Source organism: Schistosoma haematobium, chromosome ZW, assembly GCF_000699445.3.
Source record: "Schistosoma haematobium chromosome ZW, whole genome shotgun sequence".
In the NCBI taxonomy this organism is placed as follows: domain Eukaryota; kingdom Metazoa; phylum Platyhelminthes; class Trematoda; order Strigeidida; family Schistosomatidae; genus Schistosoma; species Schistosoma haematobium.
In genome coordinates, this window is record NC_067195.1 from 85,479,790 (window position 1) to 85,586,408 (window position 106,619).

Here is a 106,619-nt window from a genome sequence, read left to right on the forward strand (position 1 = left end):
AGTCTTTTCACAGAATCAGTAAAGTTTAATATTCTGGAAGAAGAAAATACAGTTATTATTCGCAAAAATCCTCATCTATGATAGCTTTATAACATTCCAATTAGCCGAGAATCGAATTGTTGACATCCCATAACTTGATATAGATTGCTTCTTCTCAAAATAATTATCCACTTGAATTACTTCATAACGTTCGTATATATCTGGGCTACCTGGTTCTTTCATCTGGATATTTCAACAAATTATCTGTTTTTCTATTTGATTTAACACGTCATAATGCCTATTAATCTCATATTCTATTAAGGTGCGTTTATGAAAAGTTGACGACATTTCGCTGTACATGTTGCAAAAGAGCCAAGTCAGAGACATTGTGATTGCTGGAAACATGCATAGAAAAGAATGAACAATAATCAGATGTTGATTCCTGAACTGTTATCATCGAATCGACGATCACTCAATATTTATCCTCAGGATCGATCAAGAAATTAGGAACTAAAACTTGTTGAAATACTGTGTGTTGAGAATTCTATATTGTACCAAAAATACAATATTGAATAAAGCCAATAATAATGAATCAGTACAGTTAATGAAAACGAATCCTGTCTAAACAACATTATCCACTTCTGTCAATTAATTCACAATTGAATGATATGGATTATCAACAATGATGCAGTTCAATCAATTGAGAAGTTGGATACTAGTTTATTCATTTTATATTAATCAAATAACAGGACTAAAGACATTAAGATGACAGTTATTCGACTAAATAGAACGAAAGGGCCGTACATTTATTCCAGGTTTTCAATGGTGATCTAGCTTCAGTTGACTCATGATCTCAACTATTGTAAATAGAATATCATCAATCAAGGTGAACGAACTTAAATGTCTAGGCAATAAAGGTGATACTGTGTTTACAATATTTCACTTGTTCTTAAACATCTAGATCTCTTAATGATACTAACAGGATAGTGTTGAATTTTTTACATAAAAGATTGAATAAGCTGGAACATGGAATGTTATTCAATCAGTAGTTTTATTCTTCATTTCATTCATTCATATAATGATCATATAAGATCTATTAAAAAATTTCACAAGATTTCCATTTCCATCAATTCAATTAATTAAATAATTAATCAACATTCTTGGCAAGACTATAATTTATAGACGAACCAATCAGATATAAGATAACAAGTCTCGGATTTTGGCGCGAAACGCACTCTCTCTCAAGATCACTTTAACCTTGCTCAAAGGTAGTTCATAAATTAGTCTCATCAATTATATTTATGATCTGCTATTTAAATTTAAGCCATATATGACCATACCCAAAATGAACTATGTTGTTGACATTTCATATTTCTTTATTCTGTCAGAAATGTTCATAATACAATGAATAGAATACGACCTTTTTTTTCTAAATATTTGCGGTTTAAACAAGATTCATTATTTATAATATAGAATAGATGGTTTTGTTAAACTATTTGACTAGTTTTTTCTTGGCATCAATTTAGTTTGATATATGTTTCTTACTTACTTACTTACGCCTGTTACTCCATATGGAGCATGGGCCGCCCACCAACACTCTCCATCCAACCCTATCCTCGGCAAACATTTCCAGTTCTATCCCATTGTTGTTCATTCTCCTTTGTTCACCAACGTGCCACTTATAGAGACTATTGATTTTATATGCAAGCAAATATCAAAGAAACAAATCAACATTGGCCTGCCTAACGATAACCTAAGGGAACTGCTCCTAAGATGCACTCTGAATGTACATTTTGTCTTCAACAATACTTACTATAGACAAATAGACGGGATAGCCATGGGCTCGCCTCTAGGCCCGATTTTAGCTGATCTCTTCCTAGCAAAGCTAGAAAATGGGCCTCTCAATGAGGCTATTAAGAAACTTGATTTATATTGCCGATACATTGACGACACCTTCATTATCGTAGATCAAAACACTAGTAAAGAGGAACTCCTAGATCAATTCAACAGTGTTCACCCAGCGATCACTTTCACTGGTGAAAGCGAGCATGATAAGAAGCTGAACTTCCTTGACGTCACACTAAGCAGACGAAGTGAAGGCACATTAAGTATAGAAGAAACCCCTCTTCATGCCAATATACTCACTTCTGCAGTTTCACACCCATCCGTTACAAGAGAAATTTGGTCAGATGTCTCACGAGCAGAGCAAAAGGATCTGTACAGTAGACACTCTAAGTCAGGAGCTTGAATTTATCAACAACTCACTGACCGAGATCGGCTACCCCAGCGCTTTCATTAAGAAGTACATGTATGATATAATAAAGAAGTCGGAGATTTCGACTGTTCGTAAGAAACCTTTATACATGAATGTGCAATTCAATGGGGATGTGGCTAGTGACACTCTGAAATATAGGTTAACCAAAGTAATCACCAAGACATTCTACGCAGCCAATCTTGCGTTGACCTTCTCTTGTCGACCAGCGATGTCTACTCAAACGAAGGATAAGTTACCTGAGTTGGCCTCTTCCATGTGCATTTACAAATTCAGCTGCTCCTGTGGAGATAGCTATATAGGGCGTACTACCAGGCAACTTAACCAACGAATGAGTGAACATCTACCAACTTGGTACATAAAGGGTCAGAGAAAAACTATTCGCAGTTCTATACTAGCACATCTTATTGATAGCGGTCATGCAGTAGATAAATTGAAATCATTTCGAGTTATCTATCGTATACCTCCATCATTTCCCGACGGAGTCCGTTCCCGTCTCCTGTATATAGCTGAAGCCATTGGAATTCGTACATATAACCCCAATTTATGTGTACAGAAGAAATACGTGACCCCCCTATCCCTTCCATGGCCGGTTATAACTTAACTAGAACAACACATATAAGTGAACAATATTGTTTTCAATTAGATCGTCATCAGGCTTTACTCTAATATACATGAATATTTATACGAAAATTTTAAACCAATCAAGTCAATATGAGTCAATAATCACTATGAAATAGAATAAGTCACTACACATAAAATAGGTGAAAGTACAAGTTGATAGTAGTAGGAAGACAGGTGAACTGATAATAGTGAGAATAATAAAATACAATAACAAAACTCTTATCAATAGTTAATCGTTGGAAATAGAAGGTCAAATAAACATGGGTAAATAGACTAGGAATAGTAATCACAAAACATTAAAAATCATTACGTAATAAGATGTGTGTAAATAATTAGATAGTGAAGAATACAAAGAGGCGGAACATTACAAACAAATAATGGATGTCTTCATGCTATCAACTTGTACTTTTACCTATTATGTGTAGTGACTTATTCTATCTCATAGTGGTTATTGACCCATATTGCCTTGATTGGTTTAAAATTTTCGTATAAATATTCATGTATATTAGAGTAAAGCCTGATGACGATCTAACTGAAAACAATTGTTCGCTTATATGTGTCATTCTCCTCATGTCTGTCATCATTTCTCAGCGTAATGTGTTCTTTGGCCTTTCTCTTTCCCGCTTCCTTTCACGATTCCGAGTTAGGGTTTGCATCGTGATGCAGTTTGGTGATTTGCGTAATATATATCCTATTCACTTTCATCGTCTTTTCTTAATTTCCTCTTCAGCCGGAAGTTGATTTGTTCTCTCCCACAGTAGACTGTTACTGATGGTATCCGGTCAATGGATGTTGAGTATTTTGTGTAGACAACTATTTATAAATACTTGTACCTTCTTGATGATGGTTGGATTAGTTCTCCAAGTTTCAGTTCCGTATTGTAGAATTTTGTTGACGTTTGTGTTGAAGATTGTGACTTTGATATTGGTTGATAGTTGTTTTGAGCTCCATGTGTTCTTCAATTGTAGGAATGCGGCTCTTGCTTTGCTAGTCCTTGCCTTTGCATCGGCATCCGATCCTCCTTCTTCATCGATGATGCTACCACCCAAGTACGTGAAGGATTCCACACCTTCCAGAGTTTCGCCATCAGGTGTGATGCGGTTGGTGTTCTCCGTGTTGTATTTGAGGACCTTGGCGAGGCTGTTGCTACACGAGCTGTTTTCATCTGCATTTGTTTGTGTGTATGGGATAGGAGGGCTAGGTTATCTGCGAAGTCCAAATCGTCTAATTAGTTTTTGGTTGAGATCATGAATTAATTGATGTTAGACCACCGTTGGAAACCTGGAAGCACTGGACGGCCGTTTCGTCCTAGTATGGGACTCCTCAGCAGTGCGCATCCACGATCCCGCACCCCGCGGGATTCGAACCCAGGACCTACTGGCTTCGCGCCTGAGCACTTAACCATTAGACCACTGAGCCGGCATCCAATGGTGTTAGTGTCTAACATCTAATTAGTTTTGATCTGTTCATAGTGTTTCTTGCTTTCCCTCTGATGTCGAGGTTTTCATAATCCAGTCGACCACCAGAAGAAAGAGAGAGAGTAGACAGCCTTGCCTGACTCCGGTCCTTACTTGGAATGCATCAGTCAGCTGTCTTCCATGCACGTCTTTGCACTGTAGTACGTCGTATGAGTTCCGGATAATATTGACAATCTTCTCAGGAACTCTATAGTGTCGAATACGTTTTCACAGTGTTCTCCTATCCACACTGTCAAACACCTTTTCATAATCAGTAAAATTGATGTATAGCTATGAGTTACATTCAATTGATTGTTCGACGATGATCCGTAGTGTCGTAATTCGGTCTGTGCACGACAAATCCATACGGAATCCAGTCTGTTGATCTCGAAGTTGGGCGTCTACTGCGTCTTTCCTCTGGTTCAGCAACACTCTGCTGAAAACTTTCCCTGGTACTGATAGTAGTGTGATGCCTCTATATTCTCATATTTGCTCAGATCTCCTTTCTTTGGTATTTTGATAAAGTGTCCTTCTTTCCAATGTGTCGGTGGCACTTGATCCTCCTTCCAAATCTTCTTGAATAGTCACATTAATTAACAAATAAATGTTTGCAATATTCTTTATATTTATATTCCATGACCGAGTGCAAATTATTTAAGCAAGAACACAAATATTCCTGAATAAACAGTTACGTACCTGAATTAGCTGGGATATATAGTAACAAAATATAATAGAACTGAATAGACGCAATTAGACTGAACTAATAGTGATACTGGAATAACACTGGAATTAGATCTCTTCAATTGATTTGGATTTATTTTGAGACTAACAATTCTATTGTAATGAAATAAATACAAGACTGAGTTAGACTGATCATATCCACATTGTAGTGAAATTAATTCGAACTATCCAAAGTATCAATTAGTCAGAGTGTCTCCAATATTTACAGATCAAGATAACAATGGATATATGACTATTAATAGATGGGCAGAAAGGTGACTAATCAAAAGTGATTCTTATACACATAGTTCCCTTTATCTCTTTGTTTTGAAGGGAGCAAGAAGAAAGGTTTGTACAGAATAACATGAATTCATTCTATTTCGTTTAGTTCTCGTAAGCTACTTTCAACCTGTGATGTTTAAAAATCCTGATTACAAAACGGATTCAAACTACCTACATGAAGTAATTTAGTTCGAAGTAACTTTGAAGATGGGAGGTAAAACCCAACTCCTACGCCCTGGATATTAGGACTTGTCCCATGAACTAACGTGAGCAGTAAACTGGGTGGTAGAGTTCGGACTAATCAATCACTCAACCAATACCCATAAACAATTACAAGCGCTGTAAAGAAAAATAGCACAGCTTTTTTAAGTTTGAAATAAAGTACGAGTGTAAGCAAACTTGATGGACTGAATAAATATTGTAAATATATACCTTATTTAAAAAAACAGTCTATAACTTTGATAGTAACAGAAGTCTAAAGTGCTAGAAATAATTGGTACGTGCACAGGAGATATTGAGAGAATTCACATATAGGGTATCTGAATTCGTCAGACAACTCATCACAAGTTAACTAATCGAATTAAATTAATACATTTGACAGCCATTTGCTCAATTTGATATCGTATTCCAAAATCATTTAATCACACATTGTCGTGCAATGATTGAAATTAGGTGTTACCACCCTTGGTTTCTGCCTCAACAGTTTAGATGTTAAGTATTTACTCGTGAGATCGAAGGTCTTAGGTCCGAATATTGCATGTGGGACCGTTGATACACATTATTGAGAGGTCCAATTCTAGGAAGAAACGGCCATCCAATGCTTCCAGATTTTTCAATGGTGGTCTAACATTGATCGTTTCATGATCTCAATAAAATCAATTCATCTTAAAAAATTGGTGAGAGGAACGTTGTCGTCTATTGTGTTTTAACTTTCAATTGAGAAGATATATGACGATAATAAAACCTGTAAATGTACTGCAGTATTAAAAATTAGATAGCAATCCAAGGACCTGATATTATTGATTTGTTGGAAGAAGTTCAATAATCAGTTCCAGAGCATGTACTACTTATGTACCTGCTTCAATATTACCATCAATTATATTACAATCTTGTTAGGCGATGAAAACCTGTGGAAGTTTTAGGGAAGTACATCATTCGGATGAATATTATGTCTTTTACTAATTACTATTCATCAGCAAGTATTATCTGAAACGTTATTTATGAAACAGGTATCTAGACAATACATTTATAAATGAATATAGATGAAAGCTAAGTGACTGATCTAATTAGATGTGATTTTCTTAGTTCTTCAGTCTATATAGGTTTTCTGAATAACCTTTAAAAATAATCCATAACACTTTATACTACTTAATAATATGTTTAGTAACATCAGTTGTAACAATTTAATAAGGTCAATGAACTTATTATTGCTTTTTCAACTTACAATTACGGTATTCATCATTACCTTCGATGATTTTAGCCCATGTAATTTAAAATCTCAACAGTTATTATTTTAATAGATCATGAGTCAGTTGAAGCTAGATCACCATGGAAAACCTGAATGCACTGGAAGGCCGTTTCGTTCTAATATGTGACTCCTCAGGAGTGCGCATCTGCAATCCGGCCACGTGAGATTCGAACCCAGTGTCTATCGGTCTTGCGCGCAAACGCTTAACCCCTAGGTCATTGAACTGCTATCCAATGGTGTTAATGTTTAACTTCAACTAATCCTTAACACAAATTCAATTGTTGTATCGATTATTTCAAAAATGTTTTCATGGAATTGTTACCTTTTACAAAGAAAAACAAGGGTATTAGAATTTTTGAAAGGTTTTATTTACTTCATTATTGTATTAGTTCATGTGCTTCTGTTTTCCTATAATCTTGCTTTATGTCATCACTTTTGTTTATTTAGTTTTTCTCATGTCAATACAGTGTGATTTTACCGAAACTCTTATATATTATAAATAACATAATGATGTACACTTTGGAATGAATGTTTTATTCTAATTTAGTATTTCATTAATTAATTAGAATCCGCATTAGAAACGTTGAAATACATTCAATTCAGTAGTTGACATGTATACGACTTTTATATTCAAACAACAACAACAATATCATTAGAACAACACATATAAGTGAACAATATTGTTTTCAATTAGATCGTTATCAGGCTTTACTCTAATATACATGAATATTTATACGAAAATTTTAAACCAATCAAGTCAATATGAGTCAATAATCACTATGAAATAGAATAAGTCATTACACATAAAATAGGTGAAAGTACAAGTTGATAGTAGTAGGAAGACAGGTGAACTGATAATAGTGAGAATAATAAAATACAATAACAAAACTCTTATCAATAGTTAATCGTTGGAAATAGAAGGTCAAATAAACATGGGTAAATAGACTAGGAATAGTAATCACAAAACATTAAAAATCATTACGTAATAAGATGTGTGTAAATAATTAGATAGTGAAGAATACAAAGAGGCGGAACATTACAAACAAATAATGGATGTCTTCATGCTATCAACTTGTACTTTTACCTATTATGTGTAATGACTTATTCTATCTCATAGTGGTTATTGACCCATATTGCCTTGATTGGTTTAAAATTTTCGTATAAATATTCATGTATATTAGAGTAAAGCCTGATGACGATCTAATTGAAAACAATATTGTTCACTTATATGTGTTGTTCTAATTTTCACAATGGGAATCTTTAATATTCAACAATATCATTATCATCGGTATCATCTTGTGTATTGTATAGTGAATAACCTTTCAAAATGACATGGTGGATAATAAGTTGTGTGGTGGATGAAAACAAAAGTGGGGATAAACAAATGTAAATGAATGGAAAATTATATAATTTGTTAGTAAAATCTGAGAACCATATAGTAAATACATCATTTGCAAAATATCAGTCGATCATCTTAGACTTTATTGTTCTTTCGTTTCCACACTAATCATTTTCTGTTCTCATTCTCTTTACTTCGATTTTCTTAATCTTCTGCTGCCAGGCATTTCACTTTCGATTAGTAATACATACTACTTATATCTGTCAACATCAGTAACACACACCACAATATAGTTGTTAGAATGTGTTTTTCTTATTATTTAGGGATTAAAATAATGGACTGTTTAATGATATTTGATCAGTTTGAGAATCAAATCTCCTTATGATTTGGTAGAATGAAAATGTAATATGCTGATGACTTTTATTGCTAACTTGATGATTACGATGAAATCTATTATGTTGGAATTGTCGATCTTCATAGAGCACATCACAACTCTATCTTCGTTAGGAAACTCTTAATACAGGCTTAATCTTGGTATGTAACTCTTCAGCAATCTACTTACAAAACATAATCAGAAGTTACGTACTAAGACTAAACAACTATTTAGTATTCTAGTAACCCCCAGGCTAAATCTACACAGCAACTTGAACATGAGAGAAAAGGAATGAAACATAGAAGGAACGCTTTACTCCAAAAGTTCATTTATGGCACAGGAAATCTAGTGTATTTATAACATTTTAGATGGCCTTGGGCTTCTAGAAAATTCTGAAACGCTATTACACATAGTAACACCATAGATAATCATCCAAACAGAAACTCGATATGTGACGTTTCACTTTCTAGATGTTTCTGGTACAACTTTTATTAAATGTTGATTGTATAATATATTTCTCAACGTTTCCAGATCCTTTTATTGCTTTTTGTTTTCAAGATCACTCCCAACAGATTTTTCACCAGTTACAGAAAAAAAAAGAATCTGTATTAGTCCCGTCAACGATCATCTCTCAAGAATTGATAATCAATATCATTTATCAGTAATAAATCATTTGACATTTGAAAAGGAAACCTATGACGCATTCAGTACTATTTCCCATCATTATAAATTGACAAGCAAATAAAACAACCAATTAGAATATCTGAAAACATTTTTGACGAAAGGTAAACATAACCCAAGGTTATTTCACAAGAATGAACCAATCATAATTCAAATCAAATTATTGACCCAATCATTCAAACACCTATTAATCGATTATATATATATATGTATATAATATTAAGAGACATGTCAATCAGAGAACATGTATTATATATGATGTTGTACATGATTATTATTTAATACAAATGACAAAGACATTATCTTTAATTCTTCAACCATTCAGTATTCTATTCATTAGTTTAGCTTTAATAATAAATCATTGGAATTGTGGCGGATTATTTACATCATGTTTAAGAAATTATCAAACCACTTCAATATTATTAATATTATTCTTTTTCTTGGTATAGTACTTTTAACTATTGCATTTATACTTGATTTAATAACTATCTGTTCTGAATCACTTGATTCAAATGCTTCATATTCTACAATTCGTTTCATTATATTAATATGTGGTTTAATGAATATACTTTTAGCTATTCTTATTTATTCATTACAAATAGATCGTCAATTTTCTCGTTTAATATGTACAATTGGTATTGTATTTGCAATACAAGTTGCTTTACTTAATTTATTATTCTCTTCTTGTATTCATAGAAATCATCATTCTGAACCAATAGTTCATTGAATGGATGAATAATTCTATGTAAGTTATTCTGTTTGTATGTTGATATTACATTCCATTAATTCTTTGTTAAGTTTTAAAGCTTCATGTTTAAACTTATTGCTAACATTGTTGTTGTTGTTGTGTTTTTTTTCATAACAACTACCTGGTTCTAGTTTATACTTTATTCCCCACCCCATCCCACCCCCATTAAGCTATGTATTTATATATTCTTTTATATTATAATGCTAGTATTTTACTTACAATATAAATACTGTTATATCTGACTTTTCATTATATAATCCATTCTGTTTTAGTGATCGACTGATATGAACGATATAAAAAAAACAACCCATTAAAGATCAAAACCTTTGCTATTTGCTGTTGCACAGCTACTTTTCTCACTACTAGCTTAAAATCTTCTTTATGTGATTTAGTGCGAAGTAGTTAACTAATGATATACTTAATCTCGACACAATACTGTCGTTCATGTTTAAAGCTTGTCAAATAACATGTGAATTTCAAAAAGAATCTGAATACTACCATTTATTTGAATTAACATAGGTTTTTAACCAGAACTATTTATCTTTACTAACAGTTAGCTTGACAAAGCTTTAAATCATAAACTGGCCACTATTAAAAATCAGGAAGCAATCGGTAGCTGTTCCGTCCTAGTATGAGCCTCCTCACCAGTCCACGTCTGCGACCTCGCTATAGAGATTCAAACTCAGGACTTTCAGTCTGGTACACGATCGCCTAACCCACAGATTACTGAACCGACATCCATTTGTGTACATAATTAATGTCAGTCCATTTACAGTATTGTGTTACCATGATACCCTATTTTGATAATAATCAAATTGGTTAAATTAATCCACTAGACTAATCTAAGCCACTCATTGTAATTTGGTAACCAAGTCCCGACACATACAACTAACCTCCAGTCACATTTTCATTTTGTAGTTTAATAATGCTATCCAAAATGAGGTAGATAAAGTGGTTTATGTAGACGCAATTTAGTCAATGAGAGCCGCGTAATTTAAAAGCTGGTCCACTCAGACAGATTTCGAATAATAGAAACTTTTATTTATGGGCTATGTAGTATGCCTACGTTGTTTTATTTGAGTGAATACATTCATATCATCCGTATACCAAGAACTTACCTTATCCAAATAATTAGATTCATTCATGCTCTTTTGTTTACATTTGTCTTTATGATATAAATCTCTCTCCATAAACAAAGTATATCATAGATGATTTAATACTGTCATGAAACATTATGACAGCGTCTCAAAAATGAAAAATGTTTCTTACCGAAACGAAGGATTCGATATATGTGATGTCCTCTTTTTGCTTCTTTCCCATCTCTCTCAAATCTTGTACTTAGTAGAAGATATTTCATTCGCACCTAACTTTCATCAGCTCATCATGGTTTATAGGGTTAAACAAAATAAGAATACAACAAATCGGTTCTGGGTATTCACAATGAATCGAGTTTATACATATGGCCAGTTACATTCAGCGTACAATCCGGAACAAATATGTACCACCCCAAGTTCTTAGAAATGAGATATTAATGTTGTTATTGTGTAACCTTTTAAAACAAAATCGGTTAACTGAGTACAGATAAGATAATAAGTAAGGATGAATGATTAGTATCAAGAGAGGAGTGGTGTTATATCCTAGTAAAGACTAAGTTACGGGTAACTTTTGTGAACTATTAATGGACTAATATTATCTATATATTCTTATGGTATAACTATTCAGTAATTAGATGATATATATCTATATTCCTCTTATTATGAGCTTCATTTTCACTTATAGACTATTATGATACGATATACTATTCTTAAATTATGTTCAGTTTCACAATTACTGTCTCCCACGTTCACAGCCACTTTTTGGCTTGATCTTGTACAAATATTATTTCCTATTTCATGGTGTAATGTGCTCTGTTTGTCTTGTATATAAACCAAGTTTTTGAAATAAATGATTCGCATAGTGAAAGCTGTTATTGGTGTTCTGGACTCAACTGGCAGGGCTAGAAGGACAAAGGACCAATAAGGACACTAGTTTGCTCATACCGGTTGGAAGTCATTGGTTTGGCACATTACTAAGATTGTATAAGTCGTATATCGATTAACGAATAAATCATGCGATAATTAGCCGGGCTTGATGTCATAAGCTGCTTAATCAACATTTATGAAATTAACCGGATGAAAAACAAAGGAAGTGAATTAGTGGTAACATCAGAAAGAGCGAAAAAGAGTCAGAATTGAAAAATGAAGTTAGAGACGAAGCGGATAATTACTTATGTTTTAGGTGATCTCTATTAATTTGTCTAAAGCAGATATGAAAAGGATGAATAACAGCTGGAAAGGATTGCCCAGGACAGGGTTGGATGGAGAGTGCTGGTGGGCGGCCTATGCTTCTCGACGAGGAGTAACAGGCGTAAGTAAGTAAGTATTAATGTGTCATATTTTGTGCATAAGTGTACTGCTCTATTACGAAAAATCGATTCTGTTCAACAATCAGTTTGTCTTCTAATATCATTTCATTTAAGAGTTGGCATTAATAGTTCTTTCTTAAGATGACCACGTTGTATCTTTGTACATTATTCTTAAAATTTTAATAATTCCAAACGTGTTCATTATACTTCAAAACAATCCTACTGTAGTGATTTGGAATAAAACTGGTTTGTCAGGGTTATGAATTGAACTAAGCATTGATTACTGCTACTGATCTAATTATTTGCTATGATTGCGGAATAACTTCCACCTGCTACTCATTGAAACGTAACAAGAGTGGTTTATCAATATACGGAAAAAAATGTGTTGAAGATTACTTTACTCATGAGCCATTAATTAAAAGACATCCAGAACAATAAATAATGATAAATATCACTTGGTATTGTTCACTTGAATTTTCACACTATCCATCTTTGCTTATAATGCTTGTGAATTAAGGCAATATCGAGGCAATACACATAGTGTGCACATATGCCAATAAGAGACTGATCAATTGCAGTCCTAAACAACAATGGGAAGATTCAATTGAACAGTAACAAGTGAATTTAAACTTCACCCCATTGCACAAGCAGGTGGCCATTAGGACTCAGTAGCTAGATGGTTAACACGGTGGCGTTTGAAGAGAATGGTACTGGGTTCGAGTCCCAGAGTGGACATCAACTCTTAGGTGCAAGTACATCCAGAGTCATAAATAGGACGAAATGTGCGTATTGGATTCCACGGTTAGCCACTATCCGTCTTTGCTTATAACAATAAATGTAGTTTTATATGTCTAATCAATTTTGAACTTATAATTAATTAATAGTCTAATGTATGCATATAATTTCTAAAATCATTAAATGAACTTACTTGGCTGAGAAATATATTATTCGTCACTAAATTACGTTTGTTTTCTTAACAACTTCTCCTACAAAAATATATTTGAACTTCAACTAGACAATTGTTTATCCTTTGTTTTCGTTTATACATATCTGGCATAGGCATAAAATATCAGATTATCTCATACTTGTGAAGTATACATTTATGTTAATTACCTTAATTTTTATGGTGTTAGAATACATTAGGATAGGAGTGTGGAAAACTATACAATTTACACGATTTGTAATGATATTTAATCCATACAACTGTGTTGTAGTGTAACATTTTTAAGGTCATTATCATTTTCACATCTGGCCAAGTTATTTCTCACTGATTATATATATATATATATATATATATATATATATATATATATATATATATATATATATATATATATATATTAGAACGGGCTGGCGCAACTATTGGACAGGCCATCTCAGCCATGAACTTGAATAAGTTGAGTGCATGATCGCTTCTCCCTAGAGGTGGTAGAAAAGTTATTTACTTACTTACGCCTGTTACTCCCAATGGAGCATAGGCCGCTGACCAGCATTCTCCAACCCACTCTGTCCTGCGCCTTCTTTTCTAGTTCCATCCAATTCTTGTTCATTTCTCTCATGTCTATTTCCATTTCTCGGCGTAATGTGTTCTTTGGTCTTCCTCTTTTCCTTTGTTTAGCCTTGAGGATTCCATGTGAGGGCTTGTCTTGTGACGCAGTTCGGTGCTTTCGTCAATGTGTGTCCTATCCACTTCCAGCGCTTCTTCCTGATTTCTTACTCCGCTGGGATCTGGTTTGTTCTCTCCCACAGTACGTTGTTGCTAATAGTGTCCGGCCAACGGATCCGAAGTATTTTGCGTAGACAACTGTTAATAAACACCTGTATTTTCTGGATGATGGCTTTCGTAGTTCTCCAGGTTTCTGCCCCATACAGTAGAACTGTCTTGACATTTGTATTGAAAATTCTGACCTTGGTGTTGGTTGACAGACAGTTGCTTTGAATTCCAGATGTTCCTCAGTTGTAAATATGCTGCTCTTGTTTTGCCGATCCGCGCCTTCACATCTGAATCAGATCCACCCTGTTCATCAATAATGCTGCCCAAATACGTAAAGGTTTTTACATCTTCCAAATCTTCTCCGTCAAGCGTGATTGGATTGGTGCATTCTGTGTTGTATCGGAGAATCCTGCTTTTCCCATTGTGTATATTGAGACCTACTGCTGCTGAGGCTGCTGCCACGCTGTTCGTCTTTTCCTGCATCTGTTGTTGCGTTTGGGATAGAAGGGCCAGATCATCTGCGAAGTCTAGATCGTCCAACTGCATCCGAGATGTCCATTGTATCCCGTGCTTCCCTTCAGATGTTGACGTCTTCATGATCCAGTCGATCGCCAGGAGAAAGAGAAAGAGTGAGAGTAAGCAACCTTGCCTGACAACGGTCTTTACCTCGAACGAGTTTGTCAACTGTCCTCCATGCACAATTTTGCAGTTTAATCCATCATAGGAATTCCGTATGATATTGACTATCTTCTGAGGCACGCCGTAGTGTCGAAGAAGCTTCCATAGTGTTGTTCTGTCCACTCTATCAAATGCCTTTTCGTAGTCAATGAAGTTGATGTAGAGTGATGAATTCCATTCAATTGATTGTTCCACAATGATCCGTAGAGTTGCGATTTGGTCTGTACACGATCTACCCTTACAGAATCCTGCCTGTTGGTCTCGAAGTTGGGCGTCTACACAGTCCTTCATCTTGCTTAACAATACACTGTTGAAAACTTTTCCTGGTATTGAGAGAAGAGTGATGCCCCTGTAGTTATCACAGTTGCTGAGATCTCCTTCCTTCGGAATTTTGGTCAGAAGTCCTTCTTTCCAGTCTGTTGGTCCTTGTTCCTCATCCCAAATCTTATTGAAGAGAATGTGGAGTATCCTTGCAGTTACCGCTACGTCTGCTTTTAGTGCCTGTGCTGGGATGTTATCTGGTCCTGCTGCTTTGTCACTCTTGATTTGTCTGATGGCCATGCTGATTTCTTCAATTGTTGGTGGGCCAACATTGATTGGGAGGTCCGTGTGTGCTGCTTCGATGTTGGGTGGGTTCAGTGGAGCTGGTCGATTCAAGAGTTCTTTGAAGTGTTCTACCCACCTGTTTTGTTGCTCTTCAATGTTGGTGATTACATCGCCTTCCTTGCTTTTCACTGGTCGTTCTGGTTTGCGGCGATTTCCAGACAGTTTATTTGTCGTGTCATACAGTTGTCTCATGTTTCCTTCTCTTGCAGCCATTTCCGCCGTCGTTGCTAAATCTTCCACATATTTACGTTTGTCGGTTCGGATGCTCCGCTTCACTTGTTTGTTTACTTCTGTGTATTCAGCTTGTGCCTTGGCTTTTTCTGCTCTTGTTCGACTGGTATTGATTGCTGCTTTCTTGTCCCTCCTTTCTTGAATCTTATCCAGTGTATCAACAGTGATCCATTCCTTGTGATGGTGCTTCTTGTGACACAGGACCTCATGACATGTTGAAGTGATTGCTTCTTTGATCCCCTTCCAGTTGCTCTCCACAGTAGTTCCTTCTCCATTGAGTAGATCATGAAAGGCCTGAAACTTATTGCTGAGGACTATCTTGAATTGGTTGAGTTTGTTAGTATCCTGAAGAAAGACCGTACTGAACTTTTGTGATATTGTCTGCCCCGTTGTCCAGTGCTTCTTGAGTTTCAATTTCATCTTGGCGACCAGCAAGTGATGATCTGATGCTATATCAGCTCCTCTCTTGGTTCTCACGTCCTCTATAGTCCTCCTGAACGTTTTGTTGATGCAGATATGGTCGACTTGGTTTCGTGTGGTGTGATCCGGTGAAGTCCATGTGGTTGTGTGAATGCGTTTATGTGGGAATATGGTGCCGCCTATGACCAGCTTATTGAAGGCACATAGATTTGCAAATCTCTCACCATTTTCTTTTCTTTCTCCCAGTCCGTGTCATCCCATGATGTCTTCATATCCAGTGTTGTCCGTTCCAACCTTGGCGTTGAGACCTCCCATCAGAATAGTCAGGTCCTTTTGGTCGAAAAGTCATTCAGTCGATATCATCACCGTGTGAAGACTATGTCCAAGAGAGGCTAAGAACTTCTTCAGAATATCTGATGGGGTCCCTAATGTCCTGTAATAAAGCTAATGCAATGGAGGTTTATAACAGTTTGCAATCAAATGACGTTGTCGATGACCCTATTTCTAAGTTTACCCGATTGATATACGGTGCATTAAGGTCACCTACTTCAAGGCTTCTACCCCTATTACACCAGGACTTAAGTTGGCTTAGGAGGAAGTCATCTACTACACATTCTGGACTGCGGTATACTACAACTAATTCAATATCTTACCGTTTACATTTCAGCCTGCAACGCACCAGTTTACATGTCCCTGCGTTGTGTGCCACCGTCTCAAAAGCTCGTATGGTTAAAGTACTTTTTGTGTGCTAGATAACTCCACATCCCCTACTGTTTAATCTATCAGCCCTACTGGATAAAATACCAGTCAACTGGATTTCATTATCAAACACTTCTGACGCTAACCAAGTTTCTGGGACAGCAATGACATCCGGTTTTCCTTTATCCACCATTGACTTGAGCTCCGCCATTTTATTTAGTAGGCTGCGAGCGTTTGTGTAGCACACCTTTAATTTTGTGAAGAACTTTCCCTTACCACTCAGATTGGTTTGGGGATCGTTTTTCTTCGAACGTTCACAATTTGAAAACTCTTAAGTACTAGATTTCTTTCACCGTTTCGGCGGTGCTCATTTATTCCTACTTCTGCCGACCGTCTCTTAATACGATCAGCTAAGCTGAGATCCTCACGGACGTATATTCCGGATCCAATCATTTTACGCGAGTTTTCCAGTATCAGGTTTCTTTCTTCAGCCGAAGCAAAGGTAACCTTTAAGAGGCGGCTTTTATGCGTACTTCCAGAATCCACCTTCTGTGATATTCTATAAAGCTTACAGACGCCAACTACTGAAACTGTTTCTGGGAGTAGCTTGCTTATTAAGGACTTAATGTGACCGAAGTCGTGCTCAAATCCAGCCTCCGGTTCCTTATCGGAAGATTCTCTTAACTTATGAAAAATGACTGGCCTGTCAGCTAGGTCCGTTTTAACACAGAAATTTTAATTCTTGAAATCTTATCTTCCCTGCAATCTGATTCCGAATTGGCATCAAATGCAGAGGTCTTACTCTGTTTGCTTACTTTTCTTTTTCTGGGTGTGACTGTAGGCCAATCATTTACCTTATTTTGACTCTTGATCACATCCTCTACACCACTCAGACTTTACTCCCCCATAGTCTGTTTTGCGTTGATATGCGAATCCGGAATTGAAACCATAGATTCACAAACCTTAGTGCTGCCTGTAATTTGTTTATTCTCAGCGTGCTTTTTCTTTTTCCATGTAACAATGACTACATCTGTGTGCTTGTTATCCGCTCCTATAATAGGGTCCATCTTGATGGTCTCATTCAGATCCATATTTGGGCTCGTGATAACGCTCTCTGTTTCCTCGAAGGCTGAATTTCGCTCATCTACTGCTGCCTTTTTTATCTGAGGGCAATTTTGTAGCTATGTTCAGCAGCTCAGTCGCCTCAAGAATCATCAGAGACTTTATAGAACAGCACAGCCAACGTGATCGTGACTTGCAGCACAATTTGTATGCAGCCGATATGAGTCCGGTGTACATATAGTGATACCACTTATTGAAGTTTTCACATTGTATTCCATCATCGACCGCGAAATAGCATACAGGGCTTTCACAACGATGTTTTACCTGCACCATAAAATTGTTTAGTGATCTCACAGGAAGAACAACAACGAAAACTGACCTCTAGAATGTGTCTTTTAAGGCCCTATAGGTGATAGACGTTGGACATTTAAAAAAGACAGAGATTTGTATGCTGCTCTAGCTAACATAAATAAAAAAATCCGACTTCAGTAAATATAAAAAGACCTTAACACCTTTAGATACAAACAATACTAAATGATATACTCAATAAGGAAAAAAACCAATGCCTTTTTTCTATCTGTACTCAAAAAGTACAAATGATAAATTTACTTTAGAAAAAACGATAATCTTGGAGACTAATTTAACTGAAATAAAGTCAATTAAAGTAAAAACATTAGTCTTGATGCGTAATTAAACGAACAATACTACAAAATATACTCAGAGGAAAAAAGCTACTCTCCTTTTTAAATAGAGCATAATGTGAAACAACATTTAGCTTACGGTAGTATCAAAAAAGTGGTTAGTTTTGTGACATCGGAATTGTGGAAATATGCCACTCGTCAAATAGACATATGAACTAATCTACTAAGATTTTAACTAAACAAAAGGTCAGTTCTATTTAACTTACGCTTCGACTAGTTGAAGTCTGTCTAACAATGTTAAATGCCACAAATGAAAGAGCAAATCAAAAATAAAAGTCATGCTGCTCATGTTATGATATTTACGTTGATATACACCATGGACATGTTTCCCGAAGAACAAATAATGAACAGTCTCCTTCATGGAGGCTAATCAACACTAATGAAATACTGTTCTAAGTTCCAAAGTAATTTTTTATCGGGTATTGAATATTACGATGCAGTGGACAACTTTGTATCCCTAGTTCGAAAGTATTCAGAAGAGGATAAACATAGATCCATATGAATTAGAAGATAAAACATTGTTTTTGATGAAATTTCGTTCTCTGAACTGGATGGTTGGGTCATATTTTAAAACAAAGGACTCACGATCAAATCATCCAGCTGTATTACATACCTTCTCCACCATCACAAAACATTGTTGTCTGGTGTCAAGGGCTGCCGCTTGTGAATGCTTATATACATGAACTGCATGCTCTTCGGCTTGTGTAGTTTGTGTATGTAAGTTATACCCGAAGGGTACGCCTGGGGCTCCACTGGACTGAGCTAGATTAGACAGTCTGCCGCATGATGAAAACATGTCTGTCCTTTACATGAACGAAAACACAGGCCTGCTCAAATTAAAAAAGTTCATTCACGTACCTGGATGTATTATGAGCCTAAACGTACATTTCTGTTCCTCTGGTGTGCATATACCGTGTAAGATGTAGCAAATACGAGTGAAGAGAGTGGTGAGCATCAACCCTCCAAAAGGGGCGAGTATGAATGTGTGTTTGCCATAAGATGCATAAGTTAATACCTATATGTTACCGATGTATGTGTAACGTATACTAGTACCATATGTGACTCTCGCACACCAATACCCATGGGGTTCTAACAGTTTTCAATCGTAATTCTTAAGTGAGGCTTGACCAACCCCTCATGGATGGCTGGTACACCATGTACTGAATGAATCATAACTCAGTGCCTCATACAATTTGTAATGTCAGATCATGGTGGAAATCGCATCCCTGTTTTGAAAAATTCTCAGTCATATATTATTGTTGTTATTGTGTTCATCGATAACAGATTATGCTAATAATGTCAAAAATTGTACAAAAATCTCTATAAGAACTTTAAATGTCACTTCATTTTATTTAATGCAAACTGAATGACACAAAATTACTTCTTTAATTACTTGATCCTGAGCATACAAAAACATAAAGAAATGGTAGAACGACACAGTGTATTAATGGACATAGATTTAATTGAGAAATTATTAGATATCTGGATTGAAGAATCTAAGAATTTCCAAAATGGTCTGTAATGCTGAATAGATCTTCAAAATAAATAGCTCTGTATATCTTTGACATAGACGCTGAACCTATCAGTTTTACTGTACATACCCCTAGTTGGAGATACTTGATCAAGCATAAGTACAAGAAAACGTTTAGGTATCATATGATGGGTATCTCCTAAGACAACCAGTTAATTTGGATTCCATCAAATAAAATACATAGTTCTTTAATCCGAATGTATGTTTACACACAATCATTCCTGACGCCTGGTTTTACTGGGTTTGGGATCGCTGTATAAAAAGAGATTTTGGGCAGAAGTGTTGTTAAACCCTGTGTACCCATGACCTCTTCAGGTGATATTTTAATCGATATTCAGTCAATATACATATCTATGTAAGTTTAATGTATCAGTCCATATGAGATATATTATTCGATCACATGAATAGAGCAGTTAGTTCAAATACTTATAAAAACAATAGTTTGTGAAGATATTTAGTTACAAATAAGGTCATCAGAAAAGTTTGATTTAGTACTTTTAGAATATTTCGGAATAGCATTCCTTTCACTTGTCTTCCGTCTTCTCATTTGCGACTTGGAGGGTTCTAGCGTTCAAGTGCTCAAGTTATACGCGGTATATTAAGAATCTAAGTTGTAGAAATAACAGAATAATTTCAAAGTGTTTACTTCTGTTTGTTTAAAACGACGATGAAGATTGAACGGTTACACCATTAAACTACGACACCCGACACTACTACTACTACTATTCGACACTTCTAACTGACACTTGTGCTGATGATTTCGTTCAGAAGAACGATGAAAGCTCCACGACCAAACTATCCAGCTCAGAGAACAAACTCCATCAAAAACTCGACACTACTTAAGAGCTATTAAAATCTATCATCAATCGAGTTTTTAAAATGTTTGATATATTTATATCTCATTACAGAACATTATTTTAGCTTAAGTAAATGAAATCCAAAACAACAAAAAAAGAGAAAATTTTCTTTGCTGAATTACGTTACACTAAATATATGTTTCCGAGTTATATTCAGTTGGCAACAAAAATTTCTTTCGAGTTAATATTCACCAATAAATATTTACTTATAATGAGATAAGTAAAGTTTAAATCGATATATATGAGAAATTTCAATTAACTTTTTATTGATTTTTATAATTAATAAAACTAAAAGATTACTGATTTAATTTAAAAAAAATAATCGATTAATATCAGAAGGGATTTTTGTGGATATTATAGTAATTTCAATAGTTGAGATCACGAGTCAATTCAAGCTAGATCACCATGGAAAACATGAAAGCACTGGATGGCTGTTTTTCTCCTCCTATTGTGGGACTCCTCAGCAGTGCGCATCAACGATCCCGCCTCGCGAGATTCGAACTCAGGACCTACCAGTCTCGAGCGCGAGCGCTTAAACACTAAACGACTGAGCTGGCCGGCATCCAACGGTGTTAATGCCCAACTTAGAGTCTCGCGAGGCTAAGGAGTCCCACAATAGGACGAAACGGCCGTTCGGTGCTTGCAGGATTTCCATGGTGGTCTAGCTTCAATTGACCCATGACCTCAACTATTGAAACAATCGATTAAACAATTTTACTAAATGGTGTAAATCTTTATTAAAATAAATTATCCCCAGTTAGAATTATGGACTCATTAAGAGAAAAAATAGCTTTAAACTTTATAGTACATGTATTTCTTCAGGATTATTATCTCACCATTTGTTAGTCTTACTTAGGTGTGTGCTACTGAAGTCGATAGATATGAGTAGTATGTATCATCAATCGAAAGTAAAATATCTGGAGTCAGAAAGTTAAGAAGATCAAAGAAAAGAGAATGAGATCAGAGAATAACTGATGTGAAAACGAGGAAGCAATGAAGTCTGAGACGATCGACTGATATTTTGCAAATGAAGTATTTACTAACAGATTCTGTTATGTTGTATTCAAATACATTCACTTGTTCCCAGTTTGTGTTCACGTTCACTACAATGTCATTACCTAGTTACTATTCAAAATAAATATATGTCCGAATGTTTATACTTAGACTTCTACAGTATAACTGATTTTATCGATCGTCAATCTCATTAACTCTCAGTAACAACAAGACAGAGAGAGAGAGAGAGAAAGAATAACTAAGTACCAAGTATTTTAAATGAAGATATTTCTAATTAATTATGTTGTGTTAGGGTATTTAATGAATTGAATTGCTCTTTTTATTGAAAAAAAAGTCTGTAAAATGGTTATTCTTTCTAATTACAACATTCCATTCTAATGGTTCTAATAGTAGAATCAATATTATCATCCGACCGGTGTATACCTAATCAATTACATAATGGAATAATAAAGATGGTTGTGTAATTTAACATCATATTGTTGCCTTTTTCAACAGTTTAGTATTTCCAACACAAAATATTACTAAACTCCGACACAATTCATGTTTCCTAGACAATTAAATTTTGATTTTTCACAAATTACGTATAAACAAAAGTGTTTCCAAGAACGGCAATTAACTTGTATTTATCTCCGTCAGTAAATATTTATGACCAGATTCAATGTTCAAATTGTAATCATCACAGATTGTTGGAAATTCAGGTTAATATGAATCAAAGTGATTATGAGATTAACAGATAAATGGAGACAATGGTCTACAGTAATTTTTCTACGCTACTACAGATCAAATCAGCTTGACTACTCGTTTCTTCAATGTAGTTGATTTCGATAGAATATGTCAAACCAACAACAACATTTTATTTTCCTTTCAAATTGTGACGTGGGATAAGAACCTAATGCAATTAGTTCTATCACATTCATTCTCCGTGTGACTCCAGAATTACCCTCTACATTTCCATCATTCTTCAAGCGTTCAACTAATAACTGAAATCTGCTTTGAATTGTCACACAAGATTCACCAATGATAGCTACTGCATTAATGTAAATTCATTTGAAATCGCATCATGTTTTATGCTGATTACGTGTAATTGGGAATGTTATGAAAAGTTTATGTTATGTTTTGTGTAATGTCCAACTGTGAATAGAATTAAGTAGGCTGTAATCTAGAGAAAACATTCATTTGTTCTTCTGTGTGATGTCAAATAAAAAGTTGGACAGGTAAATAGAAAAATATTCACATTTGGTGAATGTGCGTTCTAGTTTATCGGTCAATGATCAAAGTTTGAGATGTGTATACAAAACGAGCTATTATCGAAGAAGCAAAAATGGTGAACATATTTAAGGTTCCAATTATAACCATCACAAATATTCAGAAATTTAGGTTAACATGAATCAAGTGATGCAAATATACTACTTTAATTTATTATTATTGAATACTTTTGATTCTCCGATTTTCTTTCTATTCTTTTTTAATCATAGTCTTTGTTGGAAGTGGATAGGACATACATTGAAGAAATCATCAAACTGCAACACGAGGCAAACCCTAACTTGGAATTCTGAAGGGAAATGGAAAAGATGTAGGCCAAAGAACACACTACGTCCGGAAATAGAAGCAGATATGAAAAAGGATGAACAAGAACTGGAAACAACTGGAAAGCATTGCTCAGGACAGAGTTGGATGGAGAGTGCTGGTGGGCTGCCTATACTTCTCCATGATGGAAAACAGGCGTAATTAAGTAAATATTCATATTCTTTAGTGTTTACTCTTTAATATTAACTCTATTGTAACTGAATTGATTTCATTACTAATCAACTTGCTGATACAATAATGTAAACTTTTGGTAATACAGATTTCTATCAGTTTATATTTTAATTTTCAATAAGCAATCGAAGTTATGCGCTGGTTTGGTTATATGTGAAAACAAAAAACCACGTCCTTCTATTCTTACGTTGTTAATCTACGTATAGCTTGATGCCGAATTGACAGAAATCATTTTCAACTGATCGTTATTTTATTGTAGAATAATTTATCATTTAATCAGTTTTAATCTCTTAAAACATATTACACTGAATTAAATGTTATGAAACCATTTACTCAAGGATCTCAATTATCTTCCTCAGTTATTTCTATCAGTGATATTATTTTCTGTGGTCCGTCGAATGTCACGTGACAAAATTGCTTATCAGGATACCAACTTTAATGACTTTATCCATGTGCTAAACCAGTAATGTGTCAAAAAGTACTAACAACCTCGAGTCAACTCTGAGTTTTTATTGGTCACTTCAGGTGTTAATCGAGTGTTTACTATTACTTAGGATAACTAAAGGTAAAAGAGAAAAACAGGACACCACGCAAATCTAAGTGTTGGTATCGACAATGTTTATTTTCCACTATGGGGAATTTGTCAAAATGTTATATGGGATTATAAAATTACATTTAATAAATTTTACAATCAAAGAATGAGGGTTATGCAGACTGTCATAGTGGTTAACCTAAATGAAAGTGGATATGTGTATTAAAGCTCTTTAATGTGTGGGTTCCTAAAGGTGAACGTAAGCCAGATAACAGCTTGATCCCTAAACATATGATGAACTCTAGCCACATACCTCCTCGATAATCATTGTTGAGGAATATCTATGGAGTAAAACAACTGGTTCAAAAAAGCTAAAGCTATCCCAACTAACCAGTTGAAACCTGGCCTCTGTGTAAAAAAGATTCATATTCACTCCCTTATTTTACCATTTCCCAATTGTCTTTACTTTTACAAACAGTTAATGTCATTTATTCTCTTATTGTTTTAAAATCATTTCTATATTCTTAAAGTAAGCATTGTCTTCTATAGATTTTTGTTTCTTATTGCATCCAAGACTATTACATAAGTTATATTCAGTACTTAAAACACAAGCGATTGTCTTTGATAACATTGTTCCATGATGTAACACTCCTATTTTTTTCCATAGATTGTCATATTTAAAAGTAACTAAGATCGCTAGTCAAGTTTTGATAAGCTTGAATCTAATTGACAGTGTTACATAGTCATCATATCCTAGGACTGAGATGTACGGTGATGAAATAGTAAATATCAAATAAACATTATCGAATATCCTGGTCTATATCAAATATAACCAATCGGACAATGTATACGTCAGTAAACATTTTAAGAGTGAATATATCTGTTAACCAGTTTCAAACCATATTCAAGTATTCATCCATATAATACGTTCTAATCAACAAAAACGTGTTCATTCAACAGACAAACCAGGATCAAACTATCTATGTTACACTTTTCAAGCTTTTCTGGTTAGCGTTTTTCTAGCGAGTTAGTTCCCTACTGGATGGGATCGCTAACCCCATGCCTAACCCTCTTCCTTCAGCCGGGCTTGAGACCGGCAGTAGCTTCTGAGGTGCCCCAGGCAGAGTTACACTCTTCAAGCAATCCATGATAAAATACTATCATAGTACATAAACTGATGAGTAATACTGAACTAAAACAATATTTTTAATAGTTGATATCATGAGTCATTTGAAGCTAGACCACTATGAAAAATCGGAAACACTAGACGACCGTTTCGTCCTATTGTGGAAATCCTCAGCAGTGCGCATACACGATCCCACCGCCTCATGAGATTTAAACCCAGGACCTATCAATCTCGCTCGCAACCGCCTAACCATTGACTCATGTTCTCAACTATCAAAATTACTATAATATCCACAAAACTCCTTCTGATATTAAAACAATATTGGTAATTTTCAATATTTTCTCTATTGATATCAATTCATTTCGAAATAATTCAATAATAAGAAATAAGTCAATTATAGTAATATTTATATTGTAAGTTAAATTAACATTACTGAAGAATGCTATGGATCTGTTTTCCATTTGAAAATTAAAAAAAAGTAATAATAATCATCATGGGAACAAACAGTAAATCAATAAACATAGTTACGGAAATAAATTCAAACAGTAAAATTTAAATACTGGAATAAACAATTTATAAAATGTAATCTAACGTACAAAAGAGTTGGGGGGATGGGGATGGGGTAGTAACTAACAGAGAGTATTAATTCTATATATATATATATATATATATATATATATATATATATATATATATATGTATATATATTCATTTACTTAGCTACTGCTTCTGCTACTACTACTTTAGGTTTATTCTCGAAAAAACAAGGATATAAAAATAAATTAAGTAAAGCAACTTGACAAGCAATGACAATACCAATAACACATATTAATTGAGAATAATCCCGTTCTATTTTAATAGCACAAATTAAAATACCTGAAAAAATTCCAGTTAAACCAACAAGTAATAAAATTAATTTAATAGAATTGTATGTTGCATTTAAATCTAATGACGAAGAGATAATTGTTGCTAAGTCAAGTGAAAATGCAACAATTAAAAATGACATACCAATAATTAAGAATAACATTAACATGATTGTAGCAGTTTTATAATAATGTAAACAAGAATCTAATAATCGACCACATCCCCAACGATCTACTAAAAATCCTAAAACAATAAATGCAATACTAATAGGTTGAAGAATAAGCGATAATAGTCTTGACATTGTTGTTGTTGCTGAGGTATTTGATATCACCAAGATAGATTAATAATTGTTCTATTGTTCTTATCTAATGAATAAGTTTCATTAATTTAGTTTATATGTTGAAAGACTTGACCAATAGTAGTTTGTATTGTGATTATAATAACACTTGGATTGTAAGATAAATTAACCTATCCGGACGTTGTCCATTGGATGGTTGTTTAATTGTCAGCTTTCACCAATGTGAAACATTCATTATTTAATACAGATTTTATTCTTTAAGTAAGATGTGACATACTACTGATTTATTTTATTGAGTAACTGTTAAACTACTTTCGATTAAACATTGTAGAACTTTGTAAACTAAAATATTTTATTTAAGTCGAATAGTTTATTTATTTATTTGAACACATAAATCTTGGTACAAGGGGGCACCAAATACATATGCGCCACACTGATCTCATTTGATATGTGTGAGGGCTATGATACTGCCTGGGTGCTCAAACCGAAGCAGGTGGTTTACTTAGGGGGGACACACCAACAGCCTTCGACCTAAAGGTCTAATCCATAAGGCAGTGAAGCAATGTAAGGAGATAAAGTCTCATGGTAGCCAGTGATCATTAATTGGTCCATACGCCACTTGGTTCTTCAGAATACTGTAACCCATGTACACCATCGGTTTGAAATCATGGTTTTCCAACTTCTCTAGGTGAACCCTTCATGTCCACCAATCAGGTAAAAGCGCCGGACATTCGCTTTTCAACAACAATAATGCTACGAGAATGCAATGAGTAGGGCTTCTCTGGTAGATGCTATATACGCGTGGCCATGTGAGAGCATTTCGAGAGGGAGAGCTGACTCTCCCCATTGTCGGTCGTACCAAAGCATTTGAGTGCTAAGTCAGACAGAGGTGGATTCATTCCTTCCATAGAATCTCTATTTAGCTTCTTACGCCCTAGAATTAATTGTATAATTTGTTTAAAATATTAAAGATTCCCATTGTGAAAATTAGAACAACACATATAAGCGAACAATTGTTTTCAATTAGATTCTAGCAAATTTCAGAAAATTACTAGTAATTGTGACATTAATAATAAAGTAGAAAGACAATTGGCCAATTTCCTTAAAGATCTAACGAAAAAGGGAATAATTACGACTGAGATTTACGATTCAATTAAGCCGACTGGATCATTTACACCACGATTGTATGGTTTGCCTAAAGTACATAAATCGGGTCTTCCTCTACGTCCAGTTCTAGATATGTACAATTCTCCTTACCACAAAATCGCAAAGTGGCTAGTACGAATCCTAGAACCTTTACACAAATCAGTTGTTAGAAATAGTGTAAAAGATGTCTTCAACTTCACCTCCAAAGTAGAAAATATTAATGTCAGTATGAAAAATATGATCTCATTGGATGTAGAATCTTTGTTCACCAACGTACCACTTATAGAGACTATTGATTTTATATGCAAGCAAATATCAAAGAAACAAATCAACATTGGCCTGCCTAACGATAACCTAAGGGAACTGCTCCTAAGATGCACTCTGAATGTACATTTTGTCTTCAACAATACTTACTATAGACAAATAGACGGGATAGCCATGGGCTCGCCTCTAGGCCCGATTTTAGCTGATCTCTTCCTAGCAAAGCTAGAAAATGGGCCTCTCAATGAGGCTATTAAGAAACTTGATTTATATTGCCGATACATTGACGACACCTTCATTATCGTAGATCAAAACACTAGTAAAGAGGAACTCCTAGATCAATTCAACAGTGTTCACCCAGCGATCACTTTCACTGGTGAAAGCGAGCATGATAAGAAGCTGAACTTCCTTGACGTCACACTAAGCAGACGAAGTGAAGGCACATTAAGTATAGAAGAAACCCCTCTTCATGCCAATATACTCACTTCTGCAGTTTCACACCCATCCGTTACAAGAGAAATTTGGTCAGATGTCTCACGAGCAGAGCAAAAAGGATCTGTACAGTAGACACTCTAAGTCAGGAGCTTGAATTTATCAACAACTCACTGACCGAGATCGGCTACCCCAGCGCTTTCATTAAGAAGTACATGTATGATATAATAAAGAAGTCGGAGATTTCGACTGTTCGTAAGAAACCTTTATACATGAATGTGCAATTCAATGGGGATGTGGCTAGTGACACTCTGAAATATAGGTTAACCAAAGTAATCACCAAGACATTCTACGCAGCCAATCTTGCGTTGACCTTCTCTTGTCGACCAGCGATGTCTACTCAAACGAAGGATAAGTTACCTGAGTTGGCCTCTTCCATGTGCATTTACAAATTCAGCTGCTCCTGTGGAGATAGCTATATAGGGCGTACTACCAGGCAACTTAACCAACGAATGAGTGAACATCTACCAACTTGGTACATAAAGGGTCAGAGAAAAACTATTCGCAGTTCTATACTAGCACATCTTATTGATAGCGGTCATGCAGTAGATAAATTGAAATCATTTCGAGTTATCTATCGTATACCTCCATCATTTCCCGACGGAGTCCGTTCCCGTCTCCTATATATAGCTGAAGCCATTGGAATTCGTACATATAACCCCAATTTATGTGTACAGAAGAAATACGTGACCCCCCTATCCCTTCCATGGCCGGTTATAACTTAACTAGAACAACACATATAAGTGAACAATATTGTTTTCAATTAGATCGTCATCAGGCTTTACTCTAATATACATGAATATTTATACGAAAATTTTAAACCAATCAAGTCAATATGAGTCAATAATCACTATGAAATAGAATAAGTCATTACACATAATAGGTAAAAGTACAAGTTGATAGCATGAAGACATCCATTATTTGTTTGTAATGTTCCGCCTCTTTGTATTCTTCACTATCTAATTATTTACACACATCTTATTACGTAATGATTTTTAATGTTTTGTGATTACTATTCCTAGTCTATTTACCCATGTTTATTTGACCTTCTATTTCCAACGATTAACTATTGATAAGAGTTTTGTTATTGTATTTTATTATTCTCACTATTATCAGTTCACCTGTCTTCCTACTACTATCAACTTGTACTTTCACCTATTTTATGTGTAGTGACTTATTCTATTTCATAGTGATTATTGACTCATATTGACTTGATTGGTTTAAAATTTTCGTATAAATATTCATGTATATTAGAGTAAAGCCTGATGACGATCTAATTGAAAACAATATTGTTCACTTATATGTGTTGTTCTAATTTGTTTAAACACAAAACTATGTACACACTTTAAATCATAATGTCAGAAACGTTCTCATCAATGAAAATTGATCTTCACATGATTGAATATTTCGATGTTAAATAACGTGAATATCCTAGAAGAAAATTACATAAACAGATGGCGATATACTACCGAAAAACTGTTAGTAAAGTTACGTGGACTCCAGTGTGACGTTCAAAATTATTTTAAATTATAAATAAGTAAACAAATTCAAATATACCGCGTTTTTTTTCAAAGCCATTACTATCAAAAGTCTTAAAGCAGATTTTTATGTAATCAAAAGGATATTTAATAGTTGAATTCATGAGTCGATTAAAGATAGATTACCAAGGATAACCCGGAAGCACTGTAAGGCCGTGTTGTCATAATATGGGACTTCACAACAGTGGGTATCCAGGACCGCGCTAGCGAGTTTTGAACTCAAGACCTTCGGTCTTGCGTGCGAACGCTTGACCACAAGACCACTGATCTAGCATCCAACAGTGTTAATGTCCAACTTTAATCAATCCACGAAATTGAGTCACCGCCCACCATTGTCTTCAGTGAATTACTATTTCACAACAGACCCGGTTGAACTCCACTGGTCACAGCTTCTCACTAGAACTCCATGAAATACCGTTTAAAGCTAGTCACTAGTGAGCAGATAATGATTATTATCAGAAAGGGAAGACATCATGAAGAGCAAGAACGTTGATTTAGGCAGAATGATATAATGAACGAATGAAGGCAATTCAGCGAAGAAAGTTTCCTTTTCAATGATTCCATTTACTTGAACTGTACAACTGTATTTATAGTTATTTTATTCATTAAAGTAATAGTATTTAGCAAAATAAAATGGTGTTGAATCATTATGATAGCTTGAAGTGATATCTTGTCATGAATTATTTACAACAATCAGATATTGGAAAGGAGTTATGTAATAATTGTCCAGTGAAAAGTGCTTAGGTGAACATAATTGTTTACTTGATAGCTTTTAAGAGTTTTACTAACTACTAATCAATAGACGTGAAAATAATTAGAAATAATAATTAAAAAAGATAGATTATAGAAGATAGAAATAAAGGTTAAGGCCGTACAAGAATGATGGACTGAACACACTATCTTCTATACTCAAAGGTTAGGCCTGAACTGGTGAACAGCAATAGCTTCTGCTATATATAAGTTTTCCATATGGATTCCTCTTGAGCAGACTATTCGGACTATATGTATAATTTGGGAAAAGGCTTCTAGTGAAGTAGAGTGGTCAGAATTAACTAAATGCTGCAAGATTGAACTTTTGACTGTCTTCTGTAATCCATTAGGAAGTCGGACATTCATTCATTTGATTTCATTAGGTTTACATCAACTGCTTACAACCTGGCTGCTTTGATAACTGTACAACACAAAGGAAGTTAATACAGAAATATTTTAGTAAGAGTAGGTACAAAGAACAGAGTAAGACCATTGCTTCATGGTCCAGTCAATCGTGTGCAATTAACTGTTACGTGTTTGTTGTCCTCAATGAGTTTCGGTGAACTGTTCGACATTCAGTGACCCGACTGTCGGATTGTTTGGCTAGGGCTCAGTGACATTTCACGTTCCCTACGCTATTTTTTGAAGATCGACATAAAATGGAATAATTCTTTTAATATTCACATTTTCTCCAAACTTCGAACTTTGGTAATTTACCTAGCACTGTCAATCATAATTGATGGGTGTAAGTTGATCAGTTCTATAATATTGTTTCCTGAAGTGTTTACTGATGCATCTAAATCGATAGGATGTCTTGAATATGAGACACAAGGTATTTTTACAGGCCTACCTTCCAGAACAGTAATGTAATTATCCACGTTAACCAAATGTGGGAGATAACAGTGAGCTGCAACGTCACATTACATCCCTTGGTGGATTTCGAGAGTATCGGATACATAGACATAATGGTCTTCAGTAATTTTTCTACGCTACTACAGATCAAATCAGCTTGACTACTCGTTTCTTCAATGTAGTTGATTTCGATAGAATATGCCAAACCAACAACAACATTTTATTTTCCTTTCAAATTGTGACGTGGGATAAGAACCTAATGCAATTAGTTCTATCACATTCATTCTCCGTGTGACTCCAGAATTACCCTCTACATTTCCATCATTCTTCAAGCGTTCAACTAATAACTGAAATCTGCTTTGAATTGTCACACAAGATTCACCAATGATAGCTACTGCATTAATGTAAATTCATTTGAAATCGCATCATGTTTTATGCTGATTACGTGTAATTGGGAATGTTATGAAAAGTTTATGTTATGTTTTGTGTAATGTCCAACTGTGAATAGAATTAAGTAGGCTGTAATCTAGAGAAAACATTCATTTGTTCTTCTGTGTGATGTCAAATAAAAAGTTGGACAGGTAAATAGAAAAATATTCACATTTGGTGAATGTGCGTTCTAGTTTATCGGTCAATGATCAAAGTTTGAGATGTGTATACAAAACGAGTTATTACCGAGCAAGCGAAAATGTTTAAGTGGATTTCAGACGACCGCTTACTTTTGTAAAAACAACACCAATTTCAGGGAGGCGACAAATGCAGTGTTGAATCGTCATCGATTGACGTAAAACATTTTTGCACTTCAATTTATTATGAAGAAAAATTCACCATAAAAGCATTTGGTCATCGAAAACCTTGATATCCTAGACAATGAATGTATATAGGCTGGGAAGTAAGAGACAGGTAAAAACGTTTTTTAATACCAATGTATTGTTACTTGATTTAACATTATTACTCATTTATTAAATAAATGTCATTTTACATTTGATGTGCAGTTTCTGTATTTTTGAAGAGAGTACAGTCGGTACACCATTCATACCACAGGCATGCGAATATTACAGGTTGTAAGCAGTTGATTTGAGTTCAAAGAAATAGAATGAACGAATGACGCAGGGTATTATGGAATGATGGTGAATAATTTGATGAGGTTGTGAATCTATATCGACTCAGATGGTTGTGCCACGTGTTACCTATGCCTTAACACTGATTATCACAACGCACAATCCTGAATAGTGTTGGAGATGACTGGAAGGAAGCTAGGGGTGATCAAACCAAAATGTAGCATCAGTACTTGAAGCCACTAACTTCTACTCTTAGCCATGTTGGCAGATGCAGACTACTTGGTTGGGGTCCATGTGACTATCGTAACCAATGGATGGAGACTGTGTGACTTGGTTCAGAATTGATCACAATGGCGTCGGTGTATACACTCTCTATCTTCCTTCAAACCGTGAGATTAAAATTGCTTTATATCTTTCTTTCTACCAACTAATTCTTTCTTCCTATACTATGTCCCTATACGCAATCTTTCGTTTATATATTGATGCGATTGAATTAACTATTTGTATGAATCCGGTGTTCATGTTGTTGTGGTAATAAGGTGTGGTAACTTGAACTAATGCACTTATATGCCTGGTCCTACGTTGTAATTGATAAAGGAGGAGGGTTGGTCATGGTCCCGTAGAAATCTAACTCGCTTAAATCGCTGACCAGAAAAAATTATTCAAGTCATTTAAAATCTGCTCTGGGAGTTAGAAGTTCTTCATTTAGAAGTGTTATGATGCCTCATGGTGAAAGTCGAGTTCCTTCGGAATTCACAAGTCTGATGCCGCTTCTAACAACTAGAGCAACCATTAATTTAAATACATAGAATGCTCGTACAATGTGGAAGACCGGAAGAGTCATCCAAATTGCTGCATATTTCGACAACAATCAAACATACGATATAACTGAAGTCAGATCCTAAATTATTAAATCCCATTATTCAACCCATAAAACAAGCGAATCAATTATTCTAAAATCAATAAATCGATTTATACATATATTTATCACATTTATAAAGTCATTTCATTATGACTTAGTAACTAAAATGTTAAAGTAATTTTTTAAAAGAAAATGTTTTAACTATTAATTTAAGAAAGGAAATTATGTAAACTGTGAGACTAAAATTACAGTAAAAAATATCAAGTTGAAAAAAAACAAGTACATAAACGTCATGGTGTTTGTTTTTTGCACTTTCATTGTTAACAACAACAACAACACCAAAAAAGAACTATACAAGGGGTTTCTAGACTGAATTTCTGTATTTCTATGAGAAACTTAAAAGATTTGATATGAGTAGACAATTCGTTTCTATTGGGTATAGGAATATAAAAAAAAAAGAAAGGGATACTTTTTTACGGGAGGGGAGGAGGTATGTTTAGGTTAAAAGAATAATAGTAATAGTAAACTTTGTTGTTGTTTATGTATTAACTATTAAAATAATTAAAAATGTTTAGGAAATTTTAATGAATTAGGACTTAATGTACGTCTTAATGGTTTATGTGTTGTATTTGATGAACCATGATAATTAATCCAACATTTAGGACAGAAATAATCGAAACATTTTAAATGACGACAAAAATAAATTCCAGGTGCTGAGTAACATTTGGAACAGATAGCATCTTCTAAATATGGATCAATTTGTATCTAAAAAAAGGGGTAGGAAGAGTAAACAGAAAGATATATGTCGTATATAAAGAATATATGGTAAGTGCTTTGTGGTATAGACAAAAAGTCATTTATCATTACGTTTGAAAGATGATCACACAAATGCCCTGGTACGGTTGAGAGTGGGGATAGTCAGCTCTCTATCTCGAAATGTTCTCATATGGCCACATGAATACGACCACTGCCAGGGAAGTCCTATTCCCTACCTTCTCATGGTGGACCTGTTAACTACGAAACCAAGAGGACAAAAAGCGAATGTCCGGCGCTTTAATCGGGTTTTGTGGACACGGGGAGTACGCCTAGGGGAGTTGGAAAACCGTGATTCCAAACCAATAGTGTACATGGGCTCCAGGATCCTGAGTGAACAAATGGCGTATGAACCAATAGTTGGTCACCGGCTACCATGGGACTGCATTTCCCTACGTTGCTCCACTACCTTATGGATTAAACCTCTAGATCGAACGCTCGAGGTGTTGCCTCCTGAGGGAACCACCCACTTCAGTTTGGGCACATGGGCAGTATCCCAGCCCCCACACAAATCGAGTGATTTATATGGCGCATATCTATTTGGTGCCTCCTTGCATCAGTGTTTATATGTTTAACTAAATAAATAAGATGACCTTAAAATGATTGTATTTCAAGTGTGTATAACAAGGAGGGAGTGAGGTAGAAAGGTTAATGCAACTACTATCACACAAACTCTATCTTCCACGAGTTGTACATGTTTCAGATTGTATATATATTTTTCAAGCTTTCCGTGTTTTCACAAATGATTTCTACGTCCCTGATACAGCTATTATTTCACCTTATTTACCGCTAAATTTGTGCCGATATTATGCGTAGCATGAGTAATTACGTATCTCTGTCAGACTTCTGAAAACAGAGTTTATCTAAATTGTTTCACTAAAAACTATTTTGTGTAGATACATTTACACTATAAACAAATAGACGAATATATACAGGGTATACAATAAAAGAAAACTATAGTAAAAACTTACCACCTTACTGAACAACTGACATTCAATACAAATAAAATTTGTTGTTATAGCAGCCAAATAACCTTGTGGTGAATTAAAAGCTACACGTCCTGATCCTATACAGGCATGAAAAAGTAAAACCATAAAGGAAAGAGCTTCATTAAGTAAGGAGTTGTGACTAGGTGGATATTAGGTGTTGAGATGTTAATCGATTTCATATGCTAAATTTGCCAGTCGGAGTTTCGAATTATAACTATTTTTACCCTGTCTGCTATTTTAGCTGAAGCCTAAAGTCATTAACCTTTAGGAACGATGCGTTTTGCCCGATACAATTAACCACAAATCTTTCTCTATCACTGGCCTGAAATTCAGGGTAAAGTCGGCAGCCAAGCCTCTTTTATTATTGCATTTCTATCTCCGAACTGAGACAACACAACGTATCTAACGTACACCTCAACCCACTCATTTGCCTAGATAGAAAATTTATCAAACCGTACAGGACAACAACAATCATGCCATAATTGACAGAGAGCGATGTAAACGGCACATAATTAATTAGAAACAATTATGACATAATAAAATATCGGACGGCCATAAATAAGTCCATTGGGAGCTCTAAATTAGGAAAATTCAGAATTATTGTTTCTTTCAAAGCCAGAACTCATGAACACTGATTTGAAATGTATTAAACATTTAAGCTACTTACAAAGTGTATTAGTAACATATTCATAAATTGATAACTTACCTATCGGATAGTGATATTTATCTGTATCCAACGCAGCGTAACTAACATTACCAAAGAGGTCATTGAAAATAGTAAATAATGCTCGTGCTGTAATCATTCCATGAAGTGCGCCAACGAATATGGAGTAAACTTTTGTTCGGGTTTCAATTTCCGTTCTTCCTTCTTCAGATTGAAAATTTATGTTTTCACTGTTTCTGTGCCAAGTCAAAGATGATATTTAAATCAGTTACCAAGTTGATATAAACAAGTTTCATATGAGTCAAGCTTAAGAAAGCTTTTAAGTACAGTTATAAAATAGAATAAGACTAGTAACCCAAGTTGATGAATAACACATAAACATTAGTGTAGCAATTAGCTAAAAGTTGTTTATTTCATATCAATACAAAGGCCATGTTGGCTAAAAGCCACTGAAATCGAGTTTAAGTTCAATAAGGATATGAGACATACATTTTGGTTAGTAAGGAATACTGTATGTCACATTGTGATGAATGATCTTAAACCTGATACAACCGCATACAAATGAACTTCTTGACAAGTAAATGTATGATCACATTATTTGAAATATATTGCTGAAATATATCATTTCACATTTTTATTACGTTTTCGAAATTTCAGCTTTATTCACGAACGCGATGTGTCGAGAATCGGAGGCAAAAATCAAGAGGTTAAACAGTAACTGAAAAAGATTGGCCAGGACAGAGTTCAGTGGAGAATGCTGGTGGGCGTCCTATATTCCTCCATGAGGGGTAACAGGTGTAAGTAAGTAAGGAAAATAGTTTCTTTATATTTACATAGACTTTGAAGATGATCTGGCTCTTCTATCGCACACGCAACAACAAATTCAAGAGAAGACGACCAGTAGAGCAGGAACCTAGGCAGCAGTAGGTCTCAACATGCACATGTACCAATCAAATCACACTTGAAGAAGACTTGGAAGATGTAAAAACCTTTACATATCTGGGCAGCATCATTAATGAACACGGTGGATCTGATACAGATGTGAAGGCGTGGATCGGTAAAGCAAGAGCACCATATCTACAACTGAAGAACACCTGGAACTCAAAACAACTGTCTGTCAACCAACAGCAAGGTCAGAATTTTCAATACAAATGTCAAGACAGTTCTAGTGTATGGGGCAGAAACCTGGAGAACTACGAAATCCGTCATCCAGAAGATACAAGTGTTTAGTAACAGTTGTCTACGCAAAATACTTCGAATCCGTTGGCCAGACACGATCAGCAACAACCTATTGTGGGAGAGAACAAACTAGATCTCAGTGGAGGAATAGATCAGGAAGAAGCGCTGGAAGTGGATAGGACACACATTGACGAAAGCACCGAACTGCGTCACAAGACAAGCCCTCACATGGAATATTCAAGGCTAAACAAATGAAAAGAGGAAGACCAAAGAACACATTACACCGAGGAATGGAGATAGATATGAGAGAAATGAACAAGAATTGGATGGAACTAGAAAAGAAGGCGCAGGACAGAGTGGGTTGGAGAATGCTGGTGGGCGGCCTATGCTCTAATGGGCGTAACAGGAGTAAGTAAGTAAGCACATAAATTTAAAAAATACTAGTCACAATAACAAAGAATGTTAAATTACATAAACTCACCGATTACAGATAAATGGATAAAATGAATCTTGTTTATCCCATGGAATAATTTGTAAAGAATCGAATCGAGTTTTTTCTAAATCAGGATATAATGTTGAAAGATTGATATAGAAACCTTTGGTACGACGATAACACATTGATAATAACAATGTTACACTTCTTTGATCATTGAACACTGCATAACAATAACCTAAATTAAAATGACATTTGAATGAAATTAGGTTTTTTGTTAATTATTCATAGATAATATACATACATGATACATGTGTATAGTTTACTGAGGGTTAAGCTGTAACTGAGACTTGTATTCCTACGATTGAAGAACATATGGAACTCAAAACAACTTTCAACCAATATCAAAGTCAGAATCTTCAACACAAACATCAACACAGTTCTACTATACGGAGCTGAAACTTGGAGAACTAATACAACCATCACCAAGAAGGTACAAGTATTTATATATAGTTGTCTATGTAAGATACTCAACATCCATTGACCGGATACCATCAGGAACAGCTTTCTGTAGGAGAGAATAAACCAGCTTTCAGCTGGAGAGGAAATTGGGGAAAGTCGATGGAAATGGATAGGACATACATTACGCAAATCACCAAACTGAATCACGATGCAAACCCTAACTCGGAATCGTGAAAGGAAGCGGGAAAGAGGAAGGCCAAAGAACACATTAAGTCGGGAAATAGAATCAGATATGAAAAAGATGAATGAGAACTGAAAGAGCTGGAAAGTATTGCCCAGGACAGAGTTGGATGAAGAGTGATGATGAACAGCCTATACTTCACCATGAGGGGTAAAAGATGTACGAGGAGATTAATTTTAGGGATATACTGAAAATCTAGTTTGGAGTTCTGTAATTTTCTTTATTACTTTCGAATGTTAAAACTAAGTGACAGGACTGGAATAAAAATACATTGTTCACACTTATTCAAAAATCGAATCCTAAAATCGATGATATCATGAATGAATGTAATAACAGAAGTTTTTATTAACAAATTTCCTAGAAGACACTAAACATTTGGTTACGAGTTTTTCAGATACAGTAAATATTCATAATAGGGCCTTCCAGAATTATAGCCGGTGATACATGTTATCTTATCTATATTAGGATGTGAACATTAAAGAGGGGGAAGTTTTGAATGACATACAAACAATGTATCATCAAGTCAAGTAATGGAATTTTGCATTGGATAGATGAATTACATTTCAATAAGTTAGAATAAATGATCACAAATATCCAAATTTTCTGCTGTAACAATTACTGTGACTGACGCCACTTTATGAATAAAAATCAGTCAAAATCACTCAGTGTTTTATGAAATATTCGATAACAGCATTGATAATTACAATACTTTCAAATGTCCTAAATGTGAAGTACTCCGAGTAATATTAGTTCCTGTCGGAAATCAGATGTGTCTTTCTCTATGAATCCACGACAAACTGTAATTTTGTTTGTAATTTTCATCACTTGCTCTAGAGTATTTAATTTTTATTTGTGAAACAGATATGAAGCCAAGCTAATGGTTACACTATTTCACATTAAACGTACTTCATTACCTGACCTAATTTACAAATAACGTTAATTAGAGAGGGGTCTTGCGGATATTATAGTAATTTAATAGTTGAATTCATGAGTCAATTGAAGCTAGACTACCATGGAAAATCTGGGAGCATTGTAAGGCCATTTCGTTTTAGTATAAGACTCCTCATCAGTCCACATCCACGATCCTGCCTCGCGAGATTCGAACCCAGGACGGTCTCCAAGAGATATTCCCTGGAGTTCTAGTGAGAAGCTGTGACCAGTGGAGCTCAACCGGATCTGTTGTAAGATAGTAACTCACTGAAGACAATAGTGGACGGTGGAGCAATTTCGTGGATTGGTTGAAGACAGACATTAACAGCGTTGGATGCCGGCTCAGTGGTCATGTGGTTAAGTGTTCCCAAGCAAGACCAAAATTCTTGGGCTCGAATTCCGTGAGCGGGATCGTGGATGCATACTCCTGAGGGGTCGAATACCAAGACGAAACGGCCTTACATTGCTTCTAGGTTTTTCATGATGGTCTAGCGTTAATCGACACATGAATTCAACTATTAAATAACTTTAAATCAGATACTACGTATGAATTACCTCGTTTCAAACCGGTTCTCAATAATGATTCACATAATGCTTGGTTATAATTATTTCCGTCTATGACAGATGGTATCATAATGGTACCTTTCGGCCATATTAAACTAAGTGGGCCAAAAATAGATAATCCCTTATGTAACTGATCTCTTGTCCATGTAGTCACTTGGTTTCCACGCATTGGCACACCACCTACAAATACTTTACACGATAATCTATTCATAAATGAAGAATTAAAATGATGATTAACATTTGGTAGGCAATTCATTGGTTGACTTGGTAATTGATTGAAGTAAATTGATTTGGAACTAGTTAACTGCACCTCCAAATGATAAGTTATAGGTGGATGAAATGAAGCTACGAATGTTTCAGTATTGTATGGACAATCATAAGAGATATCATTTTTTGAACGAAATTTTGTAGGACTATTGAAATTGATTGAATTAAACTTGTTTGGGCTTTCACATGAATGATATGCTAAAAAAATAATAATAGAAGATAATCCTAGAATTATTCACTAGTTTCGAAAAAAATTCTATGCTCAATTAGGAGTACTGAAGGTAAATTAAAGGAATTTGATCGCAACATGACTATCACTGTTATGGTTTAATTCTAGCTTATTCAAATAACTGAGTAATAAAGTTCAGACTGGGGTACTCTAGTATAAGTCATAACTTTCTGTGGGGATTAACAATATTACTTCTCTGATGAGTGGAACTAAGCGAAGACCATTTTAAACCTAAGACTTGACCATTAAGAGCTGCAACCACTAAGCTTTGATTCTCTTAAGAGGCTAGGGAAGGTTTGATGGTTAGTTCATCGTTGTTTATTGCTGTTCAGTCACATGAACCCACAACTCTACAAGGAATTAAACCTAAGATTGTCAAGTTTTATAGCAACCATGATATCGTTCAATCAGTGAGTCTGAGTTGAAAAATTAACGAAAGGAGAATCGTGTCTAATCAAATATATCAAAAAATAAATATGAACTATTCGATAGCCGTTGTTAGATATGACAGTCAAACATTTGAGAGAATACCAGAACACCGAACAAGCTAGGTATTGATTGAAGCGATAACCGTTAACCAATAATAGGTTTGTGCTCAATGCTATGAATAACTTCCACCGTCTACAGACAATGGATGTACACTCTTTTACAGATTAGAGTAATCGGGTTTGCATTTGAAATAACAAAATGACATTTGAGAATCAACAATTAGGGCCATTCTACAAAATCTCATTTGATAATAACATGTAATATGGGGGCTGAACTTCTTCACCTTCCACAAATGTTAGTACACTATCTAATGAATGGTTATGCTTTCTTAATGTTCAAGCGGTATCAAATGGAACAGGATTCGCACTCGCGTCTTAATAGTTGAGAACCTAACGGTTTAACCAATAAACCATTGTCAAAATCTATAAGTCTTATAAACATTCATTTTTACTATTGCCAAAAGCAATTTTCATATTTTGTGCGGGTTCTCTTCAAGATTTTTGACATGTTTCACTCTATTTCTTTTTGACCACAAATAATTTGTGGCTCTATTGGTTATGTGAACTTTCGACAAAATATGCGTAAACAAAAATAGATAATGGCTAGCAGTGGGAGGTTATATGAAAGCAATCCGCACAGGTTGCACATATGCCAACAAGAGACTGATCAATTGCAGTTCTAAATAACAATGGGAAGATACAAGTAAAAAAAAACAACACCAAGTGAATTTATGCATAAACAGATTCATAAATACTGGTCACAAAGTAAATGAAAGATATTGAAAAAATGAAATTATATTTGTGAAAGTCCCAGAGTTTAGGATAAATAGTTTCAATATTTTATTGAAGAATTTGATTCTAGCTTCTACCTAGACAATCTTTAATTGACCTCATATTTTTTCTGTAGCTCTAAACATTTCCAATGTTTAATCCAATGCCCCCAAATGCACTGGTACGGCCGAGAGTGGGACGAGTCAACTCTCTCTTTCTCCAAATGCTCTCACATGGTAACGTGCATGCAACCACTGACAGGGAAGTCTTACTCACTGCATTCTCGCAGCATTACTGTTGTTTACGAAATTGAGAGGATGAAAAGCGAATGTCTGGCGCTTTAACCTGATTGGTGGACATGAAAGGTTCACCTAAAGAAGTTGGAAAACCGTGATTTCAAACCAATGGTGTACATGAGCTACAGAATTCTGAAGAACCAAGTGGCGTATGGACCAATTAATGATCACTGGCTACCATGATACTTCATCTCCTTACGTTGCTCCACTGCCTTATGGATTAGACCTTTAGGTCGAAGGCTGTTGGTGTGTCCCCCCTAATTAAACCACCTGCTTCGGTTTGAGCACCCGGGCAGTATCCTAGCTGTCACACAAATGGACTGATTTATGTGGCATATATCTATTTGTTGCTTCCTTGTACCAGTTTTTATGTGTTTAAATAAATAAAATAAATTTCAATGCCAGTCAGTATCATACGTTTGGTTATGTGGTAAGTGAGAATGTGTAATACCCACCCTAACCATTTGAGTTAAATAAGAGTTACAGTTACAACAGTAGATATTACAATTTTTCACATAAAACCCCAGCATCTAACCTTATCATTGTTCACTTCAATAATGATTTGATAATACCCTGAAATGAAATACTTGAAATGTCAACATCATTGATTATTTCTTTCATTCAATAAGAAAATGTTTACATACCAGCTGATACTCTATAGGCTAATGCTTCCAGTTCTATTTTCCCATATCTTTTCAATATTTGTTCATAATAACAAGCTAATTGTAGAACATCATTTTGATAATCAATTAATGAAGAATAATCATTAAGGTTAAATTGATAATCTTTTATAAATTGATTATTATTATTATCAGTAGGATGAACATGATTTTGTTTATTTGTTTCAATGAAATATTCATTATTAACATTTTCTAATAGTGTCATTATCTGAAGAGGAAGAAGAAAAAAGAAAAGGAAGAATAACTTAAGGGAACAATTTCATATTTTAAATGAGAACCTTATGGAATATAGAAATGAAATGCCAATTCAAGTTTGTAGAAATCACTTGTCAGTCAGTTACAATGTAGCACCAGGCATATAGGTGCATCGGTCCAAGCTGCCATACCTCATTCGCATAACAACATGAACACCAAATTCATAGAAGTAGTTAATTCAATGGTAGTAATATATAAAAGAAAGATTACATATAAGGATATAGTACAGAAAGAAAGAATTAGTTGGTAGAAAGAATATATGAAGTGATTTTAATCTCATAGTGTAAGGGAAGACAAAGAGTGTATACAGATACGCCATTGTGACCTATTCTGAGCCAGGTCACCCAGAGTTTCTAAACATTGATTACGATAGTAATGCAAACCCCAACCAAGTAGTCTGCATCTACCAACATGTCTAAGACTAGAAGTTAGTGTCTTCAAGGACTAATGCCACGTTTTAATTTGGCCACTACTAACCACTTGACACTTTATACTTGATTGTTAAACCCTTCATAAAGAGAACTGGGTATAAAATTTATAAATTCCATAATTTGTTATCAGAAAGGATTTTGTAGAGATTGTAGTAATTTCAATAGTTCAGATCATGAGTCAATTGAAGTTAGTCACCGGCCTCAAGATGTATATCCTGGAGTTCTAGTGAGAAGCAGTGACCAATCGAGTTCAATTGGGTTTGTTGTGACATATCATCTCACTGATAACAATGGTGGATGTATCGCTCAATTTCGTGGATTAGTTGAAGTTAGACATTAACACCGTTGGATGCCGGCCGGCTCAGTGGTTTATAGGTGAAGCGTTGGTGTGCGAGACTTATAAATCTTGGGTTCGAATCTCCTGAGGCGGGATGGTGGATGCGCATTGCTGAGGAGTTCCAGAATGGGACGAAACGACTGTCCAATTCTTCCAGGCATTCTGTGTTAGTCTAGATTCAATTGACTCATGATCTCAACTATTGAAATTTATGTTATCCCAGACACTTCCATATACCGCGTCAATCAGTCTAAGGAAACGCTCATTTGCAAAAAACACCTCATCTTCTAATGAACCATCGGAAATTCAACCTATACTATCAAGTAGAAACTTAATTCTACCGAGAAAATCGAATTGATTGCAAACATACGTCAAACAAAATTTCTTTCATCATTCATATGTGGAACAACTATCTTTTAAATAGAATAAAAGGAAACAATTGTATTCTTAAAGGAAAAATAAAGATAGCACCATGAAGAAAGTTTGCTTTTCAACTATACCATTTATTAAAAGAAGTACAATCATATTCATTGTAATTGAACTTATAAAGTGGTCTTCTGAAAAATAAAATGATTGCATAACAGCTTGTCCAGAAGTTCCAAGTATTATGAATGATGAGTATCTAGTGGAGTTTAAATAGCTTGTAACTGACTATCTTATAGATACACATTCATTTGTTTCTTGTGGATAAAAAGAAGATTAAGTTTCTCTTCCTGTTCAATAGAATACAGTTGTGGAAATTTGTATACTAACTATTCCAAGTTGGTTTCATGTATATTAATCTTTATAAACAACCATTTTTGGTTCCTTTGGAATGGGAAATGAAATTCTGTATTCACTTTTTGCTTCCTACTTTATTTATTTATTTATTTCAACACATAAATATTGGTACAAGAGGGCACCAAATATATATGCGCCACACCATATTTGTGTGTGTGTGTGTGTGGGCTGTGATACTGCCCGAGTGCCCAGACCGAAACGGGTGGTTTCTTAGGGGACCACACCCCGAGCCTTTAATCTAAAGGTCTAACCCACAAGGCAGTGGAGCATCGTAAGGAGATGCAATCCCATGGTAGCCGGTGACCAACAATTGGTTCATATGCCATTTGTTCCCGCAGGATACTGGAGTCCATGTGTACCATTGATTTGTGATCCGGTTAAAGCGCCGGACATTCGCTTTTCGTCCTCTCATTTTCGTAAACAACAGTAATGCCACGAGAAGGCTATGAGTAGGACTTCCTTGGCAGGGGCTGTATACGCGTGGCCGTGTGAGAGCATTTGGAGAGGGAGGGCGGGCCTACCCCACTCTCGGCCATACCAGGGTATTCGGGGGCTGCTTCCTACCTAAACTTAATCGAATGATGTCACCTATTTGATTCATCCAGAATGACACTGAGATTCAAATTATTATCACACATGATGAATGTATCATTCGTATATCTGTTGTATAAGTGGAAGTTATCAATTGTTGGTTGAAGCTTCGTATTCTCGAAACTGACCATGAAACAGTCAGTTAGGTTGACGTCCAATAATAAATCTGTCTCAATTCCATTACTTTACCTGTAGAAATCATTATTGAATCTGGGTTTTACTTTGAAAGTACGACGTAGAAGTAGTTCTTTTAGATAATGTTTTGGAATACAAATATTAAGGTTATATTTCTCAATAAAATCATTTAAGGAATGTATTATCTCATTTAGGGAAACATTTATAAAGAGTGAAGTGTTGTCATTTTCTTGCTGACCACATTGATGTTCATAATGAAGATCAACAAAATCAGGATTTTGTATCGATTGATGTGATTTCTAATCGGCCATAAATTTTAGTGGGCCATATAGTTGAAGAAAACAACACTAGAGATATTATTATCAATAAACAGATGAATATGTATCGATAAAATAATCATTGACAAGCTATTTAAACTCCACTAGATGCTCATCATTCATAATACTTGGAAATTCGGTCAATTGTAAATCCGTCTGAATTGCGCTATTCATATTTCTATATTTCATAACTCCTGCCCCCTAATGCCCTGGTACGGCCGAGAGTGGGGAGAGTCCGCTCTCCCTCTCGAAATACTCTCACACGGCCGCGCGTATACAGCCCCTGCCAAGGAAGTCCTACTCATAGCCTTCTCGTGGCATTACTGTTGTTTACGAAAATGAGAGGACGAAAAGCGAATGTCCGGCGCTTTAACCGGATCACAAATCAATGGTACACATGGACTCCAGTATCCTGCGGGAACAAATGGCATATGAACCACTCGCTGGTCACCGGCTACCATGGGATTGCATCTCCTTACGATGCTCCACTGCCTTGTGGGTTAGACCTTTAAGTCAAAGGCTCGGGGAGTGGCCCCCTAAGATAACCACCTGCTTCGGTTTGGGCACTCGGGCAGTATCACAGCCCACACACAAATGATGAACTCTCTATGTCTATGGAAATTACTTTTCCCGCTTCGAAAAACAATCAATTGATTCAAATTATTATCATTACAATTATTGTCATTATTAATACTATTATTATTACTATTACTATTATTGTCATTATTATTGTTATCATTATCATTATTATTATTTTCCACATTATTCACCCTCTTTTATACTTATACAGCGGCTCGTCTTTGGTGGAAATTCGATTGTATCTAAACGTTCTCGAGTCACTGTCCGGTTGAAAATTGTATGTTACCACCGAATATGAGTACTGAAGCAGTTTTTCTGAAACCACGTGCGCCATTCAAACTGGCTGCCTTCAACGTTCGCACATTTATGCAGGTCGGACAACAGATAGGGCTAGCTATGTCTTTGGAAAGTCTTAATATTGATGTTTGTTGTCTATCCGAGACCCGTATTCAAGACTCTGGCGAAGTACTACAAATTCGCTCTACATCTGTCACTTCAAAAAGCTTGTTTTACGCGCGCTTATCCGGGGACCCTGTGGCATCTTCGTCTGGTCTTGCTGGCGTTGGTGTCGCACTAAGCGCTAGAGCTGAGGCAGCACTAGTCGATTGGATCCCCATTAACAGTCGGTTATGTGCTGTTAGATTAGAAAGTTCCATCAAAGTGAGAAGAAATCGGCGTGAGAAACAATGTCTTTTCGTCATCTCCGCATATGCCCCGACAGATTGCAGCCCGGATGCAATCAAGGATGAGTTTTACCACCAGTTATCTGTTCTTCTCCAGAAAGTGCGTTCGACAGATATTGTAGTACTAGCCGGAGACTTGAATGCTCAGGTCGGGCGTCTAGGCACAGAAGAGAGTCGTTTAGGTGGCCGATGGGGACTCGTTGGTCGCAGGTCAGATAACGGGGACCGTCTACTGCAACTGTGCACAGACCACAACCTGTTTCTGGCTAGCACTAACTTTCGGCACAGTCATCGCCGATGTGCCACCTGGCGTCCTCCCTCTGCATCTCAAGCCTGGACTCAGATTGATTACATCGCGATCAGCTACCGCTGGCGTGGTTGTGTACAAGACTGCCGCTCCTTTTGGAGTACCTATCTGGACTCTGACCATGCCTTGGTCTGCGCCAATCTTACCTTACTTTTCAGTGGCCAACGAAGTGACCGCCATCAACGGATTGATATTAGCAAGCTGGTTGCAACTTCTGTTGCAAGTAAGTATCGAACCGAGCTAGCCTCTAGGCTAGCTACCACTCCACCGAAAAGTATAGATGAGCATTGGTTGCAATTGCATGACGCCATGAAAATGGCGGGAACAGTCAGTTGTGGGTTTGCGAAACGTCCCGCTTTTAAGCACTGGGTTTCTCCAGGTTCCTTACAACTCATTGAAGCCCGTCGGTCTACTCCGGGTGACCGTGAGTTTGACCATAAACGAAGGATGTTACGTAAGGAAATTGGGCAAAGCTTGCGTAAGGACCGAGAAGCCTGGTGGTCGAAGCGTGCTAATGAGCTGGAAGCAGCAGCTGCATCTGGTAACTACCGGAAGCTCTTCCAACTCATCCGAGCCACTGGCAGCAAGAAGTCTGGTGTGAGTGAAACAATCCACGAGGATGATGGGATGCCAATCACTAACATCCATCGACGTCTTGGACGATGGGCAGAATTTTTTGAAGGGCAGTTCAACTGGCCTGCTGCTCCGGCAACATCGGTCAGACTGTCCTGCCCTCCATGGCCGGTGACGACTGATCCACCAAACGAGGAGGAAGTCCGCAAGGAACTCCAACTCTTGAAGGCCAACAATCGTAATGTTTCTTGACATCAGGGCTGCCTTCGATTCGTTGGATAGGACTGTTCTCTGGAATTGTCTATTGAAGAAGGGTGTGCCTGAGAAGTTTATTAACATCCTAAAAGCCCTATATACAAACACCTCAGGCAGAGTGAGGGCATACAACCACCTTTCTCCATTGTTCTATTCGAGCAGTGGGGTTAGGCAGGGTTGCCCAATCTCACCATTCCTCTTCAACTTTGCCATCGATGACATTCTGGAAACAGCTCTGATGGATGTAAGTAATGGTGGTGTGGATCTGTTGCCTGGAGAAAGACTTCTCGACCTTGAGTATGCGGACGATATTGTCTTACTGTGCGATAATGCCCAAGGCGTGCAATCCGCACTTAATCAGTTGGCAATCAGTGTCCGTAAGTATAGGTATGTGCTTTGCACCTTCGAAATGCAAAGTACTTCTACAAGACTGGCAGGATCCTAATCCTGTACTCACCCTGGATGGTGAGCAGATAGAAATAGTCGAGAAGTTCGTGTATCTGGGTAGCTGCATAAGTGCTGGTGGGGGTGTGAGCGATGAGATCAATGCACGTATAGTGAAAGCCAGAGCGGCTTATGCCAATCTGTGCCATCTTCGGCGCCTTCGTGATGTTAGTCTGGCTGTAAAAGGTCGGATTTACAACGCGTCGGTGAGAGCAGTTTCGCTCTATGCTTGTGAAACCTGGTCTCTCCGAGTTGAGGACGTTAGACGACTCTCTGTGTTCGATCATCGTTGTCTCCGAAGGATTGCTGACATCCAGTGGCAACACCATATTAGTAATGCAGAGGTTCGGCATCGTGTGTTCGGGCACGGAGACGATAATGCAATTGGTGTCACCATCTTGAAACACCGACTTCGGTGGCTTGGACGTGTTCTACGAATGTCGTCCCAGAGAATTCCACGTCATGCATTATTTGCCGACTCTGGGACTGGTTGGAGAAAGCGGAGAGGTGGTCAGTATATGACATGGTGTCGTGGTATGAAAGAAAGCTGCAAAGGACTGGCTTGTGTTGGTCCTTCACGACTCCGTGGTTGGGGTCTGAGAGATGGTGCTACACAGTGGCTAGAAACGTTATCAGATATGGCTCAGAATAGAAGCCAGTGGCGATCCTGCTGTAACCTTTTACTTTCTCCATAAAAAGTGGTTGTGTCGCCCTTACCTGAAAGATTTCTTCTGATTGTACCTTTCCGTTCCCTCATTTCTATTATACTACCTTACACCAATCTCCTCGTTATTGTTCTCTTTTTTTTGCGCCCCTTAGCTTTTTTTTCTATTTCTATTCGAATTCTCATTGTTGTCTGTGGCGCATATATATTGGCGCTCTCTTGTACCAATATTCATGTGTTCAAATAAATAAAAATAATAATAATTTCATAACTCCTAAATAAGTGACTACTGTATGATGTCTCTATTGAATGATCATATTCATATTACAGAACTAAATGATGTTAATCGATTGCTGATTATATAGTTTTATTGGACCACTAGAATCAGTTTGAATATCGGAGTATTGTATTTAGTCCTAATACACGAGGCCAAAAAATATTAATTAAATAGTTTGAAGGTAGCATGCTTTGAATATTAGTTCATACATTTCCCTGCGGGTAATTGTATAATATCATGAGCCGACACAAAAATACTGGTGACTGGAAGCTGAGTACATAAATTTCCGCTTGGTAACTCTGAGTTACATGACCTCATATACGTAAACTCAAATGTAACAAGTAAACATGAACTTGGGTATTGAGTACTGAAAGTCAGAAATAACCCGATTTCATGATGAATTACAATTACATTAGAAGTAATTCTAATAGTATTAGAGAAAGGTTTGGAACTAATGTTAATTATGATAACTGTTTGTTTCATTGAATTCTATAGATAAATAGATTGAAGGAATTTTGAGAGGTTTGTTCAATCCATACAATCTGGTTTGAGTTCAGTTAACTACTGAATGTAACTTTGTCAGGTAAAGTTTAATTTTTGATACTTATTCATAAAGCAGTTATATATTTTTGTACTAGATTTAAAACTCAGTATTTATGAAGATCAACTATACTACTAATCTGTAACCAAGACTGAAGTAAAACGAATAACATTTGAACATAAGACTAACTAACTGAAAGTCAACTATAGAGGATAAACTCCAATCGTTCTACAATGAAAATTTCTTTCAATTGTGGAACAATTTAGAAATGATTTCAAGTCGGTTAATGATACAAGCGTGGAATAGATTGAAACAGTAATACAGCAAATTTATTGAGCCATAATCATTCGACAAAATGATACTAGTTGCAACTGAGTAACCGTTTATTCTTAGTCATATCTCAAATAGCTTAATGATAAGCTTCCATATATTATGACAGAGGTTGTTTTTGGATTCACAATCAGAAGTAGACAAATCATTTACTTCGGGATTATAAATATGTTTTACTGATGAATGGCAATGGGTACAAAATCAAGTTTCAGAGATTTTGGTCAATTCTCTTCTTTCTCTCATTTGCCTAAAAATCATACTAGTGATATGTTTCTGGCAGTTATTCTTCTTATACTAAACTATTACACTTTAACATAATGAACATAGTTTCACATAATTAATATACTTCGTTAATCTGTTTATCCGCATCTGCTGGGATCGCCGGGTAAGTAACAGTAAGATTAGACTCAAGGTTTTAGGAGGAAATGATGGTGAATCAGTTGATGAGTTTGTGAATCTACATCGATTCAAGAGGTTGGGCCACATGTTACCTATGCCTGAACACCGATTACAACGACATGCAATGCTAACCGCTGTTAAAGATGGTTGGAAGAAAGTTAGGGGCGGCCAAACCAAAACGTGGCATCAGTGCTTGAAGTCACTAACTTCTAGTTTTAGTCATGTTGGTAGATGCAGATTACCTGGTTGGGGTCCGTGCGACTATTGTAATGAATGGTTGGAGATTGTGGGTGACATGGCTCACAATCGATCACAATGGCATGGGTGTATATACTCTGTCTTCCCTTACACTATGAGATTAAAATCGATTCATATCTTTCTTTCTGTATTATATCATTTTATGTAATCTTTCTTTTATATATTACCACCATTGAATTAACTACTTTAATGAATCCGGTGTCCATCTTGTTTTGTTAATGAGGTATGGCAACTTTGACCGATGCACATATGTGCTTGGTTCTACGTTGTAGCTGACTGAGTCTGTTTATCTACGAAAGATTTTTAGTCAAAATAAATAATGTTATGACAGAGTTTATCAAAAAAGCCTATTGCATTATTTGTAGGTTGTATTCATCACAAACTGATCTAAAGCTGAGATGATATTAAAAACTAGAAACAAATAAACAATTGTTTCGTCCTAGTATAAGATCTCACTTAGAACATTAAGGTCTCGAGGTGAATGCTTAATCATTAGAAACTCTAAGTTGCTTTTTAATGGTGCAATTCCAAATTCAGCCAGTTTCTTTGTGATAGAAAGACACAATTTGAGCATCACTAGATATGAACTAAATTGTTTATCAGATAGAAAACATATATTCTTCAAATGTATCAATATTACAAATGTTAATAATTTCAATAGTTTAGATCATGAGTCATTTGAAGCTAGACCACCATGGAATGCCTGGAAGTACTGGACAGCCTTTTGCGTTCAATTGTGTTCCTATGTTCCTATGTCCCACAATAAAACGGAAAACGGTCGTCCAGTACTTCCACGCTTTCCATGATGAACTAGCTTCAATTGCTTCATGATCTCAACTATTAAAATTACTATAATATCCAGGACACCCCGTCCGATACTAATCAATATATGCTCACTAGTGACTGACTTCAAAAGGTATTTCCTGCAGTTCTAGTGAGAAGCAGTGACCAATCGAGTTCAATTGGGTTTGTTGTGAGATATCATCTCACTGATAACAATGGTGGATGTATCGCTCAATTTCGTGGATTAGTTGAAGTTAGACATTAACACCGTTGGATGCTGGCCGGCTCAGTAGTCTAGTGGTTAATCGTTTACGTGCGAGACTAATATGTCCTGAGTTCGAATCTCTCTGAGGAATTCCACAATAGGACGAAACGACCGTCCAATGTTTCCAGGCATTCCATGATGGTTTAGCATCAAATTACTCAATCTCAACTATTAAAATTTCTATAATATACACAAAAACCCTTCTCTGATATGAATCAAATGTTAATAATAACAAAAGACTAAAGAAGATGGTTGAAACTTACCTTGGAATTGACTTAGAACATGTACTATGTAAACTCAAAGTAATATTGTTAAAATGTATTATACTATGATAATAATGATGCTGCTGCTGATGATGATGATGACGATGATGATGCTGATGATGATGTTGTTAGGTATAAAAAAAACAAAGGGATCAGTTACTGGTATAAGAAATAAATAAATAAATTACTTCACTATCTTCAAATGAGGTTACTTTTATTGACATTTATTAAATGAATTTTTTTTTCTTTTTTTTAACGAATCAAATTTCATTATAAAAAGTATTATGTAATAATTATCTTCATTAATTACATGGTTGTATTACATATATACATTCAGTTGACGAAATGTATTCCTATATACACAAACGCACATACATACATACACTCACACACACACACACACACAAAGACATGCATAAACACACAAACATGGTCAATTGTGAGTAATTTTACGTACCCATGTACGTGCGTACAATCAAATAAAATCGAATCATTTTAGACGAACATGTTTTGATCATAAAATTACTGTTTCATGTAGCTCATTATTTCTATTGTCATGATGAATGTAACACTAGTTGATAGATAGATAGATAGATTTGTTGACCTTATTGAATAGATAAGAGATTAGAAAGGTCAATTAGGTCATTCGTTGAATAGTGTATATGATTACATAATGATAAGTTTGTGTTTTGGTTGAATAATATAATTACAATGTACGATAGAATCACGAATATTTATAATGAAGTGAGTATATTTTTGTTCTGTTCAGTGTATACCGATGATTATATACAAAAAAGATTTAACTAAAGAAGTCAATATGAATAGTTGAACATTATATAGTTACACTATAATTATATATATATATATATATATATATATATATATATCATCAGAATGGGTTTTGTGGAGATTTTAGAAATTTCACTGATTGAAATTATGAGTCAATTGAAGCTAGACCACCATGGAAAACCTGGGAGCACTGGACGGCCGTTTCTTCCTAGTATGAGACTCCTCATCACCGCCCATCCACGATCCCTCGAGTGAGACTCGAACCCAGGAGCTTCAATCTCGCGAACGTTTAACCTACATACCACTGGACCACGAACCAATCATCGTCTAACACTGATAAACTTATTATACCACTAAAAACTCAACAATCTCCACAACCACAAACTGAAGATTATCATTTGTTCATTGATGACTAGCTGTGAGAGGAAATTCTCGGAGTTCTAATGAGAAGCTGTGACCAGTGAAGTTGGACCATGTTGGGTGTGATCCAGTTACCCACTGAAGACAATGGAAGATGGTCGCGTAATATCATGGATATATATATCCTGGGAGGTGTTCTTGTCTAAGGTTACTTGTATATCTTTCGAGGGAATAACAGTAATCTGCCTTCTTGTTTTATAAATTAAAAGTTACGGTCAGAAGATAGAAGGTTAGGTGATGTTGAATACATCGAAAATACATTTCAGCACCAAAGTTAGCGTGAATACATAAAAACAAATGTTACTATTGTTGTATTTTGGTTTGGAGTGGAACATAGTTCACGCATTTTGTCCTATTTAAGAATCGTCGTATGTACGTAACTGGATCTCAGTGTTGATGTTCCCAGGGAGACTCAGACCAGGTACCCGTCACTTCAAACTCAAACTTTTTACCAATTAGTTTACTGAGTCCACAAGGTCATTTTATTGGATGTGATGCTTGTTTTTATTCATAACGCCTATGCGTTATCAACTTATCCCATCAGAATGTGCAAATGTCGAAAGAGGGATATAAAATTCAGTTTGAACATCAGCAATAGGATAACATTAGTCCTTATGAATAAATATAATTATTCTCTTTTAGTGAAGGGGTTTGATTATGGGTAAAATGAAACAAAGCGCTCTTAGAAATTTGGATATGGTTGACGCTTCTCGGTTGCTGAGATTTTGAAAGAATACTCTTTACTGAGGAAACTGAAACAGAAACGAGATTGGCATTGAACGTCCTACTGATCAGTTCGAAAAATTAACAACAAAACATGATAATCTAAATAATCACTTCCCGTAATAAAATATAGTATTTATTGGATTAAACCTAGATATTAAAGCGACCAACTTCAGTTACACTGGATGAATTTGTCTACTTACAAACGGTCATTAGTAATAAAGCTAACTACTAAGTCATGAAACTAAGTAGCCATTTTGTCAGCGTTCATTTTTTAAACATAATCTTAATAGTCAGTGAAGGATTGTGAAGATTGTTGAAATGTATTGAAATTATGAAGTGATCAATGTTAGATCGCGACTGAAATGCTGAAAGCAACGGACATCCGTTTCGTCCTAGTATGGGACTTCTCAACAACGCCCATCCACAATCCTACTGGTGGAAGTTAAATGTTAACACCATTGGGTCGCAGCTCAGCAGTCTGGAGGTTAAGTGTTCGCGAGAGATGGAATGCCCTGGGTTCTCTCCCACAGTAGGTTGTTGCTGATAATGTCTGATCAACGGATCCGAAGTGTTTTGCGTAAACAACTGTTAATAAACACTTTTATCTTGTGGGTGATGGCTTTCGTAGTTCTCCAAGCTTCCACCCCATACACTAGAACTGTCTTGACATTTGTATTGAAAATTCTAACCTTGCTGTTGGTTGACAGACAGTTGTTTTGAGTTCCAGGTGTTCTTCAGTTGTAGATATGGTGCTCTTGCTTTACCGATCCACGCCTTCACATCTGTATCAGATCCACCGTGTTCATTAATGATGCTGCCCAGATATGTAAAGGTTTTTACATCTTCCAAAAGTTCTCCTTCAAGTGTAACCTGATTAATGTATATTGTTTTGTATTGAAGAATCTTACTATTGCATTTGTGTGTGTTGAGACCTACTGCTGCCTAGGTTTCTGCTCTATTGGTTCTCTTCTCTTGCATTTGTTATTGCGTGTGCGATAGAAGTGCTAGATCATCTGTAAAGTCCGGATCGTCCAACTGCATCCTAGCTGTCCACTGTATCCAAAATTTTATATGCAAAAAAACTAATTCAACCTCTTTTTTTCTCACCATGATCGTAATCTATGGTTCTTCAGAGTTTTCAACCCTCCTCTCTTTTATATTCTGTCGATCTTTTACATTCAAATGATTGCATTCTGATTGCATGCTATTTCGATTTTGAAATTTTTCATTATCATGTTGCGTAACTAATTTTCACAATTATTAGTCTTTATCTAATTTCTGTGACATTCTTGATGTTTACTTAACATCATAACAACTATATTAACAGTCTTTTTTAACTTTATTCCACTGTTACATCGTTCAATGAATCAATATAATTACCAACAGAAATACTACAGTAAAGATCATAAATTATTTGGTAATGTACATGCATACCATTGTATACTGGTTTAGTGATCTAAAGGTTATCCTCTCGCAACGAAGCCTGACGAGCGTGGGTTCGGTTCTGATTGAGGTTATGGGTGTGTACTGCTAAGAAGTCTTATACCAGGATAAAACAGTTATCCAGTGCTTCCTAATTCCGAATCATTGTCTAACTTAGTTTGGGTTGTGATATTAGTGGGATGAATAGGGAGACATTTGTGGATGTACGGTATTGAGAATGAATCAAATGAGAAGATTTCTTCACCGAACCTAATGTTTTATGACGTAATGAGCATGTTCAAATTAATCAGAAGAGACTTCTTACTCTTTTTGTTCTAATTACATTCAACTCTAAATATACTCGTTATCCTCGATAATTTCAGAGATAGATCATCTTGTTACTGCAATTGAATAATTTGAAAAATGAGAAATTAATTAGTAGCACGAATATGCATCTCAAAATGTAGGTTTGAATCAAGGCCATGTCTTTTTACTCAAAATCTAACCACTTAGCTGTTTGGAAGACAGAATTTAAAATAAACTAGGACGTAGGGATGAATTAAATACGGTCGGGCCCCCAAATGTCGTGGTACGGCCGAGAGTGTGGAGAGTTAGCTCTCACATAGCCACGTGCATACAACCACTACCAGGGGATTCCTACTTACTGCCTTCTCACGGTGGGTCTGTTGTTTACGAACCCGAGGGAACGAAAAGTGAATATTCGGCGCTTTAACTGGGTCGGTGGTTACGGAGGATTCACATAGGAGAGTTGAAAAACCCTGATTACAAATTAATCGTGTACACAAGCTTCAGGATCCTAAGGAAACAAATGAAGTATGAACCTATTTTTGGTCACCGGCTACCATGGGACTGCATTTCATTATGTTGCTCCACTGCCTTGTGGACTAAACATTTAGATCAAAGGTTAAGAGTGTCGTCTCCTAAAAAACCCACCTGCTTCGGTTTGGGCACCCGGACAGTATCCCAGCCCTAACTCAAATCAAATGATTCATATGGCGTATATCTATTTGCTGCCTCCTCATATCAATGTTTATGTGTTTAAATAAATAAATAAAACATGGTTGAATAAACAAAGATTATTTTGAAATTCGAATCACTTCAATTAAACTATCTGTAAAGATATCAGTTTAAATGCCAGTAGATTTAGAAACTTGCCATTATTATTATTATCATCATACCTTATGTTATGCTGAATAAGATTACAGAATGGACTGAATAAAATCAGGTTGAAGCACTTCATACATTCTATTATATATATATTCAGTTTAATAATCCATTGTTGTTTCTTTTTCTGTGCTAATCTGCTTTACCTATGAAAGGGATTAAATATTGCAGTATGATGAATTGTATAGTGAATGTACTATTACAACCATCATGACTTGAATTTTGTATTTTTTTTTGTGGCTCGTTGTTGTAGAACATTAGAAGTGTATTGTTACGGTATTAAATAATGATGATTCTAATTTCTAACAATGTATATGTTCGTTAGAATTGATAATTATATTTTGTTGAGGAACACTAGGGTGTATGAAATCCAGTCGCATTGTTAGATATTATCATAAGACGTAAATATATTATTTTCACAGTTCAAATTATGAACTGATCTTAGCTAGACCATCATTGAAAACATGGACGTATTGGACGTATGTTTCATCTTAATATAGGACTCTTAAGCAGTTCGCATACATGACTTTGCACTTAGATGATGGTCACTTAATATCTCGAATTCATCGATGTTATAACTGTGGGTCATCAGACTTCAACTCAATGGTCTAAAGACTATATTCATCCTGTGAGACTTGGAGATCTCTAATTCAACTCCTAGTCGTATGAATCCCAAAATAGAAAGAAATAGGTGTTCAGTGCTTGTTTTTTTTTTAATGGTCGTTTCACTAGAATCTCTCAGTGATGTAAAATATTTTCAAGTATGCAAAACTTTTTTTGATAAACAATCCAGTTTCACAAGTGTGCACAATCAGATAAACAGAATAACATAAAATCCAATCTGTATGACTTGAAATTTAGATTGACCTATGAACTTTTATTTGAAAATCTTCCATATTACTTATTATTAGTAGGTAGAATAGTGCATTTATGTGATATATTAAAGCAATACATTTCGAACAACCTGATCACACATAATATTCTTGTATAGAACATATATATCAGAAATGGTTTTGTGGAGATTTTAGAAATTTCACTGATTGAAATTATGAGTCAATTGAAGCTAGACCACCATGGAAAACCTGGGAGCACTGGACGGCCGTTTCTTCCTAGTATGAGACTCCTCATCACCGCCCATCCACGATCCCTCGAGTGAGACTCGAACCCAGGAGCTTCAATCTCGCGAACGTTTAACCTACATACCACTGGACCACGAACCAATCATCGTCTAACACTGATAAACTTATTATACCACTAAAAACTCAACAATCTCCACAACCACAAACTGAAGATTATCATTTGTTCATTGATGACTAGCTGTGAGAGGAAATTCTCGGAGTTCTAATGAGAAGCTGTGACCAGTGAAGTTGGACCATGTTGGGTGTGATCCAGTTACCCACTGAAGACAATGGAAGATGGTCACGTAATGTCATGGATTGGTTGAAGTTAGACATTAATACCGTAGGACACCGCCTCAGTGGTCTAGTTGGTTAGCGCCTGGTGCGGGACTGATAAGTACTGAGTTCAGATCTCTTGAGGAGGGATCGTGGATGCGCACTGCTGAGGAGTTCCGCACTAGCTAGAAACGGCCGTCCAGTGCTCCCAGGTTTTCCATGGTGTTCTAGCTTCAATTGACTCATAATTTCAATCAGTGAAATTTCTAAAATCTCCATAAAACCCGTTCTGATAATAATCATCTGTTCACTAGTGACTGACTTCAAGAGATACTCCTGGAGTCCTAGTGAGATGCCGTTACCAGTGGAGTTCAACCAGCTCTGTTGTGAGATATCAACTCACTGAAGACAATGGTATACGGTGGCGAAACTTTATATATATATATATATATATATATATATATATATATATATAAAGAAATAACTCCGCCTGGAGCTACCCTGAGACTACCGCCGGTCCCAAGCCCGGATAAAGGAGGGTTGGGTATGTGGTTAGCGACCCCATCCTGTAGAAAACTAACTCGCTAAATAAACGCCAACCAAAAAGAAAGAAATGGTCGTCTAATCTAGAAATGGGGGGGTAAGAGGAGACAAGGATAATAAAGAAAATAATATGAAGACAATTTGAAACCTCATCATTCTGGATAATAAGGATAGGTTTAGTGTGAGAACAAGCTCATCTTGAATTTTTCGTATGGTTAAGGCCTCAATAAACCTTAGTATACGCCCTTTTACACTTTTGTACAACATCACAAATGCTGAGTTAAGATCAGTCTTATGACCTGTTTCAATTATATGTTTGACAATAGAGGATTATGGATGTTTATCCTCTGCTCTTATTGGGTCATTTGATTCTATTTGCTTCTGCAACCATTTAGGTACATGTTCACATACCCTAATTTTGTGATCACAATTACTTCTCCCATGTACGTGTGACCACACACACATTTAAATTGGTAAACACAAGTATATATGTGATTAGATTGTTCGAAATGTATTGCGCTAATACATCATCACGTAGTTCTGGTAATCTTCATCTTCTTATTACATTATCGAAATTTATCAAAGAGACTAATTGCTCTAGATAGTACATTTACTTACTGCTTATACTTTTACTACCTCTAGCACTATGGGATTTGGATCGACAACTGCATCTCTGTGCTAATGTGGTGTGGCAACTCGAAATGATGTACGTACGTACGAAGTTCTATGTTGTAACTGACTGACGTGATAGTCAACTGTTCAGAACTATCTAGTTTCAAGGGGTATACAGTTAAAGTTAATCCATGAAGTAAACTATCTCAAAGATCAATGTATAGTTTTAATAGACAGCAATGATGATAAGATTACCTATCTGTGTATTCACTTTGTAATTTTTGATAGTTTTGATGATTAATTGATGCCTAATAAAATTCTTATCTACAGTCAAATCACTAATTATTCCATTATGCAGTAGAAAGTAACCATTTGTGTCCGAGGTTATAATAAGTAACAATACCAGTATTCCTGTGAATTGTAACAATCGGTCTATTGAAATACGTATACATGTATAGTTTAGGATATGAATTAATTGGGAAATATTCCATCCAATTTTACAATGGTATTAGTTGATGGAAATCATTTTCAAAATCCTTCACAGTTATTTCTCTCTTGAATTCTGCTCAAGCACAGTTGAATGGTTTAGTTAGCTAATAATAACTAGTTAGACTTCTAACAACGTTTTATTTCGCTTCAAAGTAACTTTAAATGGTAGTTATTAAAATGTATTAAATCAAAACACTAGATGAGCTAAGTTTGAAACCGATCTCTTCAAAGATCCTAGTTACCAGGTTACTGAAATGAATGTACCAAACGATTTCAATCCAGTGGTCTAAAAGGTATCATATTCACTAAGAAGTCTGAAAGTCTTGACAGGGGTTGTGGATAGGTATTTTCGAGAAGTCTGCTATTTGAATAGTAGAATTTTCTAGCACTCTCTGGGTTTTAATGCAATATATTTCAAATTAAAGCAGAGATATGATTTGATCCACATGATAATTAATATCATAGATGCCTCAGTAATTGTTATAAATAAATATTATTCATAATGATGGGTTATTGAGATGGCTAGGGTGAAATTGAATCGCCACTGAATCATTAGGTCTTCAATATTTACTGGGACACTATTAAGAGGTTGTCTACGATCAAAATTATCCACCTGAGCTACAAGTCTTCTCCGTCATCTCAAAGATCGTTTACTCAAACTAAGCTTTTATCAATGAATTCAAACCATATAGTCGATTACTAGGCTAGAAATAATAGTGGTGAATTAGTAATTTAATTACTGCGCGCTTTAAATATTTTATTACCAATTGTTTTGATATATGACTATTCCATAATACGATTCTATACTACTGATTCTAAATTTGAACTTCTTAGGGTTTCTTTTATCGTTGTCTTGTCTATGTTTTATTGAATTATTTGCAATTCAAAGTATTACTGAATCACTCTATAACTAACATATCTGTAATCATGATTTTCAAGACCCATTAGAGAGTTACCTAAGAAAAAGTCACTGAAGAAAGTTGAAGACTGTTTAGAACACTTATATGTGTACTGCTCATCCCATAACTCGTAAAGTGAAATACTATCTTTCATTCCAATAGTTCTATTGGAATATATGCTTGTGTTTGGTGAAAGAAATTTCGTATATCCTTAAAAAACTCCATTATTATGTTCAGTTATAGAAATATACACTTTTCTCCTTTCTTTTCTTTTTAGTTCTCTTCAGTTATATTCTTCATCAAAACAAATGACTTATGTATCCAAAATTAACTTGTAAAGAAGCAAAATCTCTTCCATTAAAAATATTGATTGATTATACAATATTCAATTATGTTAGTAAAATTAGTTTTGTCTTCCTTTCTAAAATACACTTGATTTATCACATCTTAATAAAAGCGATAGAAGAAACGCTTTTATCCTTCTATCCTTCATCATCTCCTTCATCATGCAGTACTGGTACACCTAAAGTATAAAAACAAAAAAATTTAAAGCAATGGGCTGAATAAGTACTTTTTATCATTAGTTTAAAGCTGTTTATCAGTAGTTGAAGAGACTGTTAAATGAATACATTATCTGGTCTGAAATTAAACAGATTGATGTGTTACTATCTAAACTTTAATATTTACCGTGTTTCAATTGCTTTTTATTTCATTATAGTATTATTCTTTGTTTCTAAATTAAACTAATTGGATGAATGCTGTTAGGAACACAACAAACACACAAATAAACTGATGTGAATAAGAGTCACATTAAGGATTAGCAGCCACAAATGTCATGAGTTAAATTTGGTGAGCTCAATCACTTGTTTTCTAGTTAGACAGTATAGAAGAAAATTAATGATATTGTAATTAGTTTTCAATGTAATCCAAGAGAAATTAACTGGTAACTAGGGAATGTAAGGGTATAAGTTACTTAGCGACAATTAATCTAAAGTTTGAGATAAATATGCATCCATTCACATTGCCATACCAACTAAACAAAGCAAAAGGAAATTAACAAGATGAATAGCAAATGAATCAAAACAACAGTAGTATAGATAGTAATAGAAAGTTGAAACCTATATACTATGGTTTGAAGTGAACTGTTTAATCTGTGAAATAAGACGTGAAAAAATATAACAACTCAAAATCTAGAGGTAGATGAATAGCTAATTAATCTGTTCCACTGTTCTCGGGTTTAAGCTGCTTCGTCTAAGTTCTTTGATCATCGACCATGATTATTCTGCTGACCATGATTAGATAGCCCATGACTTACGACAGATATCAAATCAACAGTCCGAAATTTTGTGAATTGACACCACGTTTTGGTAAGCACAACCCACTTAATTACTATGAACCAAAAACCGTCGAAACTACATTTACTGATTACTGAGTGTTATGATTTCTGGTTTCTGTTTTGTCCATATTCACCATCTGATTTCTTAAGAGATCTTTACCAGATTTGGTTGTGAGGTTTATTTTATAATTTAGCCCAATTAAGCCAGTTTTAATACGCATGACTATGACTGGTATCAGGCCATTTTATGTTTAAAGCTGTACTCACAGTTGCTTTCGAGTCTTAAGGCAAATTGTGAATAAGTTGTAGACTTTTCCTTTATGGAAATAAAGTCATTTGTTCACAAACTGGAAATTCACACAGTAGAAGAACTTTCTGTTGACACAATGAACCGATCAATGTTAGACCGCCGCCAAAAACCTGACAGCACTGGACGGCTGTTTCGTTCTAGTACGAAACTCCTTCCGAGCGTACATCCACAATTCCGCATGAGGGGCTCGATATAAATACGATTAACAAACAGATGGATAGATAGGCAACGAAGCAAAGGAATATTGAGAAGATTCACGAATATGACATCTAAATTAATCGCATGACCGATCACACGTTAACCAGCAGAATTAAATTAATACACCTGACAGTCATATACTCAGTCACATATCGTATTCCTAAATGGGCATACAATTACGTTCATTTAACATGTCCATAATATATAGGTTAGAATAATTATCTGTGGATTACACGTTTTGTCCTACTTTTTGAGCCACATATTAATAAGAGGTAGTCTGAGTGAAACACATAAATACTTAGGAATTATTGCTACTGTTATATGAGCCTCCTAAAGAAATTTTTCGACTAATTTGATAACCAATTTAAGTTTTGGAGGTAGCTTCTTTTAGACTATCGTATTACGGCTTGCCTGGTGCTAGTTTTGTTCTGTTTACCACATTTCAGATGCCCATTTCTGACTATAAGATCTCTTTCTTCAGTCGCTAACCGGATCTACACAAATATACCCAGCCGGATATCCATCATTCTCACCAATATTGGTGCACAAATTAAAGTCATTCTAAGCTCTCGCTTATTCGACAACTATCGACTAATGTATTATCCTAATCGTTTCTACTTCATCACCTCTGAGGTTAAGTTTTTATCTTCATGACCTTAGGAACAGTTAGAGGCGAAACTAATGGACATAGAATTCTTATGGCCGTATGGCGTTATATATGTTGAGACAGGACTAAATATATATTACAAGAAGTTTCAAATTTGAAACTAACCATCCAGCTTTTTAAGTTTGGGAAGCCTTTTACACGCTTCCTCTCTCCATTTGTCACCACTGTTCTCCTCTAATGGGTTGCCTAAATCGTATTAGGTTGTGACTCACTAAAACGGAAGCTTACCAACGAAGAGAAGATCCTCAAGAACTGGAAGATCAGCTAGTTTCTGAAATTCACTCCAATCTTTCACGAAGTTGTTTGACATATATAGTACTTTTAGTTTTCTAAGTACGTTAATTCCCTTCATCTTTTCAATATTGTTGTAGGAAATCCACAGTTGCTCAAGCGTGTCTCCAACTGGTTCAAGTCCCGTTAGATTTTTAATGTTATTTCTTGCTATAGAGAGTATTTTCAAGTTTTCTAAGGCAATATTTAATTAGTCATATGTTACTTAGTCCATTTAAATTCGAAATTTTTTCTATACAGTTGGTTGAAAGTGATAGTTTTCTGAATTTGTTCTTACAAAATAAAAAATTTCATACTCGCACATAGTCAAAGTGGAGAGTGAAGCATCCATTTTTTCTGTTGGGGGATACTGTCCATAAAGTTTTACTTCTGTTGCTTCCGAAGCTTTCTGTCCTGTTTTTTCCTCCTAAACGGGCCTTAAGTTTAAATTTATGTCTTACCCATTTTTTAATCGCTTCTTTAATAGTTGTGGGCTTGTCCTAACAATCAAAAGACTGAATTAATGAAGCGTCGGAAACATACCATTTTCAAAATTACGCAGCTTGTTGTTATGCCAACGAATCCAAAGTTGACCTTACGAACAGATTATCATTTCAGATCTGAATCATAGTGGTTGAAATGGGATCTTTGTTACCAAGAGGCACGCATGGTAGCAAATAAATTTGATATTTCATGTGATTGCAATAAAATAACATATTTTCTCTTCGTTGAGTGACGTTGTGTATGTAATCACATCAACATTCACAATTTGTTGTTTCAGTTTCAGTTTGGGAAGGACAGGAGGCCTGATGGCCTGTATTAGTCCTGGCAATGGTGGTCCCTTAGTTGATCCAACTTTCTTTTGAAAGAATCGACGGACGGAGCCTCAACCACGTCCTGAGGTAATGAGTTCCACTCGTTGGTGATTCAATGGGAAAGTCGATAGTCAGCTGACAAGTAATTTGTCCTGGGTTTGTGAATTTTTTTGGAGTGTCCTCGTAAATTCTCTGTTTTGGAAGACAAGGAAAATGAGGGCATATCAGGTGCGAATTAGGCACTAAGTAATTTGAAAACTGTAATCAAGTCGTATCTAGTTCCGCGATATGACAACGGGAATAGGTTTAGCTTGGCCAGTCGAGCATCATACGAAAGCTTCGCTATTCCGGGAATCAGCTTGGTTGCTGCTCTCTGAACCTTTTCCAAAAGCTCATTGTCCCTTTTTAAGCAGGGGCTAGCCACCTGTATGCAGTACTCAATTTTCGGAAGTACGAACGCTGTATACAAAGTCAAAAACGTTTTAGCGTCGACAATGACTAAAAGCCCTACGTGTTGACCATAAGGTTCTAAAACCTTTGGCGGCTATTGCATGACAGTGTGCATTAGTCTTTATGCCTTGGCTAACGATGACTCCTAAGTTGCTGTATGTCTGGACAACAGGTAGCTCAGTGTTATTCATCGTGTATGTATCTGTACCTTGATGACCGATATGCATCACAATACACTCGGAAGTATTTATTAGCATATATCGTTCTTTTTATCGTCTTTTCCAACCGTCCGGGTAAAAGAAAAAAGAAAATGTAAGTGCATGTCGAAATAAACTCGTACGCGCTTTAAGGCACAAAGTGGGAGAAAAAAGGAAAATAAACTCATGTACATGTAATAGCAAAAAGGCGATTTTTACAAAATGTTTTTTTGGTTTTTAAAAAAAATTTTAATACACATATTACAAAATAATAAATATAAGCATATAAAAATTGATTTCTTTAATATTATATATAATGTCATGGAAAATCGAGATGAGGCAAAATGTTAACTGGTGTCTTACGTGCAATAGTCGTTTATATGTTCTGAAAATCTTACTCTTCTTCCAGAACGCGTTGTTTTGAGTTTATTTTCAGATACATTCGGAGTATCATCGCTAGTGTTGGTTGTCGGTTGAGGAATTATGAGTGTAGGAGTCGTGTTGTGCGATTGTACGGAAGGAAAATCGACGTGAATAGGATTTCCTTCTAAATACGCTGCTTTTAAGCGATCGATGCTGATGCTATCGTTTGTTCCGTTCTTATCGACTATATAGTACTTAGATTCACGTTGAAGAACTTTGAAGGGTCCTTCGTATGCTGATTTGAATGGTCGTCGATTCGAATCTCGACGGACGAAAACGAGTGTACTATATCGTAAGTCAGGTTGAACGAAAACATCAGTTGATTGAGGTCGAGTGGAAGCAGGTTTAACTTAACGCATTGCGTTTGTAAGCCTGTTCGTGTAGGAGGTTAGATCCATGTTCACTGAAGAGGCCGAGGGTCCACGAATTCTCCTGGAAGTCGAAGTGTTGTTCCATAAAGCAGTTAAGCCGCAGTGTATTCAATGTCAGCTTTTGCTGCATTGCGAATACCTAGTAAGACGGGTGGAAGAGCGTCGGTCCACTGTGAAACCTTTGAAGCTGATAGTTCAGATTCAAACTGACGTCCGCGGTCTGTGGTGATGGTTGAAGGGCAACCGAAGTTTGCTACCCATCGTTCGACGAAGGTGCGTGCCACTGTTTCAGCAGTGATGTCCTTAATAGGTACTGCTTCTGGACATCGAGTGAAACGGTCTACGCAGGTTAAAAGATAAGAGTATCCATTTGAATCTGGTAAAGGTCCTACCAAATCCAGATGAACATGGTCGAAACGAGCATCGGGAGTTTTAAACGAGCCTAAGGGACATTTGTTGTGTCTGATGACCTTAGATTTTTGGCAGTTTACACAGGAGCATGTCCTCTCCCTCACGTCTTTATTCATACCAGGCCAGCAAAACCGTTCTGCTATAAGCTTGATGGTTGCACGAACACCTGGATGAGAAAGTTTGTGTAACGTATTGAAGACGTTGCGTCGATAATGTTTGGGCACGATTGTGCGATCCCTATCTGTAGATGTGTCACAAAGTAAGGTTTCCTTACCTAATCCCACCTGTCTGATACACAGCTTGAGATTTGTAGACGATAACTCGTGCTGAAGATCACTGTCTTCTTTTTGAAGCTCGGCGAGTTTAAGAAGGTCGATTCTTTGGAAACTGTTCAAGGAAGTTATGCGAGACAAGGCGTCTGCGACTACATTGTTGGCTCAAGAAACGTGTTGAATATCTGAAGTAAACTGTGAAATGTAGTCCAGTTGTCGAGACTCACGAGGTGAGTACTTGTCCGAAGAAGAGCTTAAAGAGAAATTAAGCGGTTTATGATCCGTAAAAAGGGTGAAGTCTCGGCCCCCTATATAGTGTTGAAAATGTCGTACAGCACAATACATAGCTAGGAGTTCCCTACCGAATGCTGTGTACCTCGATTCAGTGTCTAGTAACTGTCTAGAGAAAAATGCCAAAGGTTGCCAGGAGGTGTTAACCTGTTGTTGTAAGACTCCTCCAATTGCTGAGTCGGATGCGTCTACTGCGATAATAATGGGTGCCTCAGTCTCCCGATGAGTAAGCATTGTTGCTTGAGCGATAAGTTCCTTAATTGTGGAGAATGCTTTTCGTGTAGTAACGTCCAGATTGATGGATTTCGCATTTCCACGAAGTTGGTCGGTCAGCGGTTTCATAAGTAATGCGCATTTGGGTATGAAACGTCTATAGAAAGTTACGAGGCCATTAAACGTGCGTAATTGCTTGACGGTGGTCGGTTCTGGGTAATCCAGAATGGCCGCCACTTTGGTTCTAAGGGGTCGGATACCTTGAGCATCGATAGTGTGTCCCAGAATGTCTAATGAGTCGGTTCCAAATTGGCATTTCTGAACGTTTACAGTAATGCCATGTTTTTGTAATCGTTCGAAAACAAGATCCAGATGCTTGAGATGTGTTTCTCTGTCCGGACTTGCGATTAGACAGTCGTCAACATACGCATGTACGAAGTTGAGACCTCGAAAAACGTCGTCTATGAATCTTTGGAATGTTTGAGCAGCGTTCCTTAGACCGAAAGGCATTCGCAAAAATTCATAGAGTCCGAAAGGAGTTATGATAGCTGTTTTCGGTATGTCGTCAGTAGCCATAGGGATTTGGTTATACGCTTTAACCAAGTCGATTTTCGAAAAGACAGTTGTACCTTTCAAGGTAGCTGTCAAATCGTGAATGTGAGGCAACGGGTAACGATCGGGAATGGTTTTCGCGTTCAATCGCCGATAGTCACCAGTTGGACGCCAATCGTTGCTGTCCTTTTTAGGGACCATGTGCAACGGAGATGCATATGGGCTACTTGACGGTCGTATGATTCCTAAGTCTATCATATGGTCGAATTCGTTTTTCGCTAACCTTAGCTTTTCGGGAGCTAGTCGTCGTGCTTTAGAGAATACAGGTGGTCCTGTAGTCGTGATGTGATGTGTAACGTTGCTGGTTACACACGGTAATCTCGGTTGCGTTTGTTGTATCCGAGGATACTTATCGAGAAGTGGCTGATAGAGTAGGTCTATCATATGTTTAATTGTGACTGGGGATACTCTGCAACCAGTAAAAGAAGTTACGCAAACGGATAAATTAGTGTTTCCGTCTACTAGCCTCCGTTTGCGCGTGTCGATGATCAGATTATGGTGTTGTAGAAGGTCCATACCAATGATTGGCATAGAAACATCAGCAACAACGAAGATCCAGTGAATGGGTTTGCGTAAACCCACGTTAAGGTAAACGTACCTTTTGCCATACGTAGCGATCGGTTTTCCGTTTGCCGCCTGTAAGTTTAGGGTCGATTCGTGTAGTCGGTCGTTAGGATTTGCTGGGTGAACGCTAACTTCTGCGCCAGTGTCGACGAGGTAGCGAACTCTCGTTGTCACATCTGTGACGAATAACAGACGGCTTTGTTCGCCGGCTACGGTTGCCGTTAACGCGTGCTGGCTTGGAAGTTTCCCGAGTTGTTTTTCGAATCAGTCGGTTTCGTGTTGGGAAAATTGCAGGGTTTTCTGCAATTTCTGGAAAACTCTCCATACTGGTTATGATACCAGCACCAGTCGGGGTTATCTGTCTCTCGTGGTCTAGAGACAGATCGCTTACGTGACATGCTTCTACGTGGGGTGCGCGATCTCTTACGGTCGGTACGAAGACTAAGATAACGCGTGAGTGTGTGATATAACTCTGTTATATCATTCTGAGTCGTTTGAGGTTTTTCTTTGACTGAAAATACCTCGGTAGAAGAAGGTTTCGTAATTTCTAAAATGCGGTCGGCAGATGCAGCTAGCTCGTCTAAGGCGTTGTTCTGGAACGAGACCAGAACTGCTTGCACCTGTTGGGGAAGTTTTGACAAGAAGAGTTGTTTGAATAGACCTTCGTCGAAAGTTCTTAGGCCTATTACCTCTCTCATCCGTTGCAACATGTCCGTCGCAGAACCGTGTTGCAGGCCGATATTGTTGAAGAGTTGATCTAACCTTTGTCGATCGGTTAGGTCTCCTATTTTAAGAATCGAGCGTTTTAAGATTTCGTAAGGATCGGAAACATCACTAGTAAACATACTAGGTGTTACGTACCTGTTGAATTCGCGCGGTAGTGCCTTGACTACTGCGAGGAATTGTGCACGTGTGTCGATCACGCCGTGCTCGGAGAAGTCGGCTTCTGCGTAGCAAAACCAGTCTTCGATGTTGTCGGGCCAGAAAGGCATCAGTTGAAACGAAGGCGGGGACAAAGTCTTAAGCTTGAGTACTTTAGGTGTCTGTTCAGTCATGATGAAGTATGAAGTACGATAATGAACGAGGGGAAAATATATATATATCCAAGAAAAAACACGAAAAAAAATCACAATGTTTAAAAAAAATAAAAAGATAAGGCAATGATATATAAAAATCCCAAAAAGGAACAGACTCACAGTTGCAATTAGGCGTACCAGATCACGTCGGTCTCACCAATGATGATGTCACAGGTATTCAGTGTTTGACAACGCTTCTAACAGTAACACCTTCTAATTTATTTCGTTCCCACCCAGAGAAATCAAAAGACAGAGTCGAGGAGATCGGAAGAGTATATTTGGCGATGACCAATATATCGGAATTCTCTGATCTAATCTGGCTAGCGATTGCGGTTGATGTTGAGCACGGCGTTACCACACGTGATCTGGTGCGGATGCCTGACCGAGCGCCTTCAGCTAGATGAGTCCACTAAAACATATGGTCAGCATCCAATGTCGAAAACTTACAGAGCTATTTATTTTGGGGATTTATTTACCGCTACAACTTGATTACAGTTTTCAAATTACTTAGTGCCTAATTCGCACCTGATATGCCCTCATTTTCCTTGTCTTCCAAAACAGAGAATTTACGAGGACACTCCAAAAAAATTCACAAACCCAGGACAAATTACTTGTCAGCTGACTATCGACTTTCCCATTGAATCACCAACGAGTGGAACTCATTACCTCAGGACGTGGTTGAGGCTCCGTCCGTCGATTCTTTCAAAAGAAAGTTGGATCAACTAAGGGACCACCATTGCCAAGACTAATACAGGCCATCAGGCCTCCTGTCCTTCCCAAACTGAAACTGAAACTGATTTATACCCGGGGAAATTGAGTTTGGCGCGCAGGCATGTCAGCGGAGTATCATAATGTCGAGCTTCGTATGTTTGATGAGGCCCAGTTCACTTGTCGAACGCTCGGAACTGGATTGACAGTTGGATTGAGAAACTCTAAAGTGATTTCTCTTCGGTAAGTGCATTGGAGTGTTTTCACTGCCACAAAAGTAGGGATAATGAGACCGTCAGGGAAATCCATATTTCCTCTCTGGCTAATATATATCGTTTCTCACAAAAAACAGTAGCTGTCTGTACGAAAAAATGCGTCGGGGACGCGGTCTTCACAACTTATTTGTTGGGGTTCGATTCTCCAGGGGATGTCCGTAGCTTCTTAGTAAGTGCTATATGTTTTGTAAGTAAATTGCACAGAATTCTTCCGGTCTACTGAAACCGCTATGTGTAGAGGACAAGAAAGAGACCCGCACTTCCATTTTCGATAAGCGTACTGACTCTTGGTCTGCAGTACAATATTTCCAATTTTACAGTTACATCAGTCAGCAACAAAATATGATGCAGGTATGTTTTCAGAAATTCTTCAGAATTTCTGATAAGTTATTCCTTTTGAGTATCGCACCACTTACCTTTATTCTTTACCTGGATTGTGAACCTAAACATGCTTTAGTACACTGAAAGTTGTAACCAGTACTAGTCTCAAAAGAAAATGTAGAGAAATTAAAAGGTCTCGGTAACTGCTTATCAGGCCCGTTTAATAATAATAAAGTGGCCAATGAAATGCAATTTGCGTCAAGCAGTTTGTGATGTCTATCGATACTTTCAATGTACCCTATTGGTGTCATCTTTTCATCAGTTTCATTGTACTTAACCCATCACTTCAAACCCTAAATCTTCACACACTTCTATGTAAGCAAACATGTAGTTTGTTTGGCCTTCAAAGTGTACAGAACATGGAAGTGTACTCGGAAGGTTTTGAATGGTATACTGTTTAAGGGCATTGATAGCGTGTCAGAAGTGTACCTTCATGGGCAAATTATCGCATCAAAATTGCAAGTATAATCGTATCTGCACGAATGCATTCTTTTTTAATCTTCTATATTCATCAGATTCTTTTGTTTTCCATCCCCAACGTGCATTCTTAACATTTACTTCGCTAATTCCTCTCAATTCAAATTCAGTAATGTAAACTTATTCACTGCTGCAACATTCTGCTTAGACGTGTTCACTGTAAACTAACCTACAATCGAAGGTCTTTTTTTCCTTATAACTACATTTTTGACGCTGCCTTAGAACATAAACTCAGATTATCCTCATTGACGTTCATACACATCCACCACATGCATTAATCTCTAGAACTCGGCTACACGGTCATTTAATTAATGTCATTTGTAATAAACGTACCTGTTTGTATTGTAATGTAACCACTAGTTCATATGTTGCTACCTTAATTATTTGTGACCTTTGACTTATCAGCTGAAGGCGTTTTGAATGCAGGTAGTGATGTGTAATTACTCAATTATTGATTTTTTGAAATGATTATCACTCACATGCATTTCGCTTGTTGCTCGAAAACGAAGTCAACATCTTAATACCCATCTAACAATAGCTTCCAAACTCAATAAAGCTAACCACCCGTCCCGTTTCTAGGCACTAAACATTTCACGGTTTCATTTACAAACATGTAACTAATTCATTCCTATTTGCACTTTATGAGTTTGACACTTGCATAACTTGTGGATTGTTCATAAAGCTACAATGGGTTTCTGGACATTATTCCGACTTATTTTGATTTCCTGTAATGGTTCACTAGTGTACACTTTGTTTACTTCTATTTGATTTATATTTCTTAGGACTATATTCGCACTTCAACCTACCAAAGAGCTATTCTCGCAAATGCTTCCGCCGACTTTCGCGGAAAAGTGGTATTGGATGTTGGAGCTGGCTCAGGAATTTTGAGCTTCTTCGCAATCCAAGCTGGTGCAACAAGGGTTTATGCTGTTGAAGCATCTAATATGGCTACTCATTGTAATAGTCTAGTTCAAGCAAATAAATTGGCGGGACGCATTGTTGTCATCAGGTTAGTTAGAGTTTATGACTGCTTATGATTATTTATCTAATGTTTTAAAATCTCATCAAAGCCAATATATTACACCACGAAGTTTCCGACTAGATAGTCGATTTAAGCAAAAGCGCAAATTGTAAACAACTACTATTTAATGATTTTAATGAAGTATTGGGGAATTAAGTACATTTTTAAAGTTGTCCAAAATAAGTACCTCATCAATGCCTTGTATTAGACTTATCAACTTGAATGTGCGTATTTATTGCTTGTGCAACATTTGGATATCGATATATGGTATTGATATTATCATGATGACTACATACGTAATTCAAGCTGAATTGCATCATTCATAAACATTTGAATTCCAATAATCCTCTATTTTAAAAATCGCCAGTTCAGACACTACTGATTTATATTTATATTTGGGGTACCAGTATACCGAGACGTTTAGTACCTTATTAATGTTCTCCGACCATATTATTAGGGCGCTAATAAAGTTCGTACCGTGATACTAAGTTACCAACTGTTATAATCTCTTTCTTACGGTTATGACCCAGCTATTCCTATCGCTTAGTATTCTCGGACACCAATCACTCGACAAGTCCCCAAATCAGAACACGGTTGAACAGGAAAGAGATTATATTCCAAATAACAAGGTTAGATGGAAGTAAGATGCAAGTAAGAAGCACAATAGAGAAAACGTCAGTATATTTATAGTTTTCACATGAGAAGATTCTAGAGTATTCTCCAACTATCGACTAGTGCTGACTGGATAAGAATTAGCCAATCAGCGTGCAGCAAAGAAATCGTGCATTGAGCATGCTTTAATCTAGTCTATGTCCCGCTAACACCAACACTGAATTTAAGTCTCATATACTATGTCAACAATCCATTCGTCATTTCTACACTTGTTATTTACGAGTCACTTTAGTTAAACAAGTTATTGGCACTTAGTTTGAAGCTAAATTTGTGAAATTCTTTTCACATTTGAGATAAATCGGTATTTTTTTGTTCATTCTGCTTAATACACCTGTCTAGAAATAAAGTTCACACTTTTCAATACTTAGATTAAATTTATCACTCAAAAACTTACTAAAACTATTTTACTCTTAGTGGGAAAATAGAAGAAATCACTTTGCCCGAACCAGTGGATGTCATTATATCTGAGCCAATGGGTTATATGTTATACAACGAGAGAATGTTAGAATCGTATGTTCATGCAAGAAAGTTTCTAGCTCCACATCTTCGACAGCCATTAAAAAAGAAGCAGAACAGACGTGAGCATGAACGACTTAATGAAGATGATCAATCACCATATGTCAAACAGTTGTCAGATTCTGAGCATTCTGATGAAGTATTAACTGATGAGTTGGACTGTGAAGATATTGACATAGAGGATCAGGTACATGATGGCGCGACAAAATTATCTAATAGATCATTACCTTGCCCCGGAATAATGTTCCCGTCTGTAGCAAATTTGTATATTGTTCCATTCAGTGATGAGGCACTCTTCGCTGAACAGTACGGGAAAGCTAACTTTTGGTATCAACAGGTTAGTTTAGTAGTCTTCAAATTATTTTATTCGTTTACATCAACAAAATTGTAAAGGCATTATCATTTTAGTTTCTGCTAATTGTTACTCTCCAGTTATCTCGCCCTTGCAAATTATCCTTGGCTGCGTACTTGATATTCTTATCTTCGACCTAAACTCAAAGATTTCCATACTTTGGTTTGTTTGTGGTCGGTTAAACAACTGCAGGTGTTTATCGAATATTGTACCCTTAGAAGTTGGATTTCTCTACTGGTCCTCTCCAACGCTCAATATTAGCGATACTGTTTCAGTCAGTCAGTCAGCAACAACGTAGGACCAGGCACATATATGCATCGGTTCAAGTTGCCATACCTCATTAACACAACAAGATGGACACCGGATTCATTAAAGTAGTTAATTCAGAGGTAATATATAAAAGAAAGATTGTATATAAGGAAGAAAGAATTAGTTGGTAGAAAGAAAGATATGAAGTGATTTTAATCTCTTAGTTTAGGGGAAGACAGAGAGTGTGTACACTTATGCCATTGTGATCGATTCTGAGCCATGTCACCCAGAGTCTCCAATCATTGGTTACGATAGTCACGCGGACCCCAACTAAGTTGTCTGCATCTACCAACATGGCTAAGACTAGAAGTTAGTGACTTCAAGCACTGATGCCACGTTTTGGTTTGGCCGCCCCTAACTTCCTTCCAACCATCTCCAACACCGGTTAGCATTGCACGTCGTGGTAATCGGTGTTCAGGCATAGGTAACATGTGGCCCAACCTCTTGAATCGATGTAGATTCACAAATTCATCAACTGATTCACCATCATTTCGTCCTAAAACCTTGCGTCTAATCTTACTGTTACTTACCCGGTGATCCCAGCAGACGCCAGCAATATTTCTAAGGCATCTGTGGTCAAATACTAGTAGCTTACGAGTGTCTTCTACTCTTAATGGCCATGTTTCGCTGCCGTAAATTAAAACAGAACGGACTGCCGCGCAGTATACTTGTCCTTTTATTGATAGACGGATACCTCGCCTTCGCCATAGGTGACGTAAGTTGGCGAAAGCCAAACGAGCTTTTCGAATCCGTGCTGAGATTTCGTCAGACACCAACCCATTAGGGCTGATCAGACTTCCAACATAAGTGAAGTTGTCAACGCGTTCGACTACTCCACTCCCTATCCTTAGTTCAGGTGTTAACGCAGACCAGTCCTGAAGCAACAACTTGCATTTAGAGGGAGAGAAGCGCATTCCAAATATTCTGGCATTGTTGCTCAGTGCTACTGAAAGACTGCATTTTGTCAGCGTCTTCACCAAACAGGACTATATCATCTGCGTATTCTAAGTCGATAAGTGGATCTCCTGGAAGAAGATCAATACCCGAGAATTCAGTAGACGAGAATGTTATTTCCATCAATAGGTCTATGATAAAGTTAGACAGAAATGGAGATAGTGGACAAACTTGCCAAACACCACTTGAGGTTGCAAAAGCAGATGACAGTTCGCCATAAGCTCTGACTCGACTGGTAGTGTTCGAGTAAAGAGCCTTCACAAGGTTTATGTTCTTCTGAGGTACGCCTTTCACTGACAGACACTGCCATAGAATCTCACTCACAGAATCTCGCGGTCTACGGAGTCAAATGCTGCTTTTAAGTCAAGAAAGACCACCATTGTCGGACGCCGATAAGTATGCCTATGTTCTAGAACCTGACGAATGGTGAATGTGTAGTCGATGCAGCCACGACCAGGTCTGAAGCCAGCTTGATTCTCTCGTGTTTGCAGTTCACAAGTCTTAGTTAAGCGTCTGATAATTATCGTGGCTAGTATTTTAGATACTATATTAGTCAAACTAATCCCTCTATGGTTGTCATAGGATGATTTTAACACTCTTATATATTGGGACGATAAGTGATTGTGACCAGTCAGATGGAATAACGTCTAACTCCCAGATTTTAGCTAAAATATTAGTCAACCTAATCGCTAAAATTGAACCACCATCCTTAAAGACCTCTGGAGTCAATCCATCTGGACCAGCTGCCTTTCCTCGTTTCAGATTAACTATAACCTTTTGAACTTCTGCTAGAGTTGGGGGACCTACTTCAATCTTCCATTCACACTGTCTGGAATGGAGGGTAGTTGTAGAGTAGCTGAAGGCCAGTTGAACTGTTCTCTGAAATGTTCCGCCCATCGTTCTAAACGTCTGGACTGAGAGCAGACGGGAGTGTCGTCTTTTTCCGAAATAGTCTGACTTACACTTGACTTATCAATTCCAGTTTCTTTTATTAGTCTGTAGAGCTATATTGTGTTCCCTATAACCGCCGCCTTTTCCATCTCTTGTTTTCGTTATCCACCACTGCTCACGGTCGTTCCATAGACTTTTGCTTAATCTAGATCTGATTTGTTTTCGCTCATCCGAGCCACTGGCAGCAAGAAGTCTGGTGTGAGCGAAACAATCTGCGAGGATGATGGGATGCCAATCACTAACATCCATCGACGTCTTGGACGATGGGCAGAATTTTTTGAAGGGCAGTTCAACTGGCCTGCTGCTCCGGCAACATCGGTCAGACTGTCCTGCCCTCCATGGCCGGTGACGACTGATCCACCAAATGAGACGGAAGTCCGCAAAGAACTCCAACTCTTGAAGCGTTACAAATCACCTGGCCCAGATGACTTACCTCCGACTCTTTTTAAAGATGGTGGTGACTTTCTGACTAAGGAATTGACGACGTTGTTTACAAAGGTTTGGGAACTAGAGAGTGTACCAACGTCATGGAATGAGTCGATAGTTGTCCCTATCTTTAAAAAGGGTTCACGCCGTTCCTGTAACAACTATCGGGGGATAAGTCTACTTTCGATTGCGTCCAAGCTATTGGCTTCCGTCATACTTCGTAGGTTGTTCAAAACCCTAGAAAGATTGACTCACGAGGAGCAGGCTGGGTTTCGTTCTGGTAGAGGATGTATTGATCATATCTTCACCTTCCGCCAAATGTTAGAACACCGTCATACTTTTCAAAGGCCAACAATCGTAGTGTTTCTTGACATCAGGGCTGCCTTCGATTCGTTGGATAGGACTGTTCTCTGGAATTGTCTATTGAAGAAGGGTGTGTCTGAGAAGTTTATTAACATCCTAAAAGCCCTATATACAAACACCTCAGGCAGAATGAGGGCATACAACCACCTTTCTCCATTGTTCTATTCGAGCAGTGGGGCTAGGCAGGGTTGCCCAATCTCACCATTCCTCTTCAACTTTGCCATCGATGACATTCTGGAAACAGCTCTGATGGATGTAAGTAATGGTGGTGTGGATCTGTTGCCTGGAGAAAGACTTCTCGACCTTGAGTATGCGGACGATATTGTCTTACTGTGCGATAATGCCCAAGGCGTGCAATCCGCACTTAATCAGTTGGCAATCAGTGTCCGTAAGTATAGGTATGTGCTTTGCACCTTCGAAATGCAAAGTACTTCTACAAGACTGGCAGGATCCTAATCCTGTACTCACCCTGGATGGTGAGCAGATAGAAATAGTCGAGAAGTTCGTGTATCTGGGTAGCTGCATAAGTGCTGGTGGGGGTGTGAGCGATGAGATCAATGCACGTATAGTGAAAGCCAGAGCGGCTTATGCCAATCTGTGCCATCTTCGGCGCCTTCGTGATGTTAGTCTGGCTGTAAAAGGTCGGATTTACAACGCGTCGGTGAGAGCAGTTTTGCTCTATGCTTGTGAAACCTGGTCTCTCCGAGTTGAGGACGTTAGACGACTCTCTGTGTTCGATCATCGTTGTCTCCGAAGGATTGCTGACATCCAGTGGCAACACCATATTAGTAATGCAGAGGTTCGGCATCGTGTGTCCGGGCACGGAGACGATAATGCAATTGGTGTCACCATCTTGAAACACCGACTTCGGTGGCTTGGACGTGTTCTACGAATGTCGTCCCAGAGAATTCCACGTCATGCATTATTTGCCGACTCTGGGACTGGTTGGAGAAAGCGGAGAGGTGGTCAGTATATGACATGGTGTCGTGGTATGAAAGAAAGCTGCAAAGGACTGGCTTGTGTTGGTCCTTCACGACTCCGTGGTTGGGGTCTGAGAGATGGTGCTACACAGTGGCTAGAAACGTTATCAGATATGGCTCAGAATAGAAGCCAGTGGCGATCCTGCTGTAACCTTCTTTTACTTTCTTCATAAAAGTGGTTGTATCTTCCTTAAGTGAAAGATTTCTTCTGATTGTACCCTTCTGTTCCCCTACTATTACTATTATTATTACACTACCTTACACCAATCTTTTCGTTATCGTTTTTTTTGTACGTTCCCCACTTTTTTTCTTTTTCTTCTTAAATTCTCATTGTTTTGTGTGGCGCATATATATTTGGCGCACTCCTGTGCCAATATATATGTGTTCAAATAAATAAATAAATAAAATTTTAGTGTGGCATTTTTGCGTTCGGTGAGGCGCAAGCAGATGGGTGCCCGTATTAAGACATGGTCGGAGTCCAAACAGGTACTCCAGAATGAGCGACAATCTTCTACCGACCCTCTCCAACGATGACCGATGGCAATATGGTCTATTTGAGTCCATCATTGGTTTGGTGTAGGGGGTCGCCATGTTAGACGATATCTCTCCTTATGCTTAAAATTTGTGTTTGCTAAAAATAAACGATTGTCTGAGCACAGTTGCAGCAGACGATCACCATTATCTGTTCGTTGTGCCGGAATACTAAAATACCCACCTAAATGCCTTTCTGTTTAGTTTAAACTATCTATCTGGGCATTAAAATCACCTGCTACGAGTACTATGTCTGGACGTTTAGCTTTCTGAAGAAGTTCAGATAGCTTTCTGTAAAATTCATCTTTCACTTCATCTGAGCTGCAGTCGGTGGGAGCGTAGGCAGAAACGACAAAAAGGCAACGACGTGTGTCTCTATCCTTCCGAGTTCTTACGAAGCCGTTTAACCCAACAGCCAGAGAAGCCTGTCGACCGATTTGACATAGGGTGCGTACGTTAAAGACTCCAATGTGTAGTGTGGGGCGAGGTTTCGGTAGACCTTAGACAGTGTTTTAGGCACTAGAATCGTTGGCTGTGGTGACACTTGAGGAGGAAACCGAAAAAGGAAGTTTAGAGGTGAAAGTCGATGTAGGAGGAATAATAGGAAGTGAAGACGGAGGTTGATTATGAATACAGTGGTCTTGAGTGCTGTTAGAGGTATGAGGGCGGTTATCACTTCCCGGTTGCCCACACTGTGGAAGGGTTCTTCTGGAGGTACCTGAAAAGAAAATTGGATTAAAGGTGGTCTTAGTGTTTTAAGAGCGTGACCACGGTGCCCAAGGGACAACTGCTTGAGGTCGGTCACACACGACCTTTTTATGGGTAATTTTTGTGTTAGCTCCGTACTTGTTGAGACCTTACCGCCGGAGACGGATATCCGTGGGATAAGGCGAGATGTGCATTTTTAGGGTCAACCTTTTCTAACCCCATCCCTCCTTGTGGGAAGGCAGCATCGCTGTCATGATGGTTGTCTGAAGGAAACACCTTACTGCTGTCACACCTGTGTACAGTCAGCAGTACGACTTCGCCTTCGGACTTTGGGTTTGTTGCTTTTAGTCTTACCGCTCTTCAACCGACCTGTCTGGCATGGTAGGACCTTGAGGAACGGTTGTTCCAGTCAGTATAGCTCGGTTGCTTCACCACGATAGGCAAGCCCGACCACCACGTCAAGGTAGCAACAACGGTCGGGAGCGATACTGTTTGTCCGTATGTTGCTTGGATGGCGTTTTCAGGAGTCTATATTTAGCATCTCGAAAGCTCGAAGCATCAGAAGTGGTCATCAAGCATGAGAATGAATGAATAAATAAAAATAGGGTCGGCAGTTATTCAAATGGAGTTGCACAGAAAATGAACTCCTTGATTGCTCAAACTTTGGAAAGTGCGTGGTTATTCTACTTTCTAGGTTTGGTGATTTTAATCTCTCCGAGTAGTTATCGCTACACTGAGAGTCAGCTTTATTACATCGTTCATGTAATTCAGTTATTTAAGTCTTGTCGCTCTTCAACTGATTTGTTTTGCAATAAAGTAAATCCAATAAAATCCAGTTCAGATAACGAGGTTGGGTAGTATCAATAAGCAAACTGATCACGATTTCACAGTAACGAATAGACAATTTTTTGCAAACTCCATGATTTACTAACGCCTGTTACCCCTCTTGCAAGAGCATATGCCGCCCACCAGCATCCTTAACTAAACTTTGTCCTGGACAATCCTTTCTAGTTGTTGTTCATCCTCTTGATGTCTGCTTCCGATTCCCGACTCAGTGTGTTCTTTGGTCTTCCTCTTCTCCGTTCCCCTTCAGGATTCCAAGTTAGTGCTTCCCTCGTGATGCGGTTTGATTTCCACAATGTATGTCCTATCCACTTCCAGCGTTTTTTCTTAATTTCCTCTTCAGCTGGAAGCTGGTTTGTTCTTTCCTCCAGTTGATCGTTGTTGGTGGCACCCGGTCAACGGACACTGAGTATCTTGCGCAGGTAGCTATTTAGAAATACCTGTATTTTTTGATGATGGTTGTCGTAGTCCTACAAGTTCCAGCTCCATACATTAGAACTGTCTTGACGTTCGTATTGCAGATTCTGACTGTGATGTTGATTGACAGTTGTTTTTAGTTCCACGTGTTCTTCAACTGTAGAAATTCTGTTCTCGCTTTGCCGATCCTCGCCTTTACATCTGCGTTTGATCCTCCCTGTTAATCGATGATGCTGTCCAGATACGTGAAGACTTCCATCTCCTCTAGAACTTCTCCATCAAGTGTGATTGGGTTGGTGTTTTCCGTGTTGCATTCGAGAACCTTGCTTTCTCCCTTGTGTGCGTTGAGGCCTACTGATGCAGAGACTACTGGTACACTGGTTGTCTTCACCTGCATTTGTTGGTGTGTATGAGACAGAAGAGCTAGGTCATCTGCAAAGTCCAAGTTGTCTCGTTGCATGCAAGCTGTCTATTGTATTCCATGCTTTTCCTCAGATGTAGAGGTCTTCATAACCCAGTCAACCACTAGAAGGAAGAGAAAGAGCGAGAGTAAGCAGCCTTGTCTAACGTCGGTGTTCACTTGTAATGCGTCTGTCAGCTGTCTCCCATACATGATTTCACAGTGTAGTTCATCGTATGAATTCCGTATGATGTTGAAGATAATCTCAAACACACCATAGTATCGAGGATGGTTCCATAATGTTCTTCAATTCACGCTATCAAACGCTTTCTCATTCAAGGAATTTGATGTATACTGACGAATTCCATTGGTCGACGCACGACTGATTCTTACGGAATCCAGCCTGTCGATCTCAAAGTTGGGCGTCTACCGAAACTTCCACTCGGTTTAACAACACTGTTGTAAACGTTTCCTGATACTGGTAGTAGTGTGATGCCTCTGTAGTTCCTACACTTGCTCAGATTTCCTTCCTCTGGTACCATGATGAGTTATCCAGTCTGTCGGCACTTGTTCTTCCTCCCAAATCTTTCTGAGTAGAATGTCAAACATGTTTGCAGTCGCTTCCATATCTGACTTCAGTGCATCAGCTGGTATGTTTTCTGGTCGTGCCGTTTTCCAACACATGATTTGCCTGATGGCCGTACTGACTCCTTCAATCTTGGGTCGAGTAACTGCTGTAGGAGTATCTGTATGTGCTGCTTCGATGTCTGACGGGTCCAATGGGGCTGGCCTATTTACGAGTTCTTCATAGTGTCCTACCCACCTGTTCTTCTTTTCTTGAATCTCGGTGATTGTCTTGCCTTCTTTGTCCTTGATCGGTCTCTCTGGTTTACTACATTTCTCTGCTCGTTTCTTTTTCGTGTCATAAAGTTGTTTGGTGTTTCCTTCTGTTGCAGCTTGTTCTGCTGTCTTTGCTAGGTCTTCCACACATTTCTGCTTATCAGCTCTAATGCTCTTCGTCACTTGTTTGTTTGCTTCAGTGTATACGGTGTATGCCTTGACATCATCTGCTCTTGTTCAGCTGTTATTATTTGCAGTCTTCTTGTTCTCAGGACTTCCAAAGAATCTCGGCTTTAACTATGAGGCATTCTGAATGAAGATCGTTCAACTCGGAGGGCAGAATTGCAATTGTGTTTTCTGGTTATGGTTTTTCCGCAAGGTTGTTTTCTACGGGATGGGGTTGCTGACACTATGCCCAACCCTCATCTTTTGTGTTGTTTTGGGACCGACAGTAAACCTAGATGAAAATGAATAACTCACCCGTTAGTAATAAAGTTAGATTTATTTCATAATGTGGAGTAAGCAATTCGTCTTAGATTTTAATCCTGTGTGTGCAAGTGTTAAAAATGAGTCCAGTTAGAAAGAATATTGTTGTCACCATTCATTATCTTTTCGTTACAATTTCATTTCTTACTTCTATTCACCAGTTTCATCTGTGTGATGTTAAGATATATAGAGTACAATTTGTATTAAAAAACATATATATTGGGGCATTGCATGTTTGCGTTGGTTATTAATATACTGTTTCTAATTTTTATTTTATAACTCTTGATAATACTACTCAGTGTATTTAGTGATTGATAGTATTAATAGTCAACTCTAATCCAAATCCTATTAATAATGTCTTCACTCTCCAAAGTATACCATTACATTACATAGTCGTTAATGTTTTCACCGGCTTTTTAATTACACATACTTCTCCCCAAACCAGAGTTTTCATGGCATGGATCTAACTGCTCTACGTAATGCTGCCGTTACGGAATACTTCAATCAACCTATAGTCGACACTTTTGATATTGGTATTTGTCCAGCACTACCATGTATACACAAAGTGGATTTCCGTACTGTATCCGAATCCGAACTAAGTTCAATCGATATTCCTCTAAATTATCAAATTACAACCTGTTCTACAGTAAGTTCTTGTTCCGTTTTTCATTGGTTTAAATAATAAAGTGTCTTTGTATGTTTATAATCCTTTCTTATTACTGTTTGCTGTAAAAATAACCCAAGTCCGTATGGTATGCACACTCTTTGATCGAAAGTATGTGTTTCAGTACATCAATGAAAAGTAATTCAGAGAACACATTTGGGATCTCTCAAACACTGTTGTATTAAAATATTTAATTCATTGTGGTTAAAGAAATTTATTAAGTTTACGTTACTACCTTATAATTAACTAAAATTGATCAATAATAGTGTAATTCATAAATATGCTAAATAGTCTCATCTATATTGACTCACGTAACTTTATATAAGCTTTATATTTTAGTCTACATCAGTTTATGGTTTTATACATTTTCAAAACTGATTTAAACTTACACTACATCATAATACGACATTATTATAAGATATATTTGATGAATTGAATAATGTAAATTTTAATCAGAGATGCGTTTTGTGGAGATTTTAGTAATTTAATAATTGAATTCATAAGTCAATTGAAGTTAGATGAAGTTAGAATGAAACGGCCGTCCAGTGTTTCCAGGTTTTCTATGGTGGTCTAGCTTCAATTGACTCATGAATTCAATTATTAGATATAAATTTTCTTTCGTTTTTTTTATGATAGAAATAAAATCACTGCAGAATGTCATTGCGTGAAAAATTTTTGGTATGTTAAAAATAACTGTAATTGAAATTAGTTATCTAGGAATGTAATCTGTACGTCAGTTTCTCAGCTAAACCTATCGAATAATCGCTAATAACGTTACTCTTTTCAATTGTCCAAAATTTCGTTATCAGATAAAAGTTGGTCTAAATTCATGATTCATTAATTGAATATTAAATATTTCAATCATTAGATAGAAAACAAAGTAGCTTATGATTAATTCCTTTCAACGAAAAGATCTTTTAAATTCATCAAATCCCACTTATTATAGGGCTTTATCATTTTCAGTATACGTTTTCAAGAAGCTCATCGAATGTGGTAACAGTTCGTTAAAAATGGTGGCGACAATAAGTCAAATGGATCGTATGATGGATAACATGTGTATTGATTATGCCTTGGTATGACCGAGGGTGGTGAGAGGCAGCTCACCCTCTCCAAATGCTCTCACATGGCCACGCGTACCATAGCCTCTGCCAGAGAAGTTCTACTCACTGCCTTCTCACGGCATTACTGTTGTTTACAGAATTGAGAGGACGAAAAGCGAATATCCGGCGCTTTAACCAGGTTTGTGGATATGGAAGACTCACCTAGAAGAGTTGGAAAACCGTGATTCCAAACCAATAGTGCACATGGGCTCCAGGATCCTGCGGGAACAAATGGCGTTGAACCTATTGTTGGTCACTGGCTACCATCGAACTGTATCTCCTTACGTTGCTCCACTGCCTTGTGGATGAGACCTTTAGGTCGAAGGTCCGGGGTGTGGCCCCCTAAGAAAACCACCTGCTTCGGTCTGAGCACCCGGGCAGTATCACAGCCCTTAAACAAATCAAGTGATTTGTGTGGCGCATACATATACGGTACCCCCTTGTACCAATATTTATGCGTTCAAGTAAATATAAATTTAGTGAAATTATTTGAAATAAACAAAACTAATTTGCATTATTAAGTTTGAAGAATCGTTTGCATAACAGATGCATCCATTTTGTAAAGCAAGCGAATAGTTTTTATTAAAGCTGATTAAAAAAATATGTATTAAAATAGATTGTAATATACCGCTCACGCAAATGCAAGGGTTATTGAGAGATTAGAACTCGTCACCGTTTAAGACCAATCACAACACGGAAACTGTGCTCCATTCGATCTCATCTTAGCATGTAAACGGAAATATGAATTATCGTAGTCATCCTCCTACATATTGAACTGTAAATGTTTTTAAATACTAACTTATTCTATAGCTGATTGTAACTTTTACACTTCTTTTTCCCATTTATTCTATATTGTTCGGTACAAATCCAGATCCATGGCCTTGCATTTTGGTTTGATGTTGGTTTCTTAGGTTCTCAGCGAGATGTTTGGTTGTCAACTGCACCAACTGAACCACTTACTCATTGGTATCAAGTAAGACAAAAGAAAGTTATCATAAGTTTTAGCAAATTTTATTCTTTATATGTGTGCGCATTACGTTTGTCAGTTTTCTATACCTTCTCGACACGGAGGTTCATTTATAAAAAATAATTTTCCCACTGTTGTCCAAATAAATGCACAATAGTATTTAGCTTAAAGAGAAAATGGGTTAGTATAATCATTGAGTTTGATTTGATGATATGTTCGATCTGGTGTTTCATATTGTATACATGTGTTCAGTTAACGTGAAAACCAATTGCATTCCGTATAATTTGAGTGATAACAATGTGTATGTACTATTACTTACGGGTTAGGAAAAAGCAAGGTTACAAAATAGTGATATGTTTGAAACGATTACGAATTCACCTAGTCTGTGAACGGACCAAAGACCAATAAGCTAGCTATTCTGATGCGTTCCAGCTCCGCTAATTAGAGAGAGAAGTCCATGTTCTAAACGGGGAAATATATTCCGCAAACAGCCAGAAGCACGAGCAATTACGACGGGCACAAATCAAACGTATATATATATCATAAAATTGTCATTCGGAAGCGTTACAAAATGGCATACCAAGAGATAACGAACCAGTAGCGTTTAAGATTCCCCCAGGTGGGAAATACGAAATGAACTTAAAAATGGGCGCTTTCGGCGCGAAAACAAGGAATTCAAATTTTTAAAATAAAATTACAAAGAAAGGTATTTACCAAGTGAGTTCTGGGGATCTAACATCTCCAACAAATAGTGAGATTGCACACAATATATTCACTATGTAAAGCAGTGATATCCATAATACAATAGCAAGTAAAATAGGCGTAAACAATTTAGAAAGATTATAAATTTTGGTGCAAAATATGTACCATTTATAGTTATTACAATTTGTAATCGGTAAAAGAAAAAAGAGTTCAGTCAGAGAAAAGGTGACACTATCAGGAGTAAAATGTTTTCTTTATTTCTAGTGCGAACAACAATGATAAAAAAACAGGGAAACGAAAAGTTTTAATCGCTAAGTATGATATTCACGATTTAGAGGAAGATTTCAGGAGAAATACATACATGTAGCGTCTATCTTGAATAAAATACCTATAAGGAAATTTACACAGTCCAGATTACCTACGCTTGTTACCCCCAATGGAGCATAGGCCGCCGACTAGCATTCTCCAAACTCTCTCTGTCCTGGGCCTTCCTTTCTAGTTCTATCCAATTGTTGTTCATTCTTCTCATGTCTGTCTCCACTTCTCGGCGTAATATGTTCTTTGGTCTTCCTCTTTTCCTTTGGCCTTGAAGATTCCATGTAGGGGCTTGCCACAGTCCAGATTATTAGATAATAATTCTTTAAATTGATATATAGCTAGCATAGTTTTCTGTATGTATATATAGATTGTAAACCTACAGATTAGGTGCACCCATCGCCTTTTATTCTCAAATTGAGTGTGGATAGTAAATTTTTATTTAAATACTAAAGGGTTTTATACTTTTTTGAACTCATATATGTGTTAGTTAACTTTTCTTGTCACAAAAATGCTTCAGTTCCACAAATCTTTAAAAATGCCAGAACGATAATTTATTATTATTATCATCTTGCATTCAATTAGGTGCGTTGTCTTATGGGAACACCATTATTCGTTCAAGAAGGTCAGTCACTTAATGGACGTGTTCTTATGCATGCTAATTCTAGACAGTCCTATGATGTTCAAATCGAACTGATAGTTCCTGGTAGTGAAACAAAGGTATATCATGATACAGTATTTTTTATATTCGGTATTTTTATTTTTTTTATACAAGATTCTTCTATTTTACTTATTTATATTTTCCTGAATTACATCTTCGATGTACAGTCTTTTCTATTACGACTGATACTGTTACTACCTACCTCTACTATTCTGGGATTTGGCCTGAAAATTTCATCTTTACTAATGGGATATGACAACTTGAACCGATGTACATACGTACCAGGTTCTGCATTGTGACTGACTGACATACAAAACTACACTTATGTTGGTCTGTCTGTATACGGTGGTAATTCATGTTATACGCCAAATAAATATATGACTGCAAATGTGATTTCTTTCGGTGACTGTATAAATCCACTCGCACTATATAAAGTTAGGTATTGGTTTTTAGACAAATAAAGCTCGAAAAGAGATTGGTTATATTTATTTGTTTTAGTATTTCTATAAACCTTTTATAATGTATTATTATGATTATTTATTGTAAATATTATCATTGCGCTACATTCTGAATTTATATAAATGGCTATAACTAACACAAAATAGTCAATAGAGTACAGCAATTTGCACGTTGGATACGACAAAACAAAATGAAAGGGAATCTACAAAGGATAATAATAAAATGATGTGGGAACCTTCGTTTCCGTTCAACAGGTTAGTGAATATTTTGACTGACTGACTGAATATTTTGACTCAGCGGTTAACGCGTTGGGCTTTCGAAGTGAAAAGTACTGAGTTTGAGTTCCAGCGTAAACATGAACACTGGAGTACAGGTGCATTCAGTTGAAAAATTTCAAGCAGGACGAAATACACGTCCTGTATAATACTGCTAGCTAACCACTTACCATATATACGAAAATTAATGATGACGAAGTCTGTTGAAAGATTGCAAACAACACATAGATGGATGCATATGTGCATATCTGTTACTATCGATAGTGGTGTATGGTATTCCACTAACGGGTTCTGAATTTTTTTCACTATGATTGACATTCTATGAATACAGTAATAGTAAACTGCTTTTGATAAAAATTTGTCACCTTTCATATTTATATAAACGATGAGACTATAATTTAGGAACAAACCAACTTTTAGGTTTTTTCTCGCAATTCATTCATTCATATCACTGAATGAATAGCATTTTTACATTAGAGTTGATGTGATTTGGTGATAAAAACCCTTTCTCTGATTTCTAGCACTGATTCATAACCTTATTTTGATCTTGGGAAGTGAAGTTTTTCAAGGTCACCTTAGTATATCTCACAAACGTCATCCATAAATTATAATCTCATCACATATATTTAACATTATAATGATCATCACATTAAATTATTATCTATCATTGTTTATTATTGTTTATCATCAATCATAGATTGTTAATAGTTTAGATTTGAAAAATCCACACTTTCGATACAATGGATATCCTCCAGCACCACCGCCTGGTTCACATGTTCGTTCACCGACGGAGACATATTATGCTAATCTGTGTGCACAACAACAACAACAACAAATGGAGATGCAATCACAAATTATGGTCAATAATGGTAATCCTATATCATTGGCTGCAGCGGCGGCTGCGGTTGTCGGTGGCGTTGGTATGCCTAATAATAATAGCGGACAAATAAATTATCGAAATAGTCCTGTTTATACAATGAATCAAGCGACTGGATTTCTTGCTGCCACTGGTTCAATTCCAAATGTTGTTCAAACAATCCCTTTAGCAGTTGCCAACGATAATCTATTACAAAATCAACCACATTCTATGCAATTATCTCCTCAGCCAGTTAATCAATCTTCACTAGAATTTGGTCGTTTTATGACATCGAATCATTCTCAGATTGCTTCTTCAATGCTCAGATCAGTAAACATTCCTTCAGCTACTCCCGTTATTGAACCTTTGACAAATGTTTCTGGCAGTGGAATTCATACAAATGAATCTGTGTATTACAACCCTGTTATTAGTTCGAATTTCGGAGACTCCTGTTTCGCAATGAATAATGTGGTCAATCCTAGCAAAAATTGGAATTCAGGTATCTGCTCTAAAACAACATTTTTTTATTGGATTTTTATGTTACTGTCCTCTTATACTTTTCGTGACCAACACAAAAGAGGGTTCTAAAACGTTTAGTGGTAGCTAAATATAACTTGTCTTTTTAAGTGTTTGACTCCTGGTTTGTTCTGTGTAGGCAGGTAGTGGCTTGCTGATTTGTATTCGCAAAAATCGAATAATTAGGAACTTAAGAAGACATGAACTGTAAGCGATCGAAGTGACTAGTTAATATTTGTGAATTTAGCAGGCCACGTGTTACATATGCTTGAACACCGATTACCACGTCGCGCAATGCTGACTGGTGTTGGAGATGGTTGGAAGAAAGTTCGGGGCAGCCAAACCAAAAATTAGCATCAGTGTTTGAAGTCACTAACTTCTAGTCTGAGCGATGTTGGTAGATGCAGACTACTTGGTTGGGGTCCGCATCACTATCGTAATCAATGGTTGTTGCCCGTGGGTGACATGGCTCAGAATCGATCACAATCGCGTAGGTGTGTACACTCTCTATCTTCCCTTCAACTATGAGATTAAAATTGCTTTATATCTTTCTTTCTTCCTGTACTATATCATTATATGTAATCTTTCTTTTATATATTATTACCATTGGATTAACTACTTCTATGAATTTGGTGTTCATCTTGTTGTGCGAATGAGGTATGGCAACTTGGACCAATGCACGTATATTCCTGATTCTACGTTGTATCTGACTGACTGTATTTTCATATCTTACATTTTTCAATATTCTCATATAGTTCGGAAGAATATTCTTGACCAACCTGCTTGCTCTATTATTTTTTTGAAAATCAATTTTTTTTCTCCTCCTTTTTCCAATAGGAATACATCAGGAATAATTCCGACCTCTTTATAACCGTATAGTCGACGGTTAAGAGTGTATGTATGTGAGAATTAATCATTATACAATCGTTCGTTATATGTGGTGTACACAGTAAAACAATATCTTATATATATACATAAACCTTTGGCATTTTCGTAAATTCTGATATTTTGATGGAAATTGTTTGTTCGTTTTTTTTGTGTGCATCTATTTATCATTTCTATCATATGTGTTCTCTGTGAGAGTAAAAATAAGGACGGTTATATAGTTTATGCTTCTATCTTATTCACTTCACTATATATACACATGCAAGCTAATTCACGCACAATCTTTATAGGTAACATATTCTCATTGTTCTTTATCATCATTTACTCTATCTATTGTCAATGAAATTCCTGGTCAAATAATTGAGGATAATCATTGCAAGAAATGAGAAAAAGAAACTTCCTTATTTCACTATCAATCTTTATATGTAAGTGGTCAATCAATTTGAACGTTTTTACTTTCTCGTGATAAGAAAATCAACCTAATCACCTTTGTTCTATCAACTATATCGATGTGCTTGTGTACATTTGCACAGACCGGAATAACAAGTGAATTCAATGAATAATAAACCTATGTTATGAACAAAATAGAACCACTTTCAATCTTAACAATAATGTTACCTATAAGAATAAAAGAAGTTCTTGTTAACTATGATCTGATGGAGCGTGTTTTTTTCTTCTTCTTGTGTGTTATATCGCTTGGAACAATTTTTCTCTCACTACTGTAGCTGGTATTTGTTTGTTTGTTTTTCATTACTAGTCAATCTCTTCTTTCTTATGTACCATTTTGATATATGCAAACATCCATATATATATATATCCATATTCATTTTATTGCGATCAATGTAAAAAAAAATGTATTTATTCAAAATGCCTTTGGTTGGTTCACAAAATCATAAGATGGTGGATGGATAAGATTTCAAGTTGTTGTAGTTGCAGTTGAATCGACAACTGCATCTCTGTGCTAATGTGGTATGGCAACTCGAACTGATGTACGTAAGTACAAAGTTGTACGTTGTTACTGACCGTAGTTGCAGTTCTCTGGGTTGATTAATCCAGTTTCGTTATTCATAATCACTCTTTTATGAATAAACTTGATGACTTTTGTGTTGACAGTTAGTCAATTGTTTGTTGAACAATAGATACTGTTTAATGACAAGCGCACATATTTCATGATCATTATTGAGTATTAAGGGATTTAATTGACAATTCTATTGTTTTACTCTAATAATTATCAGTATCCGATCTATCAAAACCCAAGTAAACAAATATCTTCATTATCATGTAAGAAATAGATCCATTTTAAAATGTTCAACGATGAGAGTAGTTATAGGTTTCCAATATTGATAGGCGAGATAATATGATATGAGTGCTATATATCGTAGATTTTTTTGCTTATCCAAAGCTTTAAAGTTTATTGTTGAATGTAAAACAGCTATGAAAAACCAGAAGCAACATGTTGACAGTTTGATTTTATCAGATGGGTTTTGTGGATATTATAGTAATTTCAATGATTAAGATGATGAGTCAGTTGAAGCTAGACTACTATGGAAAACCTGGAAGCACTGGACGGCCGTTTCGTCCTATTGTGGGACTCCTCAGCAGTGCGCATCCACGACCTCGCCCTCTGCGAGATTCGAACCCAGGACCTACTGGTTCCGCGCGCGAGCTCTTGAACGAAGAGCTGGCGATCACTGTCTTGAATATTTGAGTAGGTTTCCTTGATGCACCGTCAAATTCCATTGGTATTTTAGGTTAAAGAATTATTTATTTTAAAAATAATTTTTGTTAACAAAACTACAGATCATTATGAAGCTTTATTCAACGATTTACGCAAATAAATTCTTATTTCATATATTGCTGGGATGAATTCATTTTGGGTACATTTCGCATTGTATAAAACTACTGACGAAATTGTAATTGCGACGCATTATCGATTAAATCTTCTTACAATACGAGTAAATCTATTTCGTCATTATTTGGTACTCAGCAGTAGACAGTGAAGTTCTTTCACCAGAACGACTTTAAAACATTCACTTCTCGAGCTTAGCTTGACGTCGTTAAATCGTTGGCTCTGGTTGTTCACATTATTGACTTAACATTAGATTGCCTTGATCAATATTGTAAGCGAACTCATTGATGGTATCAGTCATCTCTGCATATTACTAAATGACAAAGTCCAACATATCCACTACTGGTTATTGAGTAGTTTGATGCTGATACACATGTACATTGTGTCCCCTATCATGTTGGTTACTGTGCCCTCTTCATCAGTGAGTAGCTGATTGTTGTCTAGGATTTTTTCGTTTTCAATATTATGCTAGTTCATTGATGTGTGGGCGTAGGTGATAATGATTGGTTGTTTGCATAGTCAGACAGGTGTGTCAGATGAGTTATATATTCCCCTATCCTTATTATTATCACTTATTATTGATTGTTCATTGTTGTTAGATTGTGTCAGGTTTTTAGTGTGGAAATATATTTACGTTGTGGCTAACCACTTGTTCTTGATCTGAGTTGTGTTCAAGACACTGGGATGGAATCTAGTGTAGATATTCGTCTTAAGTAAATTAACGTCCCATACATGTAAATGTGGAAAAATTAACCGTTATAACATTAGACAAAGTAAAACCGAGCATTATAACATTCATATTGATCGACAGTAAAAATTAAGTTCTAAATGTGAGTTTTTAACTTTTATTTTTAAGCAAGAAACATATGAATGTCTTAATGATGTTGAGTTTTGTTTCCAAGTATATTAATATACAATTGAACATGTTTTAATTTAAACTACACTGAAGTGTAAAACTGTTGTTTGCTTATTGATCGTATCAAATTGTAATTTTCAGTCTTATTTATTTATTTCACAAAAAAAAAAACATTGATGTGAATCGTCAGAAAGTTTTTCTCTAGAAATTGAAATTCGATTCTTTCTTAGAATCAATGTTGACAATGTTACTGATTCTTATTTTGTAAATTTGAATTCATGTCTCTTTTTACACGTGAAACTTTTGCACGAAAGTTGTTCTTCATCGTGATAAAAGGTGTTGTTTTCATATTGATCTGTATCTTTAGTGCTTAGAATTTTTCACTCTTTTCTGAGAGTTGCTGTAACTGTAATATAATGCTTGAATCAATCTTACTTAATCTCTAACAATAAAGTTTTCTTTCAAGCTTATCTTTTGAAATAATTAGGGTTAGGTAGGACAAAAATTATGGTACCCAGTTATCGAAGCGTAGTTAGGAGTTATTGTTACAGTGGTCTTGAATGTTGTTACAGGTATGAGAGTGGTTATCAATTCCCGGTTGCCCACACCCTGGAAGAGTTCTTTTCGAGATACATGGAAAACAAATTGGGTTAGAGTTTGTCTTAATGACCAAAGAGCGTAACTGTATTTTCAAGGGACAATTGCTTGAGACCAGTCACACGACCTTTTTGTGGGAGGTTTGCATGTTAGCTCCGTACTTGTTGTGACCTTACCGCTGGAGTTGGAAATCCATAAGATAAGGCGAGGTGTGCATTTTTGTGGGAAGGCAGCATCATTGTCATGCTGGTTGTCTGAGGGGAAGACCTTAATGCCGTCACACAACTGTACAGTCAGCAGTACGACTTCGCCATTGGGTTTGCTGTTTTCAGTCTTACCATTCTTCAACCGACCTGCCTGATATGGTAAGACGTAAATGAACATGTGTTCTAGCCAATATAGGTCGGCTGAGTCATCACGACAGGCGAGCCTGACCACCACGTCGATGTAGCAGCAACAGTTGAGAGTTATTATACTTACCTGAAGACAAATAAATAACTAAGCCTTCATATCTCATACTTAACATATTACTAATAGCCTAATCATCTGGAAATTTAATAGCAATGTCCATATTCATATCAGTTACGAATGGGTCAATTTTTAAAGCACTTAATATACAATGACTGGAGTGTTGCTTTAGACTTAGCTTCAGTCAGTCAGTCAGCCACAACGTAGGACCAGGCACATATATGCATCGGTCCAAGTTGCCATATCTTATTAACACAACAAGATGGACACCGGATTCATAAGAATAGTTAATTCAATGGTGGTAATATATAAAAGAAAGATTGCAATAAGAATATGGTACAGGAAGAAAGAATTAGTTCGTGGAAAGAAGCCCCCGAATGCCCTGGTACGGCCGAGAGTGGGGAGAGTCCGCTCTCCCTCTCGAAATACTCTCACACGGCCACGCGTATACAGCCTCTGCCAGGGAAGTCCTACTCATTGCCTTCTCGTGGCATTACTGTTGTTTACGAAAATGAAAGGACGAAAAGCGGATGTCCGGCGCTTTAACCGGATCACAAATCAATGGTACACATGGACTCCAGTATCCTGCGGGAACAAATGGCGTATGAACCAATCGTTGGTCACCGGCTACCATGGGATTGCATCTCCTTACGATGCTCCACTGCCTTGTGGGTTAGACCTTTAGGTCAAAGGCTCGGGGAGTGGCCCCCTAAGATAACCACCTGCTTCGGTTTGGGCACCCGGGCAGTATCACAGCCCACACACAAATGATGAACTCTCTATGTCTATGGAAATTACTTTTCTCGCTTCGAAAAACAATCAATTGATTCAAATTATTATCATTACAATTATTGTCATTATTAATACTATTATTATTACTATTACTATTATTGTCATTATTATTATTATTATTATTATTATTATTATTATTATTATTATTATTTTCCACATTATTCACCCTCTTTTATACTTATACAGCGGCTCGTCTTTGGTGGAAATTCGATTGTATCTAAACGTTCTCGAGTCACTGTCCGGTTGAAAATTGTATGTTACCACCGAATATGAGTACTGAAGCAGTTTTTCTGAAACCACGTGCGCCATTCAAACTGGCTGCCTTCAACGTTCGCACATTTATGCAGGTCGGACAACAGATAGGGCTAGCTATGTCTTTGGAAAGTCTTAATATTGATGTTTGTTGTCTATCCGAGACCCGTATTCAAGACTCTGGCGAAGTACTACAAATTCGCTCTACATCTGTCACTTCAAAAAGCTTGTTTTACGTGCGCTTATCCGGGGACCCTGTGGCATCTTCGTCTAGTCTTGCTGGCGTTGGTGTCGCACTAAGCGCTAGAGCTGAGGCAGCACTAGTCGATTGGATCCCCATTAACAGTCGGTTATGTGCTGTTAGATTAGAAAGTTCCATCAAAGTGAGAAGAAATCGGCGTGAGAAACAATGTCTTTTCGTCATCTCCGCCTATGCCCCGACAGATTGCAGCCCGGATGCAATCAAGGATGAGTTTTACCACCAGTTATCTGTTCTTCTCCAGAAAGTGCGTTCGACAGATATTGTAGTACTAGCCGGAGACTTGAATGCTCAGGTCGGGCGTCTAGGCACAGAAGAGAGTCGTTTAGGTGGCCGATGGGGACTCGTTGGTCGCAGGTCAGATAACGGGGACCGTCTACTGCAACTGTGCACAGACCACAACCTGTTTCTGGCTAGCACTAACTTTCGGCACAGTCATCGCCGATGTGCCACCTGGCGTCCTCCCTCTGCATTTTGTGGCGCATATATATTTGGCGCTCTCTTGTACCAATATTTATGTGTTCAAATAAATAAATAAATAAACCGTAGAAAGAAAGATATGAAGCGATTTTAATCTCTTAGTTTAAGGGAAGACAGAGAGTGTATACACCGACGCCATTGTGATCACTTTAGACTTAGCTTTACTTAATTCGGTTGGATCTGTCAGGTACTATCATTAGCCCTCATGCAATTGAAGATTGAATAACATTTGGTTTATCAGTCAGTTATAATCCGACATAGGTATGGGTCAGTGCAAGTTATTACACTATATCAGCACTGAAATCAACAAAACGATTGCAAAGTAGTAAAAATAATAATACAGTATCAATATCAATGGTGGTGACACTAAACAGAGTGGACTTTGTTTTAAAAGGAATGAAATAAGGGAGATCATGGGACAATAGAGGATTCAAAACTTAGGAGATGATATAATGAAGCAGTGAGATTGCACGTTTCCGATTAAAAGCCTTGACAACTGTATGTCACTTAAAGATGAGAAGGAAAGTATATAAAAATGGAGAGAACTAGAACCAAGTCCTTGATATAGAATAGTTTTTAATGTTTATTGACGAGCTCACAGTCTGTTGTTAAACCTTTCGATTTAGACTAACATATTAAAAAAAGACCAGTATTGGAGTTTACTGTTAGCTTGATTTGATCCTGACATATGGGCTAGTAATCGATGAGCTTTTCAAGCTAGCCTACTGTAGAAAAACTTGTAAGATATTTAGATGTAATTACCAAATATCGATTCCGTGAAAGCATTATTACAGAGCAAATGATGGGGCAAGCTAAAAATCCCGATATCATAATTACAGCTTTATTATACAAATCTTGAATGATGAAATGTTGTGGTGACCATTAGAATAAGGAAAAGAAGTAAACAATGACTCGAACTACTTATTAATAATCAGTAGTATACAAGAGTGGAGGTGTGTACATGAAGTCCATGGTACTCAAGGTTAGCCAAAGCATATATCCTGATATGGATGTATTTAACGATTTATGTTATTACAAATATAAAAAAACTGTAACAAACATCGCATTATATAAAACGGATCCCCTAATATTCGTCTGTATGAATATCAATAAACAGTCCAACTCTACGACATATTTTTGTTTATATCAACACCCGTAAACAATGAAGAACAGATTTAACTAGAGAAATGTTAAGATTTGGATTTATTTAAACACATAAATATTGGTACAAATTAAAGGGTTCTCAGTTGCTTGTTCAGAACAATTAACAATCAATAGGCACATCGATAATGATCCAGTTTATATGACCCAATTATGTTTAAGGTTCACAGAACACACTTTTTAACCATAAGTGGAGAAATTTCAATAGTTCTCTACTATCGGAAGCTATTGCTAATTATGTTGTCTAGAAAGACGACGAAAGTTTCACGATTAAACTATTCAGATGTGGGAATGAAGTCCCATCAGTTATTATGTTTTATGTGTACAATTCTCAATGGAATTCGTTGATCTTGTTTGTATTTGAAATTTTTCGAATAATAACAATACACATAAACTCATTAAATACGAATATAATATTATCAGAGATTGGATGATTTTGTTTTGAGCATACTAGAAGTATATCTTCGCCTAGAGCTACTGCCGGTCCCAAGCCTAGATAAAGGAAGAGGATTGGGCATGGGGTTAGCGACCCCATCCCGTAGAAAACTAACTCGCTAAAAAACGCTAACCAGAAAAAAATTCAAACCATTTAAACTCTGCTCTTGGGAGGTAGAAGGTCTCCATTTAGAAGAGCTATGACGCCTCATGATCAAAGCCGAGTTCCTTCGGAAGTCACGAGGCCGATGCCCCGTCGGACAACCAGAACAACCATTTAGTTAGGTACATGGAATGCTCGTACAATGTGGAAGACTGGGAGAGTCTTCCAAATTGCTGTAGAGATACTAGAAGAAAACAGCCTACCGTCTTATTTGGTTAATATGAAGATATACTTCAGATGATGATTTTAGTTTCAATCATGCAATAAATCAACAGATATGTAAGTCCTACATTTGATTTATTTACTAATTGATTTATGAACAGGAAATAACGAAAATAACACTCCAAATTTAATGACTAATCAACCAACTATATGAAAGATATGAAAATCATATACGTAACTATGGGTGTGGAATTGTCCATTTATTGATTAGTTGCTTTTCATTATTGATAATCAAAATACAATAAGCATTAGATAGTAAAATTACGATTTTTAATTACAAAGAAAAATGATAGGTTTCTCAAGAGATTCGTGATGGAGATACCCTAGATACAAAAGAGTCGGATGAAATTGATATCAAGTGTGATATAACGATGGCAAATTAGATGTGATAAAGGTTGAGAAGTGCAATACAATTAAACGTAAGCAGCGATAAATGAATGTGAAAATTCTATGCGGTTTATTTACAGAAGGAAAATTCTCACATAGGTTGTCAGTCAGTCAGCTACAACGTAGGATCAGGCACATATATGCATCGGTCTAAGTTGTCACACCCAATTAGCACAACAAGATCAACACCAAATTCATAACAGTAGTTAATTCAATCGCAGTAAACGAAAGACTGCATATAAGGACATCGTACAAGAAAAGAAAGAATATATGAAGCGATTTTAATCTCATAGTTGATGGGAAGATAGAGAGTGTATACACCTACACTATTGTGATCGATTCTGAGCCATGTGACCCAGAGTCTCTAACCATTGATTACGATAGTGACGCAGACCCCAACCAAGTAGTCCGCATCTACCAACATGGCCATGTTACGACCGCGATGCTTGACTGAATGATTTCAGATAGCAGTATCTTTTAAAACTAACGAAGTCATCGTCAACATAGAATATACACAAAAGTACTTATTTTGAGGAGTCATTGGACATTACAACATTTAGAAATCATAAATCAAGAAAACAATCTTCCAAATTCTAGGGTTCGATCCAAGTATAGATGAAGTAAAAATTTGACCTCATAAAAAATGGGATAATTATTTTAAAATGAACAATTTTAGAAACGGTTGATCATCACTTTAATTTAAAAAGAAACCATAACTATAAACAGTCAACGAAGAATAAGTGAATCTTTGCGGAAACAAAATATTCATAAGCCTTAAAAATAAGGATATTACCAGAGGAAAACCTACCGTAAAGTACATTTCATGCAACCTTACCAAGTATTTATCTATTGACATACCATACATATATGAAATATTTGTCATCTTATCAAATTTGTGTGAGGGCTGTGGTACTACCCGGGTGCTCAGATTGATGGAGGTGATTTTCTTGGGGAACTACTCCTCGATCCTTTGACCCAGCGGTCTGATCCACAAGGCAATGGAGCAACATAAGGACATGCAGTCCCATGGCGGCCAATGAATAACAATGATTCCATACGCCATTTGTTCCCTCAGGATATTGGAGCCCATATGCACCATTGGTTTGGAATCAGGGTTTCCCAACTCCTCTTGGTGGACCCTCCGTGTTCATCAACCCGGTTAAAGTGCCGGACATTCACTTTTCGTCCTCTCAATTTCGTAAACAACACCCCCACCACGAGAAGGCAGTGAGTAGGACTTCCCTGGAAGAGGCTATATACGCATGGCCATGTGAGAGCATTTCGAGAGGGAAATCGGACTCTCCCCGCTCTCGGCCATACCAGGGGCATTTGCATCCGACAACGATATTTCACGTCATCGGTGCGGGGTATTGGGAGTAGCTTTCAACTAGTAATAACACTGATATATCATTGTAACAAAAATACTTCTTCACGATTAGACAGTTATTCAGTAAAAATATAACATTTCAAATGTCTCTATGAAGCAAAGTATGTAAGTTAATCGACAAAATATTTCTTCTCTCATTCAAAGGTGTTCAACATCAACTGAAGAATTAATGAAAATTAAAATTGATCTAGCGGCCTTCAAATCTCATGACAACTATCATATATCAGTATCAAATTCATGTTGTTGTTTTTTTTGTTTCTTTCTCAAGAAAAGGAGTAAAGTGAATATTTTGATTACTTGTACTCGATAAATATAAGCGATATGTAATATATTTGAGAAATCAATGGATGTAATAGTCATGTGTTATAGTATTACGACTTTAGTTAGAATATCAAGTGGAAACGCTTATCATCAAATGATGTAATTTATCGATTATATACACATACATGTGATTTCTACATACCACGAATATTAGGCACTTCTATTTACTCGCACTTAACTCTAGATCAGTAGTATAATATATGCATAATAATTGAACATCTCATAATATAAGGAAAACTTCAAAATTACAATATCCAGTTCAAAGAATGCAACTATATTGCAATATTATTGAATTACTTACTTACTTACATATGCCTGTTACTCCAAATGAAGCACAGGCCGCCGACCAGTGTTCTCTAACCCACTCTGTCCTGAGCCTTCCTTCCCAACTTTATCCAATTTTTGTTCATTTTTCTCATGTCTATCTCCATTTCCCGGCGTAGTGTGATTTTTGGTCTTGAGGATTCCATATGAGGGCTTGAATTGTGACTCAGTTCGGTGCTTTCCTCAATGTGTGTCCTATCCACTTCCAGCACTTCTTCCTGATCTCTTCTTTCGCTGGGATCTGGATTGTTCTCTCCCACAATAGGTTGTTGCTAATAGTGTCTGGCTAACGGATCCAAAGTATTTTGCGTAGACAGCTGTTAATAAACATTTGTATCTTCTGGATGATGGCTTTTGTAGTGCTCAAAGTTTCCGCCCCAGTAGACAGTAGAACTGTCTTGACATTTGTATTAAAAATTCTGACCTCGGTGTTGGTTGACAGGAAATACAACCTAGAGATGCTTGGAATTAGTGAAACATATTAGACGCAAGTTGGACAACAACGATTAGCTTCAGGAGAGCTTCTGTTATACTCTGGCCACGAAGAATAAAATGCCCCATATACACAAGGAGTTGCATTGATGCTGTCCAAACAAGCACAAAATGCACTTATGGGATGGGAATCTCATGGACCAAGGATCATCAAAGCCTCCTTCAAAACAAAGAAAGAGGGCATTTCAATGAATATCATCCAATGATATGCGCCTACCAACGATTACAATGAAGACGCTAAAGGTCAATTCTACAATAGGCTGCAGTCAATCATCGGGAAGTGTCCAACAAAGGACCTGACTATTCTGATGGGAGATATCAATGTCAAGGTTGGAACGGACAACACTGGATATGAAGACATCATGGGATGACACGGACTGGGAGAAAGGAATAAAAATGGTGATAGATTCGCAAATCTATGTGCCTTCAATAAACTGGTCATAGACGGCACTATATTCCCACATAAACGCATACACAAAACCACTTGGACTTTACCGGATCACACTACACAAAACCAAATCGATCACATCTGCATCAACAAAACGTTCAGGAGGACGATGGAAGACGTGGGAACCAAGAGAGGAGCTGATATAGCATCAAATCATCACTTGCTGGTCGCCAAGATGAAATTGAAACCCAAGAAGCACTGGACAACAAGGGGCGGACAATATCACAAAAGTTCAATACGGCTTTTCTTCGGGATACTGACAAATTCAACAAATTCAAAATAGCCCTCAGCAATAAGTTCCAGGCCTCTCATTATCTACCCAATGGAGAGGGAACTGCTATGGAGAGCAACTGGAAGGGGATCAAAGAAGCAGTCATTTCAACATGACATGAGGTTCTGGGCCACAAGAAGCACCATCACAAGGAATGGATCACTGTTGATACACTGGATAAGATTCAAGAAAGGAGGAACAAGAAGGCAGCAATCAATACCAGTCGAACAAGAGCAGAAAAAGCCAAGGCACAAGATGAATACACAGAAGTAAACAAGCAAGTGAACAGGAGCATCAGAACTGACATACGTAAATATGTGGAGGATTTAGCAATGACGGCGGAAAAGGCTGAAAGTAAAGGAAACATGAGATAACTGTATGACATAACAAAGAAACTCTCTGAAAATCACCGTAAACCAGAACGACCAGTGAAAAGCAAGGAAGGCAAGGTAATCACCAACACTGAAGAACAACGAAGCAGGTGGGTAGAACACTTCAAAGAACTCTTGAATCGACCAGCCCCAATGAACCCACCCATCATCGAAGCAGCACCCACGGACCTCCCAATCAATTTTGGCCCACCAACAACTGAAGAAATCAGCATGGCCATCAGGCAAATCAAGAGTGGCAAAGCAGCAGGACCAGACAACATTCCAGCAGAGGCACTAAAAGCAGACGTAACGTCAACTGCAAGGATACTCCACATTCTCTTCAATAAGATTTGGGATGAGGAACAAGGACCAACAGACTGGAAAGAAAGACTTCTGGTCAAAATACCAAAGAAAGGTGGTTTCAGCAAGTGTGAAAACGACAGGGGTATCACTCTTCTCTCAATACCGGGAAAAGTCTTCAACAGGGCATTGTTAAACAGAATGAAATACTCTGTAGACGCCCAACTTCGTGACCAACAGGCAGGATTCTGTAAGGGTAGATCGTGTACAGACCGAATCGCAACTCTACGGATCATCGTGGAACAATCAATTGAATGGAATTCATCACTCTACATCAACTTCATTGACTACGAAAAGGCATTTGATAGCGTGGACAGAACAACACTATGGAAGCTTCTTCGACACTACGGCGTGCCTCAGAAGATAGTCAATATCATACGGAATTCCTATGATGGATTAAACTGCAAAATCGTGCATGGAGGACAATTGACAGACTAGTTCGAAGTAAAGACCGTTGTCAGGCAAGGTTGTTTACTCTCACCCTTTCTCTTTCTCCTGGTGATCGACTGGATCGTGAAGACGTCAACATCTGAAGGGAAACACGGGATACAGTGGACATCTAGGATGCAGCTGGACGATCTAGACTTCACAGACGATTTGACCCTCCTATCGCAAACGCAACAACAAATGCAGGAGAAGACGACCAGTGTAGCAGCAGTAGGTCTCAACATACCCAAAGGGAAAAGCAAGATTCTCCGATACAACACAGCATGTACCAATCCAATCACAATTGACGGAGATTTGAAAGATGTAAAATTCTATGCATATTTGGGCAGCATCATTGATGAATACGGTGGATCTGATGCAGATGTGAAGGCGCAGATCGGAAAAGCAAGAGCAACATATCTACAATTGGAAGGCATCTAGAACCCTTTGGTATAACTATTCAATAATTAGGCTATGTATATTTATATTCCTCTTATTATAAGCTTTATTTTGACCTATATTATTGTACGATTTACTGTTCTTAAGCTATGTTCAGTTTACTGACCATTGCCTCTTACGTTCACAGCCACTTTATGACTTAATACTAACGTTTAAATTTTGGATTGATTTTAGTGAGACAAATATTAAAAACCATTTGATCTTTTACGACCAACTAATTATTATAATATACATCCCACCATCCAATTTTGACAATGTACTAGAAGAATTTTCAAATAAATACTTTTTCCACTTCATACTAGTCACACTTACTTGATTTTCATTAATTTCCACTAAGTAGCTTCGAAAGTCTGACCAACCAACAGTTAGCAAATATATCCCACCAATACTCATAAATATCAATACTAAATAAAAATGGCGATGTGTATACAAACCAATACAATTAGCTGTCCATGGACAATGATGATCCATACATAATATACATGTTTTACATATAGCACAATGATGTGCTCTTATTGGACGTGATACAAAACATCGTGAACACATAGTACTAGTAGTATTATATGGAATTCGTGGTACATTGCCGGGATTAATGAAAACAGCAGATAAATAATGGAAATAAATATTGACGATGATTAGATGACTTAATGTAAAATGTAACGAAAACCATGTACCCTCAGTACGTAAACTACACTTGATCGAATTATATCCACTATATAAATAACATGAATTCAAAATGAAAAGACGACGTGGTATCAAAACTGTATACAATAAACATAGAATCAAGCATAAATAAGTTAATACTAATGCGACTAGAGTTCGGCCGAAATTTTTCCGACCACCAAGGTATAACGAGAAACAATTTAAAATTGGTCCTAATATAAAAATTGTGTAAATGTTTGATATAAAATATAAAAACCAATCAATACATTGATAAATAGATTGGGGTGATGATAAATTTCTGCTTAGGTTAATCATCATTATCTCTGGCATGTATAAACGAATTAAACATTTTAAAATGTAAATGTGGTCAGAGAAAAATGTAGTTTTCATTATTCCAGAAAGAAAGTGCACAAATAGAGCTGAAAAATCGAGAGAAAACAAAGAGAGAAGTTAGGGTTTTCGCAAGAAATTATCGGACAATTTACCATTTTTATAGTGATTATTGATTTGTTTAAACGGAAGAATATTAGTGCAAGGGGGAACCAAATATATATGCACCACACTTTATCATCCGATTGCTGTGAGGGTTAGGATACTGCCCAGGTGCCCAAATCGAAGCAGGTGGTTTTCTTAGGCTACTCCTTGAGCCTTTCACCTAGAGGTTCAATCCGCAAGGCACTAGAACGACGTTAGGAGATGCAGTCTTATGGTAGCCGATCACCAACAATAGGTTCAAACACCATTTGTTCCCTCAGGATCCTGGGGCCTATGTGCACTACTGGTTTGGAATCAAGGTTTTCCATCTCCTCTTGGTGGATCCTCCATGTCCACTAACCTGGTTAAAGCACTTGAGATCCGCTTTTCGACCTTTTAATTTCGTAAACAACACTCTCACCGCGAGAAAGTGAGTAGAATTTCCCTGGCAGTGGCTGTATACACGTGGTCATGTGAGAGCATTTAGAGAGGAGAAGACTACCCAGCATCGGCCGTACCAGGGCACTTGGGAATTATATTCTAACCATGGAATTTTATTGTCAAAGTTCAACGGTCATAAAAGTTCGAGTTTACCCGTTTTTTATAAACGAATAAATACTAAGACTTATAGTTGCCAGTACCGATTGCTTTACGTTGTCACTAACAGACCACGAATTGGAATACATGTAGATGACCAGAGTTCATTCGAGTGGGTAGGGAATGGTGCAACCCCCAAGCTAACATAGAATTTATACCTCACGGTTAGTAACCTAATACAGATTACTCTTTTGTAATACCCAAGACCTACGGCTATATTGATGTCTGTATAGAACAAACATGACCATACTAAGGAAATATATTATGGAAAAGTAGAGAAACGTATATTAGAGACACGGTTGCATAAGCTAGTCTATGGTGTGTACCTAAGTCGTTTGCGCTAGTTACCCTTGACCTTGACAACATTCGACACTCCAGTTTTCAGTTTCAGTTTCAGTTTGGGAAGGACAGGAGGCTCAATGGCCTATGTTAGTCCTGGCAATGGTGGTCTCTCAGTTGATCCAACTTTCTTTTGAAAGAGTCGACGGATGGAGCCTCAACCACGTGCTGAGGTAGTGAATTCCACTCGTTGATGATTCGATGGGAAAGTCGATAGTCAGCTGACAAGTAATTTGTTCTCGGCTTGTGAACTTTTTGGAGTGTCCTCGTAAATTCTCTGTTTTGGAAGACAAGAAAAATGAGGGCATATCAGGTGCAAATTTGGCACTAAGCAATTTGAAAACTGTAATCAAGTCGCCTCTAGTTCTGCGATATGACAACGGGAAAAGGTTCAGCTTGGCCAGTCGAGATTCATACGGAAGCTTCGCTATTCCGGGAACCAGCTTAGTGGCCGTTCTCTGAACCTTTTCCAGAAGCTCACTGTCTTTTTTAAGCAGGGGCTAGCCGCTTGTATGCAGTACTCAAGTTTAGGACGTACGAACACTGTATATAAGGTCAAAAACGTCTTAGCGTCGACATGACTAAAAGCCCTACGTATTGACCACAACGTTCTAAAACTTTTGGCGGCTATTGCACGGCAGTGTGCAGTAGTCTTTAAGTCTTGACTAACGATAACTCCTAAGTCATTATATGTCTGGACGACAGGTAGCTCAGTGTTATTCATCGTGTATGCATCTGTACCTTGATGACCGATATGCATCACAACACACTTGGAAGTATTTATCGGCAACTGCCAGGCTTCAGACCATTCAGATAATCTCTTCAGGTCATTTTGAAGTTCTAAGCTATCACTCTTACATCGTATCGTTTTCCATATCTTGACATCGTCAGCATATAGCAAGACCGATGATGATAGGAGACAAGGAAGGTCATTTACATACAAGAGGAATAGCACTGGCCCCAAAACTGTACCCTGGGGCACTCCACTAAGCACAGTTTCCCAGCTAGATAACTTTGAGTTCACCCTTACTCTTTGTTGCCGCCCAACTAAGAAGTCTTTTATCCACATCAATAAATTGCCTTCAATCCCGACTTTTCTTAACTTATATAACAGCCGGTTGTGCGGAACTTTATCAAAAGCTTTACTGAAATCAATGAAGGCGACGTCTACAGGTAGCTTTTGGTCCTTAAGAGCGCACCAGCTTTCACGAACCACTAATAAGTTAGTGAGACAAGAATAACCTATTCTGAAACCGTGCTGCTTCTCCGAGAGGATCCGGTTTTTATCGAGATACTTAAACAGCTCCTTCCGAATAATCTTTTCTAAGATTTTAACAACCACACTAGTTAGGCTAACGGGGCGGTAGTTCTCAGGTTTGTGTTTCGTGCCTGTTTTGAAGACAGGACTTACTATGGCGTTTTCCAATCTTTCGGTAAGCGACCCTGCGTAACGGATAGGTTAAAGCATGTACTTAAAGGGCTTGCAACGAAGTTAGATAATTCTTTCAGTAGCCTAGGATGTAATTCATCGGGCCCCGTGGATTTACCTATGTCAAGCTTATTTAGCAGACCAAAGACATCGAGTTCTTTAATGGTCACGCTATCCAGTGTATGTATGGGGGATCTGTATACGCTGACGAGAAGGGCGCTTCTATGGTATACACGTTGCTAAAGTAGTTTGAGAACGCTTGAGCCTTACCAAAGTCGTCCTCCACTGATGATGAAGCAGTACTGTCTCCCCATAGAGCAGGAATATTTCCTTTTCTCCTTGTCCTTTGGTTTATATAGGAATACAAGCGTTTAGGACATTCTACGGATTCCTTAACAAGTTTTTCTTCGTACAATTTTCTAGACTTACGGAGGGTCGAGGCACAAGTGTTCCGAGCCTTTCGATACTGAGATTTTGACTCATCAGTCCCCAGTAACCTAAATCTATCCCACATTTTCCTTTTCTTACGGAGAAGGATACAGACCTCCCTACTGAACCACGGTGGCGAGTTTTCGGCCCCTTTGGTATAGTCCAAGGGATGTGAGGTGTGGTAACTCTTAAGTATGAATTTCGAAATGCATCCCAGGCCGTTTCAATGGAGGACTCTGGGTCTATTGTCCAGTCTATTAACGATGCTGAGTGCATGATGTCTGGTATGTTTGCTTTCCAGACGTTGGGTCTGGACTGGACTGACGCGTCCTCATGACTGGCAGTTATATGGAAGTCGAAAGTTAAAACTGCGTGGTCACTTTTACCTAAGGGTGGCATATGATGGAGGTTCACAACATCATCCTCATAGTGACTCAGTATAAGATCTAATAAGGATGATTCAGTGTCCGGATCGTACCTTGTCGCTTCTTTCACATGTTGCACTAGAGCACATGTGATAACCGCATCAACTAGTTCCTGCTCGAAAGAATTCTCCGACGATTTAGTTCGCAGATTTTCCCAGTCTACCGTAAGTGCATTAAAGTCCCCTAGGATTAGACATCGACCACTTTGGGACCAAGTATTGAGACTGCTTAACAGGATCTCATTTGCCTCACAGCTTGGACTGCGATAGACCAAACCAATCAGCAGCTCTTGTCCCTTGCATTTTAAGCGAAGACTAACTAATTCACACGTCCCACTCTCATGGGATACACTATCGATAATGGCAAATGGGATAGCATTCCTAATGAATAGAGCTACTCCCCCTCCTTTGCGTTTTTGTGTTCTGTCGGCCCTTACTAACGTAAAGCCCTCGAAATCAAGTTCTATACTATCTATAGCCTGTGTCAGCCAGGTTTCTGTTACTGCAATTATATCTGGCTTTGTAGATTCAATCTGTACACCTAGTTCCGATCGCTTATTAAGTAAGCTTCGTGCATTGGTGTAACAGATCCGAAGCCTCTTTAAGTGCCTTCGTGCTTCACCCAGAGTGGCTTCGGCATCATTCT

General features: G+C 37.0%; 5 protein-coding genes across 7 annotated transcripts; 2 read left to right on the plus strand and 3 right to left on the minus strand.

Moving 5' to 3' along the window:
* The first annotated feature begins 9,428 nt into the window (after positions 1–9,428).
* SMPD2_7 (Sphingomyelin phosphodiesterase 2, neutral membrane (Neutral sphingomyelinase)) lies at positions 9,429–23,721 on the plus strand. 2 transcript variants are annotated; one of them, XM_051212547.1, is made up of 3 exons: positions 9,439–12,185; positions 12,221–12,357; positions 23,336–23,721. In XM_051212547.1, the coding sequence occupies exons 2-3, from the start codon at positions 12,251–12,253 to the stop codon at positions 23,586–23,588; spliced, it is 360 nt and encodes a 119-aa protein (XP_051072735.1). In that variant the 5' UTR covers positions 9,439–12,185; positions 12,221–12,250; the 3' UTR covers positions 23,589–23,721. The 2 variants fall into 2 exon arrangements, with proteins under 2 accessions (XP_051072734.1, XP_051072735.1); XM_051212548.1 differs by lacking the exon at positions 12,221–12,357 and having other exon boundaries at positions 9,429–9,940.
* A 2,267-nt stretch (positions 23,722–25,988) lies between these two features.
* Positions 25,989–26,441, minus strand: SMPD2_8 (Sphingomyelin phosphodiesterase 2, neutral membrane (Neutral sphingomyelinase); the record flags this gene model as incomplete). The annotated part of the gene is made up of 1 exon (XM_012944716.1): positions 25,989–26,441. One exon carries the CDS (start codon positions 26,439–26,441, stop codon positions 25,989–25,991), a length of 453 nt encoding a protein of 150 aa, XP_012800170.1.
* Positions 26,442–33,537: 7,096 nt separating this feature from the next.
* CPEB1_1 (Cytoplasmic polyadenylation element-binding protein 1) lies at positions 33,538–52,064 on the minus strand. The gene is made up of 7 exons (XM_051212549.1): positions 51,874–52,064; positions 42,371–42,614; positions 39,667–40,140; positions 37,527–37,716; positions 35,909–36,102; positions 35,185–35,279; positions 33,538–34,165 (listed from the first exon to the last, which is right to left on the minus strand). The coding sequence occupies exons 2-7, from the start codon at positions 42,609–42,611 to the stop codon at positions 33,962–33,964; spliced, it is 1,398 nt and encodes a 465-aa protein (XP_051072736.1). The 5' UTR covers positions 42,612–42,614; positions 51,874–52,064; the 3' UTR covers positions 33,538–33,961.
* Positions 52,065–60,687: 8,623 nt separating this feature from the next.
* DNAL1 (Dynein light chain 1, axonemal) lies at positions 60,688–63,710 on the minus strand. The gene is made up of 7 exons (XM_051218892.1): positions 63,677–63,710; positions 63,595–63,633; positions 63,451–63,560; positions 63,360–63,415; positions 63,092–63,328; positions 62,969–63,049; positions 60,688–60,875 (listed from the first exon to the last, which is right to left on the minus strand). The coding sequence occupies exons 1-7, from the start codon at positions 63,677–63,679 to the stop codon at positions 60,835–60,837; spliced, it is 567 nt and encodes a 188-aa protein (XP_051072737.1). The 5' UTR covers positions 63,680–63,710; the 3' UTR covers positions 60,688–60,834.
* A 5,950-nt stretch (positions 63,711–69,660) lies between these two features.
* On the plus strand, positions 69,661–92,543 carry CARM1_1 (Histone-arginine methyltransferase carm1; the record flags this gene model as incomplete). 2 transcript variants are annotated; one of them, XM_051212550.1, is made up of 10 exons in its annotated part: positions 69,661–69,779; positions 69,815–69,980; positions 70,016–70,162; positions 71,452–71,678; positions 72,777–73,215; positions 81,884–82,084; positions 84,074–84,175; positions 85,772–85,906; positions 87,279–87,936; positions 88,791–92,543. In XM_051212550.1, 10 exons carry the CDS (start codon positions 69,661–69,663, stop codon positions 88,805–88,807), a joined length of 2,211 nt encoding a protein of 736 aa, XP_051072738.1. The 2 variants fall into 2 exon arrangements, with proteins under 2 accessions (XP_051072738.1, XP_035586544.1); XM_035729443.1 differs by lacking the exon at positions 88,791–92,543 and having other exon boundaries at positions 87,279–88,025.
* Positions 92,544–106,619: the final 14,076 nt, after the last annotated feature.

Coding starts and splice junctions, on each gene's coding strand:
- SMPD2_7 (XM_051212547.1), top strand. CDS start 12,251: ATGAAAAGGATGAATAACAGCTGGAAAGGATTGCCCAGGACAGGGTTG. Junction 12,358..23,335: donor GGAGTAACAGGCGTAAGTAA/GTAAGTATTAAT, acceptor TTTTAATCATAG/TCTTTGTTGGAAGTGGATAG.
- CPEB1_1 (XM_051212549.1), bottom strand. CDS start 42,611: ATGACACTATTAGAAAATGTTAATAATGAATATTTCATTGAAACAAAT. Junction 40,141..42,370: donor AGCCTATAGAGTATCAGCTG/GTATGTAAACAT, acceptor TTATTTTTTTAG/CATATCATTCATGTGAAAGC. Junction 36,103..37,526: donor TATCCATTTATCTGTAATCG/GTGAGTTTATGT, acceptor GACTTGGCACAG/AAACAGTGAAAACATAAATT.
- DNAL1 (XM_051218892.1), bottom strand. Junction 63,561..63,594: donor AAGAAGCGATTAAAAAATGG/GTAAGACATAAA, acceptor AGGCCCGTTTAG/GAGGAAAAAACAGGACAGAA. Junction 63,329..63,359: donor TTCGAATTTAAATGGACTAA/GTAACATATGAC, acceptor ATATTGCCTTAG/AAAACTTGAAAATACTCTCT.